The sequence below is a fragment of the Hemibagrus wyckioides genome, linkage group LG20, assembly GCF_019097595.1.
Source record: "Hemibagrus wyckioides isolate EC202008001 linkage group LG20, SWU_Hwy_1.0, whole genome shotgun sequence".
Taxonomy (NCBI): Eukaryota; Metazoa; Chordata; class Actinopteri; order Siluriformes; family Bagridae; genus Hemibagrus; species Hemibagrus wyckioides.
Window position 1 is genome coordinate 5541294 of NC_080729.1, and position 121896 is coordinate 5663189.

Genomic DNA, 121896 nt, shown 5'->3' on the forward strand with positions numbered 1-121896 from the left:
CAGAAGTGCACAGGATGACAAGACAAGACAGTGCAGACAGACAACATATAGACCGACTTTTGTGCAGATAGCAGTGTATACAGTGAGTGCAAATAAGAAATTGACATTTTGTGCAAAGAACAGTGTATACAGTGAATGCAAATATTAAAGCGACGCATGTAAACAGGATTAATATAAGAAAAAATGTAAAGTGAAATGTAAAGTGACATGTGCGTGCAAACAAGACAATTTAGTGTGTGTGTGTGTGTCTGTATATCCACTAACCTGGAGGCCCCATGTCACCACTTGGTCCAGCAGGTCCACGTTCTGGAGGGCAGCACTCGCAGAAGTTGAGGTAACATTCTGTATAGTCCAAAGTATAGTTATCCTGCACACTGTTGGGTGTGACTGTGGTGGCTTGGTGGTAACCCGCATAACCATTAGCGGGGACAGTGGTACTTTCTGTGGTAACAGAAGCAACACGGTCTTTTGTCTTGGTATAGTCCACTATCCTTGGTGTAGCTGTGGGTTTACCAACATATGCGGTAGTGTGGACCAACTCTCGAGGAGGCTTCTTGGTGTATTGGTATTTGGGCCGTGGGGTTATCTTGATGGAATCGCTCATGGGTGATAAAAGCAGTACACTCACTGCCAGGAAGACTGATCGAATGCAGAGTTCAGTCATTGTGGATCTGCGGATAAAGGCAAAAAATGAAGAATTATCTATAGGAAATTTTAAGAGATGACCAACCCATAGTTAAACCCTTATTAAAAATGCTCAATGGATCTTTGGGTAAATAATAGTTCTTAGGTTCCAGAGGGTCAGCTGAACCATCAAGGGCTGTACAAAAATGGTCCCAACATACATTTTTGTTCTAATGCATGACAAAAGTGAAATCCACAGAGTATCTGATGATCAAAACATATTTTTGCCTAGTTCAATGCAAAAAAAAAAAAAGTATAATGTGTTACATTGACAAGTAGTTGCTGATAGTCTTAGAGAGATCCTGAGGTTATACCTTTGATTAATGATATTGTATGTCCTAATAAGGAGGTGATAATCAGGACTCTAATCCTAATGCTCCAAGACTCGCCAATGCAGAACCCTGCAACTGTGGCCAAGTTTCTTTACCTCTCATGTGTATCGTGCTTTTGTGACATGGGATACAGCACCCTCATGAATCACTCCATCTAGTAGACAGCCAAAAAAAAAACAAGAAAAAAGACACAGGTTGCCAGCTGGACTTAGGGCAATGAGACTAGTCATTCAATATGGAGAATTTTCTTCAGCACATTTACCGAACCCCAATGAATGGATGGGTGCCAAGCTTTAGAGTTAAAGCAGCAAACCAGGGGGTTTGGGCATTCATCAAAGACAATGCCATGTTAGTGAAGCAGGATGAATGATTTATGCTACTCTGCAATTGAACTGGAAGAGCCATTGTCCATACACACTGTGGATGAGAGATCAGTTAAATGGTTTGAAAATTATGGAAATCATGTGCTATGACCTCTGCAGTCTCCAGATCTCGGCGTAGTTGACCTCCTAGGAAGGTTTTTGGACCAAAATGTTAAAGAGCATTCTCCACCACCATTATCAAAACGCCAACTGAGGGAATCTTTAGGATCCTAAAGAATTTATCTTTAGGATAAATGGTGTTTTTTTTTTGTTTTTTTTTACTCCTTTATAGTTCCTTTCACAGACCAGCATGCCCAAGTATAGTTGTACCATGTAGGTATTCAATTACCTGGCATAATAGTTTATAATACTGGTACAAGTGTATCAGATAAAGTAATGGGATTTTTAACACCTCACTGCCAATGCTGTGCTGAGAATGATCCACCAAATAATTTCTGCTCTGTTCTCTGGTGGTACTTTCAGACTGTAGCACGGGGGTTATGGGTGCACATGCATAGCAACAGATGGGACACAGTAAGTAATTGTACACCTACAAAGTCGCCTAAGGTCTAATTTTAACTCTTGGCTATTTCTCCTCTCTGTTTTGGAGCTCAGATTTACCCCATGTGTTAGCTCAGGGAATCAGAGTTTTATTCCAAGCTATTTGGTGTTACTCCAAAAAAGCTTTTGCCCAAAAGAGCACTGATAATCTCACCATAGCCTAAACCTGAGCTGGTTTTTTTTCCCCCTTTTTTTTTTGAGGAAAAAGCTTATCTAATGACGAATCTGTTCAGGTAAAATGATTGAAGACCATATTGAGAGGGGAGACCATTCAGACAGACAGACCACACACACAAAATATATTCATTTAAATACATTTCTTATCATTTTCTCAGCAGAATCTCTGGAAACTGACCAATGGACTAACAGGTAGTAGTCTAGCTTTTCCCTTTTCATCGAAGAAGTGACATGCACCCGAAGCATAAGAGGAACTGAGTCCTACTGGTTGGGAATACTCCACTCTGACCTGCTCTTATCACCCGACTATTCAACAGCCTCAACCATAGTGCTCACTTTACTTCCCTTCCACTCAACCCTTTCACTTAACAAATGCCCCCAGCTTGCCCCCTGGCCACCCCCATACCTCTGCACTCATCAAGCCTTGAGAAGAAGTAGCATGAGACAGGAAAGAGCTTCTATCAGTATTACAACCCTAACAACCTACAATCGGTCTTAGCTAATCTGATAAATCGTGATAAGTCTTTCAATAAGAAATGTTTAACTTGCACAAGAAATGTGCCCTAGGTGGAAGAACATATGCCTGTATGTTTCACCCCCTTTCCCCTTTTGTGAAGGGAGGGCATGTCTGCCACCTGAGCCCATGGTGTGTTTAGCCTTCTGGTAGAGTAACAGCTCAGGCTGTGCTCGAGTGGTAAGCCCTTAATGGGGTTCACTATGACCCTGTAAAGAAAGGAGTAGCTGTTGAAGCATTTGCCTAAAAAGCCTCATTCTACTTCTTTATCTTTTTTCATCTCCCTCTTTCTGTTTCTCAGGCTCTACGGGCTGTCGGATTTTCATCCTTAGTTGAGAAGCTCTAAAGCCTCATCCGTATTAAACGCAACTATATCTGTATTAGATGATTGTATTGGGTAAAATAAAAAATAAAAACATATCAAGTCTGCACAGCACTGGGGAGAGAGAAAATCTATACAATTTGCACATTGTACACATTTCAAGAAAAAACCCAGATCCATATATATATATATAATCAGAGTTGTGAGGAAAGATCTCTAACTCTATACTGATTTTCCTTAAGGAGCACAAGACAACACTGTTAGCCTGATGTACTGATATATAGCTCAGAAACGTAACACACATACAGCTAAGATACACACACTAAACATTTTTTATTTACTTATTAAAGAAAAAACAATGCATGTGCTACATCAGCTTAAAAGCATTGCGTCAAAAGTTATTACTATATGCTGTGTACCAAGATTGCAGAGTTTAGTTAAAGAAGAAATCATATCTGATCTAGGAGACTTGTTATACGCCGAAGGTGTCTGTATTTGGATGTATACCCAGTGTCATAGTTTCTCTGGCTGTATGCTAGCGTCTTATTAATAGTAGTTAATCATCTTTTTTTTTTTAAATAGCATGATGTAGTAGAATCATTGATTTCAATATTAAGTGCTAGTTTCATTCCCCCAATATTCAGATTTCAACACTGCGCTTCCCAAACAGCTAGCATTATATCCGCAATATCATTTCATATATCTATCATTATATACAGTATACAATCTAGTCTTAATCCCGGGAATGGTCTGTAACTCAGAAGCATCTAGAAGAACTATTTACCAGACGTCAAGACCGTGCTGCCTTATTGTCCAGTGCGTCCAGCTATTTCCGTCTGATTTCAAGAGAGAAATGTTCTAATCAAGATTCGTGCACTGGATATAAAGCTATACCTGCCAAAGGAGGAGTGTCACCCACTTTTTTTGTCTCTCTCTTTCTCTCTCTCTCGCTCTCCCCCTAGTCCCACACACACATACACATACACTTCCCAGAAGTGGGTGGACTACGTTGGTTCTGGCCCAGTGCTCTGCAGTCACCCAGACTGAATCTGAACAAAGTGCTGTTGCCGAGAGTGACCCAGAAACCTGACCCAGGCCCACTGAGCACTGTGCACTTCATTCACCTGCTTATCCTCCTCTCTCTCTCTCTCTCTCTCTCTCTCTCTCTCTCTCTTTCTTCCTCTATCCGTCTCTCAAAAAAATCAAATAAAATTAAGGACCAAACAAATTAATGGCCTATTTCATTATTATTCACTATTGTGCCATTCTCCTAAGTAAGTCTTGTCTCTACTTTAAGATTTTTTCTTGAGGTGATGAACAATCTTGGCTTGAAACGCTTCTATATCCTTCTAAATGATCAGAAGATTCACGTGTGAAATTTATAGACGTGACTTTTTTACGTCACCTTTTATCAACACAGTACGTTTATTTTTCATGCGATATTTTGCTTTGATCACGATTCATTGATTTTAACGTGATATTTGCATTACACAGGATTATTTATCACTTGTGATTATGTCCCGCAGTTTCATCTGTGGTCAGTTTTAAAATTCACGTTCACACATTTTTGCAAATGCTATTATATTTTACTCACGATCACAAACACACCTTAAGATCCGAGGCAAAGAGATGGCATGTGAATCGGTATAGTTCTGTAAAAGCACTTGAAAATGTAGCTTTGACTTAATACTCCAGAACGATCAGATGGCTGACGTCTTCTAGAGATTTTATAGAAATTGTGAGGTCGGATACAAACACACTTTCTTGAAATAGATTTCTAGTAAATAATTTTTAAATAATAGTAATTTATTTCATTTGTTGATTCATAGGGTAAAAAGGTTAAAAATGTCTTTACCCACCACAAGAGGGGGATATTGGTTAGACTTTGGCAATGCTGGGAAGGGGGGGGGGGATAAAAAGGATCTTGTTCTCTTTAGGACATTAGGACCACCCACAGAAAAATAAAACAATTTTTTACAGAAAGTCAAAAGATTTTTGTGGTTCATTTTGTTCAGCATCAAAACGTACAGCAACCCACAAATATACAACTCTCAGACCTCATCCTGGGAACACTGGGAATACTTGATACAGGAATATATACCCTGAATAGGACACCGGTCAGTCGCAGGGCACTGACAACCTCATTTACATCTAGGGGTAATTTAAATTTAAATAGCCACACTCAGCATCTTTACAGGAGGTGGAAGGAAACTAGAGAATCTGGAGGAAACCCACTCAGACATCGGGAGAAACTTTACGCAAACAATAACCAGAGATCAGGATCACGTCAAGGACCCTACACTACCAGGGGCAACACTAGCAACCGTGCCAGCGTGACGCGCAACAGTATTTACACAACAAACAGAAGATAAGAACAGGACAGCTTTCAGGAGGAGCGAGAAAACATTCCAGGAGAAAACCTACAGCATTAAAAAGGTGAACTCGGCAACCTTTGGAACAAAAAAATGAATGCTTTATTCGTGTGAAACACTTCCACAGACGAGATGATGTTCATCTCAGTGACAGGAAGTCCATCATGTGTCATCATTTGGCACATATTTGAAAAGAAAACAAGCTTTAAATGCAAACCTTTTGCATGTTTTATGGCTCAGTGGTGTTACTGATCGCTTCCACAAATTGTTTTATATTTTTTCATCGTTAATAAAATTTGCCTCATATGCACAGTTGATTAAATATTTAATTTTCTGATAATGTGTATTTGAGCTTAATGTATTGTGTTCATGCCTTAATGCTACCTTTTTGTCCACTGTTTGTTTGGTAAATGTTGAAATACATTACAGAGATGCCATTGACTAAATTATAGGCTACATGGAAACGAATTGAAGTCATAATGCCACGATTTCTGCGTGTCGGATCTAAGCACCTTTAATTCTACAAACAAGGCACAATAGAATGCATTAGGTTGCAGGTTGAAACAGAGCAGAGATAGTTACAGATGCACATAGAGGACACCGTCACCAGGTCTACAGCTATAACAGCATAGCACTAATCCCAGGACTGTGTGGTTCATATTCAGTGTTTACTTTTACTGGTGTAAGATCATTGGAGCTGTGAGCTGTCACATTACTGAAGAAGAAGAAGAAGAAGAAGAAGAAGAAGAAGAAGAAGAAGAAGAAGAAGAAGAAGAAGAAAAAGAATTTATTTGGCACTTGCACATTACAGCACAGTGAATTTATTTTGTTAAGAAGTTGGGATCAGAGCACAGGGTCAGCTTGGATATGATGTCGCTTGAATAGAGGAGGTTAAACAGTCATAGCTAGATGGCGCTAGGGCTTGAACCCTTGATGTTCTGATAAGAACATGATTATCATCAAATTTTTACATTTGGCAGACACCCTTATCCAGAGTGACTCACATTTTATCTCATATTATACAACTGAAGGTTAAGGGCCTTGCACCAAGGGTCAGCTTGGTGGACCTGGGATTGGAGCTTATAACCTTCTGATTGGTAATCCAACATTGTAACCACCAAGCTACCATCTCCACATCAGCCAATATACAGCACAGATTTGTCTGGATAAATGTGCCAGCATTTCTGGCTTGGTGGGTAACACTGTTGCCCCACAGCAAGAAGGTCCTGGGTTTGAATCCCGGGTTCGAACAGACAGGGGCCTTTCTGTGTGGAGTTGTCTGTCTATATATGTGGCCCTGTGATGGACTGGAGACCTGTCCAGGGTGTACCCCCACCTTTTGCCAGTGTGTGCTCAGAGGTGTGCTCCAGCAGATCCTAATTAGGAATAAAGTGGGTATAGAAAATGGATGGATAGTTTGGGAGATCTGAAGAGCCATAGCTGTCCCTGCATTCACTAGATTCCCTGATGAATAATTGATGAAATGTTTATTACACTAGCAAAGCTATTACACAGTGTAAATCTGGGAGGAAGGAAGTAGAATATTGACTATTAGAGAAGAGCTCAGCAAAAAAAAAAAAAGATTGAAATCTATAGTGTTTCTGTAGACTGACTGGACACAAAATTTTTTATTGCTGATGGAATACTTCAGCAGTAATAAGTCTAAGGGAAGTCTTTGAACAAATATTCCTGCAGGACATTTCTACAATTTGTGAATGAAGGAACAATCCTTTCTGGGACTTTTTTTCAGGGCAAAGATTTACTATCAGGATCATCACCATTAATGGACATTCCATAACAACATTCCCTTATATTTCGGAACACCTTTAGTGTTAGAGTGTAACATTTCACACATTGTTAAAAGTCAACAACTGCCCTTCGACTGTCCGTAACAAATGGCAAAGTGTTCTGTTCGATTCTCAGTATAGATATTGTCCTGTGTAATCATTCATATAGTACAGAATTAGTGGATTGGCTGAAAAAAGACTCTGGAGTTTTTCCTATAATCCAGTACTCATGTCTTTATGCCTTAGGGTTGAGAAAGCTGTGTGTATTACTGTTTTTTTTTAAAGTAAAAACTGTGTGCCTGGTACCTCAGTCCTACCCACGAGGGCTATTTATAAGCTGACGAACAACAACAACAACAACACTGCCGGCTTCACAGCTCCTGAAATATTCATTCTTTCTGAAGGGCTTCCAGATTCCAGATGTCTGAATAGGCATTGTCATTAGTTTTCCACTTCCCAGCCTTTCCAGAACGCCTTTACAAAATAACCACAATGCTCAGTACTCAGTATGGCTGGATAGACGATTAATGTGAATTAAACAGCAGGATTAAGCAAAATAAGGTTAAATAAAGGTTCTACGTAGAACCCAACTACAACCAGTGCTATATACTGTAAATAAATCCAAGACTAATTCATTCTTTCATACATTCATCTTCAGTAAGCTTTTATCTTTAGTTAGGGTCATGTTGACTGGGACAAGTTAGAGTAGCTAACTGAGGCAAATTAGAGTAGATAATCCAGCTGCTTTTTTAGATTTTTTTGGTATAATAATAAAGTAATCTGTTCTTGCATTAACTGATTGCTGTTCAAGATGCAAGCATCTTATCTATAATATTAAGAGGACATGAATAGACAGATTTTATTCGAGTGTTGCACCAAAAATGAATAAATAAATAAATAAATAAATAAATAAATAAATGATTTATTTTATGTCATTTTAGGTCCATTTACATTTGTTTTCTTTTAGACTAAACACTGCTTGTTTTTAATCATTTATTAGTAGCTAATTGTTCTGCTTTTTATCTATTTATTTATTTATTTATTTATTTATTTATTTATTTATTTATTTATTTATTTATTTATTTATTTATTTATTTAAATAATAATAATAAAATAATCTGTTCCTGCATTAACTTATTGCTGTCCAAGTTACAAGCATCTTATCATGAAGAAGACATGAACGGATTTTATTCCAGAGTTGCACAAAAAAAAAGAATTAATTAATTAATTAAATAAATAAATAAATAAATAAATAAATAAATGTAGACTGTCATTTTAGGTCCATTTACATTTGTTTTGTAGGGTTGTTGGTTGTTTTTTTGTTTTTTTTAGACTAAACACTGCTTGTTGTTCATCATTTATTAGTAGCTAATTGTTCTACTTTATTTATTAATTTTTTTAATAATAATCTGTTCTTGCATTTACTCATTGTTGTCCAAGATACAAGCATCTTATCCGTCATATTAAGAAGACATGAATGGATGGATTTTATAAATAAATACATTTAAATAACAAATGTTGACTTTTTTCAATTTTTTTAAAGAGACTAAACACTGCTTGTTTTTTGTTTTAACAATAATAATAATAATAATAATAATAATAAATAATAATAATTATAAATAAATAATAATAAATCTGTTCTTGCATTTACTCATTGCTGTCAAAGACACAAGCATCTTATCATGAAGAAGACATGAATGGGTTTTATTCCAGAGTTGCACCAAAAATAAATAAATGAATAAATGAACGAATGAATGAATGAATGAAAAATAAATAAATAAATAAATAAATAAATACAAACAAACAAACAAACAAACAAACAAACAAATAAATAACATATGTTGACTGGCATTTTAGGCTCATTTACATTTTTTAAAGAGACTAAACACTGCTTGTTTTTCCATCATTTATTCATTTTGTAATTACAATGAATAAAAGACCTTAAATGACCTGGATATGTAGCAACAGTTGCTGTTTAGCTGTTAGCAAGATGAAGGAAGATAAAAGATCGATGTTGCCAACATGGCTGATTTCTAGACTTTGTGTGATAGAACTGAGCAGGAACATTTAAAAGGAGTTAATAGTAGTGTTCGTAGTGTTTTCGAAGACAAACAAAATATAAAATTTACCATTTTTATTTCATTTGCACACCATTCCCCATCCACGTGCCCCAGTTTCATCATGCTCCTTATCCTTTCTGGCCTATTGTCAAATCAGATTAACTCTTCCTTCTTCCGTAGGGTTTTTCTTTGGCCTGTTGTTACCGTGATTTTGTTTCCCCAATAGTATATTATTTTCCTTACATTATCAGATCAGTCCATCCATTACTCATTTACTCTGTTTCTACCCTCTGGCTATTTTCTTGTTTTTGCCTCCTGGCTTTGAAGTCTTCCAGTCACACTCCTCTTTCTGAGTTTCACAGAAGACTTTGTCACAAGATCCAGCAAATTAACCTTTTTGTAAGTGGAGTTGGCAGCTCAAAAGCTGTTGGCTGTGCTTTTTCGTAGTGCTTATGTATGACAGAGGTCCTGACTAAATTTGGGGCATCGAGTAAGAAGAACCCTTTCTGAAAAGGCAAATATTTTAATATAAGTGAGCTGGGAACCTAACTTTTGGAAAAGGAACATTGAATGCCCAACAGTGTAAAGGTTGAAGATTCCGTACTCCGTGTTCATTTCAACCCAACACCTAGAACAAGGGTCACCATGTAGCTTTCGGTCAGACGATTCAGAAGTGGTGTCAGGTTGAATCTCACTTACCTCTATTTTACTGGCCAAAACCTGTAACCTATTCTAGTCGGTTGCAGCACTTGGCAGTCTATTTTTTCTCCTTGCTCAGCCTCTGCCTATGATCGAGCAGAAAATCCCTAGTGTACTAAGGATGAATAGAATGAATAGAGAAAGTTCTGAAAGCCTTTCCCTGAGCTACTCTCCTAGACTATTCCTAGCTTCTGTTTTTATCATCAGGCTTGAACAGAAGAAGACGTAGTTAATTTCCTGTCCCTGATCAGTCTGGCTCAGCTCCAGCTTAAGAAATCCCTTGTCAGTTTTAGGTCAGCAGTCTTTCTCTGTATCTACACCTTGTGAACCTCTGCTATGTCATGTTTACCCCCAGGGGCTTCCAGTTCTGGCACATGAGCTTTCCCTAGTGTCAGGTGCAGTCATTGATCTTGCCTCTATTTCAAAATATACCACAGCCTCCATAAGAAAGCTTTGTCTCTCCAAGTGCAACGCGAAGAGCAGTCTAGAGCAGTGGAGACTGGTTCTCTGGAGTGACCAGTCATGCTTCTCTGTCTGGCAATCTAATGGACAGGTCTGGATTTGGCAGGAGAACAGTACTTGGGATTATGGTGTGGGGTTGTTTTCAGGGGTTTCAGGGGTTCCAGTGAAAGGAACTCTTAATGCTTCAGCTTCATACCAAGACATTTTGGACAATTTCAACTTTGTGGGAACAGTTTGGGGATGACCTCCTTCCTGTTCCAACATGACAGTGCACAAAGCAAGGTTCATAAAGACATGGATGAGTGAGTTTGGTGTGGAGGAACTTGTCTGTCCTGCACACGATAGAAGCCAGGCCATCTCGTGCCTGATCTCACAAATGTGCTTCTAGAGGAATAGACAAAAATTCCCATAAACACACACTCCTAAACCTTGTGGAAAGCCTTCCCAGAAGAGTTGAAGCTGTTATAGCCACAAAGGGTGGGACAACTCTGTACTAAACCCTATGGATTAAGAATAGGATGTCATTAACCCAAAACTTTTGGCAATATAGTGTTTATTGGTTGCTGACTTTTATCTCTATGTCATATCCCTTTCTTGGATTAAGGCCAGGCTAATGCTCATGTTTCTCCACAACCACTACAGGTTCACTACAAGTTCAAACCATGGGTCTTAGCTCATATTCTGTCATGCTCCAGGAGCCACATTCAAGTTTTTAACATTACTGTCTATTGATATTCTATATATTTTGGTGTGTTATACTTTCCCCACATCATTCCTTTCCTTTTCATTGCCCGGCACCGCAATCTAAAGTGCTTCTCAGGATCTCAGGTTTTTTTTTGACGAATCATGGAATTTATGAGCACTGTAAATTCACTCTGCACTCCAAAAACAATATTTAACAGTGTTTTCTGTTATCCTTTCACTTTCCCTACATTCACAAAGGCCACATTGTGACAGGGTTGGATAGATCATGAAAATATTCCAAGACAGCACACAACAAAGCTTCTCAGGTAACATTCAGGTTGTTTAATAAAGCATGACCACAAATGAATATGCTGTAGCTATGAGGTTCATATCTCTTGAACACTATGGCTAAAATAAAATGTCACGTCATTAAAATTCTTTCAAATATTTGCCCTGAAGCTATAATAATAAACTGTTCCCACAGTCTAATACACAGGTACAGAGAAAGAATCACCTCATGGGAATGCAGCTCCTTTATTTACTGCAGCTGAAGATAAGTGTCTTTATTCAGTGCCTTGCAAAATTATTCAACCCTTTCTGGAATGTATCTAAATATCAATTGATAAATATATGTATACATTTTTTTTTTTGGCAGGATTTTAATGCAAATTTGTCTTCTCTTATACTCGAAATGAATTATTGGTCCAGTAAATATATCCAAAGAATAAAATCATAAAAGTATAGTATTCAACACCCAGGTCCTGGAGGCACCAGATAAAGATAATTGGCTTTCACGTGTGATATATTACACAGCTCTGATTTTCACACCTTGTACTGTCAGGAAATCAGAGTGAAGACATAGACTAAGGGAAATTCTAAAGATAAGGTAAAAGAAGTTCATAACTTAGAAATAGGGTGTAAAATGATATCTAAGAAGGACATCCTGGTCAGCATCATATCACACAAGCACTACCTACATAAGATCATCCCTCAAAACTCAAGTACATGTACAAGCCCGAGACTGGTGAGGGTATTGGGTATAAAACTGAAAAAGTAACCACCATTTGATGCAATAACATCTTTACATCTATTGAGGTAAGTTCCTAATAGCTTTGTACATTTATTTATTTTTTAAAAAATGTTTTTTAACCATTCTCTCTAGCAGATTTCTTCCATTTTGTTCAGGGTTTGGTTTGGTGATGTTCATGGACAGCAATTTTTTGGCCATTTTGATTGAGACTTTGACTGCACCACTGTAGAACCTTCACTTTATTGTTGTTTAAGCTTTCCTAAGTTGCTTGGAATCATTGTCCTGCTAAAAGGCGATGTTCCACCCAAGCTTTAGCAGACCGAAGCAGGTTATCTTGCAGTTTCTCAGTGTATATTGCACCATCCATCTGTCCTACGATTTTAACAACATGCCCAAGATCTGGCTAGAAAATAAATTCCCCACAACATGATGCTGCCATTTCCATACTGCACTGTAGGGCTTCAGGTTTGTGCCACACATAGATTTAAACTGGGACCATGCAACCTTATCCCACGTTTTTAGCTGGGTCATTTTGCTGCTTTCTGATAAACTCCAGATGTCTTAATGTGGTTTTATTTCACTAATGGCTTCTTTATATACTGCATAGCTATAATTATAATAATAGTTAATGTTTTATGCAATTGACAAACTAGTCTTTCTCAAAATGTTTGTAGCCAGTGACCCTTTTAACTGCAAAATAAATACCACTTAGCACATGTTTATTGCATGAATTAAAAAAAAAAAAAAAACCTCTATTGACCCCTGGAGTCCCCAGGCTTCACAGTGACCCCTGTTTTATGACGTCCACAATCCAAACAAAAGTCATTGCCAAGTAGGCATGTTGGAATCAGGGCTGGAAATATTTGTGTAATTTTACTTCATCATCATTCATCAACTGACACTGAGTGTTTGTACTCTTACTTAAATATTAAAAATTCCGAAAAGAAAAATATTTTTTACTCCTTTATATATTCTTTTAAATCCTTTAAAGTGTGCATTCGTAATCTCAATAGTCTCTTCTTCTCTCATCCAGCCAATTATTGTATACTATGTACTGTATATCAATCCAGTGGGGACAGTTATTTCAGTTTAGTCTCCAATCGCGTTCATCAGTGTAGAAATATTCTAGGATCAAAGATGTGCCAATTTGTCATCTGTGGTGTCCATCTGTCACTGATTTGCACCACACACACTGTCTAAAATTTGGGAGATAATGGAATAGGTAGCGAATATGCAGGATGATTTGTGCTAAAAATCCGTTAATGGTCTATGCCTGGGGTCGGCAAACTACAGCCCGCTGGCCGAATGTGACCAGGCCCCACATTTAAACCGGCCCTCTGAAAAAGGCCAGAGACATATTTTGAAAATGTAAATTTAAATATATGTTTTACTTATATCATATCTGTATTAATAGACTATATACATATATCTCTTGAAAGGTAATGATCATTTGTCTGTATGGTGCATAACAATATAATAAACATCACATTTAAAATCATAATAAAAAATCTCCACCATAATACTCTGGCCCACGTAATTTTCTAGTACAGACCGACCCACCTAAGGAAGTTGGGGTCAGAGCGCATGGTCAGCTATGATACAGCGCCCCTCGATCAGAGAGGGTTAAGGGCCATGCTCAATTGTCCAACGGTGGCAGCTTAGCAGTGCTGGGGCTTGGTTATGGTCCTTGGTCAAGGGCCCAAGAGTAGCACCCTAAACCCCTGACCTTCTGAGCAGTGGCTTTAAACCACTGAGGTGCCACCTCCAATGTTCCAATGTTATTCTTTATTATGGACTGTGATTTATTCAGGCATTCACCTTTGAAGCACAAGGTTCATCTACAGTGCAAGTAAATGCCTTTACATTTTGCATCAGAGAGCTGATGCAAAAACTCCAAAAGTGCAGCTCTTGTGGAGGTGTTCCCGGTCTGCAGTGGTCAGTATCTATCAAAAGTGGTCCAAGGAAGGAACAGTGGTGAACCGGCGAAAGGGTCATGTTTGGCCAAGGCTCATTGATGCACATGCGGAGCGAAGGCTGGCCCGTGTGATCCGATCCAACAGACGAGCTACTGTTGCTCAGATTGCTGAAAAAGTTAATGCTGGTTCTGATAGAAAGGTGTCAGAATACACAGTGTCTGACGGGTCAGGGCTGTTTCGGCAGAAAAAGGGGACCGAGGCAATATTAGGCAGGTGGTCATAATGTTATGCCTGGTCGGTACTTTGTCCATTCCTTGGTGAAAATGGGCTTAACAGGACACTGTACAGGACAGGGAGTTCTCCAAGGAATTAGGGAATTTCTGTCCCCTTTCATTCAGTGCAGCATATCATATCGCATACACGAAAAAAATGGGAACGGTAGCTAATTAAAGAGGTGAGGGACGTAAGGAAATTGTGAACTCTACAGTGACGTCACGTGAAGACGACGCAGACTGCCGTCTGGTGAGTGTAGTAAGAGGCAGTAACTAGTAAAAAATGCTGTGACTGTGCACGGTGATATTGTGGGAGAGAGAGAGAGAGAAAGAGAGAGATGATGATGATGATTTGCGCACCGCGAAAGGCTCCGGGTTTAACGGCTTGGATCGCGTGCTCGTCCGTGGCACGGTTCCGATGACGTCACGCGCCGTACTGCGGCGGCAGCATCATGACCGGAGGAAGGGCAGAGACTCTGCGCCAAACGGGAGAACGGCGCGCGGTGTAAAAGAAAACACAAGCCCTGCGGATTATTTTGCCAACGCGTTTCTGTGCAAATGAGACTCAGGACTCACGGACCGTGAATCAGCCGCCCACGCGCGCGCGCACGTACTCACTCACTCACTCACTATACACAGGTGAGAGTGAAAAAAAAAGAACCCAAAAAAAGGGCCAGGGTGGGTGTGGTGTCCGATCTCAAGTAGAAGAGGTGTGTGTGTGTGTGTGTGCGCGTGCGTGCATGCGTGCGCGCGTGCACCTGACATTCCCAGACCGGTGGAGCAGCTTTACGTTTGGACGAAGCAGTGTCCCGCGATCAACTTCATCCACCAGGCTGTGTGTATGTGTGTGCGCGTGTGTTTATATCTGAAGGACTCTCAGAGGTGAGTGATCATCGTAACTTCTGTCGTTTTTGTCTGTTTTTGTTTTTTTTTTACTTAATTTTTCTGAGGATGGGGATGCAAAGAGACCAAACAGATTAGATGTGTTAGGAGATCTGATTAAGATTAAGATATATATATATATATATATATATATATATATATATATATATATATATATATATATATATTGCAGATGCCTCTCTTGATGTTTTGGACAGATGTTTTTTTTACAGATAGCTTTCTTGACTGCTAAAGTATCATCAAGGTGCAGAGTGATACCAATATGAATATGTTAAAAGTCTTATTATTAGCTTGTCTGTTTTGATCATAAATGAAACGGATGTGTATTTGTTGAGGAATGTTCTAGCAGTTATAGGTTTTGTTTTTGGCTGTCTCAGTTGACGCAGATGAACCGTGACATCAGCCCTTGGCGCTAAACAGGACTCTAAATGATTAACACAAATCACTAATAGACTTGTTAAAACACTTTGACTATAATTTCCCCACAAATGATAAGATTGCACCTCTCCTTAGTCGACTGGAAGGATGGGCGAGTTTTCAGCTCACTGGAACTGTGGTGTCAACCATCTGTCTGATCAAAGCTAGAGATTTTGTACTGTTGTGCTCACGGTGCAAAAACAGAAGAAAAAAAAAAAATCGCTCCGGTTAAGGGTTCCCTCATGTCTCGAGTGCCTTTAGTGTTGGGAGTCAGCAAGTGAAGGGAGATCTGATAAGAGCCTTGAGTCAGGAGGCTTTCAGGCTTGCAGCATGGTAGGGTAATAACTGATCTTTTTAACAGCCTGCTAATAGTATATGTGATGATTTCAAGTAGCTGCAGGGAGAGGACGGGCATTTACTAGAATTTCACTGAATCTTTGCCCTTTCAATTGTTGATTTCTCCATGGGGCATTAATACAAATTAGATGATGTTAAGTTACACCTCATATTTGCCTTTGTAATCTCTCTCTCTCTCTCTCTCTCTCTCTCTCCCTGTCTCTCTCACTTTCTCTTTTTCTTTAACACACTGTATACCATGCAGAAACATTGTAAACTATGTAAACATTGATGCCCCAAAATGCCATAAAACTCCTTTCTATGTTTCAGACCTGGCAGCTTTTGTTTTTCTCCCTTTTTTCTCGATGCCCCTTGGGAAATTAGCTACAAGTTCCAGCCTAGGAAATATGTAATAGAATGCCCTTATGGGAAAAAAACAAAAACAGGGGGAATGTTCTAGACAAACACCTTTGCAACACTTCTGTAATACGAAGCCTGCTGTGTTTTGTCTCTTTTCATCATCATGCTGCCCAGTGCCAACTAGCATCTGGGAAGGACAAATCCAGAAGCATGGATGTGAAGAACATGCGAGAGTACATGGGCTGGCTGTACTACCAGTATCTCCTCATCACTGGCATCTACGTCCTGGAACCGTGGGAGAAGTCCATCTTCAATACGGTGCTCTTCACCATGGTGGCAATGGTGGTCTACACTTCCTATGTCTTCGTGCCCATCCACGTGCGCCTGGCACTGGAGTTTTTCTCAGGACTGTGTGGGGAGCAGCCAGAGAGTACTGTAGCGCTTATGAGCTAAAGAGGAGCTTTGTTTTTTTGTTTTGTTTTTGTTTTGGTTGTCTCTTTTCTCAGGAAGATTCAGGAGCGATAAAAGAAGAAAACAAAACGTGAAAAAGCCATGTTCCCGATCCGTCTTCTCCTTTCCCATCTAGCCTCACGACGACACCGTGTGTGACGGTGCAGGATGGGACCCTGAATGACTGCTTATATTTTGCATGACAGGACCAATCCGTCACTTATGATCCTTTGCATGTGGTTTAACCCAGTACTCAATCCTCCAGTGAGGCAAAGTGTGCATTACTTGCTCTCTCACATGTCAGTTTCCTTTACAAACATGTCAAATTTTCACGTTCCCTATGCAATGGGGCTGGTCCGGGTGCAAAACCAATGTTAGCTGATGTGATATTGATTGTCTCGTATGACACCTGGTAAGTTAAACCCACCTGAGCAATAGTTTCATTTCTTCCGTATGCTTTAACTGTTTAAGCAAATGACCTGTCTTCTGTCCTGTACTGAGCAGTGCATGCTTTCCCACTTAGACTGAAGAATTAGCAACACACCCTTCACGTATGCTGGCTTGTTATTTTCTCTGTGTTTATAGAATGTGTCTGTGTATATTTATCGACAGAACACTGGCTTACTGAATACTTGGCTGGTTACAATGTGCTCTTTATGCCATACATGTATTTTAAGAACGTTCATCTGGAAATGATATCGTGTTTTATTTTTGGAGAGAATAGAATCACAGACGTCATGGCGACATTTTCTATGACATTTCTATGGATTCTGATATGGATATGCAAGTCAATGAATGTTTCTACATGATGTTGATTTTTCACAAATAAAGTACTTTTGCAAGATATATGTCCTGCTTTTTCCATAGCATACAATGTTCTAAGATTTCGAACTGCAGTGCTACAATCAGCATACAAAGCAAGTAATAAACCTTTAACCTTTAGTTGTATCAAAAACATCCCCAGTGGAATGCTTCCTAAAGAAATTTTTTACTTGGAAAGTGTTTTTCCTGGAATCTTCCTGTTGTAGAAACGTTGTATGTTTATGGTCAAATTCGGATGTATTGAAGATTCTGCATGAGTCAGGTCATCTTATATTCCTATATAGGTGAAGCGCTCGGTAATGTTTATGTTGTTTTTAAAAGCTGTGTTTAGTTGTAATATTTATATTCAAAGGATTTGTATATTAATTCGTGTGTATTACATTTCCATAAAGCTTTCCTAACCTCCAAACAGACTCCATTAGCGAGTCCATGTTCACTCCGCCCCATCCACATCCATAACTCACTACTGAGTAAGAAAATAATGTAATAATAATAATAATGTAAATCATAAGTTACACATTTTAGACGGCGTCCTCCAGAGAAGAAAATGAACCGATGAACCACGATTGAGCCGATTCTTTACGATTTATATCGAAACAATGATCCACAGTGACGCGCGTATATGTTCAGACTAGGACTGTATTATCCAAAATCTCAGTATAACATTATAACATTCAACTACATTATGAATTTTGCTACATGTAGATTTAAGTGTTCTAGGCTGTGGGGTTTATTAGACTTCACTGAAAACCCTGATGCTATCTCAGGCAGTTATGGATGTATGTACGGTGGTGGCTCAAGTGGTTAAGGCTCTTGGGCGTTGACTGGAAGATCAGGGAAGTTCAAGCCCCAGCACCGCCAAGTTGCCACTGTTGGGCCCTTAACCCTCTCTGCTCCAGGGGTGCTGTATCATGGCTGACCCTGTGCTCTGACCCCAAGGATGGGATATGCGACGAAAGAATTTCACTGTGCTGTAAAGTATATGTGAACAAAGGCTATTTCTAGCATGAAGGATTTTGGAGGTGAGCTAGACGTCTATGAACTTTAGTGTTGAAGTGAAGTGATATGCGCAAACATTAACTGATAAAATACGTTCGCAGTAACGGATCATTTATTGTGTACATATGCGTTGTTGCCAAATTTTCCAGGAGCAAAGGCGCGAGGAGCCGAAACACTTTCGAAACACGACCCATGCACGATACACAACACAAAAAAAGAGCCATAGAGATGTTTAAGTCCTTGATAAAGGTCTCTTGATGCTTTTGAAGTCTTCCAATTTACCGTGCTCGGTCAGCATGTAAAGCAGTCTGGAGACAATATTGAAAACGCTTTTAAAGAAAACAATAAATATAGTGGAGCGACCAAACCAGTTTCGCCAGCTCAGTGTTAAAGATGCCCGCGGGCCGTGCCTTCTGAATCCGTTATTTACAGCTTCCGGAAGACAAACATGACATAATCTACTTTACAATGTGTTTTAACAGACAACGGTGCTCCACATAAGAGGACATTCTTCCGTCCTGGTATTCATCACACTAAATTCACAGCCAGGAGCAGAATAGCCATCAACATTGATGGATACTGAAAAATAGGTTTAAAAAAAATACACTATATTGCCAAAAGTATTCGCTCACCTGCCTTGACTCGCATATGAACTTAAGTGACATCCCATTCCTAATCCATAGGGTTCAATATGACGTCGGTCCACCCTTTGCAGCTATAACAGCTTCAACTCTTCTGGGAAGGCTGTCCACAAGGTTTAGGAGTGTGTTTATGGGAATTTTTGACCATTCTTCCAGAAGCGCATTTGTGAGGTCACACACTGATGTTGGACGAGAAGGCCTGGCTCTCAGTCTCCGCTCTAATTCATCCCAAAGGTGTTCTATCGGGTTGAGGTCCGGACTCTGTGCAGGCCAGTCAAGTTCCTCCACACCAGACTCTGTCATCCATGTCTTTATGGACCTTGCTTTGTGCACTGGTGCACAGTCATGTTGGAAGAGGAAGGGGCCAGCTCCAAACTGTTCCCACAAAGTTGGGAGCATGGAATTGTCCAAAATGTCTTGGTATGCTGAAGCATTCAGAGTTCCTTTCACTGGAACTAAGGGGCCAAGCCCAGCTCCTGAAAAACAACCCCACACCATAATCCCCCCCCACCAAACTTTACACTTGGCACAATGCAGTCAGACAAGTACCGTTCTCCTGGCAACCGCCAAACCCAGACTCGTCCATCAGATTGCCAGATAGAGAAGCGCGATTCGTCACTCCAGAGAACGCGTCTCCACTGCTCTAGAGTCCAGTGGCGGCGTGCTTTACACCACTGCATCCGACGCTTTGCATTGCACTTGGTGATGTATGGCTTGGATGCAGCTGCTCGGCCATGGAAACCCATTCCATGAAGCTCTCTGCGCACTGTTCTTGAGCTAATCTGAAGGCCACATGAAGTTTGGAGGTCTGTAGCGATTGACTCTGCAGAAAGTTGGCGACCTCTTCGCACTATGCGCCTCAGCATCCGCTGACCCCGCTCCGTCAGTTTACGTGGCCTACCACTTCGTGGCTGAGTTGCTGTCGTTCCCAAACACTTCCACGTTCTTATAATACAGCTGACAGTTGACTGTGGAATATTTAGGATTGAGGAAATTTCACGACTGGATTTGTTGCACAGGTGGCATCCTATCACAGTTCCACGCTGGAATTCACTGAGCTCCTGAGAGCGACCCATTCTTTCACAAATGTTTGTAAAAACAGTCTGCATGCCTAGGTGCTTGATTTTATACACCTGTGGCCATGGAAGTGATTGGAACACCTGATTCTGATTATTTGGTTGGGTGAGCGAATACTTTTGGCTATATAGTGTATGTATTATTTTCAATAATCACAATATACCATAATTACAATTCTAAAAATGATTACATAACATTTTCAAGGAGGATGATATTTAATGGAGGAAGGGCAATGTATTTGGTTAACAGGATTGGCTCTATGTATTCCTGAACTTTTCAACAACAGGAAAAACGTTAGCTCTAAATTAAAATCGGATATGCGTTTTCCTATTCCTTTTCAAATTTTGGATTCGATACAAGAGACCATTCAAACAGCCGAATAACCATAAAAACTAATAAAATAATACGTAAAACAGGTTGAGAGTGATGGATTGTGATTTCTATTTTTGGTAACAATATTAAAATATATTAAATATTTCTATTTCTATTCCATACAGCAAAGCATGAAGTAAAGCTGTCCTTGTGACATAATTATGAACACCAACATGCACTCCTCTAGTCTCAACCAGATTCTCTCCATATAAGAAGAAGAAGAAAAAGAAGAAGAAAAAGAAGAAGAAGAAGCAGAAGAATAGCACCCCTCCTACTCATATCTGTATTTGCATCTGTTTAGAAGTCATTGCCTGTTCATTTCAAATAGACTACAGTACATAGTAAAACTCGTATGGAAAGAAGAGAATGGGAAAGATGAAACTGATAGTCACATGGTGACGACTGTGTTTTATTTGTTCAGGAAGATTCCACTGAGTTCAAGAGAAAACCATCCCTGGATGTCCTCCACTCAGCAACGTTACCTATAGAACCAAAAGGTTCTGTATTTCTGGTGTAACTTAACGGTTTTCTGGTAGCATAACCATTAAAATGGGTGTAAGCAGTATTGGAAAAACTCGAGTATTTTTGATACAGCGCCCCTGGAGCAGAGAGGGTTAAAAGCATTGCTTAACTGCCCAACAGTGGCAGCTTGGCAGTGTAGGGGCTTGAACCCAGAGCCTTAACTACTTGAGCTACCACTGTCCTTTAAAGTATAAAGCTAAAGGTGTCCTCACTTGTATCCGGCTTGTAATCGTTGAGATTTTTTAACAGATAAATCCAATCAAAATGATACATAATTAATATATATAATATAAAACATATGAGAAAATGTGTCAGTATCAGTACCACCCTGGCATTGAGGAACAAAAGGAAGTAGAACCGTCTTATCGGCTCATTCTCTAAACCTTTTGTATGTTGGGGTTGCTTTTCAAAAAACGTTGCTTGTGGAAAAGTACATGCTTCACATATTTGCAGTTAAAGCGACCCACGGCCAAATTACAAAGGATTTTCAACTTACTATCGTTGGTATTGTCTGTAACTAAGCACCCAGGCCTGGCTTCTTTTTTTTTTCCTCAGCAACACAATACAACCATTCTCATTCACAGTTGTGGCCGGGATCCTGTTTCCCTAACAAGCCTACTTCGGTTCAACTGAAATATTACAAGCTCCCAAAACACAGTAAAGGTGCTCTTAAAAAAAAACAACAACAACAACTGAGTGACCACTCATCATGACGAGTTGTTTATTACACTTTCACCTCAGTCACCCTGCTTCAGTCATCTGTATCATTCTATTAAGACACTATGTACATAAATGGAAAAATACTGCATTTCAAATGCTGACCAAACAAACACACCCAGAGCAGTCACGCAGCCACCGACTTTGTGGCTTCAGCTGAATTACATCCCGTTTAGCCAAACGCTGTGGTTACACCTGCACATGCTCCGTCTACGCAGATACCTGACAGCAATACAATGATCTAAAAATCTGTAATATTCTAAATAACGTATATGTGATACAGGGCACTGAGTAGAAATAGTCTCACAGCCCTACTCCAAGTTCAATGCTGAAGGGTGAAATTAATGTCGGCTCAACGCTGTGGGATATTGTAAAGATGACCGACGGATAAATAACCATGTATTAAAGCCCATTATCATAATATGTGAAAGAGATCCACACAATTCTAGCTCGTCAGGCAACTACACACTATATGACAGAGAAGACAATAGTTCTCTAAACTAGATACAAATGACCATTTTGGTCATTTTTGTTTTTCAGATTTCTGGACCAATTGCACCTATTGCTGCTTGTCTTCACTGCTATTCACTCACCAGAGTCATGATGTAGCCGGAGTCTATATCCTGCACTAGTTGTACTTCCTGGTCATGTATTGAAGTAAGTTTTGGTACAGCTACAGGTACAGGTACATAGCACAGAAACTATGGTGACTTTAATTATAAATTACACTGAGCTACAGACACAAACTTTTAATAATGTTACTTTTAAAGAAATTGTTATTAATGTCGGATATCGCGGTGGCTTAGTGGTTAGCACTGATGCTGACAGCAAGAAAATCCTGGGTTCGAACAGACAGGGTGGAGTTTGCATGGTACTCCCCGTGCCTGCGTGGGTTTACTCCGGGTACTCCGGTTTCCTCCCACAGTCCGAAAAACACGTACATTAGGTTGATTGGAAATTCTAAATTGCCCGTGAGTGGTTGTCTGTCTATATGTGTGATGGACTGGTGACCTGTCCAGGGTGTACCCCCGCCTTTCACCCAGTGTGTGCTGGGATAGGCTCCAGCAGATCCCCGTGACCCTAATTACGAATAAAGCGGGTATAGAAAATGGATGGATGGATAATGTCCTATATTCTATTATAACATTTAAAATGCACTGAAGCCGGGATTGATCTTTGTTTTTCTACACATCATAGATAAGGAAAGAATGATGGATTAAGTTTTGATTCAACTCATTATCTTCTTACTGTTGACTCATTGCACAATGTGTATCAATTTAATTATATACAATATTGAAAAGGGGTGGTGGTAGTGGTGGTAGAGGCGTGGTACGAAATTTACGCCAGTGTCAACGTATTCTGGAAGAAAAATGATGGCTGGGCAAAGAGAACGAACTGGCAAGTCAAGTTTCAGAGATAATGCTGAACACAATGGGATAAAAAGCCCCCTGAATCGCCATCTGATATGTGTCTCCAGCAGCACTGTAATTTCTTTGGCATCCATCACGCCCTGGGCAAACTCCGGCACATTACAACAATAGCATTAAACACAAGAATCAAAGACACGCTGCTGCAAACAGGGACCTGCCCAGATATTAGCTCTGGTTGGTTGGTTAGGTCTGTTGGTGTGGAACGTAAACTCGGGGAAAGGTTACAGTAAGGTTAAAGCAGGTCGAAGTCGTAAACAACTACGTTTTATTTGATAAGTGATACTGAAATACCATTTCAAGTCAATAAAATCGTACTTTCATAGCACTCTCAAGCGAAATTTAATGGAAATGTCACCAGCTTTACCGAAATACAGATTTATAACCCTAATAAGCCAGCCAGGGGCAAGTTAAAAAACTCCCTGAGAGAGCATGAGGAAGAAATATAAAGAGGAATCGAGTTAGTCGTTTAGGAAAAGAGTTAGTCTTTCGACTAACTTGAGATTAGACTTGCAGTGTCTCTATAGGCTCGAAGGCTATAAACAATTGTCAGACCTTAAGCCTTAGACTTTGGTGAAGAACTGGATAACCAGCTAGCATCCTCTGGTCATGCTGCTAAGGTCAGGGATTAGTCCCTGAGAGAGCATGCTGCTCATGCTAACTCATACTGCTACGGTCTGAAAACTCCCTGAGAGTGTATGAGGAAGTAAAATAAAGAGGAAATGAGTTAGGCGGTTAGGAAAAGAGTTAGTCTTTCGACTGACTCGAGATTAAACTTGCAGTGTCTCTATAGGCTCAAAGGCTGTAAACAATTGTCAGACCTTAGACTTTGGTGAAGAACTGGATAACCAGCTAGCATCCTCTGGTGATGCTGCTAAGGTTCTCGGTCAGTGGGATTCCCACCTAGGGCACTTTAATATTGCCAGTTCACTTACTGTAGGAAGAGAACCCCAAGAAAAATCCACTTAGAAAACCTGCACAGAGACTCCACAGAGACCGGAGTAACCAAGTAACCGAGCCCCTGTGCTAACCCACATCCTGCCTGCATCAAATCAAAAATACTGATGCCTACAAAGCCTAAAACAGACCTCCTGGGTCATCTTGATGACGGTGGAATAATAATCTGTTTAAATGGCTGTGTATTTCTACAAAGACTGAAGATGTACCACTTCGCTAAACATCTAGCTGAATACTAAAACTTCATTTTAAAAACAAATGAAATACTCACTCTCAGACTGTCTTCCCTCTAAAAAGGTTTTAGCTTAATGGAATTTCCTTTGGTAATAGTGTAAGGATATGATTTCATGAAGACCATAAAGCACTTGGATAATATCATGCGCGGGAGCTAATGTAGGTATAAGGTATCTTGCCCCTAGGTGTGTGTGTGTGTGTGTGTATCGTTCTGAGTGATGGACTGGAATCTCTTCTAGGGTGTTATTCTTGCTTCATGGCCTATGTTCCTAGGATAGGCTCTGGACTCAAAATGGTCCTGACCAGGATGATGGAGTATCATTAGCACAGAAAACTGTAATAGCCATAATATGTGCACTGAGAGAGAGAGAGAGAGAGAGAGAGAGAGAGAGAGAGAGAGATTAACAACCTGCCTAATTATGAACTTTGTAGTTGGGCTTGTAAAGCCAGGTTAATATACTTAAAATAAATAGCTAAAATAATGGAATCACAAAGTTTCCATGATTTCTCAGCTGATCCTCATGGCTACGTAAACAGGACACAGCGGCTCTTTTGAGCTTTCGGGCTTATCTACCATTGCCCCAAGAGCAAGTCCAAGATTTCCTGCCCAAAATGAAGTACTCTAAAGAAAAGGGGGAGGGGAAGAAAAAAGCAGTAGATATGGAGAAGAGAAAGAATTCGGGGTCATTGTTTTGTTGTGTTTCAGAGGGACCCTGTGGTCACTTTCCCAAGTGGGTTTGGTTTCCCATAAAGGGGGAAGGGATCAAGTTCCCAAAACACAATCCTTCTTCTTGAAGAAATCGGAGAGTGTCACAATAACGGTCCACACCTCCCTGTCGGCCCCCTTTTTTTAATGCCTAGCTGACAAATTACTTGTTGTAGTGCAATGCCTCAATCTCGCTCGCCTACAGTGTGTCACGGGCTTCAAATGAACATCTTGCCTTTGACTCTGGCAGATGAAGATCTTTTTCCTTTAAACTCATGTGGCTTTTCAATGCATGTTTTCTTCTAGCCAGTGCACCTTTAATTCTAATTCTAGTTGGTCGGCAAGACAGAATCCAGTCTTTTGCAGTCAAAAATACTTGGAGTAAATAAAGAGTTAAAGGATGCGACAATGATGTCAGTGCTGCAAAATGTCCGTAAAATGACCAGAAGGTATTTATAGGAAAAAGGCAAAACAGGGTGGAACAAGAACTGTATGTGTACCAGTCATGGATTAATCAGACAAGCTGTAAATAATACAGCAATTTAAGCCAAGGTCTAAGTTGCAGTGTAATGTAAGTATATAACAGCAAGAGAGAGAAATCACGTCTGCACAGTAACAGTAGAGCATCAGCGGACACGGATATGCAGACATACCACCCACACACACACACACACACACACTGAAATGAATTACATGCACTCTCAGTTTCTCTAGAAGACCTGCAGAGCAGAAACTGAGATATTCATTCCACCATTACACAACCGCAACCAAATATCTGAATTAACACCACATACTCACAGAGCATAAGGGATCAAGGTGTCACGATGAGTTTCTATAAACTAGAGTTGACATTTTCAGCTAAATCGGAGGACCCCCCCCTTCATCCAACCCCCCAACACACACAAATACACAGATCAGCCATAACATTATGACTACTGACTGGTGACGTGAATAATGCTGATGATCTCCTCATCATGGCACCTGTTGGTCGGTGGGATATATTAGGCAGCAAGTCAACATTTTGTCCTCAAAGTTGATGTGTTAGAGGCAGGAAAAATGGATTTTAACGAAGGGCCAAATTGTGATGGCTAGACCACTGGATCAGAGCATCTCCAAAACTGCAGCTGTTGTGGAGGTGTTCCCGGTCTGCAGTGGTCAGTATCTATCAAAAGTGGTCTAAGGAAGGAACAGTGGTGAACCGGCGACAGGGTCATGGACGGCCAAGGCTCATTGATTAACATGGGGAGTAAAGGCTGGCCCGTGTGATCCGATCCAACAGACGAGCTACTGTTGCTCAAATTGCTGAAGAAGAAGTTAATGCTGGTTCTGATAGAACGGTGTCAGAATACACAGTGCAGGACGGGTCAGGGCTGTTTTGGGAGCATAAAACACAATATTAGGCAGGTGATCATAATGTTATGCCTGGTCAGTGTATATTCCTCGACTTGTTCAGCTGTTAGATTGACTGCTTTTTAATAATTTCTTATACCAAAGACATATGTGCTTATTTTCCTTATGCTCATTTGCAGTGGATTGAATTATATCAGGAAATCAGGAAGTATCTCATTTTCATGAGGTGTAAATGTACCAACCAAAGCAACAGATGATTTTATGTTTTATTTAAATGCGAGTTTTCCTAGCCTTAGCATAAAATGTGTTCATTAATACGCTAACAGTGATGTTAATGATAGTAAATGGATATTCATTGAACTGTTGATCCTGACATAACAATTCTAACTCAAATGTGAGATGTATTTCTCTTTTTCAGATCAGGTCTGGGTGTAATAAGGAAGATTAACGACTAACTTAGGGGTTTTTTTTGGAGGGGGGTCCCTCCTCCTGTTGTTGTTGTTGATGGTCCATTCACAGTCAGCTGGACTGACTCTGACCTGATGACACTTTTGTTGAACTGACATTCAGTCTGCGTGGCACCAAAGCCACGTCTCAGACACTTTTGTCTCTTCTGTCTCTTCCCTATATTTCATTTCAGCACTGGTTTCTTAACGCCAGGTACAACTCGATTGTATGAGTCCTGATCTGGACCAGTTTGGAAGCCGGAAACCAGCATCTGGTGTAAAGTGACTGATGAATCTAGAGTCTAATCTAATAAAGAAAACATAGTAAGCTGATTTGCGTGATTTAACTGTAAGCCATCTCTCTATATGATTAACAGATTAGAAAACATAGTGTATATAAACATTATTTATCATGCTTAGCTATACAACGCAGGCAGATCTATGTATATGTCCGTATTTTGGTTCATTATAGGAAAGAACTAGAATCTACGATATACTGTATATAGTGCTGTGCTCTCTGCTGCCACCTGTAGGTCACAAGAGCATCTCAGGGAGTTTTTCCTGGCCTCAGGCTTGCTCATTAGAGATAAATACAAATAAATCAGCCATAACATTATGAGCGCTGACGGGTGAAGTGAATAACACTGATGATCTCCTCATCATGGCACCTGTTAGTGGGTGGGATATATTAGACAACAAGTGAACATTTTGTCCTCAAAGTTGATGTGTTAGAAGCAGGAAAAATGGATAAGTGTAAGGAGTTTGACGAAGGGCCAAATTGTGAAGGCTAGACCACTGGATCAGAGCATCTCCAAAACTGCAGCTCTTGTGGGGTTAAACACCTTCAGGAATCTACTGGAGTCCATGTCACGATGGGTTCAGGGCTGTTTGGGCAGCAAAAGGGGGACCAACACGATATTAGGCAGGTGGTTCATAATGTTATGGCTGATCGGTGTAAGAACTTTTTGTTCTATATATTTCTCATCAGAGACGTTCCCCATTGTTAAAAGCACTTTACAAATAAAACTGAATGGAAATGAATGTCAGACATTTATAGCTATTAACAGCACAAGCAATACACAATTGGTAGTATTGGTAGATTTTGGGATCAACCCCTACCTTTCAATCACGGTATTTCGGTGCTGATGAGATTTTTTTTTTAGCTCTAACATGCCCCCTAGTGGACAGAATGGGTTTTAGCCATTTCGCATAAAGGTGATGTAAACAGTGCAAACCCAGGCAAAGATGTAGAGCTGAACAGAACCACTTTCAGGTCCCTAAAAATCTAAATATTAGCTTGAATTAGAGAAACTAATGTTATCGGTTGTGTAGCATTAAACACTGCATTATGGCAATATTGACATGACGGTGCTCTATTTCTAGAAATAACTGAAGTAAGGGAAAGTTTATGCCTTGGGTTTTATTTCCACCACTGATGTTCAAGTTTGGGAAATGATACACGTCGAATTAAAACACACACACACACACAGGATTCATTAGTCAGGGTTTTTATTTGTTATGGTGAAGCATTCATCACCACACTACACACAACTTCAAGAAGTCCTTTGCCAGAACACTCAAATTAATATTTCAATATCATTAGATTATTATAAGATTATTGTATTAGGGGAAAAAAATAAAACGTTCCACTTTTACTTGATCAGAACAAACCGTGAATTTCTCAGAAACATGCCCGTAGCTTCCGATACGACAGGGAATCCTGCACATCATCAGTCGTGTGTTTCCTGGTACAGCTTGCACTAATTATCTATCCTTTCAGAAGGTGTGTTGAAGCACAAAAGGAAAACAAACCCCCTGAACTGCCACATCCTTTTTGGATCACTGCTTTTTTTCCTCTCTTCACCCTGAGTGTTTATCGTGTTATCTAATCAGTCATCATGTCTGCCCCTTCTCCTCCGGTGGCATCGTTGAGATTCAGGTCCTCCATCATCTCTGCCAGGGAGATCCTCGGTATGCCTTCGTCATCTGTGTCGCTCTCCACGGGAATCTTGGAGGCGTCTGAAAGTGCAGAGGGATGTGATGAGCACGCGTTAACCGTACGGATTAAGCGTACCGTTCTCATGTAGCATCGCATTCTCACCTTTGAAGATGTTGACGTTCTTACGCAGGGATTCGTCTTCCTCAAGATCCTCCAAGAAGTCCTGGTATTGCCTGCAAAATGGTTCAGCATTTAGTGCGGTTCATGTACCAGCCAATAAACAACATTTAGCAGGCTTCACTTATTTTGATTGTAGTTCTCAGACGTTTATTTATTTATTTTTTGCACTGGAGTTTAAAACATTTAATGATTTTCTGTCCACAAATTCCCTCACATCTCATCCTCAGTGACGTCAGTCACGTCATGACTATTTTATGAAATCAATTATTTAAAAAACTAAGGACGCTTTCACATCTATTAGTCTGTTTGACGAGTGGGAATCTGAGTGAAACCGACGCGTTTGGAATGGCCAGGATCTTGGTTTTTCATGCTGCACGTAATAAAACAAGCCAAAAGAGAATGAACTCAAACGGAAAAAAAAGTAAACAAACATTTAACAATTGCTTGTTAAAGGTCTAATCACTTTCCAGACTAACACCAGTGTTCTCTCAGATGGTCTCGGACCCTATCCTGTAGCACCGGGGTGTCCCGTCTTATGGAATACGCTAGCTTAGTGGTTAAGGTGTTGGACCGCTGATCGGAAGGTTGCGAGTTTGAATCCCAGGTCCACTGAGCTGCCCCTGCCGGACCCCTGAGCAAGGCTTAATAGTGTATAATGAGAAAATGCTTTCTGGATCAGATTGGTGTGGGTGCAGGATCTCATTAAAAGGAGACGTCACACCCGAGTCTTCTGAAAGCCAGCCTATTAATAAGGTGGCATCAGGTGTAGCTTCTGCTTCTTTGGTTTGGGCAGTCAGGGCCAGCAAGGCCTTCTCTGCTGGCCTAAACAGCAGTGATCTGAATCACGGACTTGCATTTTAATATATTTCCATGAATGTGTATTAAATTATTCCCAATAGTCTATTCTCTACATTTCATAGCTTTTCTCTTGGTTGTGCTGCTTCCAGTAGTGTATATTTATGATAAGAGTATTTATCCACATCAGTATTACATCATGTGTTGCCAGGGTGAAAGAAATCTGCATTAAGGCCTTTGTGCAGGCACCGGTAGCCTAAAATAAGTGGCAATGAAATTGTTCCATTAACCAATCAGATTTCGAGTTGGTGTCACTGGGGCCATCTAGCAGGCATACGATTACGTCAGCAATTTCCTGACCTTTGACTGGATAATTGGAGTAGTCAGAGGCAGTGAACCGCACAAACTAAATAAAATATATATATATATTTTAACTCACAATGGCTGACAGAGGAGAAGAAATCGATTTGGTCACAGACATCCTTATAAATGCATTTTCAAGGTGCACTGTAATAAAATGGACTATTCCATGTGAGGTGTGAAATACTGTAACCTAATTTTTGCTATTTAATGGTTGATTAGTATCTATTGCCGTGACGGAATAATGATGGTATAGAGGTGGATTAATTCAGGAAGGACACCAGTAAAGGTCTAGGTGTGAAATGCATGGCCCGCCACTGGGTTTGGGCCACGTGTACACTAATCCGGATAAATTTGAAAACAGCGTTTTCGTCTAAAAGCGCTTCGTCGTTTCTCAAAAGGTGGTCATCCACACTGAAACGTTTAAAAAAAGTCGTCTCAGTGTGGACTGAAGGCCAAAACGATTAGAAAAATATGCTTATTAGTGTGGAAATGGGCTTAAAAACCTGCAACGTCACCAGCACTTTAAGAATATGGCTGGACACAGAAACCGTAGCATCATAGTTTTTTTCTCAATCGCCTTAAAAAACAGCTTCCTGATTTGACAAGGGTGTGTGAAACTGTTCAGTGTGCACGTCAGGGGTGAAATTAGGTTTTGGGTGAGACTGTCTGGAACTGGTTTAAACATGTCACTGTTGCATGTCTTGTTAATGCACCAAACCATTTTTTTTTGTTATACCTTTCATCATCGGTGTCCATGCCTTCTCTGTCCCTGTTCAGCTCCTTCAGCTTCCAGTTCCTGCGCTTGATTCTCTTTGTCCTGTCGTAGCTCTTCTTAATCAGAACCTGAATTAAACAAACACGGACATTAGTCCTTCGACACAAAAGCACAGCATTTTCTCAAATCTCTCCAACTAGGGTTTCATCAGATTTGTATTTCTCTCTTCTCTTTGTTGTTATTTGTACATATTCCATCACGAGAAGAGAAGCTGTTTCATATGAAAAGTCCCTAGGTAGTGGAGCTCATCAACAGGGGGCAGTATAGCTTCAACTTATGAAGATCTCCTCACCATTTTTCCCCTCCTGAGACCATTATAAGGAATTGAACCAATTCTTACCACATCAGGCACATGGTGAGGATTCATCTTGTTTAGAAACTCGTCGTTGAGGTTCGAGTTGGCAAAGTCGTAGCTGGAAGGCAAGAAAAAGCAAACAAATATGTAGATATGTTCTATAATAGACAAAGGGAAAAAACATGCATTTGAAGAAGGAGCACTGCGGAACTGATCTGATTAGGCGCATGTTCATTTCATGGTGTAGTTATCCAACAAATAGCATGGCTTAAGATGAATTAGAGTGGAGACTGTGAGCCAGACCTTCTCGTCCAGCATCAGTGCCTGACCTCACAAATGCGCTTCTAGAGGAATGGTCAAAAAATTGCCATAAACAAACTCCCAAACCTTGTGGAAAGCCTTCCCAGAAGAGTTGAAGCTGTTATAGCTGCAAAGGGCGGGACAACTCCATATTACATTCATGTGCATGTAAAGGCAGATGTCCCAGTTTTGACCTGTCTCCACTCTAATTCATCCCAAAGGTGTTCTATCAGGTTGAGGTCAGGACTCTGTGCAGGCCAGTCAAATTCCTCCACACCAAACTCACTCATCCATGTCTTTATGGACCTTGCTTTGGTCACTGGTGCACAGTCATGTTGGAACAGGAAGGGGTCATCCCCAAACTGTTCCCACAAAGTTGGGAGAATGAAATTGTCCAAAATGTCTTAGTATGAAGCTGAAGCATTAAGAGTTCCTTTCACTGGAACTAAGGGGCGGAGCCCAACCCCTGAATTCAGGGATTTGGAGGGGTGTCCCAAAACTTTTGGCAATATAGCGTACATTATAACGCAATTTTGTCAATTTAATTCTTTGTCCTTTGCATTACAATGGCATTACTCACTCAAATTTCAGCACCTCAGTGCAGTTATAATCATTTATTCCGACTGTATCCTTATCCGTCCCTCACTCCTCAATGTTTTTGGATAAATGTGCTTAGCAAATGAATAATGTAAATGCCAAAATAGAACAGCTGACATCAGTACAAAACCCCCATCATTATTTTTCATAAATCTATCCACCCAAGCTACGATGCACATTTAGGTTATTGAAACCAGGATACGGAATTTATGCAATAAAAAGTTTCTCGGCTGTAGCCCTGATATAATTAGAAGCTTATCAGCATCCGGTTTAGCTCAGCTCAGCACTCCTCTTCCACTGAGCCACACATTGGTTTTATTTTATGAATGCTTGCTAATAAAAATGACATGAGATAAAAAGTGGTGTGCCGGAGCAGAATAAGGGCTGTGCAGGTTCTCTTTTAGCTGAGATTACACGTCGCTTTAAGCTCCATATATCTCTAAACACCTGATGTGTTCCAAATTGCTTAAAGAAAAATGACTGGAGAAGGTAACCAACCAATCACGGACACACAAGGTACACATATGATAAAGGTATGCTTTCTACAACATTAAATGGATAAAAATAGTATGATATTTCTTTAATAAATAAATAAAACATTGTAATCATACTGTTGGGATATAAAACACACTCTGGGATGTGCTGTGATTGGAAAAGAATCAACGCCGACATGGCCGAGCTCGAGTCCAGCCACCTCGTAGCTGATTATTTACCTATGACATCACAATAATCATCATCAATGTAGTTATTATTGTTTGCTATCGGCTCGTACCCCAGCACCAGGTCTCCGATGTTGAGCAGGTGACCCAGGTGTGTTCGGCAGTGATACTGCTGACTGGTGTTCATCTCGCTGGTCTTCTGAACCCAGACTTCAGCCAAGGTGTGCTGTTAAAAAAAAACACAAAAGTGTGTCGTTTATCACCTGTTTAAATGCAATATTGAACACCTTATTAAACCGCAGTGAAAAAATGGGACACTAAACATCCTGAAAAGAAAATGCAGAAGTAGAAAAGAACGAATATTACAATCCGTATTGATCTTTCTTCCTAGAAAAGCACAATGCCAGCCATGCCTGATGATTTGTCCAGTTTATTGATTTCGCGTTTCAGCACAAATTGTTTCTCTTTCTCACAATTTTTTTTAATCCATAACTTTATACTAATTATCAAATTTGATGTCTTACCCGGTTGGATCTCAGGCCAGCTCCGGCTCCTAATCGCTGGTCCCTGATCATGTCGATGTCCATGACGATAAACTCCTCCAGCTGGCGCGGGTTCAGGAGGCTGTTAAACGGGTGACGCCAGTACGTGTTTGCATCTATCTCTGCAACTGAAACACAATAGTACAAGGTGATAAGCATTATCAGACGTCCTGCAAAAAAAAACGTGACCACACATCTCAGATGACCTGCATGCTAGAAATACACGACACTGGTGATTACACTGGACTACTCAGGCAGATCAGGCATAACATTATGAGCAGTGAGAGGTGAAGTGAATAACGCTGATGATCTCATCATGGCACCTGTTAGTGGGTGGGATATATTAGGCAGCAAATGAACATTTTGTCCTCAAAGTTGATGTGTTAGAAGCAGGAAAAAAATGGACAAGCGTAAGGATTTGAGCGAGTTTGACGAAGGGCCAAATTGTGATGGCTAGACCACTGGATCAGAGCATCTCCAAAACTGCAGCTCTTGTGGAGGTGTTCCCGGTCTGCAGTGGTCAGTATCTATTAAAAGTTGTCCAAGGAAGGAACAGTGGTGAACCGGCAACAGGGTCATGGGTGGTCAAGGCTCACTGATGCACGTGGGGAGCGAAGGCTGGCCCGTGTGATCCGAACCAACAGACGAGCTACTGTTGCTCAAATTGCTGAAGAAGTTAATGCTGGTTCTGATAGAAAGGTGTCAGAATACACAGTGCATGACGGGTCAGGGCTGTTTTGGCAGCATTTATTTATTTATTTAATATAAATCAAAATATAAAAGGTGAAAGGCAAAAATCCAGTTAAGATTTTCTGTTTAATTACATGCCGTGTGGATTTAAGGGTGTTTAAGAGTCATACTTACGCTGCAGTGTGTTCGGGTCAATGAGGTGCACCGTGCTGGTCACCTGGATGCACACGCACACCTGACCGAGGTTTCCCATGCTCTGAGCCAGACGTGGAGACAGACACACCACATTGTCCTGAGAGAGAGAGAGAGAGAGAGAGAGCAAAACACACACACACAGCTTGTTGGTAATCATTTCCCAGAATGACAAAATAACCTCAGGAAGGAACCACCATGTGTATCCCATAATAATCATCAGCACATACACACACAATCTGCCGATACTCCATTCTGAACACATTGTTTTGTTTTTTTTAAACTCAAGTGTTATACGAATAACATCACATAAAAGCGCAAACACAAGAAGACTTTTCCTCGGCCAGTTTACAGACATATGGTCAGGCTTGTTTACTTCCTGCCATTTATGTTATGCAGTAAGCTTTACAGCACTGTAGTAATATCCTTAAACATTTATACGCAGTAATACCTCGCAGATCCGCGTCTCGCGATTTGCGGCTTCACTGATCCGCGAAATGTTCTTTGGAACATTGAAATGTTCTTTGCGAATTTTTCGCAGACCCGCAAAATCCTGCTAAAGTTTGCACGGCTAATTTTGTAGCAATTTTCATGCTTTTTAATGCAAAATTATTGAGAAAAGTTTAGTTGATTAGTTAAGTAATATAAATATAAAAATCAACAAAAGATCAATATAAATAGAAATATAAATGTTATTTTAATGATACTGAACGTCGCCGATATCACGTACGTACAGTACAGCCATTACGACACGCTATTGGCTGGAAAGGTTAGAAGTAGCCGATCACAGAGAATTGACAGTTTTACTTAGCTGCTGATTGGCTGGTAGCTATGATGCTTTGTATGCGCGATGTCGCGGTTCATCTCCCCGCCCATTGTGCTCAATTAAACATTACTTATTGCATCAGAAAGCCTTTATATTAATAATAATTAATTAATTGATAATATTTTTACAGGAAATGAATGTTCCCAGAGTGGTGAGAAAATAGTGCATTTAAATACCTTTAGCCTATAGAAATTATTGTGGAGTCACAAGCATAAGCATCCAAATGATGCTAAGGCCATGAGAGGCAAAAGACTAGTGCGTGTCCCACTCGATCATTATAATTCCCCTCTGATTTTCTTGTTTTTCTTTCCCTACAGAAGAGACCCTGGCTCAGATAAGGATGTGGTATGACACATTACCTTACAGATAGGCACGATCTCTACGGAGAAGGTGCTTTTGTAGTTGTAGGAGTTCGAGTGAACATCATGAGAGATCAGACGCTGCGAAGACTTCGATCTTTGGGACGGAGATTAAAAAAATAGATCAACAAAATATGTTTTCTACATGTGCAATGCAGCTGAAGTCATGAACCGAGCTTCGTACCTGCATGGAACCATACACTGCAAGAAATCCACCATCTTTTGAGCATGCTGCTTGGAGCTGTAGTAGAAATCAATGCCCTCTACGAATGATAAAGAGAGAGAGATGAAAAAGGGAATATATATCAAACTCTATAAGCTATAAATCACTACAGAATGTCCAACAATAAAAGCAGACACAGAGCATTCTCCAGTAAAGCAGGCCAGATGGAGGAGGATGTTTAATATGGCCACCACATGTCAAGCATTCAAAGCTCTGAATCCATTTTCACAGCCATGACCCGAGCTCCCGCTTAGGCTCGTGATCATTATAGTCTCGCAGATGAAATTTTTTGAAGCTCTTTCCAATGTGATAAAAATGCCATTGGAAACAAGAGCCTGACTTTTATTCGCTGCCTGGCACGATAGCGCTTCTGGCACAAACATCGACTGTGTCAGGAAACTATGGAAAAATGTGCTGGGAGAAGAAGCGGGAGGATGAACGAGAATGAAGAGCATCGTACCGTGGATTTCCTTGATACGAAGTGTGTTCTGGTGCACTCTGTGCTTCAGAATCAACTGCTCCAGGTAGTAGAAGGTCTTCTTGTGCACTGTCTGGGATCATAAATGTGAAAATAAATGTTTATACATTTCTGGAAAATGAGGTTTTTGGGCTGAATAAATAAACAAACAAACAAAAAAATATTACACTATACAATACTTAAACTGCTATGAGAAATTATATCTATTATATTTATATTTATTATATATATATATATATATATATATATATATATATATAAAAAGCAGGACAGAAGAAAAAGTAATAAATAAATAAATAAACAAAAATAGAAAAACAAATAATACATAACATTTAGTAATGTGTACAAACAAATATAACAATGTCTGTTAAAAAAATATATTAATGTACATATTTAAAAACTAGGAATATTATTTTATGCATTAAACGTATTATACTATAAATACAATTTTAATATAATATATTTTAATTAAATACTGCAAAGTTAAAATATAGAAACATTTTATGATTATATACACACACACACACTACTAGGAATATTAATTAGGTATTAAATGTATTATAATATAAATACAATTAAATGTATATTTATATATGTATTAAATATTGCACAATTAAAAAACAGTAAAGAAAACTTTTATAATTTTATACACACACATTATAGCATTTAATAAATAATAATTATGTTATTAATAAGAAACTAACAATAGATTCCCATCTGCTTTTATTTCCTTTTTTGTTCCAATTTATAATATATATATATATATATATATATATATATATAATTAAATATATATTTATTTATAATGATATTGCATAATCAAAATATAATAAGCAAATCATTTATTAAATTTCATATATGTTTGTTTATAATATTTTGATTAAATTTTTTTAAAATGATTATTTATAAATAAATTGTTAATTTAATTGTTATTTATAAGATATTAACAGTAGAATCACATTTGTTTTGATTTTCTTTTTTGTTCCAAATTAAACAGCGTATAGAAAAAGACACTAGCATTAATTCGGATGGCCAGGTTTTGTGCTCATACTGGAATCCAGCGAGTCTAACTGCAAAATCGAGCAAAAACCTGAGGTCATAATATTTACCCTGAGCAGAACATGAACAGAACACTACTCTCAAGCCCTTGACAAATAACGCGGTTCAGGAATGAATGTGTCGTGTGTTAACTCTGGCCTTCAGCTACTGAAGATCGCTGACAGACTGCCGAGTTAAAAAAAAGAAGGAACTCTTTACTCTAGTTCTCACTATTCAACGTGACAAATAATTGAAAATCTCCAAAGCGGTGGACTTTGGAGAAGCCGTCTGACCGCACACAGCTTCAGACGATGCTATAAACGCGTTCTCCGGACAGCCAGGGATTTTTTGTAATGACGCTGAGTAAGATAGGGCTTAGGAAACCGTTCCTATTTTCAGCATCATTTTGGAAAAGAAATCTTGTATACAGACAGGTTTAATACGACACTTAGTTCCGCTCCACGAATCTGATTGGTCGAGCATTTCCGATTCACAGTCTGCATCACTTTCTCTTGTCTGTGTTCGGGATGTAAAATTCTACTTTCTTACTTCGATACAGTTCCAACAGTAGTGTTACACATGACCACTGGAATATTAATATACGTACGCTCATCACATGAAGATAGAAAGAAAGCAGGGACACCAAATTGACCAGTACCCCTTTTAAAAAGAACGTACAAATCATTGTGTGCTATCTATCCAGCCAGCCAGCCAACCTATAATGTTGTTGTTGTTCTTTCGGCTGCTCTCTGTTTGCGGTCACCACAGCAGATCGTTTGGTCCGCATGTTTCGTTTTGGCACAAGGGTTTTTATGCCGGATGCCCTTCCTGAAGCAACCCTCCCATTTAATCTGGGCTAGGGACCAGCACCGAGAGTTAACTCTTCAGTGGCTGGGTTAGTGTCCTGCTCGGGAATCGAACCCGGGCCACGGCAATGAGAGTGCGGGATCCTGGTACTGGACCACCAGGAGACTAACCAACATGCTACAAAGTGAGTAAAAGAAATGACCGGTATCCTTTTCTAAAACTATTTGTAAAATGCTATAGTCGACGCTACTTTATAAGCCATAATCTTTTTCCGGTCAATATGTTTGTCCATTTTTCTTTATCATCCAAAAATGGAATCCCTAATAAATAGAGTTAGGAAAGTCAAACGTTCGCATTAATAAACACCAAACATTCTCTATTTTATCCTGACGCAAAGCATCTTTCAACTGGGCAAAGTGAGACGAGGGGAAAGGGGTGGAGGCGCTTCCAGGGTGTTGGCTAATATCAGACTGTTAAAAATATCTAATCATTTCAGATACATGGGCTTACCTTTGTGTTCTTATTCAAATCCCTAATCCAGTCTATTTTAAATTATTTACACTAATAATAACTCTCTCAGGTCTCTAATACAGGACCGTAAAAAAGCGAAGCCTCATCTGCGCTCGAACACGACTTTACCTTCTGTCTAACTTGCACGACGGCCTTCCAGTAATCCTTGGCTTCCACCCGATGGCAGTCGTCACACATCTGCGACTGAATGATGAAATCCACCACAAACACCTGCTGCAGGATGGCGCCATTCATTACCTACAAACAGAGATCAGATAATCACCGGACTTGCCAGGTTTTCGCGGTGAAAGCGTTTCCAGGTAGATACCGGGCCAGCCGAATCACCTCTTTCTGAATGGTGAGCTTCAACTTGATCCTTTTAGAATGCGGCTCCGTCCACACGAATCCCGCGTCGATGAGCCGCACCTGGGCGAGGCGAGACGAGAACCGGACATGCTTGTGATAATGGACATTTTGCTATCGATCGTTCATAGTTCTTTGCTAATAATCATCCTTAGACACACTTACCTTTGACATTGAGCTCTTTATTTTCTTCAGGCAGAGAGTGAGCAGCTCACGGGACTCTAAAGCACACTGAACCCACGTGCCTGGAGGCTGCAGGTATCTATTAGAACATGTATTGGAAAGTGTATAAATCATATGAATTGATTATAACGTGGAAATATTATTACAGGCTGAAACGGGTGAGGTGGACGCATCTACTCAATCCGACTGGTATATGCCAGGGTGGAGTTTTAAATCTTTATATGTGCCTTGCCTTTGGCCTAAATTTAAGATAAGGGATAAGATATTGAATGTGAATTGAGGGTACTGTCTGTATTAATATACATAATTACCTCAACATACTTTTAAGTTAAATTACTAGCTGGTGCATTTTAGCCAAGTTAATAAGGCTTCTGGCGCACACACTGGAGATTTTCGCCTTGCCCAGTGGACTTGATAAAGAACTAATTGATTGTCCATCCCTGTTCAGACAATAAAGTAATTATTTGTCAAGATGCACATTACTGTCAAAAACCCACAGCTTATTTAGTTAGAGGTCAGCTTTCTATAAATCAGTTAAGAATACTGAAATGAAAGGAGAGTCTTCTGTACCGTTCGCACTGTTTGCAGAAATGGACGGAGACCTGCTTCGGGATTCCGTCGGAGATGTCCACCCGCGTCCTCAGGCAGGACACGCACATGTTAGCTGGGTTCGGGGGAATGGGGATGCCACATGTGCAGCAGAGGCTGTGAACAGAAAGTAGGTTTAAGATCAAACATGAACTAACGGAAAACGTTCGTATTGGTGACTTTCTTCCACTGTAGCAGACCTTTCTCTAGTTTGGAAGAACATTTATCTGACAAGATTTCAGTCACAAAGCAGACCTCTAGCGTCATGTCCGTTAACACCGGACGTGGTCGGATACTGAAACTCAGCACCAGTGACAGAACAGAGTCCATAATTCAATGTAACTCTATAACACTATAAGACATAAATCTGTATACACAGATCAGCCATAACATTATGACCACTGACAGGTGACGTGAATAAGACTGATGATCTCCTCATCATGGCACCTGTTAGTGGGTGGGATATATTAGGCAGCAAGTCAAAATTTGTCCTCAAATTTGGTGTGTTAGAAGTAGGAAAAATAGACAAGAGTAAGGATTTGAGCGAGTTTGATGAAGGACCAAATTTTGATGGCTAGACCACTGGATCAGGGCATCTCCAAAACTGCAGCACATGTGGAGGTGTTCCCGGTCTGCATCTATCAAAAGTGGTCCAAAGAAGGCACGGTGGTGAACCGGCGACAGGGTCATGGGCTCATTGATACACGTGGCGAGCGAAGGCAGGCTTCAACAGACGAGCTACTGTTGCTCAGATTGCTAAAGAAGTTAATGCTGGTTCTGATAGAAAAGGTGTCCGAATACAGGTCAGGGCTGTTAGGCAGGTGGTCATAAAGTTATGCCTGGTTGGTGTAGATTTTAATAAAAGCACCCAAAATCATGAAACAAATGGCTTTTTTATGTGATATAATATACTTACATATTGCCTTGGCTGCTTGATGCTGGAGCTTGCATGTACTCCATAGCTGGAGAGAGACCACAGTTCATTATGTATACTACGATAACTGTCGATAATATATATATATATGATATCACTTGGGGTTATTAGTACTTATCACTTGTGTTATTAAGTGCTATAAACTGCCTTTCCCTAACCAGACTTGCTTAATAAGAAAATGACAAAAAAAACCACACAACTACTGTTGCTGTGTCAGTAAACATACTGACAAAGCTCTGTCACTGGAGACTCCTTCCATAAATGTTACATAAACGTCTACTGACAGAAAACTTGATCAAAAACCCATCAATAATTATATGTTTTTAAGAAAAATCCATTTATTTGAGCGTCTGCCATACAAGTTACTATAGTAACGAAATATATGAGAACGAGCGCATTAATATGAGCCTGTGATTTGCCTCGCAGCCGGAACTACTTGCCGTCGAAATTAATTAATCAATTAGTTAATTAATTAACACATTCAAACCAATCAGATTCGAGGATTTAAAATAAATACATACAACGATGGCAGATACACATTTGGACAGTTTTCTTCCAATTAGGAAAAGACGAACAGCTTCTGCTGCTTAAAAACTAAGTGTATTATTTGGAGTTAAACACTTTCTGGTACATTTCGCATGGAAATGTACTAAAATGTAATATTTCATTAACTATCAAAGCTTGAGGCTAACTGCTAATTATGCTCACTGCTAACTGTAACGCAGCTAGTTGTAGTTAGCTAACGTATTTAACTACGACACTATTACTTCGGCATTCCTGGCATAATAAAGATTAAAAAAAATAAAGATCTAGTTTCTTTATTCTTACCGAATGTTAATGTTTTATCCAAGTACACACTTTCAGCTCAGAGCCACGACATTACTGCACATGTTTCTCACTCAAGCGTGTCCAGCTGAAGATTTTCTTTTCCTAACCGTTTTGTGAAAAACTCCTCCCTCTTCTCTTTGATTGGCTGTAAGTGATAGAGAGCCTACTTTAAGATTGGGTATTAGTTCGCGTTCACGGTTTATTGTCCAAACAGCAGGCTGCTTTGTGAGACAAAATCAACAGCTAGCCAATCACGGTGCAGAAGGCGGGATTTGTCTAAAAGCGGGTGGGAAATGAAATACCGCTTTGGTGACGTAAGTACAGAGCGTCATGACCAGAGAACGAGTGTCCAAACCGCGCCTGACTATATTGATAATAATTAATAATTAATTAATAATTTGAGTTTTATTCCTATATGGTCTGGTTAATTTATAAAATCACTATTTATTTGAAGGTCTGAAGTGTACCTGCAAGCTATGATCAGCTATGATATGATGAGTCTGATGGTCTCTATGGGACATTCTATGAGGACAGTTCAGCATGGAAATTTTAAAGGTTAAATCAGTGACTTTCTTTTTTAAAGTCATTTGGAAACAAGAAAAAAAAAAATACTGTGGACCAACAGCAACTGACCAATCAGGATAAAGATGGGTCTAGACAATAGATTAGGTAATATATAAATATCTATATATTATATTATAGAACCAAACGCAACAGTCTGGGGCTGATTTCTCTTTCTTTCTGATTTCTTCATGCCACCCATCAGGAACAGTCGTCTCAGGTGATTACACGGAAATGAAATGCTATTCTGGTTGATGTTTTTTCATCCCACGTTGGTGACACATCCATAACACCTCATCGGCAGTGACTGAGAAGGCGAAGGTGAAATATAGTCAGGAGAGCAATGAATGTAAATCAGGTGGAATTTTATCATTCTTTTTTTTTTTTCCTCCGAATGCCTTTAGATGAGAAGATAGACAGAATAAGCAAATCATTGTACAGTCAAGAGTACAAAGCACAGATGTTCTAACAACACTTAACATAAGACACTTAACAAAATGGAGCTGCTTTCCAGTGTGTGTGTGTCTAATATTTTGAAAAATTGTAATAAAGTGCATTAGTTCAACACTAAATCATTACCATGTTGCCATGACCAAAGATGATAGATAGATAGATAGATAGATACTTTATTCATCCCAATTGGAAATTTACAAAGATGACATCTAATAAGTAATAAGATTGTAATAAGTTACCATTTATTCCTTTTGTTTTTGATTAAAAAAAAAACAATTCTAATTTACATGTCTTCAGTAAACCTTTCTTCTTCAAAATCGTTGGCCTCACTGCACTATATTCATGTTCTGCAGCCATAACAGTGTGTGGGTGTGTTTTGGGGGTGTGGCTTTGGAGGGAATGTTTTAAGAAGCCGCACAGCATGTATGTATAAGGGGTAGGGATTGTTTGGTTTCATACACAGTCCAGCTTTTCCACCTATGGAGGACTGTGTTCTTTTAAAAGCTTATGGTGTGTTAAACCCAACTAATCCTGCTGTATTAAAAAAGAAGCACAGTCTGGTTGTGTGTTTAACTACTTAACGGACCTTCGACATGACCTCACATGTCTGAGGTGTTGTCGCTTTGCACTTATGTAGGCTAGATGCAAATTTTGTGCACTGGCCTATTTTTCCTGTTGGCAGCTTTTCTTTTCTTTTCTTTTCTTTTTTTTTTAGCCCATAACTTTGGAGGTGCTGTGAGAAATATGAAATACAGTGTGTACCATTCGTTGATGTGTTGTGTGCTGCGGGGCAGGGAGCTCTGATACTCTTCACCCCATTACTCTGGAATGCTTTCCATAAACGGCCATCCCTTTTTTTTCTGGCTTAAGGCCAAATTCTCAAGGGTGAAACATTTTCTAGGCCTTTCTTTTTCTTGTCTAAAAAGTAAAAAAAATGAAGTATAATAGCTCATAATATAGTACATAGAATAAGAAATAGTATAATAGCATCTCAGATATAACCTTCTCGAAAGGTTTGTGGCCAAATGCACTTCATATACACTATATTTCCAAAAGTTTTGGGACACCACTCCAAATTCAGGTGTTGTTTTTCAGGGGTTGGGCTTGGGCCCTTAGTTCCAGTGAAAGGAACTCTCAATGCTTCAGCTTCATACCAAGACATTTTGGACAATTTCATGTTTCCAAATGTGTGGGAACAGTTTTGGGATGGTCCCTTCCTGTTCCAACATGACTGCACACCAGTGTACAACACATTGCCTCAACCTGATAGAACAATCCGATAGAGTCTCCGCTCGAATTCATCCCAAATGTGTTCTATCGGGTTGAGGTCAGGACTCTGTGCGGGTCAGTCAAGTTCCTCCACACCAAACTCACTCATCCATGTCTTTATGGACCTTGCTTTGTGCACTGGTCATGTTGGAACAGGAAGGAGACATCCCCAAACTGTTCCCACAAATTTGGAAGCATGAAATTGTCTAAAATGTCTTGGTATGAAGCTGAAGCATTAAGAGTTCCTTTCACTGGAACTAAGGGGCCGAGTCCAACCCCTGAAAAACAACAATGATTTTGGGAGCTGTCCCAAAATTTTTGGAAATATAGTGTATTACTATAAGGTTTAGGCCTAGGTAACTACAAAATACATCCAAATCCCTTATATTATCTGATCTGGAAGTTTTCTTCGCTACAATCCATAACCGATCACAATTTCACCCTTTTTTTCTCTTTTGGAAATGACAAGTACCCAGGTGTGGATTTTGGCTAATTGAAATGAGGATTCAACTCTTTTTTTTTTCTCCCCAAGCTCTATTTCTGGTTCTATTTCACAGTTCCTTGTTTCACAGTTACACCACCAAAAGCTTGGTTACTGGGAAAGCTTACTTTAAAACTAAATTTAGTCTTTATCTCATCTGTCAACCTTGTATTTAATGATTCTCCCATTACCACACATCCTGTCCTTCCATACAGATTATTATTATTTTCTAATAAGAGAGTATATGCATTTGGTGGCCACTTTAATTGGTACACCTGGATTTAGGTCACTTTGCAGATATAAAGCCTAATCTGTTGCTGTATAATTTATTCCTTCATTGTAGGCTGAATCTGATTGATCGGGTTAATTAATGGGACGCTGTTAGAGCAGCTCTGACCGTAGTGTCCACTAATGTGCTGAATGTCTGCTGCAATCCATAATTGCTCAAACCTTAAAAGCTCTTAAGTACCTTTTAAGTACACGGATGCAAATGATGCTGCATTCAAATGAGGATTCAAAGCAACAACTAATTCACGGTGACTTGTATGGTGGATGGTCCACAAGTGTAATACAGGTCATGTCTTCGTCTCGTGACATTATCACAGCATGACACGTAACTGTGAGAGGTTAAAAATATATATTAATAAATTAAATATTCAAATTGTTGGCACATTGTACCATGTGCTGTTAATGCACAACTCTATACATCACACCACTCTATTCATGGTTATCATTTTGCTATAAAAGCATGTTTTATTCCTAGTCAGGACTGCTACCTCCTGGAAAATGATTTTGTTTGTGGTAAATAAAAATCATACCAACACGGATGTTTTTTACTCTTATACCAACACCACACATCACATCCCACACCCTTCATGACTGGTTTATTTATTTATTTGTAATCAGATTTGATCTAAAATCCATTCTAACCCGAATCTCCGCCCGTTTTGGTTCTTAACCCCGCCCCCGCACTTATGTAATTGGCTAGAAACAAGCAACATCCCGCCCCTCCAGAGGGAGGGCTGACTCCACAGAGGTGCTCCTGCAGCCTATATCATGCTCCTGGAGGTTTTTTTTTTATTTTTTATGACAGCGCGTCACACACTCGTGTGTGTTTTGGGGAAGTGAGCGTGTGTGTGTGTGTGTATATGTGTGTGTGTATATGTGTGTGTGAAGAAGGAGCTTTGCCTGCCATCTGATTCTCTGAGCCATCTGATGGGGAAAGAGAGAGCGCCGCTTCAATGCGGATTTCTATTTAAATGAAAGCGCTTGGCTGCGGCTGCTCACCGGCGGAACCGGCGCCAATGCGCGCCCGACGCGCTCCCATTTCTAGGCAAACAACAACAACAACAACAACAACAAAGTGTAAATCGTTTTTGTTTCTCTGCACAACCACAAGGATGGACTGAGACGCGCTGAAGGTAAAACGTGAACAGCTCGAGCAGGTCAGTGATCTGTATTTTTCGCGTGTGCGCGTTTGGATAAATGATAGGAGATACGATGACCCTGCTGTCTCTTTTGGGCCGGATCATGCGCTATTTCTTACTAAGACCGGAGACGTTATTTCTGCTGTGCCTGAGCCTGGCTTTATGGAGCTATTTCTTCCACACCGACGAGGTGAAGACCATCGTGAAGTCGAGCCGCGACGCCGTGAAAATGGTCAAGGGCAAAGTGGCTGAGATCATGCAGCACGAGCGGTTCGGCCTGGACCAGGCGGAGTTCTCCAAGAGCTGGGAGCTGAAGAGCCCCGGCGCCGCCGTGTACGCCATCCAGGGACGCCGAGATCACATGGAGGACCGCTTCTCCGTGCTCACCGACCCGGTCAACCGGAGCCACCCGTCTATTTTCGGGATTTTCGATGGGCATGGTGGAGAGGTGGGCTACATCTGTATATTCACTAACACACACACACACACACACAGACTCGGGAAACTATTCCTATATTCACTATCCACATTCACTGTGTACCTTTTACACGTGAATGTGGTGTGCCTTTAAACATTATTTTAATGGTTTACCTTTAAACGTGTAACGTAACCCTTGGAGTAATCCTGGTTAAATATACACTCGTGGATAAATGATCATCATGTCAACATGTGATTCAAACTGTTGCCACAATTCAGTATCTGTGTTTGTATACTTTTTATGCAGTAGAATTACAATTTCCCTTTACTGGACTCCAAACCTGTTTCCAAATGACAATGCACCTATGCACTAAGCAAGCTCCATGAAGACATGATTGTCTAGTGTCCCAAACAGAGCCCCGACTGAGCCTGACTCGACCCCACTCAACACTTTTGGGGTGAACTGCACCCCAGACCTTGTCACCCAACATCAATACCCGATCTTACTAATGCTATTGTAGATAAATGAACACAAATCCCCAGAGATATGCTCCAACATCTAGTGGAAATCCTTCCCAGAAGAGTGAAGCTTATTGAACCACGACAGGGGGAATAAGTCTGGATTGCTATGATCAGGTGTCCACAATCTTTTGGCCATATAGTGTCTCCACTAAAAGTACTTCTTTGACAAAATGGTCAAATATAGTACTCTTTTATTCAAAGAGTTTATTCATGTCAAATATATCTAAGCAGGTGTAATGGCCTGTCGTTAATCTTAGATTTAGGCGTGAGCCATTTCTACTATATTAAATTGAGAATTTCTGTTAAATCGTTTTTTTTTTTTTACCGGGTTGTAAAAAATTTTATGTACTCAGTTTAGCCGGTCATTATCAGTCCGTTCTTCCAAATGAGATCTCTGACAGAAAAAAACAGACTCGCAGGTTTGTTCCAACTAATACTACAAACCCTGAAGTCTTGGATATAAAGAGTTTCTGGATGGTTCTTTGAAAAATGTGAAGCTTCCCAAAAGGGTTTAACACTAGAGAAACTCTCTGGTGCAAAATCCTCAATAAAACCTTTAAAAAGCCTGATCTCCAGGGTCCTTGGTTTGATCCTGTGCTCAGGTTGCTCTCTGTCCTCATGGGTTTCCTCAGGGTTCTTTGGTTTCTTCTTGCCCTCCACCCCCAAAAAAACAACACAGATTAGTGGTGGAAAATGGTGGAAAATTGCCAGTAGGTCTGAAGTGGTGTGTGAACATGTGTATACATGGTGCTCTGTGATAAAGAGGAACCACCTGGATGAAAGAATTTCCCCACAGGGCCAAATTTAAGAAAGCTTTATTTTTTTGTGTGTGTACTAGAGCACTCAATGTTCAAAATTAGGAACAATTTATTAGCTGCTTTTAAGGAATACTAATAGGTCTGCGAGATATGAATAAAATAAAATTTTAAAAAATATGGAAATGTAATTATCGTGTAATAGTAATACAATAAAAGCATTCCTCCGATATTCATGGTTAAATATTGACGATATTTTTGACAAATCGATTTTGACAATTTTTAATTGATATAAATGTCCAAATGAGTGAGATTGGTGATGATAAATGCAGAATATATTTTAAAAACATGACTAAATGTTTGCTCTGTAGGTTTTATTTGCATATTACAGCTTTGTGTATTGAATGTATTATTAAGTCATGGTTTAAAAACAAAAAACAAAAACACAATAGAAATCCTTTCCATCATATCCATTGAAGTGGAGTATGACATGACCTTAACACCACTTTGAAAATAAACCAGCTCTACGAATTCTCATGCTCCAAGCTTCAGATCTTGTGCTTTGCTTTTCCCTCATCAAACACGCCGACTAAAGAAAAGATAACAGTGTTTAACAGTGAAGTGCAACACTTAATTCATGTAATCTTTTGCCCAGTGGACTGTGATTGGAGGACAATAGCTACTATCAGTTCTGGGATGCAGACACTTTGGCCTTGGTGACTTTATTATACTTTGAATGCTGCTGCTGTTGTACACAATGTACCGAGGACGCAATTTCTCACATCGGTGTTGGTTACTTACTCCTGTGTGTCTTTATGCACTGTAATGCCTCGAGATATACACTACCAGTCAAAAGTTTGGACACACCTTTTAATTCAGTGTTTTTTGTTTAGGGATTTATTTTCTACATTCTAGAACAATACTGGAGATTTCAAAACTATGAAATAACACACATGGACTTCAGTAATCCATATGTAATGACAACAAAAAACAGTCAGTTGTTATTTTAAGACACGAAGGTCAGGTGTTCTGGAATAGTTCTTGCAAGAACAGTATTGTCAAGTGCATTTGCAAAACCCATCAAGCACCATGATGAAACTGGCTCACATGAAGACCATCCCAGGAAAGCAAGACCAAAACTGACCTCTGCTGCAGAGGAGAAGTTCATTTAGAGTTACCAGCCTCAGAACTCACCAATTAACAGCACCTCAGATTAGAGGCGTTATGAAGGCTTTACAGAGCATCAGTAGCAGACATATCTCAATATCAACTGTTCAAAGGACATTATTGTGGATTTCGGCCGCCTTCAGCATTGTTTTACAATGTAGAAAGAAATAAACATCAGGAAAGACCATGGAATTAGAAGGTGTGTCCAAACTTTTGACTGGTAGCGTAGGTGTGGTGGCCTGGGAAAACCTTTCACACTGTAAGATTTTTTGGATATTTTTTACTACAGACCTTTCTTTTAAGGTCTAGCATTTAGACATAATGGTTAACTATAATAATCTAAAAAAAAAACCAGCATCGTGCTTCAACCAAAGTGACTTGAATGCACCCGATGTCGTAATTACACGTCGTAATTACGTCATCCGGCTCGTAAATACAAGCTTCCCAGGAGGACTTACAAACACAGTAAGTTAGTAGAGAGTAAAAAAAATAGAAAGTTTTGGTGAGTTCTGTTTATTGATAGTTAAAGTTCTTTCACTAATTTTCACGCATTTTTTTTTAACGAGAATCAAGTTGAGAAGTTACATTATGGCAGGAAAAAAGTTTTCTCTGGCACCAGAATTCAACTATTAAACTATCACACTGGTTTTCCCATCGCAAATATCATGTTCAGAACTTAAAACTTCAGCAGTTGAACTGAAAAATAAACTTGACCCATTTGGCGCAGCTTTATTCCATGAACATTATTTAAAATGTGTACAATAATATTTGGACTCATTTATTGGAGCTTGTTAATTCGGGTTCAAGCTGACGCGGTTTTATGCCGTTGAGATTTGGATTAACCCAAGCAGCCAGTCAAAGCAGTTAAAGGAGAAGTTCATTCCAGAACAAAAATCTACAAATAATGTCATCCAAGATGTCTTTCTTTTTCCGAACCGGACCGCTCCGAAGTTGTTGCATGTGGAATGACGCAAAGTCGTATGAAATAACGCTCCTGCTCTAAAACCTGGATATCAGCACACATGTACATTCTCCTTATGGCTTTTTGTTTGTAAAGAGCGTTTGACTTATTTGCACTTCCTTGGTCTTTGCACGTTCGCTTTGGGTCCGTAGTTCCGCCTACATCACGCGTGACCATGTAGTACGCACTCTCGCGGACGCGTATCCCGAGACGAGCTTTTGTGGTTAAAAAGTATACATTTTTTTGTATTTTTCTAAGAAAATGGCCGATGGTTTTGCTAGATAAGAGCCTTCTTCCTGGGCTGGGATCGTTTAGAGCTCTTTGACGCTGCATTTAAACTGTATTTTGGAACTTGTGGGCACCATAGAAGTCCACTAAAATCCTGAAATGTTTCCCTCTAAGAACATAATTTCTATACGACTGAAGAGAGAAAGACGTGAACATCCTGGATGACCAGGGGGTGATGAAATTATTTGTAGATATTTGTTCTGGAAGTGAACTTCTCCTTTAATAACTCAGTTGTAATTATTTCCACTATTATGACTTATAATAATTAAAAAAAAAAAAAAAAAAAGCTTAACTACATAGCTGTATTTCTTAGACTTACATTTTTTTTTATTTCTACTTGCGTAACCTGATGTTTTCCGTACACTCATCCTTTCTCAGCATGAATATACTCGTTCCCTTGATGCCAGAAACCACTCAGAGCTCTCCCTGCTTGCGAGTGCATGTGTGCGAGTGCGCTTCTTACGATCTATCGCTTGCTCCGACCTGTGTGTGTTTAGCAAAATTTCCTGTAACAACGGCATGTTGCATTTCTTTCGGATTAATCGGCAGAAACTTGCGCCAGTGTCGGCTCTTTTAATCCGAGCTCAGTGCCCGGCTTGGCTCGACTCAGCTCGGCTCGGCTCGTCTCGGCTTGGCTCGTCTCGCTAGTTGCTTTGCATAAGAGCATCTGCATGATAAATAAATGCAAATGTACAACTATTGTTGATTTCCTTGCAGGCTTATCACGGCATCCATCTGTCCTTAGCTCTTTTATGCTTTCTTTCTGTTTCCTTTTATCTGATGCTGATGTCCTGGATGATGGTACTTGTGTGAATGACACCTTTTTAAAAAAAAAAAAAAAATACAAATGAAAATGTATTTCCGTCTATCAAAAGCTTTCTCTTTTCCAGAATTAAGTTGCATTGCTACCTCTGCTAATAGATTCGTAACCTTATCCTATACACCAGCCATCAAACATACAGAAGAACATGGCGTTCTGGCCAGAACTGAGGAGCATCTGTTTGCTCACTTTTCCTCACAGCAACCTTTTCTCTGTCCGCTTATAACAACAACATGATAAATAGTTGAATTGCATTTTTGCTCTTTCTTCAAAAAAAAAGTATAATGAAGGGATTTGATCCGTTTTTGGTTTTCATTATACACCAGGATTTTGTCCTTTGGTCAAATCAACTTGTGCACTTTTAAATAGCCATGATATCTTGAACCCATGGTATTTTTTAGAGAAGGTTATGATATGACGGAGGTGAAGGCTGACTTTGGCAGCCGGTCCTGTAGGATTATAAGCATGCAATGCGTTTTGGTTTGGATTTTAAAAGCTTGGTACAAAAGTGTACTCCATGACAGTGCAGTCTTAAGAGTTTCTTCTGACGATATCGCCTGGAACGACAGTTTGGGGTCTGTTTTGCTGCTTTGAACTATGCAAAAACATTTTCCATAAAGCAGCGTCTTAAATAGCCTTGCGTTTTTGTGTATGTGTGTGTGTGTTTCTTCTACATGGAGAATCAGCAACGTGATGCAGAATGGCCTGAGGCCATAACAGAATTAGGCTCACTGGTTAGTTAGTATGTATATGAGTTGTGTGTGGGTGTATGTGTGAAGCAGAGAGAGAGAGAGAGAGAGAGAGAGAGAGTGTGTGTGTCTTACTGTTTCCATAATCCAAATTTTGCTGGCATTGTAGTGAGTCAGGAATGCTTCTAGTAGAACAAACCTCCTGGACCCTATGGAAGGCGTCCCGGATCTCTGACTGTTTGGCGACTCTTCGGAAAGTTAAATTCAGACAAGAATGGCGAAAATATCAAATGAAAGATTTTGCTGAAGCTACTCGTGTATGTGTGTGTGTGTGTGTGTGTGTGCGTGTACGCCAGATTGTCCCTGAATGGCATGAGGAAGTTCACCATTTGCATATAAATAATGTAATTTGCACAGTGCTGATTATATCCGAGCTGAAATGGCATGGGATCAGATTGTAATTAGAGGCGTGTGTTTTGAGATGCATCTTGCATGCACCTTGATTTAGAGAGGCCACATGACACCGCTGTGGAAAACCGGTCGAATATAATGATGCAGCGCGAGACGTATGACAGAACACGACACGATCACATGGACGGTGGCTTTGATGACACAATCCAGTGGGTGGTGTCTTTATTGACATAATCACATGGCCTGTATCTTTGATGGCACTGACAAACGGGCGGTGTCTTTGATGACCCATTCAAATGGGCAGTGTCTTTGACGACACATTCAAATGGGCGGCGTCTTTGATGACACAATCCAATGGGCGATGTCTTTGATGACACAATCACATGGACTGTGTCGTTGATGGCACATTCAAATGGGCAGCGTCTTCGATGACACATTCAAATGGGTGGCATCTTGCATGACACTAATGGGCAGCGTCTTTTACAGTCAAATGGGCAGTGTCGTTGATACCACAATCACATGGGCAGTGTCTTTGATTAAAAACACAATACAATATCCATGATATCTCAGTGGACTGTTTTATAACTTGTTGTGATCTAATTATTATGTTCAAAATCAATTTACTTTTTGAATTGTAAAACTGTAAATTGGTGGTCAGAACTAGAGTGAAAACCGAAGAAACATCAGAGCAGCAGTATCCGTCCGAGGAGTCACTTGAGGTGGTCATTTGGGGGAATTTGTCCCTTTATTAGCTTTATGACTAATTTGCATAGAACTGAGGGTTTTTTGTACAATGTCACCAGAGTCATGGAGTTTTTATTGTATTTAATGTTTGTAATATTAAGTGAACTGACTTTGGAATATATCTGCCTCTGTCAAAACCCCCTCTGAGCTGTTTATTTGTACAGGCTGCTTTACTCAGCGTTTTGTTGGCCCCAGACATCGCAAAGGGTCACACTGACTTGGCACTTACCTTAGTTTAAACGTGTACACACACACACACACACACACACACACACTCGACATTCTCAGACCGTATGTCAGCATGAAGAATCGATTTAGCCCCGTTAACCCTGACTTGCCTCTTTTTTTTATAGCCTCCTGCTAATCTCTGGCACCTTTTTTGTTGGAACTTGTCCGAAACGTGCCTGCGAAGTCGTGGTGCTTGAAAGCTCTGTGTGTGATTTTGTTATTTTTTTTTAAAAAAAAGTGCCATTTTTTACATGATGCTGTTTCAAGTGTGCGAACGCTAGCATGCTTTCAAATTGGAACGTTAAGCACAGGTCTTGCATGCGGTATCACAGAGCGAATGATGAATGTGACAGATCATGACCAATTTGATTAGTTCCACCAACTTGGCTCGGGAATGAGGAGGACAAGGTTGCTCTGACCTGCAGGCTAATGGAGCGTTACGCCGCCACTGAACTGGCAGTTCTCCTCCTTCGTTGCTCTCTTAATGTTTTTTCCTCTCCGTTCTGTCATTTAGCCACCTCTTCATTTGCAGTAAACACTAACCTTTGTATGATAACCTCACTGCCATTTATATTACTACATGTTGTGATTGTAATATACTTTGGATAATACGCTGGAACCTCGGCATACGCACTCATCCTGGTTTCTCTGGGTTTTCTTTTTCCTCTCAGTTCATATATTTCTTGTTCTTGTCATGTTTTTGTTCCCAAATTTCAAATCAGCTGCTACACCTTATCATTATTGCTATAACTAACTACAGCTTGTCACAAATTTACAAAATAAATTAGCATTATCATTTTAAAGACTAGCTAGTTAACCTTTTTTATCTCTTTTTTTGCACCTTGATTCACGATACGATACGACACAAACCCATACCTTGTGGTGACGGACTGGTTCTGCTCGATACAAGAAGTAAAATAAGGACGAGGAAAAGTGTTGAATCATATGATGGTTAAAGAGACTAGAGACTCCTCCCAAGAATGTTAAATAAACATCTCGACAGAAAGCGTCTCCCAATTTTTAAGACAGTTCTGAAGGGTCTGCTGTAAGGAACATTAATACCTCAGGTGTGCTGAATTACGCTAGCTAGCTTTGTGATACACAACCTTACCAATATGGCGTCTTTGTTTCCTCACGTGGCTCACCACAGGCGTATATATGTGCTCATTAGAGGCATGTCAGATCACCTGAGAAGAGCAGAGGGAAGGATGTCAGAATGATGAAGGATAATGTCACGTAATTGCACGGGTGATATTATGGCTAAAATAGACGAATGACTGCGTGGCTATTAGGCTTTGTTCTTTGGTAGGACACGTAAAGCAATCTAAGCTTATTTTCTTTGCTTCACTAATGTGCGTTCGGTTTCTTCTTCACACTCGGGTTTTCTTAACAGCTCACGTGTCTGATGAGCAGAAGAGCAAAACAACAGCATGCAGAAGCTAATGTTCAGTTGTTTATATGCTTTTGGTTGTCTTTCATGATTCTGTGGGAGGCTTGTGTTCTTCACCTGGGTTTTTCCTTTACTCAGCCTACACAAAGAGGGCTTTTATAGGAGTGTGAGTGTGTGTGTGTGTGTGTGTGTGTGTGGGTTTGTTTGTGCATTTGTGTGTGTGTGTGGGGGGGGGGGTGGTTTGCTTGTGCATTTGTGTCTGGTTAGTGTGTTTGTGTGCATTTGTGCATTGCTGGTTGTGGTGTTTATGTGCATTTGTGTGTGTGTGTGCACGTTTGTTTGTGCATCAGTGTGTGTGTGTGTGCACGTTTGTGTGTGTCTGTGTGCGCGTTTGTGTGTGTGTGCGCACGTTTGTGCATTTGTATGTATGGTATGTGTGTGTGTGTTTGAGCATTTGTATGCGTGGTATGTGTGTTTGTGTGCGTGTGTGTGTATATGTGCATTTGTTTGTGCATTTGTGTGTGTGCGTTTGTGCATTTGTGTGCGTGGTATGTGTGTTTGTGTGCGTGTGTGTAGTGTATGTGTGCATTTGTGTGTGTGCATTTGTGTGTGCTAAGTGAATGTGTTTGTGCATTTGTATGTGTAGTGTATGTGTGCATTTGTGTGTGTGCATTTGTGTGTGCATTAGTGTGTGTTTGTGCATTTTTGTGTGCTGAGTGTATGTGTGTGTGCATTTTGTGTGTGTAGTCTATGTGTGCATTTGTGTGTGCATTTGTGCATGTGTGTGCTGAGTGTATGTGTGTTTGTGCATTTTGTGTGTGTATGTCTGTGTGTGTGTGTGTGTGTGTGTGTGCATAATTTCCCAACACAATATCCACTTCATTTTAAACAAGTTTAACAAGTCGGGATTTCTCTCGAAAATAATTCCATTCACTTCTAATTCATTCACGCGACGTCATCACGACACGAGTCCTCTTTCTTTCCCGTGTCTGGAACACGAGTACAGCGATCCTTACATACATGTCTTAAAAGAAAAATATTTGCTTACAATTTCCCCAGTAGTTTCCTGCACAAAACAAATGGCATGTAAGCAACATAACTGACGAACCCAGCAACAGGTTATAAGGCTGTTGTGTGTAATTAAGCAATGTCTACGTTATGATAATTATCTTGTTTTGATGCAGACCCGCCCCTGCCCCTGCCAGTAGAACAGGTTACTCTTTTTGTTTGGAACAGGTTTACACACAGAAAAGTCTGAGTAAGTCTATTATTATAATTATCATTAAAGTTTACACAGTTTCTTCCTACTGACCTAATAAAATATAAATTAAATTCTATATAATTAAAGCATGATTTTTATATAATTAAATATATATTTTAAAGGAACATGAAGCTCAAACCTTTTGTAAAAAAAATTGTCATTTGCTTTTGATACGCAATTGTAAACATGTGCAAAAATAATAGTCTATATATTAGCTAAAATTTTATTCATTAATAAAAGTATTATTTAGATTATTTATTTATTTATTTTTTTAATTTTTTTTATCTCTTCTGTAGGAAAGAGCTTTTAGATAAACACCTCTGTCTGCATGCAAGGTCTTATGTTCCAGTGCACAATTCATGTCCAGTGAGGTGGATATTCCTGTTTGTCCTGCATGTGCTGTTTCTTCGATTCATAAAAATGGCGTAGAATTGTCTTTTAGAAAAAGTAGAGCCCTCCATTTTCATTTTAAAACTTCATTATTCATGTACTTTGTTTTTTCTACACTAGATACACTAGGTGTGTGTGGTGTGTGTGGTGTGTGTGTGTGTGTGTGTACCAAATCCCTTTCACCTGTTTTTAGGACCTGATGGATTGCTTGGCTGCTCTCCATGGCTCCCGTGCATGTCGGTGTGTGTGTGTGTGTGTGTGCGTCCAGATGTAACTGCCAGTTGGCACTCGTGAACATGCAGAGCCCCAGTTTAAATATTCAACACATGTGCTGTATTAAGACACCACACAGCAGAGAGAAGGATCCTGCTGTTCTTACTCACTGTTGGGGCAGGGTGTGGTTTGTTTTTATTTATTTTGTGTGAATGTTTGTGTGTTTCATGACCGGTTAACTCCTTGAGATGATGTCGTATCTGCACCGTAACACGACTTGTATAGCTGTTCCAGATGTTTGTTTTTTACTGAAGTGTATTACAGTCAGTATCGGCGTCACTCATCATGGCATTCCTGAGGTTTATTTCTGTATTTAATTCAGCAGACAGGTTGCAATAAAAGGACTTATTCTTTATGATAAAGCTGTGATTACTTTGCTTTCTGACAATCAATCAACACAGTCAGAAGTAAAAGGAGCTGTCTGAGTTGCCAGGTTACATGATTGACAGGTGAGTAAAGGTATCTGTTTATCCTGATTGGTCAGATGTAGTAGTGGACAACATCAATTTTTTTTTTTATCCTATTATTACATTATAACCCCCAGGACACCACAGACACTAAAGCCGAAAAATGTGAGAAATTTAGAAGCCCAAATAACTTTAACTTTATCTGTTACCTTTCTATAGCTGAAAGGCAAATCACAGGTTTGTATTAATGCACTCGTTCAAATAAATAGACAGACAGACAGATTGATTGACTGATAGACAGACAGATATGGGTAGACATACAGACTGATTGTTTGATAGATAGATAGATAGATAGATAGATAGATAGATAGATAGATAGATAGATAGACACAGACAGTGAAACAGACAGACAGACACAGACAGTGAGATAGATAGATAGATAGATAGATAGATAGATAGATAGATAGATAGATAGATAGATAGATACATAGACACAGACAGAGAAATAGACAAATAGATGGATAGACAGACAGACACAGACAGTGAAATAGACAGACAGACAGATAGATAGGTAGACACAGACAGTGAAATAGACAGATAGACAGACAGATAGATAGATAGATAGATAGATAGATAGATAGATAGATAGATAGATAGATAGATAGATAGATAGACACAGACAGAGAAATAGACAGACAGAGAGATGGATAGTAGATGGACAGACAGACTAATAGATAGATAGACACAGACAGAGAGATAAATGGATAGACAGACAGAGAGATGGATAGTAGATGGATAGATAGACAGACAGATAGATAGATAGACACAAACAGAGACATGGACAGATAGGCAGACAGATACAGTGAGGGGAAAAAAATGATTTGATCCCCTGCTGATTTTGTATGTTTGCCCCCTGACAAAGAAATGATCAGTCTGTAATTTTAATGGTAGGTTTATCTGAATAGTGAGAGACAGAATAACAACAAAAAAATCCAGAAAAACACATTTCAGAAAAGTTCTACATTACTTTGCATTTTATTGAGTGAAATAAATATTTGACCCCTTTGCAAAACGTGACTTAGTACTTGGTGGCAAACCCTTGTTGGCAATCACAGACGTCAGACATTTCTTGTAGTTGGCCACCAGGTTTGCACACATCTCACATCTCAAGGCCCACTCCTCTTTGCAGATCCTCTCCAAGTCATTAAGGTTTTGCAGCTGACCCTTCAGCTCCCTCCACAGATTTTCTATGGGATTAAGGTTTGGAGACTGGCTAGGCCACTACAGGACCTTAATGTGCTTCTTTTTGAACCACTCCTTTGTTGCCTTGGCCGTGTGTTTTGGGTCATTGTCAGGCTGGAATATCCATCCATGACCCATTTTCAATGCCCTGGCTGAGGGAAGGAGGTTCTCACTCAAGATTTGACGGTACATGGCTCCGTCCATCGTCCCTTTGATGCGGTGCAGTTATCCTGTCCCCTTAGCAGAAATACACCCCAAAGCATAATGTTTCCACCTCCATGTTTGACGGTGGGGATGGTCTTCTTGGGGTCATAGGCAGCATTCCTCCTCCTCCAAACACGGCGAGTTGAGTTGATGCCAAAGAGCTGGATTTTGGTCTCATTTGACCATAACACTTTCACCCAGTTCTCCTCTGAATCATTCAGATGTTCACTGGCAAACTTCAGATGAGCCTGTACATGTGCTTTCTTTAGCAGGAGGACCTTGCGGGCGCTACTGGATTTCAGTCTTTCACGGCGTAGTGTGTTACCAATTGTTTTCTTGGTGACTATGGTCCCAGCTGCCTTGAGATCATTGACAAAATCCTCCAGTGTAATTCTGGGCTGATTCCTCACCGTTCTCATGATCATTGAAACTCCATGAGGTGAGATCTTGCATGGAGCCCCAGACCGAGGAAGATTGACAGTCCTTTTGTGTTTCTTCCATTTGGGAATAATCGCACCAACTGTTGTCACTTTCTCACCAAGCTGCTTGGCGATGGTCTTGTAGCTCATTCCAGCCTTGTGTAGGTCTACAATCTTGTCCCTGACATCCATGGACAGCTCTTTGGTCTTGGCCATGATGGAGAGTTTGGAATCTGATTGATTGCTTCCTTCTGTGAACGGTGTCTTTCATACAGGTAACGAGCTGAGATTAAGAGCACTCCCCGAGAGTGCTCCTACTGTAATCTCAGCTCCTTATAACCTGTATAAAAGACACCTGGGAGCCAGAAATCTTTCTGATTGATAGGGGATCAAATACGTATTTCACTTATTAAAATGCAAATCAATGTAGAACTTTTCTGAAATGTGTTTTTCTGGATTTTTTTGTTGTTATTCTGCCTCTCACTGTTCAAATACACCTACCATTAAAATTTCAGACTGATCATTTCTTTGTCAGTGGGCAAACATACAAAATCAGCAGGGGATCAAATCATTTTTTCCCTCACTGTATTTGGAAGATGGAAAGATCGACTGACAGACAGATAGATAGACACTGACAGATAGATAGATAGATAGATAGATAGATAGATAGATAGATAGATAGATAGATAGATAGATAGATAGATAGATAGACAGAGAGACAGATAGATCAACACAGTCAGAAGTAAATCCAAGGCTGATATTATAGTTAAACCCATATGTAGGGATGTTTTCTGTGAGTAGACCATCTTCACTTAGCATTTTTTCAAAGGAGTCTCCAGGGTCAGTGTTTCCTTTCAATTTTCCGTGTCTGAAAAGTCTTCCCAAGAACTTGAATAACACAACAAGCTGCATTATTTGTATTATTACCGTTTGAGGCTTGCAAAGAAGCAGCAGAGGATCAGGGTTCAATCCCCAGTACCACCAAGTTCCACTGTTGGGCAACTGAGCAAGGCTCTTAACCCTTTATGCTCCAGGGGTGCTGTATCAAAGCTGCCCCTGTGCTCTGACCCCCAATTTTTTAGCTGGAAAATGTGAAGAAAAGAATTCCACTTTGCTATAATGTATGTGTGGGGCTAATAAAGGCTTCGTGCCCTCAGTTTGTTCTTCAGTAAGTATATAAATTGTAAGAGGAATAAAACCCTTTAAGTTTAATAGTTAAATAATGCTTTTTGTCGCTGATTGATTGATTGATTGAATGATTTTTCCTACAAGAGAGCACCTTGTCGTGTTTTCTTTCTTACACAGTGTGCATTTGAAGGCAATTTCTTCATCTAACATCTGCAATCCTCTTAGGAATTCGCCGGTTTCACGACTTGATGGTAACTTATGTTTGCTATTTATCGAAAGTACTTTTTTTTTTCTCCTCCACCCAGAGGCTTTTTATATGGCAAATGCAAATCTTTGACATTTTCCCTCTCTGAATATGAGGCTGTGCAGAAAGGCGTTGATGCTCTTTTTTGGTTTCAAGAAAAAAAATGAAAGGAAGAAAAGCCTCCAGTGGCTATGAGGTAACTTTTCCCTTTTCTTTACGGTTGTTTTGACCTTTTCTGATATTTTCTTCAGGTTTTACTTTTTATTTGCTTCCCAGAAGATTGTTTCAAAATTTGCTGCATGGAATATAAAACCACACGCTCCCATGTCCCTTTGCTTTGTGTTTTATTTGGGCATACTTGCGTAGTTATTATTATTATTATTATTTATTTTTTGAAACTATTATGGGTCTAATAAAAACAGCTACTAATACAATCCCAGCTAAATAGATCCAGACCACAGGATGTAAACATTTCATGAACTTTTGACTCCTGGTTCTGCTGCATCAGATTTTTTAAAATCCACTGACAGGCGGATAAGTTTTAAAACAACTGGAGTGTATAAAAGAACATAATAACAAAGTATTAATCGTTATTTTGAGTGTTTTATAATGCTTTTATTGGGCGTAAAGCCATTAAAAGATAAGACACCCGACAGTGCTACAGTAAAATATAAGTAAATAAGTGTAGTGTGGTGTGAGTGCCTAATTAATTCAAGTGCTAATGGTTTCACTTTTATATTAAATTAGCTTTAGATTATTCCAATAAAGTAACATCATGACTAACATTATTTTTATTACCTGATTCATTCGGATGTAGTGCTTGGTTGGATTTTCAAATTTCTTAGCATTTAAAAAAAAATAAAAATTTAACGTAAATTGACATTGCTTGTTAAATCTTGTTAAAAGTTCACTTTTAAAAAAACAGATTTTTCTGTTTTTTTAATTTAATTTAATTTAATTTAATTTAATTTAATTTAATTTAATTTAATTTAATTTAATTTAATTTAATTTAATTTAATTTTGTAAATATTTTTGTTTTAAGCTGTCTGTCTTCAGGACTATTCCATTGGACCACTTCTACACTTTTCGTGTTTAAGGCTTGATTTATTATTTGTAGTATTTTGAGCCTTATTAAAGCTCTGTTAAATTCCCCTCTCTTTCTTTTGTATCACGGTACGATCCTCAGGTGGGCAGATCTCTTGGATGCATCCTTTGCACCCGTTAATAGTCTCATAAGTGATTTTGGTTAAAGTTAGCAGATGCTCGCTGTGTGGAAGCTCAAAATCTGAACGAATAAAGCTTTTAGTGTTGCCTTGTTTAAGAGAAGGAGCTGTCCGAGTTGCCAGGTTACACGATTGACAGGTGAGTAAAGGTATATGTTTATCCTGATTGGTCAGATGTATTAGTGGACAACATCATTAATTTTTTCTCCTGTTATAACTGAAACCTGAAAGCTGTAAATGTAGAAGGCCAAATAATACAAAACATGGCTTAAAATCATGGATTCTACATTTAATTGCAGTTACACTGGAGAGCTTTTAAATTCTGTTACCTTTCTATAGCTGAAAGGCAAATCACAGGTTCATATTAATGCACTCATTCAAATAAACAGACAGACACAGACAGACAGACACAGACAGACAGATAGGTTGATTGAGACAGACAGACAGACTGACTGACTGATTTGATTGATAGACAGCCCGGTAGATTGATAGATAGGCAGAATAGATAGATGATAGATAGACAGACAGACTGACAGGCAGACTGATAGATAGATAGATAGATAGATAGATAGATAGATAGATAGATAGATAGATAGATAGATAGATAGATAGATAGATAGATAGATGGGCAGACAGATTGATTGAGAGATAGAGAGAGAAATAAATTTGCATCCATGGCAGATGCTCCATTTGAACAAAGCCTAATAATAAACAGATTTTTATCTGTTCTTTAACAACAGCAGAGAATTCATAAATGTTTCCCTTTATTTCCTATTTGTTAAATCTTTTTCCTGGTACTCGTACTCGCTCTCCACACAGTGTGAACTCTTTTTTTTCCTGCACTTCCTCCTCAACAGGATTTTTGCCAAATGGGATTTTGAGCGAAGTCAGCACATAGCAATTAGTGTCGCCTGTATTATAATTTATTTTGCCAACATCCACCAAAAGCCTCTATTTCTGTCTTTTGAACGCTGAATTTAGCCACGACATTGCACGCAGTTCTCCGAAAGTAAACCCGAGACTCGCGTTTAGGTGAGTTCTTTGTGCTGCGGTTCGAGGGACTGATTTAGCTCGTCACAGATATAGCAGTGTAGCAGGCTGCCTTGTTTTCTGCAACGTGAGTATGTTACTGTTCACGATGTGCCATGTATAAACACATACCTTCTTAGAGTTCCTTTAGATCGCTGAGTAGACTCTGGAGAGGGGGCTATTTCTGAAGTCCCGTTCTGTGTGTCAGAGGAAGCCTGTCTAAATTTATTAGCAAATATAGCAAGAAGACTTAGCTGTTAAATAATTCACCCTTTTTCTCCGTCATACTTTCAAACAGTCACGGGATCGAAGAATTCCAAACCAAGAAGGAACTGTAAACTGAACACGGAGAGGCCCAAACATTCTATCATACCAGTTTACATCCTCATTCCTGTGGCATTAATGTCCCAGTAAAGTCTCTTCAGCTCTTTTCAAAGTGGCCTGGATTCACCAGCTCACATTTCTCGGCTTGTTAGCCTCCAGTGACCTTCACAAGAGGATACAGTCTGACATCTCGCTAGGTTACGAAAGCATAGCTGCATGCCGGGAAATATATTTTGAGGCATTTCGATGTGCCTACGTTTCAGGATCACACGGAGTTTAAGATGTGCCGAATGTTTTGCTCAAGCATGTAGAATCACGTAAGTGAGCAGTTGAGGATTAAGTGCTTTGCTCGAGCACTGTGGAACTCTGGGACTTGAAATCGTGATCTTGTGATCGCTAATACGCAGGCATAACCACCGAGTCATCACTTCCCCATTTACACTTCTAAAAACTGTAACAATGAAAGGAAGTGAGTGGATTACATTAACGAAATAAAATGAAAATGATCAAGGGCGTGATGTGATGCAAAGTGAAGTACCATCTTCCGTCCATTTATTTTCTCTACCACTTTTCCTTCTCTCGGGGAACCTGGAATATATACCGGGACCTTGGGGGGACATTGCCAAACCATCGCAGGGCACAATCGCACCCCTATTCAAACACTATAGACAATTTAGAAACGCCCATTCAGCCAACTATGCATGTCTTTGGACTGAGGGAGGAAAAACAAGAGTACCTGGTGAAAACAGGGAGACTTCATACATAGCACAAAAAACGGAAACAAACCCTCAAGCCCAGAGGGATGAGGCAAGAATTAAAACCACCAGACAAACATGTTCCTGAGTTCATCAATAATTAAGCTGTTTATTTTTCAACAACAGAACATCCATCAGTGTTTTTTTTATTCCTCCTGTATCACTGGCATACTTCGTTACCCTTCAGTGTCATGTCCATGAAACCACTTGGTCACTTTTAATGCAGTCTCACCAGTCAGTTTTCTAAGAAATTAGTTATGTTGCGATGTTTCTGTGAATCCAGAACATGAAAAACCCTCCAACATGAAGACTTGGAAAACAAACTTCATGTTACAGAGACTCCTCTAGAGGAAAGTGCAGTAGAACAACACCACAACACCTTCCTGTTCTGCTGCTCGGGATCCTTAATCAAACTATGTAATATTAGATATTGTGTATGCACATTGTCCCTGTGAATGAGCCGTCGCTATAGAAACGATAATGTATTAGAAGGCGTGTGTTAATGTGAACCTGTGATTTAGATTACATTCGCACTATAGCCAGAGCTGCTGTTAGGGAAAGTGAATGGACACATTCTGACCAATCAGGCTGTGCTGTAAGAGATCATAAGGCATGTAGAGAGAGCAGGGATATGTGATGTGGTGGGTGAAGTGAGGGTCTGCCAAGTGGTTTAACTGGCCCATAAACGCTCACTGTCCTTTAGAGCCTATTGTGTCAGCCTCTATCTGCTTGGTGTGTGTGTGTGTGTGTTTGTGAGTGTTTATGGCTAGAATTTGCCATGGCTCCCAGGAGGTTTCTGTGACTCTTGCAGAAATGCCTTCACTAAGAGGAGGAGTTGCCAAGGCTGGCTCACTTTACTGTGTGTGTGTGTGTGTCTGTCAGTATGTGTTTGTGTGTGTGTGTGTGTGTCTGTTTCTGTCTGTGTGTGTGTCTCAGTGTGTGTTTGTGTGTGCATGTATGTGTGTCTGTTTCTGTCTGTGTGTGTGTCAGTTTGTGTGTGTGCATGTGTCTGTTTGTATGTATGTGTGTCTGTTTGTCTGTGTGTGTTTGTGTATGCGGCTGTGTGTCTGTTTCTGTCTGTGTGTCTCAGTGTGTGTGTGTATGCGGCTGTGTGTCTGTATGTGTGTCTCTAAGTTTCTGTTTTTGTGTTCTGCCAAATTCCATAAATGTTAATGTAGAGAAAGGGAAATTCTTTCTTAAGCCAACGTCACGCTCTTTCAATGTAAATACGTCTTTCTTGCATGAGAAGGAAAACATTACATACATTACAAAGCTCATGTGCTCACATTTTTAAAAAACATAACAACAAAAACCTTGTAAGATCTGCTACAGAGTCCTTTTTGTGGAAAGAGTGGAATGCAAAACAACTTGAGATAATTATATTGGGTATTTCTACGGCTAAAATAAAAGCAGGCAAATAAATCAAATTGAATAAATTAAAAATATATGACAATGTGTTTGATGTATGTTTAATACAATTGTGCAGAGGCCATTAAAGTACAGGGCCAATAAAATGGAGTTAGCATCTAACCAGAAGTACAATATGTGTATAAATATATATATACCACATGTACCAGGTGTTTTATAAACGTATTGTCATTCAGGCAGCTGATCTCCAACAAGCCGAATAATGGTTTATTAATTTACCGAAACTCTAAAGCAATTTACAGCTTATAAAGAATCCAAGCACAGAGCTGAGGTCAAGCAGTGGCTCTCCGCTTAAAACTGCTGGGAATTGAACTTGCAACCTTCTGGTAATTAATACAGAAATCTAACCTCTGAGCTGCCTTCAGGATTTGCTTCATGTTTCAGAAATGCATTTGTAGCAATAATGTGTGTTCTCATTAGGCCTGATTATGTAGAGTAGCCTGCCGTTTTATTTATGATGCCATAAAATTAGTTTGAAAACTTTATTAGAGGTAAATGAGATAGAGACACATGTTTTTTCCTCATGTGTGGAAGTCTGTATGTTTGTGTCTGAGCTTGTTTGAGTGAATGGTATGTTTGGTCCAGTGTTAAAGGGTGGAAGAGGTCATCTGGGGTTGAATACTTGAAGGTGTGAGTTCATCTCCTGTATCATAGTGATGGGAAAAACGGCACATTTTCTGTTTTATAGATTATAAATAAATAATTTTCTCTTTTTAAGATAAATTACAAGCAATAATCCAAAGTAAAATTGCATTTAAAGGTAAGATTTAAGATCGATTCCTACTTATTCTCATATATATATATATATATATATATATATATATATATATATATATATATATATATATATATAATTTATCTTGTATGTGTGTTTGTGTTATCTTTAGTTTTAGTCACCTAGCATTAAATCTATCAAGTTCTATATTTAAAATTTAAGTCATTCAAAACTAATTTCTGTATCTGAATACTATTTCTATTTGCAAAAAAATTTGTACAATTAAGGGTGAAAATCTACACTTATTTTTAGCCATCTAACCCAAGTCTACAAAAACATCTTTTCCAAATGTTTTGGCTACGGAACTGGCTAGAAAATAGCCTAAACAAAAGAATTTCCTTTGTTGGTTTCGGGAATGTTTTCTCTGACAAACGCTAACATGTATTATTAAGAGAAAAAAAGAAATATTTTGTTTTGTTTGTCATTTCTGGCTGCTTTAGTCCCAGTGATTTTCTGACTGGTTTTCTCAGATCGCTACAAATAAGGAGTGAAGAAATGCAAATGATTATATAATGCTAAATAATCTCATATACTTGCAAGCCGCCTGGACTGAAATGCTTCTCCACTAATCAAATAAATAACACAATGTCTTGTACTGCATACAATTTGTGCTCAATCCTCAGACAAAGCCGTCGATCGTGGGTTCTCGTACACTTGGGCTGAGTGCAAAAATCACCCTAAAGGCGAGCGACACTAACGGAATAACGAGGATTTTATTGATAGCAGTGCATCCGCATTGTTCTGTGATAGTTTTGAGACACTGGGCTCTTTTTTTTCCCCCGACTGTGTGGGTGTTTGAGAGAGACGAGTCTGCAGGGCACATGTTTGTGCTCAGATTCTTCATGGAATTCATTACAACCGAGCGTGTATCTTCAGCTGGTTTGCGTTCATGTTGTTGAGATGAGCGCAGGCTCGGTTTCCAGCCGGTCCCCTGGATTAATATTTGGAAGGACAAAGGATTGTAATGGGAGACGCGTGTGCTAGCGCTATCGTTTTGCTTTGAACTAATCTGTACGGTTTGCATATTCGGCTTTTACAAATCACCCTCTTTAGATGATGTTGCTTGAGGGGGGGGAATAAGGGGGGCTTGTCAGTAGGGACCACCGATTTACATTTGAAGACGACCTTATCCAGAACAACTTACATTTTATCTCACTGAGGGTTAAGGGCTTTGTCCAGGGGCCCAGCAGTAGCAGTTTAGTGGGCCTGGGATTCAAACTCACAACCTTCTGATCAGTAATGTACCTCCTTAACCAATAAGCTATCACATCCCCAGCAGCACCCCCCCAGATTTGCCCAGCATACTATCATATATACTGCGAAATGTTTGGTGAAAACTAGTAAATTAAGTAATAAACTTGAAACCAAGCTCCTGCTCACCTTACAAATGTGCGGAAATTTGGTTTCACCGTATAAACAGACAGTTTTCACCTCACAAATCATGCGTACATGCCGGACAGCAGTATAAATTCCCACCAGTTTAATACCTAAATAATGTTTAAAATCATTCCCATACGGCAAAAGGTATTAAACAGACCTGCAATACGTTTCCCAACGCCGTATAGCTATAAATGACCCTTATTTCTGCTTCATGCAGTGAATAAATTGGTGATTGGCGTCACTTGTAATTTTGTATAACTATATAAAGTGTCTTTCTTAAATGAGAGCTGCTATTCTATAATGAATTAATGCCTGCCATCAGCCGGTTAGCTTTCGGGCGGACTTTGCACAGGATTAGCACTGAACTGCTGTAATTAAACTCGAGTAGTGTGTTGATCTGAGGCGGTGCTTGGACCCCGCAGATCGCTGCTTGATTTTTTTAGAAGTCAAAATGCAAGTTTGTTTTGTGTGTATTCCACACAAAAGATCGCTTTGTCTGTGATCCACTGAGTGTGTGTGTATGTATGTGTGCCGAGAGAGAGTGTGAGAGAGAGAGAGAGAGTGTGTGTGAGAAAGTGAGAGAGAGAGAGTGAGAGAGAGTTCAAATGACCCAGCTGATGATTTGCACTATATGAGGTTTACAGTATAGGGATTTTCTCTCCTCTCTAGCATTAAATCAGAGACACACACACACACACACACACACACAAGTCTGCACACTCTCCTGACCTGAATGAGAAGTACTTCTGTTGTAACACAGCTCCTTCAATGTACCTTTTGTTGTGTGATGTTTTTTTTATTTAGTTTTGCTTCTATTCACCGTGGCTAAGCTCTAGCTAAGCTCTACATGGACTGGTCTTAAACAGGTTCTAGATGTGACTCGGATCCAACATTCCTGCTGGTGGAAAGTGTCTGTAAAACAGCTGTGCATCTGAAGGCTTGCTTAGTTTTGCCTTTAGGACCGAAATGTCATATTTCAACGATATTGCTACACGTTGCGTTTGTGATCTGTGTTAGTTTGACCAAAAGGATTTCAGTTTGTTGCATCATGCGAGTGCCATGACTTACCCAGATATGCAGAAACACTCGTATGGAGCGTTCAGGACTGCTCGGGATTCAGTAGTGTTTGCATATTGTTGTGTTACAGTAACGATTAGCTTATAATACATGATATGGTTTGAACGAACGTGTAGTACTTGATTATGAATGCATAAAATAGTGTTTTTCTGCATTTCATCAATAGTCGTCTGACTATTGATCAGAAGGTTGTTGGTTTAAATCCAACCACTGCAACGCTGCCACAGCTGGGCCCTAAAGCAAGGCCCTTAACCCTCCACTGCTCCGTTTTATAAATGATATAGATGTAAATCTCTTTGGATAAGGGTGTCTACAAAATGTCTGTCTGACTCTTTTACTATGTATTGGTTTAGAGTAACAGAGGAGTGTAAAAGCTTGTCTAGATAGATTTTTCTCATATTCTGCCTAATTTCATCAGCCAGGTATCCCATCTCATTAAAATAAGCTAAGCAAAGAATGGAGAGATTTAAAACGAAATAAAAAAAATCACAGAGCAGTGTAACTTTCTAAGAGGAAAGTGCTATCTGCCCTCTTCCACATACATGACCCCACAGATGCCTATGATTGGCTAGTATTTCCAACAGGAAGACAGATGCAATGGGGCACTTCTGACCCCAAACTGCTAGGGCGTTGTTGGGATTCAGACTCATGAGAGGCTTCGCACATTACAGTTGCATATTAGTTTATTTCTAAAGGAGCATTTAGTAAGCATTTATTCTGGATTCCCTGTGCAGTATTAGCTTAAATGGTTTTACTAGCATGGGGTTCTAATATGAAAATTGTTAATCTCTTAATTGTTAATCTGCTGGGGGTCATTTTCATTTGTTCATTCGTTCATTTATTTCTTCAGTAATTGCTTTATCCTGCTCAGGGTTCTGGAGGATCTGGACTCTGTCCTGTGTGTGTATCCTGTGTATCCTCATCACATATAATTTATCATTTTATGTTATGGACAGCTTGGACAGGTTTATTTGTTATGTCCTGTGCCATGTGCTTTGGTTTATGTTCTGTGTTCTCACGTGTGTTTGCCCCGCCCAATCATTCCTGCCTCTGCACACCTGTTCCTTATGTGTCTCTAACTGCCTCCCCTACGTATACCTGCTGTTTTATGTTTGTAGTTCTTGCCTCTTGTTACCTGTTTTTTGTTGCTGTTCTCTCTGGTTACTGTTCTCTCTGGTTGCTGTTCTCTCAGGTTGCTGCTCTCTCTGGTTGCTGTTCTCTCTGGTTGCTGTTCTCTCTGGTTGCTGTTCTCTGTTCTCTCCGGTTGCTGTTCTCTCCGGTTGCTCTTCTCTCCGGTTGCTATTCTCTCCGGTTGTTCTTCTCTCCGGTTGCTCTTCTCTCCGGTTGCTGTTCTCTCTGGTTGCTGTTCTCTCGGGTTGCTCTTCTCTCGGGTTGCTCTTCTCTCGGGTTGCTCTTCTCTCGGGTTGCTCTTCTCTCGGGTTACTCTTCTCTCGGGTTGCTCTTCTCTCGGGTTACTCTTCTCTCTGGTTACTCTTCTCTCGGGTTGCTGTTTTCTCTGCTTGCTCTTCTCTCTGGTTACTGTTCTCTCAGGTTACTGTTCTCTCAGGTTACTCTTCTCTCAGGTTACTCTTCTCTCTGGTTACTGTTCTCTCAGGTTACTGTTCTCTCAGGTTACTCTTCTCTCTGGTTACTCTTCTCTCTGGTTACTGTCCTTTGGTTGCTGTCTTCTGTTTTTTTTGGGGTTTCCGGTCTCCTGGATCTTGTTTTTGTATTTTTGTTGCCTTATTTTTGCTCCTACTGTTTTCCTGTGTCTGTTGTTTTAGTTATTTTATTAATAAAACTCCCGTCTGCGTCTTGTCCCTGCATTTGGGTCTGATTTTTGTTCCCGTGGAGGCACCAGTCTGTCTGCATCAGCCAATCTGGTACAAATTTTAAAATCAACTATAAATGACATTAAAACGTACATCAGAAAAAATGTAATTCACATTCTCTTGCATTCTCAGTGAGCCAGACTTTGTGACTGTGTCTATTCAGATAAGTGTCTTGGTCCGTCGATTCCTGCACACCGTTTTTATGTAAGACCAAAGTGAAGAGACTGTAGCATTTCTTCTTCTTTTTTTTTTTCCAGCCCTGTGAAACAGGAGGGAGTGAGGAAGCGCATAAAAAGAACTTTGTTGAGGAGCCAGCTCGGGCTATGAAAAGCTGCCTTCAAACACAATTTAGGAAGTTGTTCCTGCATTTTAAAAAAAAGTTAGTTTTTTCCATGGAACAGGAACAGAAAGATGTGGAACGGGATGTTAAGTAGTGGGGAGAGGTCAGGTGTCTCGCAGCTGCCTCGCCTCACTACAGATCTGCCTCATATGCTTCGTATTTTAAAATGGGGTTTTTTTATGGATGGCCTGTTTGTTCACAGAATCTCAGATGTCTATGATTTGTATATTATGCACATACACACACACACACACACACATTGCAGTTTTATGCACACTGTGCTCATGTCTGAATCACACAGCCGAGTCCTCTAGATTATGCACAGATAGGGCTGAACGGAGGCGTTGGGGGAAATCTTTCAGCCACTCCACATTAATCCAACGCCTGAAGTGCGTTTTGCCACCCGCTAATCTCAGATGAGTGATTTTTAGCCAGGCGGGGGATATTTAAGCAGCTTGGCTGTCTTGGTGCCTCCATACCTCTTTAGTCTTTGTCTCCTTTCCTGTCCCCTATCTCTCTCTCTCTCTCTCTCACACCTAGCACTTACCCTGACGACTCTACTCATTACTTCCCTTGAAGATTTAGAGAGTTCATTCTCAACAAGGCAAGCTGTTAAGTGCTCAGAGAGGAGTCGGTAAAGAGTCGGAGTCGGTAAAGATCTATTTTTATCTGTTAAGTAAAGAATGTACAAAAAGATCACACCGAAGAGATCATATCATAAGCATGAAGCAGAAAATGGCGTCAAAAGCCAACAAAAAAAGCCATTTTTCTTTTTAATAATTACTATTATACCACTGCGCGGTTCTGATTGGTCAGAAGATGTTGATTAGTCTTCTATAACCGCAGCTCTTGCAGCTGCAAGGCAAATCACAGGTTTTTTTTATTAACATTCTCCTTCTCACGTCATTTCTAAGGTAGAAGCTATAAAGATGTAAAACTATAAATGCATAAAAAGTACAATATGTCATGCTTTCGTGACTCAAAATTGGAATAGCTTTGGGAAAATAATCTGCTAAGGGCGCATCGTCCCATCCCGAGGTTGATTAGAAAAAAATCTGTAACAGCATGCCTCGTTGAGTTTTATTCCTTAATAACACTAATCGCTATGTAAGTGCATTTCAGAAAAGATCACTATTAACATTTTTCAAGGCATTATTAAAATTCTATATGACTATTCCTACTGCAAATATATAAAAAATTACATTAAGGCCAGAAAAAAACATCTGCTACAGTGTGTGTGTGTGTGTGTGTGTGTGTGTGAGAGAGAGACTCTTTCAGCCCCCTATAGCCAGTGAGCACTTTCATATTATTTTCCCTGTTGTACCCTCACACATTTAGTTGTCTGCATACAAATGATGAACACCAAAATCACCTCGACGCCTAAAAACACTGTTTTTCTATGAAGAGAGAACATTCCCGCTTTGGATTTTTACACCTTGCAGCTGAAGTTAAATCATATGCAAATTTTACCCAGTTTGCAGCTTCTTCTTTTTTTTTTAAAGCTGAGACAAACTGCTATATGAGGTGTGGCAATAAACCTGGAGAAAATGTGTTTTGTTACCAAAACAGTTATACATGTACCTTAACATTTGTCCCAGTAAGAGAGGTGTAGCCTATATTCCAGTCAGCCTCTGTGAAGGTGTGGCCTTTCTGCTCATCAGACTAAATGAAAAAGGTCATTAGTCTCAGTAAAGGGGGTGTGGCCTCAGTGCCTGTCAGTCTTAAGAGAAATAAGGCTTGGCCTTTGTGCTTTTTCGAGCTCAGTGAAAATGGTGTGACTTTCAGTCATATATTCCTGCCCTGTCCAGTCACATTGGCATGGACTTTGTGTTTGTCCAGTCCAGTATAGAGGGTGTGGCCTATGCTCCTGTCCAGTACAATACAAGGTGGCATGGCCTATGTTCCAATCCAGTACAGGGGGGCATGATCTATGTTTCTGTACAGTCTAATACAGGGGGCATGTCATTTGTTCCTGTCCAGTCCACTATACAGGGAGTGGCATTTGTTCCTGTCCATTTCAGCACAGGAGGCATGGTCTATGATCCTGTCCAGTCCAGGGGTCGTGGTCTATGATCCTGTCCAGTCCAGTAAAGGGGGCATGGTCAATATTCATGTCCAGTCCAGTATAGGGGCGTGTCCTATATTCCCGTCCAGTCCAGTATAAGGGACGTGGCCTATGTTCCTGTTCAGTTCTGTGTAGAGGGTGTGGCTTATGTTTCTGTACAGTCCAGTACAGTACGGGGACATGGCATGTGTTACTGTCCATCTAGTATAGATGGTATGGCCTATAGTTCTTTACAGCCCAGTATAGGAGTTGTTGCCTGTATTACTGTACAATCCAGTGTAGGAGGTGTGTCCTCTGGTTCTGTACAGTCCAGTGTAGGAAGTGTGGCCTCTTGTTCTGTACAGTCCAGTGTAGGAAGTGTGGCCTCTTGTTCTGTACAGTCCAGTGTAGGAAGTGTGGCCTGTAGTTATGTCCAATCCAGCCAAGTGTAAGAGGTGGGGCCTGTCATCCTGCACAATCCAGTGTACGAGGTGTGGCTTATAGTTCTTTCTAGTATAAGGGGTGTGGCCTCAAGGGGTGTGTCCATTTCAGTCCAGTCCAGTATAGGTGGTATAGCCTGTGTCATCCTAGGATTTGATGGCAAAAAATTAGCAAGGACATTAAATTACTATATAAGAACCACAGCGAACAGGAAAACACTGTTAACCAACAAAGTGTTGATCTTGTGAATAGAGTAAATGCATTAAAATCCATTCTGCTCAAAAGAAAACCAAATTGTTCTCTGTGCTAGCTGACTCACTCGGTTTTTTCTCCACTCTGAGGCCTGTTTATGATGATTCACTGTGTGGAAGAAGGCTGAGGATGGGGCAGCCATTTCTATTAATAATAGCAATCCTTGTGCATTTTATTTATATAGAACGTTTCAGCAACTTGTTCACCTCCATTAGTGAGTCAGCGAGAATAACAATGTGCACACTGGAGCTTGTGCTGCATCTCAGTACAGCCCTGCAGATCTGACCTTCCAATGGCTTCTGCTTATCTTTCCATCTTGTTTTTTTTTTCTCTGCTCCTTTATCACTTGGATCTGTTTTTTTTTTCTTCTTTCACTCATCCTCATATTCTCTCCCCACTGAAACCAAACTCTTTTGTTGACCTTCATCTCTGGGAAGCAGCTCCTAGAAACAGAAGCCAGGGTGCTCATGTTTCAGTACACAACAGGATGCGTCGCGAAACGTAGGACTGGGAAAATAGATCTCTTGCCATATGTTTGTATTAAGCCTTAGACGGTATTAAAATGAATTTTGTGGCATATCATACGTCAAGACATTTGGTTGTGGAAAAAATAAATAAATAAATAAATATTGGAAACAAATATTCTAGCTAGCTAGCTAATATGGATGTGGGATGTTGGGGGAACTCCTACTAAATGAAATTTTAGTGAAATCAAGACAAAATAAACACTAGCTATGAATAATGAGTAGAATAATTCGTAACACTAGCATGAGGCAGGTGTTAAACAGAATGTGGACACTGATATACATTATATTCCACGGAATTTCCCCTGCAAAAATGAAAAATAAATTTTCTAAACTTCAAAATCAAAAATATCCAAGCTTTTATGGTGAAATTATATAAAACATAAAATGTGTCAAATTTGATGATAGAGTTAATATTTCCGTATAGTCTGAAATTAAAATGTTAAATATTAACTAAAATATAAAATAAAATGTAAAGTGTCATAGCGTATCATCGAAAACCCGTTTATATTATATAATAATATATATTATAATACATTGCGACAAACGCATAGAGTAGAAATGTCTCCCAAGTCAAATGCTATTTTTGTCGTATTATCCAGCCGTGGGTCTCATTAAAATTCAACCCCTGCTCAATATCAACAGCAAGATTTAGTGTAGAGCCACTAAATCTTCTGGAAACATGCTTAAGCCCTTAGGAAATCTCTAATGACACTTAATGTGCTTCAGATGTGACAAACATACAAATCTCACCTCTGCACAGGTTCACATCCATTTTAAACGAGTGCAAACATGGCCAAGAAAAAGGAGCTCTCTTTTTCTCTCTCTCTCTCTCTCTCTCTCTCTCTCTCTCTCTCTCTCTCTCGGAGGTTAATAGAAAAAATAAATTCTTCACATTTTAAAAGGAAACGGATGCAAAAAGACTTCCCAGATAATTAAACTTCCAGTACTTGGCGAAATAATTTTTTGAGGCATTTCCAAAGGACTTCGCAGGAAATAAAAAGTCATCTGACTTGCAGGATTTTATTTCTTTTGAAAGCTGAAACAAAAGCAGATGTACATACTGTAAAAATAATACTAAAAAAAGCAAGGCCTGTAGGACTGTCCACTTCATCACTCTCCCATTTTAACCAAAAACACAATAATTTGTTGTTTGATTCCCGAGTGGTGCGGAAGAAGCTAGTTTCCTTGTTTGTCTGGATAATATGAGGCCTGAAGGTTCATCCCTCAAGCGCCTGATTCTGCTATGTGTGTAAGGAGTTTGCATGTTCTTCTTGTGCCTCATGGATTTCCTCCATGTACTCTGGTTTCCTCCCCAGCCCAAGGACATGCGTTGTAGGCTGATTGTCAGTAGTGTGTGATAGACTGGTATCCTGTCCAGGGTGTACTCTGAGTCTCCTGTCTCCCAATTCCCTGCAGTGTAGTAGGATAAGCAGTGTAGAGAATGGATGGATGGATGGATGGATGGACACAAGTCATGAATAAATCCTGACAATGCCACAGCCGTCCATGACCCGGGAAAAAAAAGGAAATTAAATTATTGATTGAAATTGAGTAATCAACTTCCAAAAAAAGCACATCCAGTTCTACCTAAACTCCTACAACTAAACTATTTCCAAACGAATCAGGCTGCATCTGAAACGCACATTACTGTCACTAAATCATTCATCAGTAGTCGAAAATGAATTTGTTCCATCTTACAGATTTTTTAAAAAATTTACTTTTAAATAAAAATACTCTTGGAATAGGGAGAGGTTGTTTGGAAAATCTTCCGAGATTTATGCTTCGCAGTTCTGCATCATGGACTAGCAACGCTAAGCCTAACATCAGGTAAACATTTATTTGGAAAAGAAAACAGGCTATGCCACATGTATATACAGAAAAGAAAACACACATTTCTTTCCCACCGAAAGCAAAACAAGAAGTTCCCATTCTCTCACAACCTGCATCCAGACTGCTTTATTTATTCAGCATATAAAATATTAATGTGTCCGCTTTCCTACAGCATCCAAATGTAATCTGGAAGGAGATGGACATGTGCACACACACACACACACACACACACACATACACGCACAGCACTACCTGATCTGTAAACACAGTTATCACTTATTCCTAATGACTTTAACAGGTTTTTCCATACTGGTGTGTTTTCACATCAATCTAAAATACCTGCACATCCACTTAGACACACACACACACACAGACATAGTGTCATAAAGACAATAAAATTTCATCGTTCCCAAGTCCAGCACTGAAATTCGATTTATTTCCAACACATACACTCAAACGCTCTCAAATGCTGTGAAGGCCAGCCAGGGCACCGTCCTGCAGAGCACAATCAATCCACAGTAACACCTTTGCGCTCTCCACAACCCATTTTCCATTTGTGAGTGGACGCACACACACACAAACACACACACGCACACACACACACACACACACACAAAGCCTGAAATTAAATTCTCTTCTGCACCATTTATAGAGTATTATTACTTCTTCAACATGTAAACATCCATAAATAATCAATCTTCCATTAACTTCAGTACACACACACACACACACGCACACACACACACAGGTTTGCGATAGGACCAGACAATATATCATTAGCATATCAGAATCATGCTACACCACATCCTCCAGAAGTATCAGCACAAATGACTGTATTAAATAAATATTACATACAAAATAGGAGAAACTATTTATTTATCCCTTAGTGTTAGATAATAGTGCAAACAGTCTCTCATTTTTTTCCAAAGCCTTATTATTATTTATTTTACTTTGTTCTTCCTTCCCCAGGAAATTTAGTCTTGCCTTTCAAGCCATCGTGTTTCTCTGGGGTATATATAAGAGTTTCACTACAACTGTCTCATTGTTATTTTTTTTGCTTGAAGAAAGCTCGCAAAACAAAGAACTCCACCAAAAAAAGAGAGACAGATGGTCACAAATTGGATGACAAAATATTTTCACAGGTTTTATTAAAAAAAAAACAAAAAAAACAATAAGAGCATAATTATTAGTTTCTGATGCAGGTTACTGTATGTTCACACTGAGAAGGAAGCAACAATAAAAAGCAGCTTGTTAGCCATCCAGGCAAAATGTCCCTGCTGGCACTGAAGACTCCTTCCATTAAATAAACACAAATGCACTTACAGAAAGTCTCTATCAACCATTACACACATTTAACCCTTGTGTCCAGTCCAACACAGCGGGGGCATGGTCTATGTTCATGTCCGGTCCAGTATAGGGGGGCATGGTCTATATTCCCATCCAGTCCAGTATTGGGGGAGTGGCCTATCTTCCTGTCCAGTCCAATGTACGTGGTGTGGCCTGTGTTCCTGTTCAATCCTGTTTAGAGGGTGTGGCTTATGTTTCTGTTCAGTCCATCAGGGGTGGTGTAGCCTTTGATCCTCTCCAGTCCAGTATAGGGGATGTGGCCTATAGTTCTTTACAGAACAGTATAGAAGGTGTGGCCTGTGTTACTGTACAGTCCAGTGTAGTAGGTGTAGCCTCTGGTTCTGTCCAGTCCAGTATAAGGGCTGGGGCCTGTCTTCATTTACAGTCCAGTGTAGGAGGTGTGGCCTATGGTTCTGTCCAGTGTAATAGGTGGGCCTGTCATCCTGGTCACTTTGGTACTGTTTAGGTCAAATTGTCCAGGAATATTTTTTAAAAGCAATACAGAAATAAATAAAAATGCATATATATATATATATATATATATATATACATATATATATAGTCTTTACCAATCATATATACATATATATATATATATGCATTTTTATTTAGCTGTTACTATAGAAAGTAAGCTGTTACTATAGAAACAATAAGAAGAAAACAAACGTGCAACATAGATAGATAGATATATAGATAGATAGATAGATAGATAGATAGATAGATAGATAGATAGATAGATAGATAGATTTTAATACTTTGACATGCTTAATTTAGGAAAAGTAAATTAAAAGCACAACTCTACAGTAGTCTGTACTCCTTCGGAACAGGGATACTGAAAGTGACTTCTGAAATGATTGGTAAAGACTATTAAGCACTTGTTTGGCTTTTCTATCTGTCCTTCCAGTCTTTTATCATTATGTCACTATGATAGGAAAATTGTCCCTCTCACACACTCTGTCTTCTTCCTGCTTTTTTTTTATTTGCTACCACTTATTTTTTAATGACAGAAACAGACAGCAGCACTCGTAAGACCAAAGCAGCTCGCCCCGCCTGCTCTCTGGCAGCACAGCAACGATCTGCAGAGCGTCAGCAGCATCGCGCAGAATGCACACGACTCTGAGCTCATCGATTCCCATCAAACACTACGTCCATGTGTTTATCACTTAATGGCTCTCATACTGGAGAACACATTGATCGCACTGGCCCTTGTGCTGTGCGCTGAAGAACGCTAATGCAGGGCGGGATCGATAAACGAGTTAATGGGAATATGACAGAAAGAGGGATCTCGGGTTTGAGTGAAATCAGGGCGAGGCTAATGGAAGTTATAATACTGCTATTAATAAAAATAATACCAAGTAGGGTGTGATCTAACCTGGAAGAGTCTTTTCTTTTCTTTTCTTTTCTTTTCTTTTCTTTTCTTTTCTTTTCTTTTCTTTTCTTTTCTTTTCTTTTCTTTTCTTTTCAAGGGTGGAACTTAATGCTATCTGTATTTTTTGAATGCTTTAAATATCTGTATCTTCATTCAGAGATCATCTCTCTCTCTCTCTCTTTCTCTCACACACAAACACACACTCTCTCTCTGTCTCTTTCTCTCTCTCTCTCTCTCCCCCTCTCTCTCTTTCTCTCTCTCTCTCACACACACACACACACACACACACACACACAAACACTCTCTCTCCCTCTGTCTTTCTCTGTCTGTCTCTCACTTTCTCTCTCTCTCTCTCTCTCTCTCTCTCTCTGTATCTTCTTTTCATCCTTTTTCTTTCTTTATTTGGAAAATCCTCTCTCTTCTTCTTAAAATCCTGTTGTCTTTTTGAACTTTTGTTCTTTCATCCTGAACTTTCCTGTGAAATTCTTTCCTTCTGCACTTTCCAACCTTCCTTCCTTCCTTCCTTCCTTCCTTCCTTCCTTCCTTCCTTCCTTCCTTCCAAACGTCTTCTGAACTTCCCTCCCTTCTGAACTTTCTAACTTTCCTTCCGAACGTCCTTTTTGAAAACGTCTATCCCTCCTGAACTTCTTTCCCTCCCGAACCTCCTTTCAAATATCTCTTCTTCCAAACTTCGCTTTCAACTTCCTTCCTTTCCTCTTTCCTTTCTTTCAAACTTCTTTCCTACTTTCCTTCTGACCCTCCAAGCTTCCAAATTATGTACCTAAACTTCTACATACTCCTCTACACCTTGGCGTTCTTCATTGGCCTCACCTAGAGAACTGTTTCTCTTAGTTAACTGTTTTTCTTAGTTTGTACTTGCCCGTGATATTATTATATATGAAAGTAGTTTTGTGTGTATATCCCTTTCTCAGTCCTGTCAGTGTGTCAAGGTGAGGAAAGAGAAAAGCTGCTTTTGTTGCCACATTGGCAGCTTGGATGCTGTCTATCGCAAGGATGCCGGAGGGATTTTCTGCGCTTTTGAAGGATTAGGGGAGCAAGGACAGCGAGGTCTGACTCATAGGATGAAGAAGTGACTAAGAATAGAGAGTTGGGGAAGCAGAGAAACAGGTGACTCAATGGGGTTTCTTAATGGTGTGATATTTAGATCGGTCGGATTTGTTTTGAATGCATTAAGAACATGAATGCAGATTAAAGGAAAGATATGAGGTAGCCCCTGACCGTGTCTGATGCAGCATGCTGAGATCTGGCTCGGATATTTTATTTTTTTTTTAAATAAAAATATCATTCAAGTCTGACAAACACCAATCTGTTTTTTTTTTAGCAGGGGAGTGATATTACAGCTTTGTTCTGGATGTTATTTCAGCTTCAGGAGTGTTCTCATGTCCTGGGTTGCACCTTAGCCGACGTGTATAGCGCAGCAGGTAGTACAATTCAGAAGCATGCGCTATAATAACAACACCACAATGTGCATTATCTCTGGGAAGTGTGTTTGTTTTGCCAAAGTCAATAAGAAGCAGGTTTTACTTTTCGTCGTCTGGTTGCTGAACCTGCTTTCTTTCTCTGGAATTTAATTTTTTTTTCCCTTTCTTTCCATGTGATATACAAAGCCAAAGAATTATGCCAAATAATATCGTCTTGTACAGTGTAGGCTATTCATGATATGTTGTTAGTGTTAGATGAAATGCCTCAAGATCTCTCTGGACCTGAAACAAAGAACAAAAAAAACCCCTGCAAACTCACGTAGCCAGCTAGCTAAATATTTATCTAACGACCCCATTTTAATCTGCTGTTAGCATTTAGCTGGAATCTACAGCAAGAAAGCATGTATGTGATATTATAATATCGATATACAGATATCGCAAAAATGTTTTGATTGTTTTTTTTAGTAGCAACTAAAAGCTCTGATTGTAGTTATATGTTTGTACAGGATTTTTTTTAAAAATGTATTTTCAGAATTTTTAACATTTTTTTCCCTTTAATAGCTTATTTTCCATTCAAATATTTTTTTTTGTCATAATGTAAATCGTAGAGTTATTTTACTATTTTTTTCAGTTGATTAGTTATTATCAGTATTTTATTCTATTCTAATTATTATTTTAATTATTTTGCCACTGAGGTTGTATAATCGTGTGTTTAAAAAAAAAAAAAATAAAAATAAAAAAAATATATATATATTTATATATATATATATATATATATATATATATATATATATATATATATATATATATATTTTTTTTTTTTTTAATTTTAGAATTGAATTTTTATTTTTAACATTTTTTTTTAGCTTTCCATTAATTACTTTTTTTTCATTTAATATTTTCCATTTAATTAATTTAAATTTTCCATTTTTTTTTAATTAAAAGTTTATTTTTTTGAAAATGTAGCACAGTTCTGTTAGGCAATATGTCATGATGTGAATTATAGAACTATTTTTAAGTATCGTAATGTGATATTATTTATATTTATTCAAAATGATCCATTGACATAAAAATGACATAAAAATAAAATAAAAAAATTAATTAATTAATCTCTAATCAGATTATCAGTATTTTCTTCTATTATAATTTTTATTTTGCCAATCAGGTTGTGTAATTATTTAAGGGGGTGTGTGTGTGTGAGTGTAGATTCCTTACTATCTGAATGTGGTGTTTATTCTCTGCACTTAAGAAAGCATTAAGAAGGCATTTAGGAAAACACACCGCCATATTGGATGCATTTTGCCAAGTCAGACGTGAAAGCCTGTTTGGCTAAACTCTTCGGAAAAAGCTCTTAAGAAACAGTGATGCTATTGAGCTTACTCTACTCATAAATCTTACAGCTACTCCTGCTGTTGTAATAAACTGAGCGGCCTTGGGTATCTTACACACAGTTTAGTTCTAAGAACTGTCTAATCAGTCTAATAATGCTTGCAGAGTTTATTCGGTGTTTATAAAACACTGCGCTTATGGGCTTTGAGATGTCACTGATCTCCAAGGCCGCGTGCCAGACTGTTTCCATGTAAAAAAAAAAATCATTATTAATTGCACTGAGAGCAACGGAGGACACATGCATGGGCTTTGTCAAATCTAAACACACCAGTTAAAAAAGAAAGAAGGAAAAAACCCTGCAGACATGTGTATAACTGGCTGTCAGTATAAAACTGATTGCTTGTTTACTGTTTGCATTTCAACACTCCAAGTGAGAAAAATGTCTAGCATTTTCTAACAAACTGGTCATTTGTCAGTTTCTACTCACTACACAGCACAATCTGCACATACCAGAGAGGGTACAAATTAGCATATGTGTCTTCTGATAGATCTGATTTAAAAAATATAGCATGGATGTGGTATCTTAGTGGTTAAGGCAGATCAGAGGGTTGTTAGTTTGAATCCCAGGTCCACTGCTGGGCCCTTGAGCAATTGCTCAACTGTATAAATGAGATGAATGTACGTTGCTCTGGATAATAGTGTCTGCTAATCAACATAAACATGTAAATCTGCCAAATGCCATGAATGTAATAAAGATACTTGACGATTATTGATCAGCATCAATTAGATGGGCTGCTCTAATCAATCAACACGTTCGATTAATACACACGAGGTGTTTGAAATTGACCTGGTCGTCAAAAGGCTTGTGTGATGTTTATCGTAGATAATATGATGTGGGGGATGTAGTAGATTAGTGGTTAAGGTGTAGGACTACTGATCAGAAGGTTGTGAGTTTAAATCCCAGGTCCACCAAGCTGGGCCCCTGAGCAAGGCCCTCAATTTCTCAGTTGTATAAAATGTTAGTTTGGATAAAGCCTAATGCTGTAAATGTAATAGAATTGTTTGATTATAATTGTATAGGTTTTAGTGGTAGGTGAAGCACGGTGGTGGCAGCATCAGGAGGCTTTTGATCAGCATGGACCGGGAAAGGTTGAGGGAGAGAGTGTTTTATAAATCTGTGAACACCGGTATGCAGTAAAGTAGCTAATAAATGTCCCTCAGTTTGTTGCTATAGTGTATTATAGTGTTTCTTCATATCTTGTAGTGCAGCTAGATACTTAAAAAAGAGTAGTATGGCTTTAGTTTCAATTTAGCTAGACAGGTTGTGTTGCACAGTAGCTTCTCCAGCACTGTTGAGTATAGCGGTACAGCTGGCATTCAAAGTGAAACAGCGCACCGCCACTTTCAAGGCAGAGCTATAATGGAGGAAATCTCAAGAGCGCCGAACGGGAACGTGTTCTGAAAGATTGTGTGCCTTGCAAATATGAGGGATTAGCCCACTTAGCTGTGCACCCATCTGGGTTTCACAGTCTAATAAATGCTGCTGTCATCAACACCTTAGCGCGTGCTTGTTTGGAGTGTGAGTGTGTTCTTATTTTCTCCGCGTCATCATGATGTGGAGACGCAAAGACAGCTTTATAATTAAAGTGATAAATGCATCGTGTAGCGGGAGAAAGAGTGTTGGACCGTGATGGGAGAGACAGCTTTTGGATTTCTGTCTTTACCGAACTTTATCTTTGAGGAAAATACAACTACAGCAAATGGTACATTGTATTTTCGGCTATTAAACTTACAATAATTGTCACTCTTTATGACTGTTTATGACTGAAATCTATTGTAGGCCTAATTAATACAAAGCTTTTACGTACGGATGAAAATGGACATAGAATTCTACTGAAGGAGCGTTGCAAATGTGTTCATTTTAGTGATTAAGTCTAGCAGCTATTATAATCTTATTTTAATTAAGGGGGCTTAATAGAAAGCTAGCTTTCTAGATATAAACAAGTACTGAATTGAGTTCAATTTTAGTTCATTTTCTGAACAGCGGGACTTTTTAACAAAGGATATTTTTACAAAGAAGATTTACAGAAATCATTTTTACATTTATAGATGGAGCAATGTATCGCTATTGAGCAAGCCAGACGTTACGGTGGTCAGGAAAAAACTACCTAACCCTAACCCTATGAAGAAGAAATCAGACTCAGAAGGAAACACATTGTCATGTGGGTGATGCTGGATAGTGTGATTATAAATTGTTTCCATATATAACTGTAAATGTGTAAAAGTGCAATTAGATAGCCAGTTCTAGTTTTAACATGAAGCCTATTTTGTTTGCTATCAACTGTTCTAAAATAAAATAACGTTTAGATTCGTTTCTACAGGAAATATGACATAATTGTCTGGAAGAAGAAGATAATGTACATGATCCCTGTTAATTTCATTATCAGATAATGCTTCAGTTCTTTGCCCACTTTTTTTGCCCTCTAATGCAGTCAGTCGAATCAGGGTCCAGGCCACGTTTGTGGACATAGTTCTGCTCTGTTCATGATCTATCTCTCCTTTCTACCCGGTTTACGCCTCCGCTCCGGTTAGACCCGGTGCAGCTGCATTGGCATGGCGAGTAGTGATGCATTAACAACAATAACGAGCTGCGGAAGGAAGTCGGGGAGGGAGATCGGCTCCCCTGTCGCGATGCTGCTCGTACTTTCGAATGCTAAACACTCAATGCGAACTTCAGTGAGCGCATCCGCTGAAGGCATTGCCAGACAGACAAACTAATGTTGTCTCGTTAGGAAAGAAAGTAGCGGCTTTGATTCGTACTATGTTGTGTCTGTCATCTGGTGGATTTGCTTGGAGTTTGGACATCAGATAATATGAAAAAGAGAAACTGGGCTGGTGATGGGAAAATGAGAGAGTTTGTACAACCAGAGTGTACGAGTTTGGTTGTTGTTGTTGTTGTTGTTGTTGTTGTTGTTGAATTCTGTAGTAAACCTGAATACTGGACCCCTAAACTGTTATCTGGATTCATAAACCTATGCTGTAGAATCTTCTAGCGTTGGTGGAGGAATAAATGTGATTCAAAAGGTAGGACTTACTAATAATAGGCAAAGTATATTTACATGGCATCATATCAAATATTTACCTAGAATCATATCTGATGTTACACAGAACATTAGGAACTCTTTTGCTTAATTACACAGATCCATAAGGAAAAGCCTTTCTGGGAAAATACGTCAAGCTGAATTCTGGAAAAATGAGGAAAAGATTTATTTTTTTTTTTGCCAATAATATTCTTGGATTTTTAAGATAAATACCTTTGAGCCAAATGATGTCAAAAGGTTTGTAAATGTAGAAATTGTAGTAAAACCAGTCAGTCTGGCTGAAGAGGTCGAAACCAGCCGAGTTTGTAACCAGTTAGGGTAGTTAGGGTCTACAAAGCAAATAAATAAATTGTAATAATTAATAAATAAATAAATAAACCACAGGAAATAAGTAAAAATTCCTTTATTATTCAGTTCATTTTCAATGCATCAAGATACAGAATGATGGGTGTAAGTTTTTCAATCCACTGGGCCATTTTTGGAGGGTGTGGTTTCATCCATGTGCACTTAATAAGAGCACATGTAGAATAAAAGACATTTTTCATTGGAGAGAAGAGACTATGATGAGCTTCCTGTTTAAAGCCTGTGAGTAAATCTACCTCAGGTGATGAGACCGAGGTGGTGGTAGACAATGCCGATAATCAAAACGAGAACTTATTTCCCATTGGAAAAAGATCGTTCTTTTAAAATTAATTTATCTGTGAATAGATTAGTGGACCATCTTTCAGTGGAATCTTTAATTTCCTTATTCAGCTCGCGATATATTCCCAGGTTGCTACACACATGCATCTTTAAAATAAACAGCAAAAAGTGTTGGCAAGTTGTGGTGTTTTTTGTTGTTGTCGTTGTTGCGTGCGTATTAAGTATACGTCTGATGTGTGTCCTATTTTAAAATTAAATTCGGGACAAGCACGGAATCGGGGACCCTACAACAGAAGATAATCGGATCATGGCCTTCAGCCAGATCTGATTAATCTAACAGGAAACGATTGATAGGAGAATTGAGGGAGTTATTTATAGTCAGACTCAGCCATGCTTTAGAAATCTCAAGGGGAAACTACAGCAAGAGAAAGAAGGGAAGGGTCAAAAATATACCAGAATCAGACCTATCATCAGTCATGTTGAAATGGCATGCGTTTTATTTTCCTTTTCTTTACGATTCGCCTCACCGCTCCAAAGGTAGCGCAAAGTTATGTGCAGTAAATGGGCTGCTTGAACAGACAAACCTGTAATTCTTGTAGGGTTTTAAACCAGCCTGCCAGACATATAGTGGAGAAGTACATGCTTGTCATAGTTATCAAGTGTCTTCGGGCACGTAAACCAGTGCCTGAAACCTCTGTGTGTGTGTGTGTGTGTGTGTGTAGGACAGGCATGTGGAGGATTTTTTTTTTATTCCTGTTCACAATTTACCGTTTTAACAAAAAGAAAAAACGTAATTAAATGTTTAATAGTCCTGCACTGATAGTTTAAAATGAGCCATTTCCACTTATTTCAGCTTTGAGGTATGGAAAAGTACGGAATGGGGTAATAATATTATCATCAGTTTAATGAGGAACCTCTCGCTGGCAGTCGAGAGAACTCAGCTGGACGGTGGCTTTTCAGCCAATTCCACATGCTGAAGCCATTTCAATATAAACCTTTAACAAATTGTGGTCTAAGATTTTCAGTTAATCATTGTTAAGCACAAAGGATCAAAAAATAGGCTCCAAATAACATTTTTAATGATTTTTCTTTTAACTATTATTACCAATGTGTGCAGGGTTAGATTCAGTGTTAAAGTTTACATTTCTCGACCAAATGCCTCAATTTTGTGATGAAATGTAGTTAACTGTTAGTCTGTTGTCTAATTGATATTGTTTTACGTTAAGAAACTGACATCGTTCTCATTTTACCATCACAAGGTTGCCCTCTGAGACCGGTCAAGAGCATGTGAGATAAGGCAGAAGGGGGTGGAGCTTACAAGCAGTCTCAGTTGCTAACTGAGAGCTCAAAACATTTACTTTTACGTTTCTGGCGTTTAGGAGACGACCTTATCCAGAGCGACGTGCAAAAGCGCTTTGAAGTCTCTATTAATGAATACAATAACACTGGTTCACTAGGTCACAGACTTAGGATAGAATCAGCCTTAAAAACTGTGTTGAAGACTGTGTTTGAAGACAGCCAACGACTCGGATGTTCGAACATCTACATCCTACCTCTTACCCTGAGAGATGGTGGGACAAGAGAAAAAAATAGTAAACAATCTACACTGTAAATCATTTAGCTTTAAATGTTCGACCTTGGAAACGGCATGTTGTACTTTGTGTGCATGTAATGTGGGAGGCAGGAAAGCCGAGGGATGATGAGAAGCTTCTTCTCGTGAAGTGGGAAAAAAAGAAGCTGCTCAATATTATATTAAATGTGTTGAAGTAGCTTTAGGATAAGGAATAGCAGTTTTTATTTCAGAACTTGAACAGCCTGTTTGAAAGTGAAGCCTTTTGAATGGACGACTCTGAGCCAGTGTATGAATATGCAGTGATTTTATGTGTGTATGCATGAGGAATATAAATATTCGTTATCCCTCATAGCAGTGATTGGAAGGGAGAGTGGGCTATTGGACCCCCAGAATGCCAATGAGTCTCTCTATTCTTGTTTTCATGCAGCGAAAAGTCTAAGCCTGACATTTCTCTGTCTCTCGCCCATCTGCTCTGGTCTTGCCAAGATAACGTCCACTGTCATGACTCATGGCTCGGTATCTTAGAGCGGCTTTTGGTCATTATGGTGAACAATATGGTGTGAGCTGCATGGCAGATGCAGGTGTTTTGAAATCAGGGCTGATTTTCAAGTCGCTGAAAATGTGCACTGAAGAACTTGCGTCAGAATTCGAAAATAGACTAGTTTATGTTCTCTTCAAGTATCTAACATGTGGTTCACTGCTTCAAACTAATCGTGATTGAAGATGGAGTGGCTCCTAGGCTCTACCCCTGAACAGCTTATCAGTTTAAAAGTGCACCCAAGGCTTGATACAGTTTAGAGTCCCAGCTGTTCAATTAATGATCAGGTTTTGCCAAGAAGGCAGGTGGTCAGATTTGCAGCAGGAGCTTGATGAATGGAAAGACTCCTCTGTGTTGCTTTGGAATAATCACTTAAAAATTAGAAAGCTGACCTGGCATGCTTGGGCACTCGGCATTCTCCTTGGATCACATTAATGTTTTCGTAGCAGCAGTTTCACGAGACATATTGGCAAGCTTTATGCATATGGGATATACTCTTTGCCCTCTCAGGATGGTTATATGGGAAGTAGTTCTAGTTAAGTAAACTAAATAATGTCTAAAATTCTTTGTATATGCATATCTTACCCTCTGACTGTAATGGAGGAAGGTTTGGGGAGGAATGATTGAACAGTTGGGAGGAGGCTGGGAGATAGAAAGAAAAGAATAAGATGAATTGGAAGCATCAATACCAAAACTGGTATCGGGTGTCACTGACATCACTATTTGAAGTAAGCCGAGCGTATGTTGAAATAACGGCATGAACTGACAGCAATCAGGACTAACCTGATAAACAGTATCTTTAAAACAGGGGCCAAAAAATGGAGTTTTTGTTGTGGTTATGTTCAGCATTGAAATTCCTTTGTCAGGTCACACCCCACAGTGGTGATTAATGACTCCTATGAAAGTGACCCTTAGGGTTTTAAGAATTTGTAGCTCTTCATAAGTATTTCTGTTTTTTACCTAGGCAATATTTAGATAGAAAAATTCCAAAAAAAAATCTTCAAAGTTAAAGGTGATATCAGACCCGTTTCTGCTCTCTGAGATGCCCCAAGTGCTTGTTCATGAGCATGTAAAATTTGATGGTGTTATCTTCAGCCACTAAAATTCTGTGTATGGTTTCACTGAAAGTAGATATAATAAATAATTTGCTTATTCTGATTGCAAATGCCTGGTAAGTCGATCTGTACTGGTACTGGTAAGCCAGTGTACTGGTAAAAAGAGTAAATAAAGAGTGTGAGGGTAGCTGACTTGATCAACCAGTAAGTGTGGTCATTAAAGATGAGCCTTGAATTGCACAAACAAACAGGTATTCAAGCAGTGACGTGAGCATTGAAACTGAGAGCACTTCAGTTTGACGAGCACTGAGCAATGAGACACCGGCGTTTCTATTCCTATCGCTCTCTAGGGTCGACACTTTGCTCATGATTCACGGTGCAATTCATGGGACTTTGCTGTCATTTTTAATGACCATACTCACTGGAGCTGCACTGCCCACTGAGGCTGGCTGCCCGTTCACTCCCCGTTAAAGATACTGTTTTAAGATCTTAAGCGAATAGGGGCAGGGGGTTTTATATTTAATACTTATTTAGGTGACTCTTTTCAATGTTCGTATGAATGACTACTAAAAAACGATGTACTTAATTGAGCTAGGATGGAGGTGGACTTTCTAGCCAAGTCACTCACCTTCACTAAGTAATCATTACTTTTTTTGCTTACGCCTTCAGTCAGGAATCAGCAAAGTCCTGGTCTGGACCTTGAAGGACTAGACTTGTTCATGGATGGCAGATTTGTGACAGCGCTATTAAAATAAGCAGGTCAAGCACCTTTACCTTTCTTCCTGGCAAGCTCAGCACCAAAACTTTGCGATACATTTGTCATTTAAACCAATATTATTTTATTCTCTATTCCTGAGCCGTCAGTATCTGAGAGTCATTTGCCATGCATGATGGTGTTCCTTCTTAAGGCTGTGACATACTCTCTGCAAACAATGTTTCCAGTTCACTGAGTTTTAAGCTTTCTTGCTATCTGCATAAACTCTATGCCATGAGCATAAGAGCACTGGTTAAACCACTGGTCCTTGACTATTTAAGGCTAGCTGCTTTGTTTTTTCTCCCCCTACTGTCCTGGCTACCGTCTGCCTGACGTCTGAATCGAGCCAAAATAACACTCTGTTCACATTCATACACAGAGTGTCCATGTACATGTTGTCCGAGCTAGGTAATACAAACCTGCGAACAAAAAGCTAGTGATATATTGGAAGTGGAGCTTCTGTGCTTGTGCAATTACTCTGACCTCATTACATCAAATTGCGCCCCTGTTTCACCCTGATGATAATTTGAGCGAGAACAAACAACTCCTTAACAAAAGGAGCTACATGTAATATCACTGAATCTGTACATGGGAGGAGGCTGATGCTTTGCTTCTGTCTGGTAAAGGATGATTGACGTTTTCCAGAAATCTGGTTATGGTGGAGTATGAGAAAATCAGGTTCAATTGTCAGGTTCAAGTCTGTACGAAGTACTGACGGTGACCCTGTGATTTGTGAACTATTTGCATCTACCTCACTTTTAAGGCTCACTCATAAGGTCACATTATGTAAATATCTAAAATGGCATAAGAAGACAATGCTAGTCATTTTAATATCCTACAGATAATATTGTATAAGAAGAGAAGAGCAGTTGTTGTTCATTCAGTCATAAATACATTACAAATTCAAAGCTCTTGTGGTTTCATGATTTGCCTTCATGGAAATTTTACTGACCCGAATTCAAACTGGGATCTTACATAATACACTGTATGTCCAAAAAAAAAAGTGGACACCTGAGCAATCACACCCATATGTGCTTTTCCAGAGTTAGTTTTGCTGTTATTATAAGCTCCACTCTACTGGGGAGGCTTTTAGGTTTTGGAGCGTGTCTGTGAGGATTTGCTTACTCAGCTACAAGAGCATTAGTGAGGTCAAGCACTGATGTTGGATGTGCTAGCTTACAGTAAGCGTTTCTGTTCATCTCAGTGGGGTCGAGGTCAGGGCTACTTAGGTTCTTTGTCAACCAACCTTGACAAACCATGTCTTTTATGGTGCTTGCTTTGTGTATAGGATTATTGTCATGTTTGAACAGGTATGGGCCTGGTGAAGGAAATACTTAATGCTACAGCATACAGTGACATGCTAATTGGAATCAGCCCACAGATTGGTCAGGTGTCTGCATGCAAGAAGTAATTAAATGTATTTATACACACATTTATACAAATGACTTTTTCTACTCTTTATCCATTTTTTTTAAATATCATTATTTGATATCTGTATCCACTTCAAACAAAGTTTCTATTGTACCACATGTTGTTCAAACCCTAGACAGAAAGTTCCACTATGAGCTGTAGTGTTTTTTTTTTTCCCCCGAAAGAAATATTCCACAAGCATTTTTATTTCCTTTCGATATGTTTAACAATGTGGTGAGTGCATGTTGTGCTCCATGGAGAGTTATGCAACTGATTTTATGTTTTACGGTTTTGTCAGCGTCAAAACAAAACAGAATAACAAATCTGAAAACAAAATAAGAAATTTGAAAAGAAAATGACAAATCCAAAAACACAATAACAAACCTGGAAATTAAAAAAAACAAAACAAAACAAAAAAAACAAATTCAAAAACAAAATAACATAAACGAAAACAAAATAACAAAACCAAAAACAAAACAAAAAATAAAAAAAAAACATAATAAGAAGCAAAAACAAAATAACAAAACCAAAACCAAAACAAAAAATAAAAAAAACATAATAAGAAGCAAAAACAAAATAACAAAACCAAAAACAAAACAACAAATAAAAAAAAACATAATAAGAAGCAAAAACAAAATAACAAAACCAAAAACAAAACAAAAAATAAAAAAAAACATAATAAGAAGCAAAAACAAAATAACAAAACCAAAAACAAAACAAAAAATAAAAAAAACATAATAAGAAGCAAAAACAAAATAACAAAACCAAAAACAAAACAACAAATAAAAAAAAACATAATAAGAAGCAAAAACAAAATAACAAAACCAAAAACAAAACAAAACAAAAAAAAAACATAATAAGAAGCAAAAACAAAATAACAAAACCAAAAACAAAACAAAAAATAAAAAAAACATAATAAGAAGCAAAAACAAAATAACAAAACCAAAAACAAAACAAAAAATAAAAAAAAACATAATAAGAAGCAAAAACAAAATAACAAAACCAAAAACAAAACAACAAATCAAAAAAAAATAATAATAACATAACCAAAAGCAAAATAACAAAACCAAAAACAAAACAATAAATAAAAAAAAACATAACAACCAAAAGCAAAATAACAAAACAACAAATCAAAAAAACAAAACAACAACAACAAAAAAAAAAAACAACCAAAAGAAAAACACAGGTATGTTTCGAAGACCAAACTATTCCAGATTAAAGGATGCAAGCAGCGCTATAAGAGCAGAACTGCGTTCATACACACACCAATCCACTTTCTACTGCTGCAGCTACTGCTGGACTTCCTGTATACCGTGAGTGACAGATGTCTCGCCCAATCAGCCGTAAGAATTCCATTCGCAAACTGTACCTAACTTTTCCGGTTTGTCTACAATTGTCCTTGTGTTTTTGGATTGGTTATTTTGTTTTGCACTTCTCGGCCACTGTACTTTCCATACGGAGTACAGTACTCTTGTTTTCCTGTTTCTGAAAAATATCGTCCACCTTCCTTGCACGCTAATAAAATTGTTCTGATGTTTCTCAGATCGGACGCTTAGCAGGAGGCAGGATTATGGAATTGCTTTAGTTACAGCACTGAGTTTGGTCACATCAGTACACCCCATTTGTAACAGTGACTTCAACCTTTGGTAGAATTCTAATCTGAGGTGTTTTAAAGGCAGGCAGAGGCAAATTTGATGCTGTAGCTCATTTTTTTAATTGAGGTCCAAGGTCAAACCATTGGAGGACATACATATCACCGTATCAGCACTGCTGCTTTTTCTCCCAGTTCTCACTCTGTCCTACTGATTTTAATTGTCCTCTCTGGCTGTTGTGATTTGTCTGGGGTATTTCTCAGATGTGCTTTGTGCTCCGGTTTAGGATTTATAGAGTCAGCATTGCTACACAGGTGCTGATGCATGTGTTTCCAGTGCTTTTCTCATTCTTCGGCCCCCACTGTGGGTTCTCGTAATAAAGCTAGGTTTCTACACAGCATGCTGATGTTCTTATATTACAGATGTGAAGATAGTTTAACCTCCTTTGCTGCTTAAAATTGCTGTATTTTATTATCCAGGAACTAGTATCTATGTTGAAAGTGATGAGGTTATTCGCTGTTTCCATACAAATTGTATTAGACGTTCTGTAGAATAAGACAGGACTCATCCCTCTGGTTATTACGTGCCATATTGGGTGGCCGTCTGATGGCATGCTGTCCTCTCACTTGACCCTCATTACCCTACTGTATTATTAGACCGTGTTATTAAATACGTCCCTCGCGTCTCTGTCCCTGTCTACACTTTGAAATTAACCAGGCTTCAGTTCATCTTGGGTGACGCGTGTGTGTGTGTGTGGGCTTGTTTAATCTAATTGTGTCACATCTAACATCTAATTTTTGTCTTTTTTTTTTTTTTTTGATAGGATCTCTTTTTGTTCACACTGATTTCAAATAATTGGTTTAAGGGCTTCAACTGCAACACCGTGACACAGGAAATTGATTCCCAAGCTATCTCGATCTAATCGCAACAACATGTTTTATGTGAGGCTTTGGATATTTTTCAGTGAATATAGAGCATGCAATATGCTTCATTTTGGCTGCTTACCATTTCTTCTTGATTCCTGATTCGCACAGCTCTGAAATCTACCCACATAATAAACCCCTTTATATCTGTGTTGCATAGATCTAATATGCAGTGGACTTGCTCGAAAAGGAAGAATTTTTTTTCCCTTACTTGGCCAACCTTGTTAAATCCAGTACATTCTTTACCTGAGTTTCACAGAGCTCGTCAGATAAGGCTCCTCAATGGTGTTAAAATCATTTGTTATGAAAAAAAAAACACTTGCGCTTCAGGCCATTCATACGTTATTTTTTCACCTTAAAGTGTATAAATGCTATAAAAAAATGCTGCATTATTTCAACAGATCTCATTCTTTGAACTCAATATCTTGTTATTTCAAGATGTGTCGTTTAAATGCACTGTATTGTATTCAATAAATAAGTTTTAGTGATATTTTCTGGGGTGTCAAATATTACGAAGAAATAACCAGATTCAAAAATAAATAAATAAATATTAACTTGAATTATATGAGTAGTATAAAATTATTTATTAAGACAAGATATTAAGTCATAATGACTACTTTAGAAAAAACTTAACAAATGTCAAAAGCAGAATGTTTTCAGTTTTAAACTTGAAGAAAAGTCTGAGGCAGTAGGCTTAGTAGTAAGGCTTGAGTCTGATCTCTAGGTGTTTTCTATATTGACTTGGACTTGTCTCAGGGGTACTGGCATTTGTACATGGACTTGTCTCAGTCTTGGGCATTGTCTCTCCAAATATGGTGTTGACTTTTAGTTTGAAAAATGATCAGAAGGTTGGGAGTTTAAATCCCAGGTCCACCAAGCTGCCACTGCTGGGTCTCTGAGCAAGGCCCTTAATGCTCACTTGCTCAGTTGTATGAAATGAAATAAAATGTAAGTATTTCTGGATAAGGGTGTCTGCCTAATGCTGTAAATGTAATAGCATTGTTTAAATAATTGTATAGGTTTTAGTGGTAGGTGAAGCATGGTGGTGGTAGCATCAGGATGCTTTTGATCAGCATGGACCGGGAAATTGGTCAAGGTTGAGGGTGAGAGTGGTTTATAAACCTGTGTACACTGTAGAATGTATGCAGTAAAGTAGCTGCACGATAAACTAAAAAAATGTCCCTCAGATTGTTGCTATAGTGTAGCTAATTTTCTTAGTATCTTCTAGTGCAGCTAGCTACATTATCAGAAGGGTAGTTTGGGGTTAGTTTTAGCTTAGCTAAACAGCATATGTAGAAAACAGCATAATTGTTGTATCAATTGATGCATAGAGCCAACTAACTTGAGTAAAAGCTTGGTTTTGAAAATAATTTCATTGTTTTGAGTCTTAATCTTGACGTGTTTTTGCTTTCAGTTGGATTTGAACTTGATTCGGTCTCAACCCCTTTAAGACTCTCACTTTGGCTCGATCTCTGCTAGTCCTGGTCATCGATGGTCTTGACAACAGCTCTAGAGAAACAAAGAAATCGATGCGCTATTTTTATAGCGATCACTCATGGTTAAGCATGAAGCGGTGTTGTTAGTCGCTTATCCAGACTTTTTTCTGTAATCAAGGCAATTTATATAGTGGACCTGTGGCATCTAAAACAGTTGCTTGTGGTTGAGTAATACTTTACCAGCTGTAGTCTAGTTTATTCTGAAGTAATTATAGAAGAGGACACGGGTAATTTAACATAATAAACATTGCCAAGAGTGTTGCACCTGTAAATCTTTATTCCATAATGTCAGTATGTACACATGTATAGCATAACATATTAATTAAGTCACAGGTTGGAAACCAGTCGTCTTAACCCGTGTTTAAGTAAGCAAATGGACACTTTCCTCCTGCATCTGTTCTGTCAGAAAGCATCAGTGCATTTTTCAGCAACAATGGTCACCTTTTCTCACTGCTGGTGCAATCACTCCTTCATTCCCAGTTGATTTGATTTAAAGAATACGTTTCTCTCACTCCATTCCCTCATCCATTTTTCCATTCTCCAGCACATCGCACGGCTTTCCCATCTCTTTATCTCCTTTGAAGTAAGACACGGCTCATTTAAGCAAGTTAATAGTCAACCTCATTCAGCTGGACCACTTCACTGACTCTTAAATTGCCAGGAGTCTGCAAAAGCATTTTCCACTGAAGTGCACAACACTCATCACCAGAAACATTTATTACTGAGTTTATCATAACAGACTGCTCGGTTTTGTTGTTGGATCTCATCAGAGATCCAAAGCTCGTCGGCTCTGGATGATTCCATAATTTGGGTTAGCATTTTTATTCTAATGGTTCTTAGCTCATAATGGTTGTGTTTTGCTTTTAAATGAGTAAATAGCAAAAAAAATACAGAATGTACTGAACTAGCATTAATGTTAATGGAATGAGTCGCATGATTTGATATAATGCCAATATTTGACATTTCAATGAATATGCGAATGAGAATATGCTGTCATGTGACCTCTAGTGATTTGTTAAGTATGAATTTGCTGCTTTCTTCTGTAAAGATTCAGCAGCACTGGATTCACATCCTTGCAGTTTTGGATGGGATTCTGTATAAAGGATTATCCCCTGTGCTTGGTTTAGTACCAGGGTGTGGGCAGTGGAAGCTCGTGTTACACGGCTGATTTGAATTCCCAATTTGCGTAAGAAGCACTGCTGTATTGTCATCCAAATTAATTGTCATCCAAATGAATCAAACCTGAGTACATTTTTATGAGCTGTGAGTACATAAACATGTACTCAGGTTTTCAGGTTAGCATTTCTGACCCATTGCTAAAGCAGTATTGTAGAAATGCCTTAAAATATACTTTGTTTTTCAGCTAAAGGATTGTTTAACAAAGAAGAATAAAATTTCAAAGAATTCACTGAAGGGGAAAGGTCACAGGGCATGAAAGACTTTTTACAGCTTTTATTTTCGGCAAGTAACAACCTTCTGTCTTTTGGGCCAATAGAAATCAACTGGGCAGGACTATGGTAAAATTAAATGGAGTCACTAACAATCATGCCTGACATTTTTATTGTTGGTCTTTATATGCGGCTATAAATAACCCTTCCATTCACTAATATATGCCAAGGCACGGGTTTCCAAATGTAATTTTGTACAAATTCATCCAAATAAACATTTAGAATTTTCTGTGACTTCCAATTCCTGACTATTTTTTATTACAGATTTTTTAATTTTAAACCTAAAAATTAAACTCATATTCATATTCAAGAAATGCTTTGGCATATTTTTTGTCTTTAATCATATTTATTTATTTATTTATTTTTATTTATTTATTTTTGTTTGTTTGTTTGTTTGAATTTCAGATTTAAAATTTAGGACTTCATATTCAAGAAATGTTTTGCCTTGCTTGTTTGTTTGTTTATTTATTTATTTATATTTGATATTTATAATTTAGGACTTCAAAAGACAGAATTATTTCAGTTTTTTTATTTTAAACTTAAAAATTAGAATTCATTCATATTCAAAAAATGCCTTGGCATATTTTTGTGTTTGTTTGTTTATTTATTTATTTATTTATTTATTTATTTATTTATTTATTTATTTATTTTAATTTCAGATTTAGAATTTAGGACTTCATTTATATTCAAGAAATGTTTTGCCTTCTTTGTTTATTTATTTATTTATTTATTTATTTATTTATTTATATTTCAGATGTAGAATTTAGGAATTCATTTAAATTTAAGAAATGTTTTGCCTTCTTTGTTTATTTCATTTTTTTTTATTTATTTAGATTTGATATTTATAATTTAGGACTTGCAATGTCATATTTAAGAATTGTTTTAGCATATTTTGTGTTTATTTATTTCTTTATTTATTTACTTCTGTATTTCCACTGACTCAGAGTCACTCAGTGTTTTTAAGGAGGATTATTTAATACCTATATTTCTGCAATGCATCATGGAAAAATAGCATTTATTTCATTTAAATGTGACTTATTTGTATTATTTTGAATAGTTGCGCACACAATTTTTCCTCGCATTTAGAGCGCTAAAATAAACAAATTAAATCACATTTGAAAATAAAATGATTCCCTAATGTGGGTTTGTGCCTCCAGGTTTGGATACGGTGTTATAAAATTCTGATCTCTGCCTACTAGTATTTTTCTTGTTATCCAAACTAGTTATTTTTTAAATGCTATTCTTGTCTCTATCCATCTGCCTCTATCTCTGTTCACCTCCCTCACACTTTCACTGCCACCGTTCTCCTCCATTCTCTTTGAGATATGGCCTTCACACGACGAAGCTCGATGCTATCGTATCACTGCTCCTTCTCTTCGATATCCCCCTCTCTTTCTCTGTTTCACAGTGCAGCTTGTCACACCAGCTTTCCTCCTCCGCACCCCGAATCTGCAAGCTCTCTCCAAACGGTTACAGTTTAATAAGCCCGGGTCGTGAATAATATGCAGGCTGTCATTGTGTTTGCTGGTGTAGAAGTTAAGGTGTGCGTGGGTGTGTGCGTTATCAGCACCTGACAGATATACTTGAGGCAGAAACACTGCCTGCTCCCTCCCTTAGGCTTGCACTCACACACACACTGGCTTGTTCTGCCAGGCTCAGATAGTGCCAGTAGCAGCATTAATTGACAGCGGAGCTAAAGAGATGTACTGTGCACAAGCTCTGGGGAAGGAAGGCCCAGGGGACCATCAATCCCAAACTGTGGCATGTGTTACCGGTGTATGTGTGCCAACATGCAGCTCCCTGTTAGAGTGGTGCTCAAGAGCGTGGAGAGATTTTGTGTCCTCTTTTTTTTCCCCAGTAGGAATATGGTGATATGGAACACAGAAGATATTGTTGCAGTCAGGAATACACAGTCATTACTGTTGAAAATCCAGACGAAATAAATCGATCTACCCTGATTTTTGATTTCACATCTGGATCAGAAGGTGGTCTTGTTTTTTTACTTAACTAAATTGGAAGGGCGTGGAACAAGTCGCAGTTGACGAAGAAACAAGCAAGACAGCGAGGAGAGGCATGTCGTGTGATTTATATTTTTAAAAATTCACTGTATTCTGCTCAAGCTTGCCGTGTCGGATTACCTGCGTTTGCGTCATTTGCCATCGACTGGGAAAGGGCTTATACATCCTGCTAGTAAAAAAGCCGAGTGTAATTGGATAGTGTATAATGTTTAATATGTCATTTGGGACACAGCTATGAAATCATGCAGCGGCCAGAAAAGTGTTCAAGACTGTTTTAAGAGGAACTGAGGGCATAAAGCCTTTATTATCGCCTTTATTATCGCCACACATACATTACAGCACTTCTTCGCTGAGGAAGTTGAGGTCAGAGCGAAGGGGCAGCTGTAATACAGCGCCCCTGGAACAGGGAGGGTTAAGGGCCTGCCCAACAGTGGAGCTTGGTGGTGCTGGAACTTGAGCCCTGATTCGCCAATCAACAATCCAGAGCCTTAACCACTTGAACCACCTCTGCCCCAATACAAAGACTTAAAGCTTAATTAATTCAAAAACTAGAAAAATAATTTTTATCAGCTTTTACAAGCTAGCATGGTTTACTAGCAATTCGCATGCACGTAGATTAAAATAATCGCATTCATACTTAAACAGGTACTAAACGTTGATTGTGATATGAACATTTTATGCCTAATTTCTGAAACATTAATTAGCAGCAGCAAGGCATCTGGACTTCATAAATCTTGAAGCTCTGCATAACTGCGAGTCTATTCAGAAAATGTCACCACACATGTGTAACCGATCAGCACTTGGAGCAGGTTGAGATGTTTGGAATTCCTCGCTCTGTTAACGCAGACGTAGCAGGAATATTTTACAGGAAGATGGATGCTTGCGCTGCAGAGTTGTGTTCGAATGTTCATTATCATAACTCGCTTGTAGGAGGGTGTGTTGATGCATGAAGTGTTTGTTCTGCAGCGCTGGAAGACGTATGATTTGATCTTTCATCCCAGAGTTTAGTCTTATCCTCGGTCAAGTGTATCCAGCTGCTCTTCCGTAGCTACTAACAGCAGGGTTTTTTTTTCTTCTTTCACTCCGTTCTCTCCTGTGTTTTACGTGCCGTGTTTATCAGTCTGTGGGGAAAACTTGATCCGAAATAGGGCTTCGTTTGTTTTTTCATGTGGCCGTCCAAGTACGCAGCTTTTACACATTCTCTCAACTTGGATTTTGGAAGAAATGTTTCAAGATCTGTGAACTATTTTTTTTTTTTTTTGCTACTGAATGTTGCTGCGACCTTTTCAACATTGAAAAACATTGTTTTTTTGAGGTCGTAGCCTTCTCAGAAAAGTGCTGATCTAAGATCTCTGGAGGCTTTTCATGTCCTAATAAATGGGATTAAACAGAGCTGAAAAGAACTAACTCCAGATAAGATGAATCCAGATAAGCGCCCTCAGATCCGAACTGATTTGATTCCGAGCACACGCCTTTTCTCACTTTTTTTTTTTCCCCTCCTCCTTCGCTGAAGAGCCTGTCAACACCGATATAATTCTTTGTCGCAAAGAGTGTGAACATAAAATGTGCTGAATCACAAACGTACTAGTTTTTCTAAAAGCTGGCAGTTCCAGCTGGAAGCGTCTGGTTCGCCGGAAGATTTTTCTTATTCTTAACAATCTGTGAAGTTGTTCAGCTGGTGGTGTTGACAGTGAAGGTGTGAGAAGTGTGACATTTAACATGGTTTGCTGGTGATGAACATCATAAGAAAGAAATGATGCGTGAGAGAGGAATGTGGTAATGGGTTTAAGACCGGGATTGTAAAAAACGTCACTGCATCCCATGAGTGAAACTATTGAGCGTACACTTGGACCACTTTTAATAGATACTGACCACTGCAGACCGGGAACACCTCCACAAGAGCTGCAGTTTTGGAAATGCTCTGATCCAGTGGTCTAGCCATCACAATTTGACCTGTCGTCAAACTTGCTCAAATCCTTACGCTTGCCCATTTTTCCTGCTCCTAACACATCAACTTTGAGGACAAAATGTTGACTTGCTGCCTAATATATCCCACCCACTAACAGGTGCCATGATGAGGAGATCATCAGTCTTATTCACTTCACCTCTCACTGCTCATAATCTTATGGCTGATAGGTGTAAATGTATTTGTTTGCATGTAGTTTCGTTCGATGTTGATGATGTTGAACATCCGAGAAACAGCGTTGTTACTTTATGCTTCTGATTATGAATGGTGAAGCTGGTTGGAAGGAAGGGAAGGAGTCTCCAGTCCCCGTTAGAGGCCGAGCAGTTTAAGACTCATGACATTGGTAATGACATGGTGTCAGGAGCTACTGGGACAGTTCCCTGCCAGACCACTAGTGGGGGTGCTGGCAGGTGACTCACCTTTGCCTGCTTTTTGTTTCTGTATCAGGTGTTTTGTGCCACGCCCTTCCTATTGTTCTGCTTTCCCACCGAGTCACCTGTTCCCCATTTACCCTAATGTTTTGTCCTATATACAGTACACCAGCCTTTTTGTAGCTGTCTTTATCAGACAGTTTGTTTGTTGTTTGGTCAGATGCTGTTATGTTTCCATGTTCCCACGCTCTCGTGTCCAGTGTTCTGTTTTAGTTGTGTGAATAAAGCAACACCTTTAATATACTCTGCAAGTGGGTTTAATAAACTGTGCGTGGGCGATCGTAACTACCCCGGGTTCGAGCCCCGCTTCGGGCGGTGTCTTCTGAGCATTATACATGGCTGGTGAAGGAAACATTGGCAGTTATTACATAAGGAACTTCCATAACATTAAATGTAACTGTAAAAAGCATGAAGTCATCCTTTTAATTAATAACAATAGAATCTAATATTAACTGTAGTTAAAGACAAGTTATATCCAATAGCACACGCATTGTGTTGTACACCTTCCCTACTACATTTTCTACTAAACTAAAATACGGTTAGAAAGGAAGTGAATAGAGGCTGAAGGTTAATATTTTGTCGTTCTGTTACTTTTCCCAGCTCTACCATCTGTAACGGCTATTCAAGGTCACTAGAGCGAAACTCTGATGGAGGGATCAAGTATCAAACCGTGCAGTGGCTACTCGGTGGCTATTTTTGGAACAAAGCCCTTTCTCTTTTGCTTTTCAAGAGCCTGGTGCTTGTATGTTCACAGTGTTTGACAGTGCGCAATTACTTGCAGGCAGGAGGACGCAGGATCTGTGACAAGTGACACACCGTCTTTCCCCCTGATGAGATGAGCACAGCGGCTGCCTGCTTTAATGAAATTAGCCATTACACACACACACACACACACTTGCTTTTAGTGTCTTTCTCAGGATATATATGACACATCCTTTTAGTCAAACTATCCTGTTCAGTGGCCTCCAGCTGATCAGACTGCTTTGATTAGATTTCAAGGAGAGAATTTGCATAACTGAACTCCTTTGAAGGGCCATTTCGGCATGTGCGAGTGTCCTATTGTATACCTGCCAAGCGCTAATATAGATTTTCTCTCTTAAACACAGATCCCACTCAGAGACGACAACAATTAAGCACCTTTGACGGACCTAGGAAGTAAATGTATGCAGTCTTTATTGCTCAATTCAAGCTAAGAAAAGATTCATTTAAAGCCTAATTTATATTCTGTTCTTTTGGCAGTTGCTTTTATCTAAAAAGGACCAACAGTAGATCTCCGGAAAGGCCAGGATTTAATCTCACAACCTTTCAGTAACTAGCACAGAATGTGAAGCTTCCTCTGCATATTTAATCTCACCGTTTCATTCAGTTCAGTTCAGGTTTATTTGTATTTACTTTTAACTTTTAAGGTCTTTGCAGCGTTACGACAAGGATTAAATCCTTAATTATCATGAGGATAAAGCCTAGACATGAACCAGATTCTGGGAGAGACACCAGATAGAGGGATATATAAATCATTACTCCTCCACAACCGTGTACTGTAGACAAAAAGCTAAAGGTATTACGTTTGTTGAAAACATGTATGAACATATCAGGAATATGAGTTCATTTGATTCATCTTGTACCTTCATCTTGCCCCTCTAATACCTACAGTGTTATATTGTGTGTTCCACTGTTGTTTTTTCCTCTCTGCTCTTGCCACTTCCTGACAGGATCCATTTCAGTTTCGCAATTTTTTAAACAAAGGCTTGGACCTTGTTCAGTCAAAACCCTTCAGACCTACAGTAAAGGAACTTTCCAGCTTCTTATAACTTTATCTTTGTTCCACATCTGTTGTGTGGTTGTGTGAAATTACCACCAACAATCGTTTTGACAAGTTTCCTTGTAAAAGTATATATATATATATATACATACATAGAAAATCTGCTTTTAGACCCAATTATCGTGTCTAAAAGCAGCTTCATTAATGAATGGACCTTTTAATTTTAATAATTCATCCTTTCTGAGAGTTTCTTTTCTTTCAGAGGGAAAATGTGTGGTTATATCTTACCATCATATTCAGCATGGCTCATGATTTATGAATTTTGAGGTTCTGTAGAGGTTCTGTCAGAGTGACGGTTATATGTTGGAACGTTTTTAAGACTATCCAAAGATCTATTTAAAGAACTCATTTTTTCCAAAGAGAGTAGGCAGAGTGACTTCTACGCAGGGATGGTCTAAACCCAACAGGGAAGTTTTGCCACACCAGCATGTCCAATAGAGTTAAACTTGTCCTCGGTTCATTTGGATTTGAGGCCCAGCAGCAGCTGTGTGTGTTTGTGCTTGTACTTGTGTGTGTCGGAGTCTTGTTAAGGTCAGACTGAGCAAACCTTGCAGTGCTGAAAAAGGCTGAAGTAGGCTCGGAGCACCTCGGCAGGGGTGCCACCATCCATATCTCTGCTAGCAAATGGATTTGTCCCGATAAGATCAGCAGGCGGAAGGCGTGAGATAGTAGTGTGTACGGCTTTGTAGGTTCCTGAAGCACCAGCTCGATGAAGATCTCCAAGCCGGAAAAGGGTGCTTTATATATTCCGGAGACATCGTCAGCTTCCTGCTCTGGCAGGATATAAAGATGTCTCCGAGTCCTGGGTGCTTTTCCGAATCTATCTGCACTCTAATCACCACCCCACTGACAACTCTTATACACACACACACACACACACACACACACTCCATGTAGCCTTATCTTTAACCTTGTCTCGCAGTCTCCTTTCTCTCACCTCCCTTCCTTTCCCACCCACACTGCCTTATACTGATATTTTTTCCCCCAACTCAGTCCTTGCCATTTCCGGAGTGGCACATTCTCAGTGTACTTAACACCCACTGCTTACAGGCAACCATAAAGTTAAAGGTTCACTCTATAAACCTTCATTTTCCTCCTTTGATCTGCTGAGAACGTCTGTCTAATAGTTTTAAAATTACAACCAGTTTCTGCAGGTTCTTCCCTGTTTGAGTGATTCAGTGCGTTGTCAATGCAACGCTGTATCGTCATGTAATCACACCTATCACATACCCTTAAATCACTAGGTAATGGTACAAAATAATTGCCATGTCCTCTGTAAAAAAAAAAATATCTGAGATGCTATAGTCGGAAAGTTATTAATAAAAGACCAAAGTTCTGTTTAGCCTCGATCCATGGAAGGAGCATATGAAGTCGTGAGTAGGTTCACAGCACAGCACATGAACTGTCTGATATCTTCGCTGTCCTTTTAGCTGGCCTCAAGCCTTAGACTCTTGTAGGCTGCAATCTGATTGGCTAGTCCCTTTCCTGTATTAGGTTTCCAATCTGATTCAAGTGGATTGTTCCAGTGAAAGCATGTATTCCTTGGCCACATGTTGCAACAAAAAGTACCAGATCCTCTGAGAAAGCCTAGAAGGTCTGGACTAACCCTGAACCAGCTCTAGCTTTTAGTATGCAAATATATATCCTGGTATTAAGAATTAGCAGAAATCTCATCCTTTTAACCTCTAAAATTCAGTGGTATGTGTCCCCTTAAGTTCTCCTGACTAATTGAGATAAAGCATTGCTGTCCAGATGGGCCTGGTCCCTTCCGGGATAACATCACCCCTATCCAAAGCTTTTTTTGGATAAGTTAGTGCCTAATAATTGCAGAGCACAACAGGAACGCAGTAGGGCACCTGCGGTGGTGTTTTTGTGACTGGATGTAGGTTAGATCCTTCTGGAGCTTGCACATGTCCTTACAAGCTCATGCTGTGACGCATACAGGAGAGAAAGGAGAGAGTGGGAATGGCAAAAACAGTGGATCTCACTAGTATGGCCTGTGATCTACTATCGAGAGCCTTCAGTAATGAAACATTAGGTTTATTATTGGTACTAAAAATATGTTATATAAAATTGCACCCTCTGTTTTAGCTGTTCCACAACAAAACTGATGTATCTACACAAACTTTCCTTGGAGTTAAAATAGAAACTTGTACTATTAAAGACTTTTGTTACTGCCAGTTCCCACCCTCTAGCTAGGCCTGGCTTAGCACCAGACAGAGTGGGTGCAGGCTAAAACTCTACTACTGCTACTGCATTTAATCACACAAAGCCTTGCTTGCTAGCAATTACCTAGCAATTACAAGTGCAGGTTCATTTTTCCTTTCTGCAAATGATCCCTGTATTTTGCTATGTCTTTTTCTGAGAAAGGGAATATATGAATGTTTTAAGTACCAGGCTGCACAGGTTGTTATCTCTTTGGCCAAATGGTTAGCGACTTCAATTTCTCCAGCTCAGCTTGACGAGGGCCAGGAGAGTGGCGGCATTTGGCTGTCGATGCACTTTTCTTCCTGCTATCACTGTCTGTTTGTCTGCTGATTTATTCATGCCAGCAGTGCTTAGAGGTCAGACAGGAGTTACTGGAGCTACTTTGAACATGTTTGTCTATGTGTCAGGGTGCTTATTAACTCTTATTCCTTATTTTATTGGAATGCTTACTCCTTTAATATTTGGGCCTCATGCTTGATGTCTTTTACTGATGGGGTCTCTTTAGGGTTTCTTGCATCAACCAAATATCAGTCCATGTATTTCAATCACGTAGCAATATGGGGTCTTAAACAAAAAGCTTATTAGTTAGTATTAAGACGCCATAGTACACCGCATTAAAGCACTAACAAAAGCCTGTAGTAATAAAATATTAAAATATGTAGAAAGTCTTTTGTTATTCTTGCTACAGTTGCTTTATGATTCATTCCCCAGTAAAATTATGCGGGCATTATGAAGTTTAATAAAACCCTAGTTTTACAAAGTACTACAAATGATGGTGTTGTATTAAATGTAAAATGTATTAAATGCAAATGTAAGTTTAATCAAACTATTCTGAATTTTCATAAAGATGTATGTGTCTCTTTTTACCCTTTCACTCTTACAGTCACTTTCACATCTAAAGCTAAAGAGTTATTCCTAAATATCTGGCATGCTACACACGTCTCTCTCTAGTTTTTATTTGGCAACTCATATATGAAAGTGGTGCTCATGCTGAAATGTATCAGGGCCACGCTGATGGCACCGCTTAGCCAAAATAGTAGAGGCAAAAAATAGCTAATAAAGTTGTAGTTTCCCTGCTGAATATTGGGAAGCAACTATATCCTTTTTCTCTTTCCAGGCGGCAGCAGAATACGTGAAAACTCGCCTGCCCGAGGTCCTGAAGCAGCACGTACAGAGTTATGAGAAAGAAAAGGAAAACAGTCTTTTATCTTACCAATCCATCCTGCAGCAGCAGATCCTCAACGTGGACAAGGAGATGCTGGAGAAGCTCTCGGCCACCTATGATGAATCAGGTGAGATGTTTTGGTCAAGGTTATCCTTCAGTTTCTTTTAGATTCATTACACTAGCCAAGAATAGGAACTAGTAGAAACTGAATTTCCTAGGAAATTAGATAAATATAATTAAAATGGCTATGCAAAAAGTGGTTAAAATCAAGGACATTTTTATACATCGTATTTTTTGTACACATTTAACTTATGTAAATGAATCAAGGGGAAGGTGTACAAGACAGTGGTGAGACCGGCCATGCTGTATGGTTTAGAGGCAGTGTCACTGAGGAAGAGACAGGAGTCTGAGCTGGAGGTGGCAGAGCTGAGGATGTTGAGGTTCTCTTTGGGAGTGACAAGGTTGGACAGGATTAGGAACGAGGACATCAGAGGGACAGCTCATGTTGGACGTTTGGGGGACAAAGTTAGGGAGGACAGATTAAGATGGTTTGGACATGTCCAGAGGAGGGAGAGTGACTATATTGGTAGGAGAATGTTGGACATGGAGCTGCCAGGCAGGAGGCAAAGAGGAAGGCCAAAGAGGAGGTATATGGATGTAATAAATGAGGATATGAAGCTAGTGGGTGTAAGTGTAGAGGATGCAGAAGATAGGGTTAGGTGGAGAGAGATGATTCGCTGTGGAGACCCCTGAAGGGAAAAGCCGAAAGAAGAAGAAGAAGAAGAAGATTTAACTTATGTAAATAATGACTACAGGTCAGATGGTTTTATCAGGATTTGTATGAAGAATTAGAGTGGTCATGCCTAAAGGAAATTAACTGGTTTACGCGTATTTAGGGGAAAATGGGGGGGGGGGCATAAATAAAAATCAAAGCAAAATGGAAGATTATTAAAGAGCAGTCAGAGGAGAACGACTAGTTTTACTGGGCAGGAAGGCAACGTTAACCCAAATAACCACTCTGGACAACCATGGTCAGCAGAAAAGCATCTCAAAATGCTCAACATGTCAAGTCACAAAGCTTTTATAGTCATTTCAACCATATATAGCTGACGCAGTAGACGAGACAACATTTCTCCAGGACCCTGGTGCTTACATAAAATAACACAGAGCTACAAAACAACACACAGCTAAGGACTGAAAGTAAGTTGTCCTAGCCGGTTAAAGGTCATCATGTGCAACCCTAGTGCAAACAGTGCAAGAAAAACAGACATGTTATAGACATGTATGTGTTCATCAAGCAGATGAGCTACAACAGACCACATGTGGTGTCAGCCAAGAACAGTTGGTCTAAGTGGACACTTTCTACAGGGTTTTCTCTCAAACTTTCCTGTATTGCTTTAGCTGTACTGTTTGAGTTAGTGAGAATATTGGGTTAGAGAAAGAAGAATCTTATCTTTGTGAACATATGCTTCCTGTACTATTTAATTAAAGGTTTGTCTTTCTGTGGCATCTCATAATTATCCAAAGATCCCTCTGTGGTAAGAGATGAAAAGAGAGAAAGAGGGAATGAGAAAGCTGTTATTTCTTTCTTCATTATAATAATGATTCTACTGCAGTTATATAATATGACATATGATCATCTTAATCATGGTTGTAGTGTTTCCTGTTTGTCAGATTGGGTTTCTAATTGGCTGGTGATGGTGAAATGCTCTGTCACTCTGCGTTTTTATCTTGACACACTACTCGTTACAGTGTATGTTAAGTGTATGTGGTGAAATCAACATTTTAAATTAAACTCCTCTCAATAGACACTGATCAGGCATAACATTATGACCACTGACTGGTGAGGTGAATAACGCTGATGATCTCCTCATCATGGCAATGTGGCAACAGGCAGAAATGAACATTTTGTCCTCAACGTTGATGTGTTAGAAGCAGGAAAAATGGACAAGCGTAAGGATTTGAGCGAGTTTGATGAAGGGGCAAATTTGTGATGGCTAGACGACTGGATCAGAACATCTCCAAAACTGCAGCTCTTGTGGGGTGTTCCCGGTCTGCAGTGGTCAGTATCTATTAAAAGTGGTCCAAGGAAGGAACAGTGGTGATCCGGCAACAGGGTCATGGATGGTCAAGGCTCATTGATGCACGTGGGGAGCGAAGGCTGGCCCGTGTGATCCGATCCAACAGACGAGCTACTGTTGCTCAAATTGCTGAAGAAGTTAATGCTAGTTCTGATAGAAAGGTGTCAGAATACACAGTGCATGACGGGTCAGGGCAGCAAAAGGGGGAACAACACAATATTGGGCATGTGGTCATAGTGTTATGCCTGGTCAGTGTATAGTTTAGTTTAAGACCACTTTTATACCCTGATTGAGATTGAACTGGTGCAACTTACAACTCAAAAAAGAGGAGAAAATGGTTAAGCGTTGCTGTTTTATTACTGCAGTAACATAAAATTGGTCATATTATGAACTATAAAAGCCTTTCTGTCTGAATTACCTCAGTTAGTTTTTTCAACTGAAAATGAAAAGCTCTTAGGTATAGTATCTAATGATCGTTCTTTTACGGTTACTGATCACCTCCACTCCCTCTTCAAATCGTAAAAAAATCTGTACACCTTTCATTCAAATCGTTGAGAAGTTACATATTTTTGGGCATGAGGCACTTGAAGGCTGCCCTAGATATGCACACAGACATGATGTGTTTTATTCATCTGTGCCACTTTCCCCAAAAGCACTGATGCTTTATTGATGATGAGATCGAGCAAGGAAGAGAAGGCTGAAAAATTCATAGTGGAAGACACTCCATCACTCCTCATTCCTCTCATTTTTGCTTTTTCTGAATTCCAAAAATAGCGTTTTGGTCCTGGCTTGTGGGGATCGGATGTTTACCTTGTTGATTTGCTTTACACAGCATTTCTGTTTATTACTGTTTACCCTTTCAGGGGTTTTTTTTTAACCTGATCAAGTTTTTTAAACCAGTGGATCTAATCCTAATATGTCTAGCTTCAATGATTGATATATCCCCCCCCCTTCACTCAGTGATCCTGATCATGTCATGGTTGTCAAACAGACTGGTTTTGAGTGTTTCTAAAACTGCTGATGCTCTAGGATGTTCCTGAAGACAAAAATCCAATATATAAGTCCAAGAAAAGTCTAAAAACAAAGTTTTTCCTGATTGGCTATCTGCCAGAGTAAGAGTAGAAAAGATCCTGTGCCCACTTCAAGCTTGTTTTCCAGTTTTTGCCTGATATTTGTAAAAACTCAGGTGGTCTTCTGGTCTTGTAGCTCATTCAGCTCAAGTCTCAATGTGTTTTGAGATGCTTTTCTGCTCACCGTGGTAATACAGAGTGGTTATTTGCATTGCTATAGCCTTCTTGTCAGCTAACACAGTCTAGCCATTCTCCTCTGACCTCTCTCGACAACAAGGTGTTTCTAGCTACAGATCTCTGGAAGTTTTTTGTTTTTTGGTTTTGGTTTTTTTTCTGCTGTTTGCACCAAACTCCAAAGACTGTTGTGGAATGAAAATCTTAAGTGATCAGCAGTTTTGTGGAAAATGCAAACAAACCCATCTGGAACCGACAAACATGCCACCCAAGGTCAAAGTCACTGAGACCAGTGACTTTTTCCCCCCATTGTGGTGTGTGATCTGACTTGTAGCTCCATTGATTTTATGCATTTACGCCGCTGCTACATGACTGGCGGATTACATGACGTTTGCACAATAAATTAGCAACGAAACTTGTCTTTGATTTCACATTTCAAATGACGTTGTATTCATTAATAGTGGAAAAAAATGGTGACGATCTCCTTGTCTGAATACGTTATAAAAAATATCCTTTGATAGCTGGTATGCTTACAATCACAATAATCACAATTTTTTTTTTACCTCTTTCTGCTTTAAAAAGCTTCTGGTTCCTTGACAGGTGTAATAATCACCATACACCCCACAGTCATGCACATCATCTGGTGAGATCAGATCATTCATTGCTGTCTTTAAATCAGATCTGGAGTCTTAGAGGCTCATAACAAACTTGTTTTCCATATTTCTTGTCTTGTCCTGAGGGTATAGCCTAATTAAATGTTAATATATTTTTTTAAAGGATATATTTTAAATGTATTATTTTTCTGCACTCAGAAACCCAGCACTGTGCAAACATTCAATTAAACTCTATATAAATGCTATACTTCCTTATTGATTTATATTTAAATATACAAACTTTTGATTATGTAACAGAGACTCTCTATTCCTTAGTCAACAATAAAGTTGTTCCAGTAAGGTACAAATAAAGGAAAAGCCATTCAAAGGCATGTTTGGAACTGGCTTTGTGTTTGGCGTTGGCTGTGCATTGTTCCGCTGATGAGGATTTAATTGTGTCGCAGCAGAAATAGCGTATATATAAATGACACTGCTACAGATGTGGCAGGGCAAAAGAAATACGGCAGCTGAAATGAGGACGTGTGAGAGTGTGGAGGACAGGCAGGTGTCATCATTACTGTCCGCTGTGTTTCAATCATCCCTGTGGATCCGGGTTCCTATAACTGACATGCAAAGGAAATGAGAGCATCGGAAAGGGTAGAAGGAGCAGGATTCGTAGACGTGAAGGGTGTGATAAGTGTGCTGGCAATGTGCAAGACATATAGACATCTCTCCTTCTTACACTTTTTTTTTTATAACTCTCTCTCTCTCTCTCTCTCTCTCTCTCTCTCTCTCTGGCCTCTGTGGATTGGCAGCGTGTCTAATTGGAGAGGGAGATGAGTGGACCAATACAACTCATTATCTTCTTCAACACTGGGAGGAGATAAAAATAATTAGAGACACAGGGGAAGATTACAAAGAGATAAAGTGTGTGTGTGTGTGTGTGAGAGAGAGAGGGAGAGAGAGAGAGCAGAAATGCAACAGAAGACTGTATATTTGTAATCTTACCTTAATTAGATTGAAACTATTTCATTACTTTGTCACTGTATGAAGGTATTGTCAAGTACACAACAACAGCAAGTGCTGGTTTTTAAAAAACAGAATTGATATAGCATCATAGCATTCAGAATATTTTGTTATTTTATTATGTTCTTGCACCTTATACACAGTATATCAGTCTGACCAACGAACCAACAGACTGAATCACTGGCTATTTCTGTGGCCATCATCATCGAGGAATCGACTCTTTGGAATCGACTCCCTAGTAACTTTAATGTGAAGCGAAAGCAAGACCTAAGCACACGGCATATACATAATAAATATATATTTTGTCTAGGATTAGAACTGCTAATTGATTCGAATTGCTTCGCTACGCACGACGTGAGCCGAGTATTATGTGCACACAGTGTTCTTTATAACATAGAAGTAATCGATGATGGAATTATTGCCAATTATTTTTCCTATTGATTTTGTCTTTTCGCCTACTTTTTTAATCGTTGCTTTTCCATGTATACTATACTATACTCTAAATTACAAATGACTGCACTTTACGCTTGAATTTCTTTCAATTGTTTGGTTGTTGTTTTTTTTTCGTCTAAGAATTTAAAGGTTTGATTTATTTATATTAACGATGGCTCGATTTTTTTTTATTAACGATCGTGTACAGCTTACACAGCATAATCTTTCCAGTTATTCCATGAGGCAGAATGGAATTTGAATCTAAAGTATTGAATGTGTGTGTGTGTGTGTGTGTGAGAGAGAGAGAGAGAGATGTATAGAGAGAGTTATAAAAAGTGTGTGATGACATCAGGGAGGCAGAACCAGAGAGAAAGAGAGACGTTTTAGGAAAGGATTCATGCTAAATTGGCTGCATAGCCCGAGGACATCAAGGAACCTCTCAGAGCTGACTATAATGGTATTAGAGTGTACACTAGATAATACAGATATTATATGATTTACATTATGCGATGAATATTACAAAACGTGGACTGTGGAAAATAAATCAACAATGTGGCATGACATGGTTTAATTAAAATTAAAATTAACTATCACTTTCCATTCAGTAATATTAGCTTTCTTTTTATTTGAGCGAGTTTGACAAGGGCCAAATTGTGAAGGCTAGACCACTGGATCAGAGCATCTCCAAAACTGCAGCTCTTGTGGAGGTGTTCCCGGTCTGCAGTGGTCAGTATCTATCAAAAGTATCCTTTTGTGAGATGGAGGCCCAACTTACAGGACTTAAAGTACTAAGATCTTGGTGCCAGATACCACAGCACACCTTCAGGGATCTAGTGCAGCTCATGCCTTGACAGTTCAGGGCTGTTTAGGCAGCAAACAGGGGGACCAACAAAATATTAGGCAGGTGGTCATAATGTTATGCCTGATCGGTGTATAGTCACATTTAATCACTTCATCATCTATGAACATAAGACAAAAAAATAACACAAAAGAACGCAGCTTGACATGTTAAGAATAAGGTTTAAGACTTTTCAGTAGTGGAGAACGTAAACGTTACAGCTTTACCTCTGATTAACATTTTTATCAATGTTAATAAACATCTCCTTGCCAGAAAACGTCACCATATCAACCACAAGGTTTTTCTTTGTTATACAACAACACAATCTTTTGTAAGTGTTTGCTGTTAGGCTTAAATTGTGTGTTGCATCCGCCACATAATAAATCCCTGTGGAAGCTGTTACTATAGAAACGATTAGAAGGAGTTTATTAATATAAAGTGTGATTTGTCTTGCAGTCATCACTTTCTGACCAATCAGAGTTGAGTATTCAGCAGGTCTGTGCGCTATAAATCATTTAAATCCAGTAATATTAATATTAGCTTTTTTATTTATTTGTGTCATTCAGCTGCATCTAAAAGTGAAAGCTAATAATAATAATCAAACCTTAATCTGCGAGAGAGAGAGAGAGAGAGAGAGAGAGAGATGTTTCAGTGTTTAGATTTAAACAAAATAAAATAAAACAGCACAGCCATTAGAGGTCCTTGGCATAGGCAATATAAGTGTTTGCCAGTGGCACAAGCGCCGCTCCTGAAATAGCATGCCGTTTCCGTGTACTCGCTGTCCTGCTCCAATAAATGATGTTGTTTTAATGGACAAGTCATCAGCTGCCCAGGACCTGACCCCACTTTTCAACAGTAAGAGTGGAAAGAGGTGAAAAAAGCAGCAGCAAGGGCAACAGGCAATCAGATTCCCACCCCTACCCGCTGTGGTGCCTCCTTCTTGACCTTGCTCCAAATGAACAGAAAAGGTGGAAGAAATTTAAAATGGATTACAATTTCATTAAAAAAAGTGTGATTTTCAAGCTCAGACGAGGGGCATGTTAGCTTAGCTTAGCTTTTTCTCACACCTTTCAGGGTTGTCGGTAGATTAAGGTTTGAGGGGTTTCCTCCAGCTTCCTCCATAGACATGTGTTTGTAGGCTAACTGGCATCTCTAAATTGTCCATAATGTGTGTAATTGTGACCTGTGATGGGTTGGCACTCGACCAGGGTGTCCTCCACCTCGTGCCCTGAGTCGCCTGGGATAGACTCCAGGTTTCCTGTGAAGAAATAGAAGAAGCCTTTATTATCGCCATGCATAGATTATAGCACAGTGGAATCCTTTTTCTTCGTATAGCCCAGCTGACGTAGTTGGGGTCAGAGCACAGGGGGCAGCTATGATGGAGCAGAGAGGGTTAATGGCTTTGATCAATTCCCCAACAGTAGCAGCTTGGCAGTGCTGATCAACAACCCAGAGCCTTAACCACTTAGTCTACCCCATAGAAGAATAACGTGAAGAAAAATGAGCTCTACAGAAAATAGATGGAAATTTTAGGTCTTTATTAAACCACACTACAAGAAAGCCTGCTGTCTTTATGCAGGAAACTAGAAGCCACCTGATATTTACATAACCTGCAGGAAATAAATGCATAATAAATGAAAATAGGTTTAGAGAATGACACTGCTTACACCGACACATTGATCACTCATCATATTATTCGTTCACATTTCCAGCATTTGGCAGACGTATTTATTCAGACCGACTTACAAATGTGATCATTATTCTTTAATGTTTTAATTCTTTGTAACGCAATAAAACACTAAAAAATAAAGATTTAATAGTACGCCATTACAATACAGTTTCATCAATAAAGTATTTTTAAATCTACATCATTCCTTACTTCAATAATGTAGATAAAATTATAAAATAACATTTTCTACCCTCTTTCCATCTATAAACATTTTCCTTCTGCTTTCATCTGTCTCTGCTTCATTATTTCTCTCACGCTGTCTTTTTTCTCCCATCTTCATTCTTTTCTCTCTTATTGCAGCACGTTTTTCATTTGCCCTCTCCTTTAGACCCCTATAAACTTTCTCATTTGTCTTTCTTTCATCTTCCTTTTTTTTTTCTCCCCACCTTTCATTGCCTCTGATTTTGCATGTTTGGAGACGAGCAAGCTCGGTAGGAAATGTGGAGATGATCGTCTGCTAGATGATTATGTAATCACTCATCTTTTATAATAGGAGTGAAGAGTACTTGCGAGTAGGGGGTGTGAGGTTTATGTTTGTTTGTTTGTTTGTTTGGTGTTTACTTACATTTATTAGAAAGCTTGGTAAAGGAAAAAAAAAAAGATGTGAAAAATTAATTAGCTAGAATTTTGAGCCTCATGAAACCTTTATGAAAGCCTTATGAAGATGTATGGTATCTTTTTAACGGAAACACAATTAATAGAAAATGAAATGAAATAAAAACACATGCTTATATTGTACTTGTTTAAGTTCATCTAAGTGTTGCAGTCATCCAAGACTTCCTGTTTCACTGGGGTATAAATACGTGGTGACACAGAGGACAGATTCATTTAGTCATCCGTCATCATGAGGAAGATTACAGAAGTTACAAACAAACTAAGACTGTGTGTTCGCCCTCCCAAATGAGGAAATGACTACGAAAATAGCTCTGTGTAATGAAGGTGCTCATATCTACTCTGAGGACGATAATTGAGTTGTTTAAAACAACCAGAGCTGTCGTAAAAGAGAAGAGCATATAAGTGTATTTTTCTCTTACACACAGAGAGAGAGAGAAGGATGGTTAGAGATCATGGTTGGAGATGGCATAACCGTGTGTCTAAATCTACAATTAAGCACCACCGCCATGCCAAGCAGCTATTTAGAAGGCGAGCCAGAAAAAAAGCTTTTTCGTTTATTTAACCACAAAATTAAGCATCTGGTGTTTACTAGATGAGACTGGAACTTTGACTGGAACCAAGGTCTTTGGTTAGATGAGTTAAAAATAGAGCTTGTCTGGAAAAGTGTTTATTTGGTGTAAAATTCACAGTGAAATTCTTTCTTCGCATATCCCATCCTTGGACAGTTGGGGTCAGAGCGCAGCGTCAGCTATGATACAGCGCCCCCTGGAGCAGAGGTGTTGAGGGCCTTGCTCAAAGGCCCAGCGGTGGCAGTTTGACGGTGCCCGATCTTCTAATAAACAACCCAGAGCCTTAACCACTTGAGATACAGCTCTGGGTTGTTGGTTGTAAGCTGCCACTGTTGGAGCCATGAGCAAGGCCCTTAACCCTCCATGCTCCAGAGGCACTGCATCATGGCTGACCCTGCGCTCTGACCCCAACCTCCAAATTTGAGAAATGTGACTTGCTGTAATGAGTGACAATAATAAATACCTCCAAAAAGATGTTACACGTTAAGTAGCCTAATCTGCACTGTTAAGTACGCTGAAGGATTTGGCTGTTTTGGATCCTCTTAAGGGTGCCATCATGGACTCCCTGAAGTACCAAGAGATTTTGATTGTAAACCTCTGCTAAGAAGATACAACTGGGTCATTGTTGAGTCAGTGATCCAAAACATGCATCCAATTCCTCCTAAAATGGTTTATTGACCAAAGAATCGAGATTTTGACATGGCCATCCAAGTTCCCTATTGGTAACCTGTAGGGTGAGCTGAAGAAGACAGTCCATAAGAGCGAACCTCAGAGTCTGGAGGATGTGCAGAGATTCATGCTCTGAGATTCGTGCTTTCTTTAAGCATTACAGGAGAACTCTTGTACATGTATTATAATATTGGGAGGGACAATGTACAACCTGCAAGGGTGCCAATAATCATGCTTTTGTTTACTCAAATGGATTGTTACCATAGCAGCTGTATGCTTTGTACTATTTCCCCCGCTGCTACTTAACCACAAAGAACATTTTGCGTGATAATAATTGTGGAGCTGACTCAAGATAGAAGAAAAGTATTTTAGTATTTTGGGATTATTTTTAATAGATTTGAACAAACATCCAAAAAAAAAAAAAAAACCCCACTATAAGAACAATTCCAGTTGATCGGTCATGAATCCAGGCTTTTGAGTTTACTTCTGCTTTCATAATGGAATGAGAGAGCGTAAGAGAGATAGATTAAACGAGTGTGTATGTGGGTGGTGGTGGGGGGCACGCTAGGGAGATTCCCTCATTTTCTACACTCATCCCTTTTGTCTTCACTTCTCTCCTCTTCCTTTCTATAAATATCTTCTTCTTTTTTTTTTCGCACTCTTCATGTCATGCTTTTTTACATCAGAGTTCCTTTGACACGTCTTCTTTTCTTTTCTTTTTTAGCCTGATTAGGGAAAGAGGAAACTATTCTACTTTATCACTGAAATCTTCCACATTTTTAGTCAGACCTTCTAGGATTATGAAGAATCTTTTTGTTGCGTCTAATGTGCTTGATTTTGCCTTGACTTTTTACAAATTGTTTTTTTTTTGTGCTTTGTTTTGTTTTGCACTAAACTACTTGCACATGATTTCTCCTAGCAGGGAATACACACATGTAATTACTTTCTATGAGAGCTGTACTCATGTTCCATGCATGTGAATCGCAGAGGGCTTAGGATGAATGCGTGTTGTGATGTCGCATCACATGTCTTAGTCCAAATCTGTAGAAATTTCGACTTTGCTTGATTTTGTGTTCATTTCTATGATCGCAACGTCCTGTATTCCTGGAGAAACTGCTCAGTGAGCGTCACGTACCAAAAGCTCTCTACAGAGCAATGCACAGCTAACACTGCATCGATTGGAAAGGATATTCTGGTATACTCTGTTATCGCTACCAATCTGTTAGTAAAGGATTGTTTTTGGCATCCGTGGCAGATTATTTGCTGTTAATAAATATCTAAAAGTGGAAACAAGCTGAACAGAGTCAATGAGGATGTTTTTATTTTTGGATTTCATGTCACAACGTCCCAAATTTATCACATCTACTACACCTGTAAACGATGTGAAATGAATCCGGTGTGTTCGAGCACCAGTCTGCCAAGGAGTTCAGCCTTGTGCCGGATCATTTTTGGGCCGTCGGGAATACAGTGTTCCTTACTTACTTACTTTGTAGCGAGTAGCTCAGTTTGTCCTGGTGTGAACCCTTCTCCTCATATCTTCCTTTCATCATTAGCATAGCTTTCTAATGCCGTGTTATGAAACCAAGAAAACTCTCGTCTACTGCATGCTAATACGAAATCGCCGAATATATGCATAATAATCATTTTATGATGCTTAATAGCATCAACGCAGTGCTTTGAATCAGGTAAAGGTGACTTTTTTTTTTTTTTCCTGATCAGTATGCTTTGTTTAGCTTTTGAAAGCCACGTTTAAAGCTCTGAGGGGAGGAACAGATGGTCCAACAGGCGGTTTGTTCGGTGCCGATGGGATCTCGGTGAGCAAACCCTGGGCCTGGGAAAATTAAACAAAGGAGGGAAAAGGGAGTGAAAAGAAAGGATTCAGCAAGGAGAACAGGGGAGAAAAAGCAGAGTTAAAGTTGCTTTGGAGAAGCCAAGTGTTTTTTGAAGTTAGCAGGTGTTTAGACTGGCTGAGTCCCAAAAGCAAGTGTACAGTGTGTTCTGGGCCTGAGAGAAAGGAGCGATTTTTATAAAGGAAGGTCAATCGGTCAGAAGACTAAGACTAGTTTTTGTTTTGTTTCATCTTGCAATGATGAATCTAACCGTTCCTGTTTCTCTCTCTGTCTTTAGGAACAACATGCCTGGTGGCGATGCTGTCTGATAAGGAACTGACAGTAGGTAACGTCGGTGATTCCAGAGGAGTTTTGTGCGATAAAGACGGTAATGCCATCCCCTTGTCATATGACCACAAACCCTACCAACTTAAAGAGCGCAAGAGGATCAAGAAAGCAGGTGAGTCACAGGAAAAAAGGTTTTCTCAAAACCCAAGGATGAAACGTGTGACGTTTGTGCAATGGTACTTTGTTGCCCCCTAATGATTGCAGCTGGCATTGCATGTATGATGCACTATGTGAAGTTGAAGGACGTTGTACAGTTCAGGTTTTACAGGGTGAATTAATTTTTTGGGGGGGACAAATTCGATACCTTTAAGCTTAAATTAAAGCTTTATATCATTATCAGGCAGCCCTTATTTAAACTACTATATTATTTTACCCTGTATTACATTGCTGTTAAATTCTTAAATCTGATTGTTGATTAATTTTCTATGCCAGAAGCTCTAATGGTAAGCTCTCACATTAATGATTTTAGCTATTAATGGACAAAATATTCTATTGTTTATTAAAGAAATAAAAAAATTATTAAAGGAATAAAACCTTGCTGTTATTGGAAAATAATCATCTTTGATGACTTTTCCTACAAAGTGCCTCATTGGGTTACGAAACCCTTCAAGGGAGTGAACCGAAATAGGCGAAACTTGTAAAACTATTAACAACAAAATTGAATCACCATTAGGAAACAGCTTCAGTGCTTCCTGGAATGCTGTCCTAGAATAATTTGAGCTTGATATTAGGTGTTCAAAACCAAAAATCGAAAAGTTTATGGAAAGTTAAGTTAAATAAACGTTTGATTTTCAGGACCTGTATTTTTTCAAATCGACTGGATTGAATTAGTGCTTCCATAAAATCTGCTTAATACCAACAGCACTTTTATCCTTACTCATTTTTTACAATGATATTTGCATATCTTTGACTTTGCACTAGATTGTGATTTATTTATATTTAACCTGCAGTTTCTTTGCTTTTTAACGCTCGTAATATACTAAGTCTTTATTTAAGTAAGATGAAATTTAGAGACGTTTTCGTGAATGTACATGATATTTGTGTTGAACTGAAAACGTAATAAAGTGAATTTGCAGCTCATGCAGCACTACAAAATCTAATCACTCACCAGGGTTGTACCAATAGCTGTAGATTAGCTGATTCAGTTCACCACTCTTTATTTCCAGCCCTTTTATTAGAGAGCGAAATATTAGTCTCTTTGCGTGGGATTGTTTTTATTCAATGTCTAAGATTTCAGTATATAAAGATGAACGTAAAGTTATAGCATATGCCACAGTAACTGCTCTAGCATGTTGTATGTCATCACACAGCTACTAATTTCTCACAGGAATAGCGTAAATTAACAAATTCGTGATAGAGCTTTCCTTTCATTCTGATCAGTGGCTTGAACATTTTATTTTCTTCTCGCTCTCAGGTGGCTTCATCAGCTTCAATGGCTCATGGCGCGTGCAGGGAATCCTGGCCATGTCTCGATCCCTGGGCGACTACCCTCTCAAGAAGCTAAGCGTGGTCATCTCCGAACCCGACATCGTGACATTTGACCTGGACAAACTGCAACCCGAGTTCATGATCCTGGCGTCGGATGGCCTGTGGGACGCCTTCAGTAACGAGGAGGCGGTGCGTTTCATCCGCGAGCGCCTCGATGAGCCACATTTCGGTGCCAAGAGCATCGTGCTGCAGGCGTATTACCGTGGCTGCCCAGACAACATCACAGTCATGGTGGTTAAATTCAAAAAGAGTGGCGCCAAAGCGGCCGAGCAGTGAACCACGACTGATATGAACTAATAATATATTCAGTATATCATCGGTATGACTACCAGTTTATTCGAATATATTATTAGCTCGTATTTAAGGATGCAAAAGGAAAATCATGTCGTGACTATTTTTGGAGCAAGAACTGTTTATTACAATAATGTCAAATTAAAGTCAACTCATGTCATCCAGTCATGTCATTTTCTTAAATCCTTTGTTTCAAATAGCGCATGATGGAGAGAAATTTCATGAGCTTACATAACCCCTTAATATTTTAGGCTAATATTCATTTGTTCATGTTAGTGAATTATTCAGTAATTACTATGGATGATATAATAGGTATGTAGATATGGAAGTGAAGAATGTAGGTACAGGATGTGGGATATTCATCGTTTATATAATGCCAGTATTGACAGGAGGGTTGTGGTGTTTTCAGGAATTAAAGTGGATTTTTTTTTTTTTTTTTCAGATGAAAACTGAAGCCTTCATTAGAATTCGTTCTTAGGTCTATGATTTCTTAAGGCAAGACACCACAGGTCACGTCAACCATTGTTTCGCTTTTTGTGTTAATTGTTGTCCAAAGCGTATGTTCCCATAAGCTATAGTAAAAAAATATATATATCAAAAATCATCAGAAAATTTTTTGAATAAAATTTTTTTTGTCCGCTCAGTTTTTAACGATCACAATATCAAAAACTTAGCAACTCTAAATAAGTAGCTCAAGTGGTTAAGGCTCTGGGTCATTGACTGGAAGATCAGAGTTCAAGCCCTAGCACCACCAAGCTGGGCCCTTGAGCAAGGCCACCAACCCACCCTGCTCCAGGGGCACTGCATCATGGCTGACCCTGTGCTCTGACCCCAACCCCCAAGGATGAGCTATGTGAAGAAAGAATTTCACAGTGCAGTAATGTATAAGTGATAAATAAAGACAACTTAAATTCATCAAACATCCCTGAAAATCTTCTCTGCTGAATTATATGTCAGTATTGCATTAAAAAAAAAAAAGTCTTCTTTATAAAACCCTCATTCATTTTTAAACCCACTTTCTCCAAATACTTTTGCTACACAACCTGCATTCGTGAAAATGTTCATGTTTATCACTATCCCCAATTAGATGCGTATTAAAGAGGTAGCAAAATCCCAAATATTTAATTCTTGTTAAATTCACATTCGATTTTATACTGAAAATATGGTGTAAAATATTTTTTTATAGCACTGCATGCTAGTTTCTTGATTAAGCGATACAAAAATAATTTTCTAACAAACTTTCAGTAAATTTTTTTTTTTTTTTTTTTTTTTTTTGAGAATGTCTTTTAATTATTACATTTTTTGGATTTTATTTACTCTGCAAATTCCTGGATATTAAATGATAAAAAAAAAAAAAACCTGCATAAATATGCATAAATACATGCACCTTTTTAATAGTTAAGAAAATAAGATAGATAGATAAGAAAAAAAATACTTCAGGCTCAGAAAACCAGCAACAAGCAAAAATGTAATTATGATATTTGTTCTTTATTTCACTTGTAGTGTCTTGCCTTAAATCCTTCGGGCTCATTTTAAAAAAAATAAATAAAAAAATAAATTTTAACCAAAACTGATCTGATATGATGCCTTTTGTAAACTCGAAATGCCTGGACTCACAGAATAACTAGTATAAAGTTATAAAAACATCATTTATGAAGATTTCTTTTTAATGTTATGACTTTATCTGTTCTCTTTATCCGGTTAGCGTTAAGTATAATAGCGAATTCACAATAATCTTGAAGCGGTAATATAGTGAAGAGATAGTGGTTACGCGTTGTTTTAATCATTACTTCCTGTTGTACCGCAGCGTTGTGGAGTTCTCGAATCTGATTGGTCAGAAGGGGTTCGTTATCGTTCTATACCATTAGCTCCAGCTGGAATTCAAATTAGGTTAGGTTTATATTAATGTGCTTGTTCTGATCTTTCCTAGTAACAGCTGATTGATAAGGACTTATAATTAAACAGATTTACAAGGGGTTTGGTATTTAACAAAGGAAAACGGTGATCGTTGCTAATGGCGAAGTTTTCTGTAACATCATGTTTACTTAACGTTTATGGAAGGAGTCTCCAGTTTCAGTGCACTTTCTGGTTTCTCTGTGTTTTTGTTTTGTCATGGTGAGGGAATAACTTGTGTTACGAATGAATTTTTAATATTTTAGGTTGTGTCTTTATTGAAAAATCATCAACAGTGAAGAGGGGAAATGGCATCATGGTATCCTGTTGTTGTTTTTTTTCCTTACAATCTGTGTGTGCTATACATTTTAACAGGCATTGCTTGCTTTTGGTAAATTCGTCTTTCTCTGTCTCATCTTGTGCTTTGGCCCCAAGTGTTGTAATAAAACCATAAAGGAAAGCTGGTAGATAAATAACGTGTGCTATTACAGTATATACAGTTGTAGAGATGATGCTTCTTTGGTTTATTTTTGATCCTAATTCAGTCCAAATCCTAATAACTGCAGCTGTTAACACACGTCAAAGCGAGTGTGGCAACTAATATAACTTGTATAACGTTGTGTGCAGAAAACAAAAAAAGACAAACATGTTCTTGTTGCCTTATTTCTACATTTTATCATTATATTATTTTGTTGCTTCACCCCAATGTTAGACTTTCATAAAGTGTTGTCATGCACATCAAATGTAAATATGATATTTTGCATATTGAAGTCTCGTTGAGACAGACTAATAAAGTGAATGTACATATTGAATCTTATTAACCACAATTCCAATAATATTAAAAAAAAAAAAAAAAAAAAAAGGAAATGCATCAAATTCTGGTTTATTAATATCTGATGATATTTAATAGCTATTAGCTTTTTATGTGCTGGGTTTTTTTGTTTGTTTGTTTGTTTTTTGGGTTGTGTATTCCTGCAGAATACAGTACAGTTGTAAAATGTTTTTTTTTTTTGTTTAAAAAGAATCAAAACATCAAAAAATGTCTGTGAATTTAAGGGGAAATGAAAATGTAACAATAAAAAGTGCAAGAATGAAAGACAAAATTTCTTCATGTATTAAGTGCGTAATGATGCATAATCATGTTGAGCTGCTTCCTAGATTAGAAAGGTTCCCTTTTTTAAGTCTGGATTCTTCCTCATTTTTCTTGCCGTTGTCACTATCGAGCTGCTAAATAAGGAGAATATAAAGCTAAAGATAACGGTAAAGCTGCTTTTAGCAATGTGTGTGGTTAAAAGTGCTATAGAATGAAATTTGCAATATACACTGATCAGGCATAACATTATGACCACTGACAGGTGAAGTGAATAAGACTGATGATCTCCTCATCATGGCACCTGTTAGTGGGTGGGATATATTAGGCAGCAAGTGAACATTTTGTCCCTCAAAGTTGATGTGTTAGAAGCAGGAAAAAATGGACAAGCGTAAGGATTTGAGCGAGTTTGACGAAGGACCAGATTGTGATGGCTAGACCACTGGATCAGAGCATCTCCAAAACTGCAGCTCTGCCGCTAACATCTTGATGCCAGATACCACAGCACAACTTCAGAGATCTAGTGGAGTCCATGCCTCGAAGGGTCAGGGTTCTTTTGGCAGCAAAAGGAGGACCAAAACAATATTAGGCAGGGGGTCATAATGTTATGCCTGAGTGGTGTATGTAGATGTGATTCACGGAGAGCAACAAAAAAAAGGAGAGAGAAATTGCTCATGATATGCTGCATAACAT

At 39.1% G+C, this 121896-nt stretch overlaps 4 protein-coding genes across 6 annotated transcripts in view; 2 read left to right on the forward strand and 2 right to left on the reverse strand.

Moving 5' to 3' along the window:
• Positions 1 to 3869, reverse strand: part of otol1b (otolin 1b) — a 6296-nt gene extending 2427 nt beyond the window's left edge. The window contains exons 1-3 of one of the 2 annotated variants that reach the window (XM_058418126.1): positions 3737 to 3834; positions 1112 to 1170; positions 265 to 671 (exon numbers count right to left, since the gene is read on the reverse strand). In XM_058418126.1, coding sequence (XP_058274109.1) covers positions 265 to 671; positions 1112 to 1158 — 454 coding nt within the window. In that variant the 5' untranslated portion in view covers positions 1159 to 1170; positions 3737 to 3834. Of the gene's footprint in view, positions 1 to 264; positions 672 to 1111; positions 1171 to 3736 lie in introns of both variants that reach the window. The other variant, XM_058418127.1, reaches the window with a different exon arrangement.
• Positions 3870 to 14446: 10577 nt separating this feature from the next.
• On the forward strand, positions 14447 to 17542 carry sptssb (serine palmitoyltransferase, small subunit B). Of its 2 annotated transcripts, none has more exons than XM_058417964.1 (2): positions 14447 to 15116; positions 16221 to 17542. In XM_058417964.1, the coding sequence occupies exon 2, from the start codon at positions 16308 to 16310 to the stop codon at positions 16701 to 16703; it is 396 nt and encodes a 131-aa protein (XP_058273947.1). In that variant the 5' UTR covers positions 14447 to 15116; positions 16221 to 16307; the 3' UTR covers positions 16704 to 17542. The 2 variants fall into 2 exon arrangements, with proteins under 2 accessions (XP_058273947.1, XP_058273948.1); XM_058417965.1 differs by having other exon boundaries at positions 14508 to 15116; positions 16425 to 17542.
• A 10920-nt stretch (positions 17543 to 28462) lies between these two features.
• Positions 28463 to 41546, reverse strand: nmd3 (NMD3 ribosome export adaptor). Its single transcript, XM_058419058.1, has 16 exons — positions 41435 to 41546; positions 40589 to 40634; positions 39655 to 39789; positions 39067 to 39163; positions 38884 to 38964; positions 38668 to 38796; positions 36166 to 36256; positions 35667 to 35745; positions 35483 to 35579; positions 34280 to 34397; positions 33398 to 33543; positions 32987 to 33099; positions 31363 to 31435; positions 30984 to 31090; positions 29072 to 29142; positions 28463 to 28989 (listed from the first exon to the last, which is right to left on the reverse strand). The coding sequence occupies exons 2-16, from the start codon at positions 40630 to 40632 to the stop codon at positions 28856 to 28858; spliced, it is 1515 nt and encodes a 504-aa protein (XP_058275041.1). The 5' UTR covers positions 40633 to 40634; positions 41435 to 41546; the 3' UTR covers positions 28463 to 28855.
• Positions 41547 to 45284: 3738 nt separating this feature from the next.
• ppm1lb (protein phosphatase, Mg2+/Mn2+ dependent, 1Lb) lies at positions 45285 to 120975 on the forward strand. Its single transcript, XM_058418346.1, has 4 exons — positions 45285 to 46073; positions 104421 to 104595; positions 116392 to 116553; positions 117856 to 120975. Exons 1-4 carry the CDS (start codon positions 45684 to 45686, stop codon positions 118203 to 118205), a joined length of 1077 nt encoding a protein of 358 aa, XP_058274329.1. The 5' UTR covers positions 45285 to 45683; the 3' UTR covers positions 118206 to 120975.
• The last annotated feature ends 921 nt before the right edge of the window (positions 120976 to 121896 follow it).

Excerpts from the sequence above, each read along its gene's own strand:
- sptssb (XM_058417964.1), top strand. The coding sequence starts at position 16,308 with ATGCCCTTATGGGAAAAAAACAAAAACAGGGGGAATGTTCTAGACAAA.
- nmd3 (XM_058419058.1), bottom strand. The coding sequence starts at position 40,632 with ATGGAGTACATGCAAGCTCCAGCATCAAGCAGCCAAGGCAATAT. Across the intron at positions 33,544-34,279 it reads TGACCCGAACACACTGCAGC|TTGCAGAGATAGATGCAAAC; the intron begins GTAAGTATGACT and ends ATTGTGTTTCAG. Across the intron at positions 31,436-32,986 it reads ATCGGAGACCTGGTGCTGGG|CTACGACTTTGCCAACTCGA; the intron begins GTACGAGCCGAT and ends CTTGCCTTCCAG.
- ppm1lb (XM_058418346.1), top strand. The coding sequence starts at position 45,684 with ATGATAGGAGATACGATGACCCTGCTGTCTCTTTTGGGCCGGATCATG. Across the intron at positions 104,596-116,391 it reads GGCCACCTATGATGAATCAG|GAACAACATGCCTGGTGGCG; the intron begins GTGAGATGTTTT and ends CTCTGTCTTTAG. Across the intron at positions 116,554-117,855 it reads CAAGAGGATCAAGAAAGCAG|GTGGCTTCATCAGCTTCAAT; the intron begins GTGAGTCACAGG and ends TCTCGCTCTCAG.